Source organism: Myotis daubentonii, chromosome 7 (assembly GCF_963259705.1).
Source record: "Myotis daubentonii chromosome 7, mMyoDau2.1, whole genome shotgun sequence".
Classification (NCBI taxonomy): domain Eukaryota; kingdom Metazoa; phylum Chordata; class Mammalia; order Chiroptera; family Vespertilionidae; genus Myotis; species Myotis daubentonii.
The window spans coordinates 25,518,184-25,662,362 of NC_081846.1; the positions used below are offsets into that span (position 1 = coordinate 25,518,184).

Here is a 144,179-nt window from a genome sequence, read left to right on the forward strand (position 1 = left end):
TCTATGCCCCTGATTCTATTATATTTACCAGTTTATTCTGTTCATCAGATTTTTTATTCACTTGATTTTTAGATTCACTTGTTGATAGATATGTATTTGTTGTCACTTTCTTGTTCATAATTTTTATCTTTACCTTTTCTACTTCTTCTTCCTCTTCTTAAAGAATACCCTTCAGCATTTCATATAATACTGGTTTGGTGGTGATGAACTCCTTGATAGAGTGGCTTTCTGTGCTAGGTGTCCTATAAGGCCCAGTGGCTCAGCCTCCCCAATCACCCGAGGTGGACACTCTTGGTGCACCCCTTTGTGGGCTGTGTGCACAGTCTTGCTGTAGTTAAGCCTTGATTGCTGTTGGTATCACTGGAAGGAATTGACCTCCAGGCCAATTGGCTGTGAGGACCAGTTGTGTCTACAATGGGAGAACTGCTGTGCTGGAAACACCCTTATGGGGCAAGACTTGCTTCAGTGGGGCTTTGGTGCTCACTGAGTCTGCCCCTTGAATGTGTCTCTTATGGATGTGAAGAGCTGTAATCTGGTATGGTCTCACACTGACCACTGGGTACACTGGCTCTTGGATCTCCAAGGAGGTGCAAAGTCAGCCACTGCCTGTTGCCACCTAGCAGAAACTATAGAGAGATCTGCAGATTCCTCTTCTTTGTTTGGGGTTTGGAAGTGTCCAGATAAGGCCCAGCTGTGAAGCAAGGAAGGCTGCTGTTGCCAGGCCTTGGGCCTTCTTTTGGAAGTTTTGGAGCTCTCTGACCCAGCTGCAGTTTGTTAGGTTTTAGGCTGCAAAAGGACTGGCCATTCATATGCAAAAGCTGCTGCACACAGCGTGGGTGGGGTTATAAATTGGGTGGGGCTGGGTCTCAGGGAATCACCAGGGTGGAGCAAACAGCAGTGGCTGCCAGTCAGCCCTGCACAGGAGAGGTCCCTGGGTCTCTGTGTCCTGCAGCCCTGTGCAAGAACAATGATCCCTGCGAGCACCTCTGAGAGAAAGCCGCCCTCGAGTTCCGGCCCGATACCAGACAGTCCAGTTTCTTCCCGTATGATTCTGGGTCCCCAGAGTCTCATCTGGAACTGGAGTTCAGAGCAAGCGGGGGCTTGTATCTCCCTCCTGATTGAAAAAACAATAGTGCACTCAGTTGCCAGCCCATTTCACGCTCCTCTGTACCTCTGCACCTCTGCACCTCCTACCAGTCTCAATGCACTTTTTTCTTTCCTTCTCATTATAGAACTTCCACTCAGCCAGCTCTCCCGTGGTTCTGGATGATATTTGTTTTGTCTTTTAGTTGTAGTTTTGATGTGGTTGTAAAAGGCGGCAAGTAGAGGTGTTTTCCTATGATGCTATCTTGGTGTCCCAGTTTCAAGTGTTTTTAATGTGTCAAAGGTCTTGGCTTTTCCTGGTTGGGGAAAATTTTTTTTTAATTTATCTTCATTGTTGACAATATTACAGATGTCCCCTTTCTCCCCCCCTCCCTCCCCATTGACTCCCTCCACCCTGCTCCTGCCCTCTCCCCCCTCCCCTCTTGTCAGGCCTTGTCAGCACTATTGTGTGTGTGGCTGGGAAATTTTTGACAAAAATTTAAAACAGGCACCCGTCAAACAGTTCCTATACCTATTTGCTAAGGAAAGACAGCCTGGAGTGTGTGCTTCTGAGAGCAGTTTTTGAAAGGTTTAAACTCATTAGGATAGATTCTGTGACTGCTGCCAGGTCTCAGAACCCTGAGCAAGTAAATGTGGATGACATGTGCTCAAGTTCAAGCTACCTCAAATAAGTGTAAAAGGGTCACTGTCTTTCCCCCAAATAATCTTTCCTGCAGCTTATCTTCCTTGGCTCCGAGAAATAAAGGCTCCAATTCAAATCTTTCTTCCTTTTGAGCTTCGTGTCCTCTGCCTTCTGTAAAGAATTGTCCTAGTATTGCTTTTGAAAGGAATTATTTGAAAGTTCTAAAAGCCGGAATCTCTTGTCCTTGTTTTTTTAAAAAAATACAAACTCTATTCATTCAGTAACCAATTCTCTGCCTATTTATCACTACCATTTATTTACTTTAAAATAATTATAATTCCTCACGACAAGAAGACTCAGGGGATGATTAATGAGTTAATCAAACTCCGGTGACTAAAACACAGTAAACTTCCAGTTTCTGAGTGGTGCTTAGAAAAGTAACTCCTCTTCCTTTTTATTATTCCAATTTTCTATATGATCTTCAAAGAATGGTATGGGCTGATATTCTGGGTCCCCTCAAAATCCCAGCCTCTGTATTGCCCTGAAAATGCCTTTTATTGACGTACTGAAACATGACTCAATGTGTTGACAGGGGACTCCGTATTCCATCCGCCTCTGCTTGTACCTACTGGGTCACGGGTTGCTCTGGAATCCACATGTACCTCTGGGGTGGAGATGTGGCCCGGGTGTAGCTCATTGGACCAAGGTCCCTTTAATCTGACAGGTTTGTTCCTGTCAGAAGTGAACTACCACTTGCAAGATTGGAGACCACTTCGGCTGGAGGCACTCAGCTCCATAGTAGGGATCTCTCAGCGCTGCACAGTTATGTCCAGCCCAAACCCAATCCCAGGAGCCTTGGGTGTTAGGATGGTGAGGCAGGGGGTCCCGCGGGGGTGAGGCCGACAGAGTCCTAACGAAGCATGCCCGACTCCAGAGATCAGGTTCAAGACGCAGATCTGAGTTTTATTGTTTAAGTGCAGCGACATATATAACATTCCAGACCAATCAGAAGTTTACACCATCCTTAGGGCAACCAATGGTAGGAAAGATAGGGTACTATGTAGGGGCTCTAGGGGGCTTACTCAGGCGGGCGCTGCCACTTCCTGGTGTGCCAAGGAAGCTTGTATAGGCGGAGTGTGCTCACGCCATTGCATCTGCCACTGCACTGAGATAAATCTCCTGAGCTCTTCCAACAGGATGGCCCATGCCAGCACTCATCCTCAGTTCAAAGGCTTACAAAAGCATTTCACATTCAGTTGTAGCAAGCACTGCAAGTTCTGGAAATGAAAGCTATGCACATTGCTAGTACATCTTTGAGTAGTTCCCTCTTGATGTGAATTGCTAGCCATAGAAAAATTATTTTCTGCCATCCTATAAAGGGTTTCCCATTTCTAAAGTCAGTTAATCATATGGCTATACCTTAAAATGATGCAAGGATTAATTTATTAAAACCTTACTTCATTGTATTGCTTAACATTATGAATATAATTTTGGAAATCATTTTCCTATATCAAATGACTGTGTTCTTAAAAGGGAAGACATTTCTTATAGGTCTTATAGGTTACAACTACATGCAATTTTGTGATAACTTCCTAGAAAGTTTTTATCCCATTGAGAGAAATGAGCTATTTTCATCACTCACGGAAAGGTTAAGAAGTTTATTTAAAAAGAAATAAATATTTTTTAAATGTTATATCTTTAAGAGTACAATAAGCTGGCTATAAAGGATCTAATCTGGTGATGTTTTTGGTCCTGGTGAGAGTTGTGGGTGGTAGTGGGGGCAAGGGGATTAGAGAGGAGGAGAGAGAAGGTCAAGTATAATTCAATGCACAGGCAGTTAAATCTAATAGGACTGAAATATAAGTCTGTTTAGACTGAGCTGCATGACCCTGCCCCTTAACTCACACAGTTGGCTGATCAGGCTGGGCATGTGGCTTTTATCTTCCTGAAAAAAGGCAAATCATGCAAACAAACACTCATTGTACCCTTGCTAGTGAAAAGCATGTACTAAGTAAGCTCCTTAGGGGAATACAAATAAAAGGCACAGTCTTTGCCTTCTTTAAAGCCTTTGATTTAGCAAGAGTGAAGTTAAACACCATTAAAGACAGTGCTGAAGATGACACTGGTAGCAGTTACGGGGTGGGCAGTGGGGTTGTTACCTGTCCCCTCCCAAACTCCTCATTGAGCTTTGCACATGCGCTCAAATGAATGGGAATAAAGTAGCTAGTCAGTCCCAGCATACAAAGGGCCCTTTCTCTCCAGGGCAGAGCTTCTCCCATGAGCAATGCTTGGGCTTCAGAACCCCAAGTGGGAATTCCCCTACCTGGCCTCCTAGCCTCAATTGGAAGACTGGACACATGGGACCAACACCAGGTCCATGTCCCAGCCAGTTACAACAGAGATGGACTGGAGAGTCTGTGGATGGCCTACACAGACTACAGTGCAAGAATTTTGTTCACCACCCTATCCCCAGGGCCAAGCACAGAGTGGGCATTCAACAGATGCTGCTCGAATGAATGGTCACAGGAACTGACACATTCTTATCGTATGCCAAGGAAAAACATGGCATTGTTCAAATGTTAATTAGATGTATCTTCTGGTGCAGTTATGTCACAGCCATTCCAAAATTAATTTTCATTTTTTTAATTTTTTTGTTTTTAATCCTCACCCGAGGATATTTTTCCATTGATTTTTAGAGAGAGTGGAAGACAGAGAGAAATATCGATGTGAGAAAAACACATCGATTGGTTGCTTCCTGCATGAGCCCTGACTAGGGCTGGGGCTGGGGCTGGAGAGGAGCCTGCAAACAGGATAGAACCCGGGACCCTTCAGTCCGCAGGCTGATGTTCTATCCACTGGGCCAAACCAGGTAGGGCAATTTTAATTTTTTGTAAACGTTTTTTTTCATTAAACCATCAGAAAAAAAGTAATCTATTTTTTTTATAATCCTAGGAGGTTAATGTAGAATAAGTACCTTAACCAAGGAGAAAAAAATGGGGTTACTGATATTTTAAAAATTTATCTCTGGCCCTAACCGGTTTGGCTCAATGGATAGAGCGTCAGCCTGCGGACTCAAGTGTCCCAGGTTCAATTCCAGTCAAGGGTATGTACCTTGGTTGCGGGCACATACCCAGTAGGGAGTGTGCAGGAGGCAGCTGATCAATGTTTCTAACTCTCCATCCCTCTCCCTTCCTCTTTGTAAAAAATCAATAAAATATATTTTTAAAAAAATTATCTCTGTATAAACTCTATTTTCTTTCACCTAAAAAAAAACATTAGGTATTTCTAATGGAATGTTGATCGTCTGGAATATGGAGTACTAAGGTTTCACTATGCAATTAAAAAATTTAAAACACAAGAAACTTTTGTTGCAAATGTGAAGAAAATAAATCTTGACAAAAACTCTCAGATATTTTTAATTGATTACTTTTACTTTAAGAATTGCCCCACTGTCAGTTATCTTAGCTGTATATCAGAATGTAAGTAAATTGATTTATTAAAACCATTTCTTCAGAAATAATGGCAAAAAGTCAGTCATCAGTGTGCATGTCTGGCTGTTTAATTTATTCTCTGCATGTCTACCCTCAGGAAAGGAGAGAAACAGAAAGATAAATTCAGTTCTGTATTAAGACCATTTGTGTTAGAGACCATGAGTTCTTTCCAAGTCTGTCTTATGGCTGTCTACATCTATCTGCCCACTTTTATTTTGTTTTGTTTTTGAGGTTTTTTAGCCATTTTCTAAGACAGAATACCTTTTTTGTTTTTTTAGAACTATGAAAACTATAAGTGGCCCTGTCCAGTGTAGTTCACTTGGTTGAGCGTTGTCCCATGAACTGAGAGGTCCCCATTCAATTCCTGGTCAAGGCACATGCCTGGGTTGCAGGCTCGATCCCCAGTAGGGAAAGTGAAGGAGGCAGCTGATTGGTGTTTCTCACATGAATGTTTCTCTTTCTCCCTCTCCTTTCCTTTCTCTCTCTAAAGATCAATAAAAACATATTTAAAAATAAATGCAGATAAGTAAAATAAAAAGTTAAAGTATCTTTACTCCCCAAAGGTAATCATCTGTGGAACATATTATAGATATTGCATTTCTGGAGCAGATGGTAAATGCAATTGTGATTTTGTTTGATATTGTCAACTTACTCTATTGCACACCCACCAGCACCGTATGAGAAGGCTGATTCCTCATAGCCTTCTCAGCAGAGCATGTTGTCAAAACTCTTGAATTTTCGCCAGTCTGGTGGTTTCCATTTGTATATTTCATTAAAAATTTTAAATTGACTTTAGAGGGAGAGAGGAAGGGAGAGAAAGAAACATCAACTTGTTAAAAAACAAAAAAAAGAAAGAAACATCAACTTGTTGTTCCACTTATTTATGCATTCATTGGTGGATTCTTGATGCCCCTGACTAGGGATCAAACCAGCAACGTGGCATATTGGACAATGCTCTAACCCAGTGGTTCTCAACCTTCCTAATGCCGCGACCCTTTAATACAGTTCTTCATGTTGTGGTGACCCCCAACCATAAAGTTATTTTCATTGCTACTTCATAACTGTAATTTTGCTACTGTTATGAATCGTAATATACATTTCTGATATGCAGGATGTATTTTCATTGTTACAAATTGAACATAATTAAAGCATAGTGATTAATCACAAAAACAATATGTAATTATATATGTGTTTTCCAATGGTCTTAGGAGACCCCTGTGAAAGGGTCATTCGACCCCCAAAGGGGTCATGACCCACAGGTTGAGAACCGCTGCTCTAACCAATTGAGCTACCTGCCAGGCTCTATATTTCTTTATATATATATATATATATATATATATATATAGTTTATTGATTTTTTACAGAGAGGAAGGGAGAGGGAAAGAGAGTTAGAAATATCGATGAGGGAGAAGCATCGATCAGCTGCCTCCTGCACACCCCCAACCAGGGATGTGCCTGCAACCAAGGTACATGTCCTTGACTGGAATCAAACCCGGGACCCTTCAGTCCGAAGGCTGACACTCTATCCACTGAGCCAAACCAGCCAGGGCAAGGCCCTATATTTCTTAATATGATTGAGACTGATATTCATTGACAACTCTTATGATTTCCTGTTTGGACTACATTTCCTTGGCTTCATCAGAGTGTATCTACTATGATGACTTGTTCTCCTTGATTTTCACATATTTTGCAACAAGTATCTGGTCCTTTAGTGCTGATGGTAATAATAAAGGATCATATAGCCGAAACCAGTTTGGCTTAGTGGATAGAGCGTCGGCCTGCAGACTGAAAGGTCCCAGGTTCGAGTTCGGTCAAGGGTATGTACCTGGGTTGCGGGCACATCCCCAGTAGGAGATGTGCAGGAGGCGGCTGATCGATGTTTCTCTCTCATCGATGTTTCTAACTCTCTATCTCTCTCCCTTCCTCTCTGTAAAAAATCAATAAAATATATTAAAAAATGAAAAAAATAAAGGATCATATAATGAATCATAAAAATGATTTTTATAACATACACATCAAAAGAACTACAATTTGTTTATTTCCAAAGTAGTTTGCTCTTGGTTTTTAGGTTAATTGAAGAAGAAATTATCTTTCACTAGCGGTGCTTATTTTGGTTAGCAACATGACTGTCCTTATGAAACTGCCATTCACATGAAATAAAACATCTACTTATAACCAATTGAATTACTTCATTATATGTCAGGTGCCTGTCACCAGTCCCACTTGGAATTTCTCAGTAAAAAGAAGCCCTAATATTTCCTAAAAAAAAAAAAAGAGAGAGAGAGAGAAGCTGTTTTTCTGAATATTTTCCCTCTTTCATTAGACATTTTATCAAGTGAGGTTTTTCATTTAAAACTAAGGTTTCTTTAGAGAATAAGCAAATTCATGTACGTTCTGATTTATTTACACTTACTATATTGAGTTTTGGAGATTTCTGCATAAGTTACATATGTAATCTTTTTCTTTAACATGTCATTTGTTTCTCAAAGAACTTGGTAGACATTGATTGGGCATATCTGCTTAAGGTGTCCAAGTAGGACAGCAGAAATTCTTGAGTGGGTAACCAGATCTCCCGAAAGGAGAAATGATGAAAGCAGGATCGATGGCCAGGCCCTCCGGGCCTTGATTTTAACAATCAAAGCAAAACCAGAAGCAAGCCTGCCCTGACTTGTAAATGGGCTGCCCTGGTGCTCTCTGGGCATGAGAGCTCCAGTAACAGGTGTCAGGGTCTGAAACAGCCAGTAACCACTAGCAGGGGCCAGAAGTGCTCTTGAGAGTGCTGAGGGTGCTATGGTGGCTGTCTAGCATCCACAGCAGGAAAGACATATAAATTAAAGGTCAGAGCCTCTTAGATAAGCCTAAAAATTAAGCCAAAATGCTCCAAGAAGCCACACTAGTTGTTATTAGGCAGCAACAACAACAGCTGCCACAAAAATAATTGTCCATTTACTTATTTGTGGTAGTTGGTACAAACACTGAAATTAGCAAATATTCCAAAGTTGCCGCAAACACTGAATTAGTGAATACTGAACCCATGCTTCTAGGAGTAATACACATTAGGTTTCTATAAGCCTCGGGTCACAGTGGTTTTGTTAACTAACTAACGCATAACCTTGTTTTATGAGTGCTCTCACCAATAGCACTGTAACTCAGGCCTGAATGAAGGATTCCAAGATGTATCTCCTCTGAAACGCACACCATACCCTTCTGTACTTAGGAACACTAGATAGCACTCCTGCACTGGGCTCGGGGGCTATTTTAAACAGGAAAATCACCAACAAACACAAACAAATGCCAAAGATATGGCACTCAACAGACCATTAAACAGACACTTGTTTCCAGCTGAGAGGAAAACAAGAAGGTGGTGCCACCTTGTTTGACCTCAGCTGGGAATGTGTGCTGGGGAGACTCAAAGACTTGCCTGCTTGCGCACGCCGATGAGTAGCGACAGTGCATGGAGTGTTGATTTGGGGGTTACAATAAATGTTAGTGAGTAGGCAGATTTGCAAGTAGGGAATCTGAGGATAATGAGGGGTGACTGTGCTTATAATCGTTGAGAAAGAAACTCCCCCTACCTGTGAGAAGCATGGCACCAGTGGCCGAAGCAATGGAGCAGTTAAGCTGACCTCCAAACAAGAGCAGCGAAGGGCCCTTGGGTGGCCATGGTGGACCCATCTTGGGGTCTGAGCTAGTTTTCTGTGGACCTCTGGACAGGTCATGGAATTTCCTTGTACCTCAGTTTCCTCATCAGCAAAGCTGGCATAATTTCTGACGTACTTACTTCAAAGGGATGTTTTGAAGCTAAAATGGAGGAAACCTGAGAGACTAAATAAATTAGAATGAATTAGAAAAAAAATCATTTTTATTTTCTACTGTGTATATCTCTAACTTATTTCACAATGAACATTGTTTAGTAGGGATTCTATTTATAATGCCCAAAAAAATCTTTACAAGGAAAAAGCACCCATGAGAAAACATAAATTCATATGAAACTGCTTTGAAAAAAAAGTAGACCCCTCAAGATGAGGTGGAGTCATTTTCCATGAAATAAATCAATGTTAACAATGTGTTAGTAAATGGGAGTGAAATTCCAACCTGCTGTTATGCACAGGAAAAACAAGTCCCACCTGGTTTATGTGGTTAATCTTGTCGTCAGGGCCGTTTGATTCAGGCCTGCCGTCATCCCCTCAGGGAAGCTCCTGCGCTGTGAAGACAGACCCCTGGGCCGCCTGCCTCCTGGGGCTGCCAGAACCTCCCTGGATGTCATTTGTAGGAAAGAAAGGAAAAGGGGAGGAGGCCTGAGGGATTTCCCCCTCCTAACAGCAACATGGCCTGTAAACTGGGGAGGGAAGGGCTCAAGGACAGTGTATGGAGACATCTGCACTATGATTCACCTTGATTTATTAATGCAATTTAAGAAATGTAACCCTAGCATCTCCTTTGGTGCCAGAAACTACCTCGACCCATTGTTTTAGAAGCACACGTTGGACTTGGCCTTTGGAACAAAGAACAGGTTTGTTTGATTCAAAAGTACACTCACTGCCTTCCACAAACAGTCATTTCCCAGCCTTTGGATTTCTCCCTGTCTTTTCAAAGGGACACGCTTTTTCGTTTCCTAATCTAAACTGTCCTGTGGTGTGGCTGAGGGCATTTCGACAGCTGTGATGCTTGCTGATGGTTGGTTGGCTCTCCGTGCTAGGTAATGTGACCCTAAAATAGATTAAAGAATGAAGGCTAAGCCCTTCGGCTCTGGCCTCCGGCTTACATAAAACACACACCTGGTTAATAAACTTTTATCATTCCTAAACAATCCCTTGCAAAATTCAGCAAAAGCATCTCTGTTGAAAGAATGAGAAAACAACTTTGCAGAAATAATAAAAAATTATCACAGGCTTATTACTATTTAAGAAGAAGAAATATGAAGTAGTGTTTACTGAAGTCAATACTGTTTTAACATTAATTCTGTTTACACAAGAGATGTGTTGTGTTGGGAGGATTTAGAACATTTACTGCGTTCCATGACGATTTTCACATAAAAGTTGGAAGCTTCCCAATAATCCTTCAAAAAATCACTTGAAAGTGTTAACATAAAAAAAAAAAAAACACATTGAAACCTGTAAAGAATTTTTGTGAGTTTATTTGAGCCAAACTGTCGACATATGCTGGAAAGCAGAACCTCAAAGAAATTGAGATAATGCTCCAGAGAAGGGCGGGGTTACATTCGTATTTATACATTGCAATCAAAGGAGGAACATAGGTGGGTTACATGAAATTCATTGGTGACAGATTAAGGAGGAGGGATAAAGCAAAGCAGGGAAACCCCTGGGATTGGATAAAAAGTAAAATGATGGACACCTACTCAGGTGGGTGCAGGAACAATTAACATGATAATGAAGGAATTTGTGGTATCTGTCCTGGCGCCCAGCACATTTGGTTGTGCCCCAGGGGCTCCAAAAAAAGGGAAGTTACAAGTTACCCAGACATTTCAAGGGTATGTTATCATAGATGCAAAAAGACAGATAGGCTCAGTTAAGGTAAAGGTTGACCTTGTCAGTGAAGATACTGGCCTAGGATGTAACTGCCCACCATAACTGCTTTTAGTTAAAGTTTAATTTCAGATCATCCTTTGTGGTTACTTTAGGTCTCTGAGTTTACAAGACTGCCATGCAGGCCTCCCCTGAGCTTGTCAGGTCAGCATGTGGCCCCTTTCATTCACAAAAGGAATCCAGAAATGCTAGCTCACATGGTGAGGGAGCAGAGAACAAACAGTAGGAGTTTTGGGAAACTTACAGCCTAGTGGGACATTTCTGTAGCTCAAACATATTATTTAGATCAATATTGACAAGATCTGCTCCTAGAACTATTCAAATGCATGAGATTTTGGTGAGCCATGCACAATTTTGTATCGTGGGTGAATGATGAGAATGTTGCTTTCTATAATTCTCTTTTTTGGGGAAAATCTATTATCTTAGTACTATTAGAGAATCACTAAAAAGGGTTACATGTGGGAGGCTGTTAATTCCGATCTAAAAGAAAGAAATTTAATGGTGACATTTGTAGGAACACTCTTAGAGGGAAACTGGGTCTGGAACATGACAAAATTGATGACAATAACCCTGGAGAAACCTGTCTATTCTGCCCTTTCTAATATTTCTTATAGAAAGCCCTATTTGAAAATATTTGGTATAATTGAGGTACAATTTCAGCATCTGAGAAGAGTCTTGAGACTATTGGACTCTCAAACAATTGGAATTTCATGAGCGAGCAGAAAAGAGAGAGAGAGAGAGAGAGAGAGAGAGAGAGAAGTAAATCGTAGGCCATCAGACCAAGATTTGGTTTCTTGGAACATTCAAATAAATATACAGGCAAAGTATCTTTGCTGACATGTATAACATATACATTTGTTTTAAAGCATGGTGTCAAGAAGAGATCAAAGGAGGTAGCATGCTGGGCTGCTAAAACTTGGAGGAACCCCTGACATCATCTCACCAGTCTTGTCATCTTACAGTTGGAGTCACTGAAGCCCCCAGTCTTAAGTGACTTGTCCAGCTGAGGATCTTTCCTCCATGTTTCACTTCTCTTGAAAAAAAAAAACACCCTGAAGATGTCAGCCGTACACAGAATCCCTCTGTGATGAGAAGGAGGAAGAGAAGGATGGGAAAAAGGGAAAGGAGGAAATTATTGTTCTTGTGGCCCAGCCCAAAGCTCCTTCCACAAATTTTTCTTAAACTTCAGTTTGCCTCTTCATCTCCCCTCTTACTCTTATTTATCTATGTAATACTATTAGTTACTGAGTTTCCATGCCCAACTAAAAATGAAATGAACTTGAGAACAGAACATAAGGAAGTGTTAAAAACACCATATACTGTGTCCATATTAAAGAAGAATAAATCAGCCCTGACCGGTTCAGCTCAGTGGATAGAGTGTTGAACTGTGGACTGAAAGGTCCCAGGTTCGATTCCAGGCAAGGGCATATACCTTGGTTGCAGGTGCATCCCCAGTAGGGGGTGTGCAGGAGGCAGCTGATGGATGTTTCTCTCTCATTGATGTTTCTAACTTTCTATCCCTCTCCCTTCCTCTCTGTAAAAAATCAATAAAATATATTTTTTAAAAAAAGAAGAAGAAATCAGCTGTTTACATTTTAATCCTAATAGACCAAAAAATATGTTGGTTAGCATTTATATACCTAAATATGTTTCATGGCCTGAATGTCCCTAATATTCATTAGCAGGAAGATGGGTGGCTGCAAGCGTAAAAGAATGATTTAGAAATCTTCAATTTTGTCTCTAATTTGTTGTGTGACCTTGGGCATGTCACTATATTTTTGTTGCAGCTTCTTAGGCTTTAAGAAGAATAATAGCCCTAACCGGTTTGGCTCAGTGGATAGAGCATCGGCCTGCACACTGAAGGGTCCCAGGTTGATTCTAGTCAAGGGCATGTACCTTGGTTGCAGGCACATCCCCAGTAGGGGGTGGGCAGGAGGCAGCTGATCGATGTTTCTCTCTCATCAAGGTTTCTAACTCTCTATCCCTCTCCCATCCTTTCTAAAAAATCAATAAAATATATTTTTCTTTAACAAGGATAATAAAATTACTCCCTGATGTAACCTCAAAGAAGTGTTCTGATGATTAATGAGCTGACGATGGCTGACACACCTTAGATGAAAGGCAGGCTGTAAAAGTGTAATGTTGTTGTGGTACTTACTGTTATTGCTCATACAAGGAGCAACTGTGGGAGCTGGTAGTATGTCAGTCACAGCTAAAGACAACTGCCCAAGGTAAAGAATGAGCACATTTATGAGTTTTGGCTTCATTTGCAACTTATTTTCAAAGTTAATTATTTTAGTGAGATATACAACTTAGCTTGGGTTATTGGTGCAATGAAACATTTTTAGAACCTGGCATTGTTGTAATGTACCCCGCGAATCACAGAAGGACGCCTCAAGAAGTCGAATTAAAGAGTAACATTTATTGCAATCCAGGACTATGAGGGGGCATTTCGGCTCTCCCAAATCTCATAGTGATAAGATGGCCCAAACACCAGATTTATATAGGCAAAGATCACAAAGGTGTTGATTACATCCCAGGGTTTGGAATGAGGAACCTGGTTCGCAAAAAAGCAGTTTATAAAAGCAGAAGCAGCATGTTATCTAAATTATAGTTTTGGGTCTCCGGATCACTGAATTGACAGAAACACATTATCTAGAGTCCTCGGGTCTGGAATGAGGAACCTGCTCAGACTTAAGCATGTTATCTAAATTACAGTTTTTGGGTCTCCGGAACACTGAGTCAACAGGGGACATGTTAACTGGAGCCCTCTGACCTTGGGATAATTGTGCTGTCCTTCCCAGGTAAAGGAAAATGTGCATTTAAAAAATATATATATATATTTTATTGATTTTTTACGGAGAGGAAGGGAGAGGGACAGAGAGTCAGAAACATTGATCAGCTGCCTCCTGCGAACCCCTTACCTGGGATGTGCCCACAACCATGGTACATGCCCTTGACCAGAATCGAACCTGGGACCTTTCAGTCTGCAGGCCGATGCTTTAACCACTGAGCCAAACTAGTTAGGGCAGAAAATGTGCTTTTCAAGACCAGTATTGAAAGGGCGAGGACTACGCCCTCCACCTTGCCCCAGGGTCAGGGCTATGCCCTCCATCTTACCTTGGCCATGTGCTCAGCAAGCTTCTTCCCGGAAGATAGTCAAGGGAAGTGCACGCCATCACTATGACCACATCCTGTGTAATGAGACACCGACTCGCGCCTGGCCAATCGGCAGGGCCCACAGTCCTTTCTCCTCCCCTTACCCCAAACCCCTATAAAACCTCTCTCTACACAGAGTTTTCTCTCTCTCGGCCACTGGAGCTTACCGTTGCATCAGTGAGTGTGGCAGGGGAGCCAAACCTAGGTTTGAAAAGAATGACTCTTTGCTTTTGCATCAGACTGACGGGTTCCCTGGGGGTCCTGGGAACCTTGAAATCTGGGCACAACAGTATGACCACAACCAATAGGATATTCACATTACAATCAATCAATAGGGTATTTAATCAAATGGGGTGATTTATATAATTCAGAAAATTAAAATAACTTTTCTATTACTAAACAAAGCAAATAAGTACAGAAGCCAAACAGCAAGGTTAAAGTTAAACTATAGTTTCTACCTGAGATGATTGCTACCATACTTCAGCGTCCCAGAGGAAGATGTGGAGTATGCGGATGTCCCAGCGGCCAGCACCATGACCTTCATAGCAGCCACTGGATCTCAGTATCATGTCTGTAAAATCCAGTCGCAGGTCTAGATTATCTCTGAGTTTCCTACTTGCTCTGAGAGTGTACAGTCCAACCACTCCAGAAACCCCCAAGGTCAATTTTGCAGCTGATGAAAAAATAGAAGCCCAAAGGCAGCCGCCATTGCCCATTGGGGAAGGTTGGTTACAAAACTGAGCAGTATACTGAAGAGGTTTCAGGCAGGGTGTCTCCAGTCAGAGAGTTAGCTCGTGGGCAGGTCTCTTTTCTGCAGGGATGGGGAACGTCTGGCCAGCAAAATCACTTGGTCTGGTCCTGCCAAGGCATTAGGGGTGAGTTAATTAAATGTTCGAACAAATATAGCAGGCTAATTTTTAAGTTGATAATTTTGTGTGGCCCTTGAACGATGTTATAAATATCCAAATGGCCCCTTGCAGAAAAACAGTTTCCCCACCTGCAGTGGTTCTCAACCTTCCTAATGCCATGACCCTTTAATACAGTTCCTCATGTTCCCCAACCATAAAATTATTTTGTTGCTACTTCATAACTGTAATTTTGCTACTGTTATGAATCATAATGTAAATATCTGATATGCTATATGTGTTTTCCAATGGTTGCGACCCACAGGTTGAGAACCGCTGCCTTAGAGGGTCATTGGGAAGACTAAACGAAAGAATTAGAATATTCAGTCCATGTCAGGTATTGTTACTAAGTTCCAGGAAGTACACAGCACTGACATCACTGGATCAGGCACTCATTTAACAACCTAAGCACCCACTGTGCTCCTAGCATAGTACCTACCACCAGTAGATGCTCGAGCACAAGAAATGTGTTTTTGTTTTTCAGGAAAAGTTTGAGTTGCTTTATTAATCCATAGCATTTCTCTAGGTGTTAGAAACTGTAGTGAACCCAAATATGAAGAAAGCACGTTTCCTGTTCAGAGCTGGGACTGCTACAGATGCAGTAAAGATTGAACACACTGGGGAGCATCGGTTGGAGGAGAGTCTAGGGGGCAGGGAGGTGGGTATTTGCCCATTATGGAGAATTTTTTGTTGTATTTTATCTTGGCAGAAGCAGTGCCCCATCTTCCTAAACATTCAGCTCCTCTCTCCCCTGCCTGCTCACAGTCACTGCTCAATGACAAGAGCTGTTGGGGTCCAGCCCCAGCAGGTCCAGGGGTTCCCAAAGGTGTGGACAGAGTCGGCGTTCAGTTCATCAGCATAGCCAGCTTCTTCTTCTATTGTCCTGTTACATCTGTATACCATTTGATCCTATAAGCATGCCTCTATAATCACATCATGGTATGTTTTGGGTAACCTTCTACAGTTCCTGTTTCATTTCATAGTTTCTTATCTGACCTTTGCCAAAAATCCTGTCTCTATCTAGTTCTGTTGATTTTAATCTTGTCTAGGTTAATCTCTGTGTTCCATTATAAGGGCTATTCCAAGGTCACTATTCTACTGCTCTACTGATAAGCTACAAGGAAGTGACTGAAGGTGATTATCCTAAGTAAAGATTATGTAGTTTAAGCGTGATTGTTTGTAGTAGTTAAGGTGATTAACTACCCGCCTGGCACTTAGTTAAGGGGTTTTACTGATTTATTCCCTTCCTTAGTCTTGTTAATCCCTAACTCCAGGGAAAAATCCCCACCTGGGGAAACCTTTCTCAGGGAGGTGGCCCTCATAGCACTAAGAAGGGGAGCAACATATTAAGAACAGTATGCCAGGTCCCTTGAAACATATGCTGTGCAGATGTTTCTTCCTTGCAGCGACTGTGTCAAGCAACAAGGATGGACCAGCCTCCGGCAAAGAGCCACAAGTGACTGCTTCCATCAGGGGCTTTGAATGTCAGGTAATAAGGCAAAGAGGAGCTGGCCGACTTCATTAGCAGTTATGGGGGGTGAGCAGCAGCCCTTTGCTTTCCAGGTAGTTTCTGCTGAAAGAGCATTGTTGTGTGTCCTGTTTCATAGCTCTCTGGAGCTGCCCCAGTCTCTGGATTTTTCCAAGTCTGACCCGCTCCCCTCCCATCAATGATGTAGGCTTCCTTCGAGTGAATATCCTATTAGTATTAAAAAAGAAGGAGAAAAATAAAAGACTGCTGAGCTTCCTGCTGGCCTATTAGTGGTTCCTTATGCCTACCACCATTACCATCTCTAATGAAAGTATGTCAACACCAACAGGGGACATTTGATTGACTATGGGTTAGAATAGTAGGTGTTTTGTGGTACTAATTTTCCTAGGTTTTTAATGGTTTTGTGATAATGTAGGAGAATATGTTTATTCTAATGAGAGGCATACTGAAGTATTCATGGTGTCATGATACCTGAAATTAAGTTTCAAATGGTTTAATTTAAAAACACCCACTATCTATCATATCTATCTATCTATCTATCTATCTATCTATCTATCTATCTATCTATCTAAATAGAGGGCAAATTTGAAATGTCTTAACATTGAATGAGGATATGTGGGTATTTATTGTACTCTTCTTTCACTATTTCTGTCGATTTGGAAATGTTGAAAATAAAACGTTGGGGGGGGGGGGAATAAAATCTATCCTATTATGAATTAAAAGTGTTTCTAGGGTAAGTCCCTAGGTAACCCAGGCTTCCCCAGATCTCAGCAGCTAGTGGATATAGCATATTAATTGCAGTAACCCACAGTCCCCAGCATGTCATCGATATCAAGTGAATGAATGAGTGAGGGGACATTTCAATGGCTCTTTGGACCATTTGTTCCTTTCACATATACAGGATAGCTTTCACACATGCCCACAGCCCTGGCTGCTTCTCAGACTTTTCATCCAGACATTAGTTTATTCACCTTGGCACTCATTTATTTATCATTCTAACAAGTACTTCCCGAGCCCTTGGGACACTGCATTCATGACTAAATGCCAAGATACAGTTTTGAATAAGACAACCTCCTTAGGGACCTTATATTCTGATGACATCTAAACTGCTTCTTCTGTCTCCTCCTCACATGAACCCTCTTTGCTGGTCTCCTGTCCCAGCCAGGGACCTCTGAGATGACAAAGCTCCCACACCAGTATTCATCTGGAGAGCGGAGAAGGTGTGCTCTTCCTCTCTGCGTTGGCACTGGCTTGTGTCTGTGACAATGTGTACAATTCTTAATCATGACAGACACCATCTACTGAATGGTTTCCTTGCCAGGCACTATGCCACATGCTTGTTCATTATCTCATTTAATCCTACCCAGCAAGGCAGGTAGCCCTTTTTGGCAGGCGAGGAAACTGCCATGGGGAGTTTAAAGTCAGTTGTTATAAAGGGTAAGAGATTCTGCTTTTTTACAGCTTTGAGACAGCATGGAGGGACTTGGAGAGTATTGTGCTAGTGAAATAAGCCAGTCAGAGAAAGATAAGTATCACATGATCTCACTCATGTGACTCTAACAAAGAAAATAAACTGATGAACAAAATAGATTCAGAGACATGGAAGTGTGGAACAGACTGAGGAATCTCTGAGGGAAGGCGGGGGTGGGCAGAGAGAGATTAACCGGGGAATTTACTAGTATATGCATATATGCCTAGCCCATGAACACAGACAATAGTGTGGTGAAGGCCTGGGAGAGGTGGGGTGGAGGAGGTCAATGGGGGGAAGTGGGAGGGAGGGGACATCTGTAATATTTTCAATAATAAAGATAAATTTTTAAAAATAAAAAAATAAAGTCAGTTGTTATAGGATCAATAGGTGATTGATTTAACTGGTATTTTGGGGTTCCAAACCAGAATTGCTTGGCCTTGTGTAGCCTCTTGTCCCATGGAGGCTTTAGTAAAATGGTTATTTGGCCTCTCTCTGCTCACCCCGTCCTCCTTGTCCTCTGAGAGTGAGGGTCTCTATGGAGAGTGTGCCAGACTCAGACATGAATGAGAGACTTGGTGCTATTCTGGGGAGCACTCCTCTCTCTCTCCAGGGTCAAAGCCTTTGCTCCTGGGTCAAGCCTCTTGGGCATGGCTCCCTCTTCCCTTGTACTAGTAAGAGGTTCTTTCCCAGGAAGCTCCCAGCCCTTCATGCAAATGAGCCTCTTGCAGGCAACTGCTGTCCTGCACATCATTGCCTTGCCCTGAAGAATTAGGCTACACATAGAAGTTTGAGTGGTCTAGGTTTTCACTAATTCTTAGCTGGCTGGTGTGGCCCAGTGGTTGAGCATCAACCTATGAACCAGGAGGTCAAGGTTGGATTCCTGGTCAGGGCACATGCCCGGGTTGCGGGTTTGATCCCCACTAGGGGCATGCAGGAGGCAGCCAAGCAGTGATTTTCTCTCATCATTGATGTTTCTCTCTCCCTCTCCCTTCCTTTCTGAAACAATAAAAAATATGTTTTTAAAAATTAATTTCTCTTTCAAATCTAGATGTCTCTAGATTTCAATGCAGTAAAAAAGACCATGAAAAATCATGTGTGGTTCTGAATACTTTAAATACTGTGTCTAGTGATTTGTTCAGCAATATTTATTAAGTAATAAACCAGTCAAACTTGACATTTTTTCTTAGTGTTGTGGCAAATGACCCAAGAGAATGACAGCGGGCACCCAGAGGAATCAGGAAAGGTCCTTTTATTACATGGCGCTGCTAGGTCAGGGGACGTTGATCCAAAGCCTGAACTGACAATGTGGGGAGGTTTTGATGTATATACATCTTCTTGTGGCGGCCCCTCGCGGTGGGCTTTGCAGTTCTGCCCAAGCCAGTTAGAATGGGGAAGTAAGATTACTATTTAACTAGATACTGATCTAGGCTGTAAGCCCCCAAAATTGCCGCCTTATTTTCTTTCTCATTCAGACTTGACAGAAAACCACACAGAGTAGAAACTCTGCCACTGATAAACTAGGTTGATCCTGACCAAGGTCTTCGGAAATGTTTTAGAAGCTAATTTTCAAGGTCAGGGCCCCATGTATATGGTACTCTCAGACACTGACTTCAGTTGGACTCCATGTCAGAGTCAGCACATTAGCAACACTCTCTCTGTCATGGAAGAAAGCATTAATTAGGGCTTTGCAAGTGACAGAAAAACTAATTTAGATGATGAAGGGGATTTATTGGCTCATGAAGTCCCAAGGTAGATATGCTTCAGACAAGGTTTGAACTCACAATTCAATGTCACCAAGAAGGAAGCATCTTCTGCTTCTTTAGGGCGCCTCACCCTCCTCCACTCTGACCCTGGAGCTCCAGGTGGCAAGATGGTGGCAGCATTCTAAGACCTCCCATCTCCACATCATACCTTCCAGGGTAGCTGCCTCCTTCACAAGCCTTGGGATTCACCATTTCTGACCCAAACTGAGCAACTTGCCCATCCCTGAGTCCATTTTTGTGGCAACAAGATGGGAAGCATCCATAATATTAATCAGCCACCCTGACCTCTTCCCGGAGATGAGGCTGATCCCTTGGGCAGGGGTGAAATTCCTGCTGTGTCCCGATGGCAGGAGATGGGTGATGGATGTAGAAGAGGCAACCTTCAGATACTCAGGACACCCTGCCTCTCCACGCTCTTTTCATTCCCATTGCCTTTTAGTAGGAGATGGATGAATGTAGTAATCAGCTACCCAAGTGTCGGCACTCTATTTGACAGCTTTCAGATGGCTGTTCTCCAGTGTAGCCTGTGGTCTCTGGCCGTTTCCACAGGGCAAAAGAATAATTGCACTCCTTCTTGTGGAAGGAATTCATTCGAATAGTCATCGTTCATTACCCTGCTCACTTATGTGCTCATGCAGTGTCCATTTATGTGCCAATCTTGTGCTTTTCTTCCCATGTCTCCTTTTAGGACTGAGTGCAGGTGCTGGGCCCAGTTGGAGGAGCTGAATACAGGTAAAGCCAGTGTGCTTGGAGGGGATGAGCGTAGAGGGGACCATGTTTGAGTAATTTTCCTTGCTGATATTCAGGACTGCCAAAAGCTTTTCATTATGGGCTTATAACTCCAGATCTACTCTCACCTAGAAATGCCTGGAGATTTCCAAGGTCATTAATTAGCTATTCAAAGATAATCCTTGGAAAGCTCTTATTTTTTAAAAAAATATATATTTTATTGATTTTTTACAGACAGGAAGGGAGAGGGATAGAGAGTTAGAAATAACGATGAGAGAGAAACATCGATCAGCTGCTTTCTGCACACTCCCTACTGGGGATGTGCCCGCAACCAAGGTAGATGCCCTTGACTGGAATAGAACCTGGGACCTTTGAGTCCGCAGGCCAACACTCTATCCACTGAGCCAAAACGGTCAGGGCTAAAGCTCCTATTTTTAAACCAAGTATCTTTTCATGGTATTTTAAAATTCTCTCCTTAGGCAACAAAGGCAATCACTGCCATTTATTGAATGCCTACTCGGCAATACTTATTCATTTTACTTACATTCTTTTATTAAACCTTGACAATAAACCTCCAAGGTAGGAACTATTATGTTACCCACGACAAAGTGGAGGCATGGAGAGGCCTAGTAAATTTCTCAAGTTAGAAAGTGATGGAACCAGGATGTAAACCCAGATCTGCTCAAGGCCAAAGCCAGTAATTATTCCATGGGTTTCTCTTTCCCACAGGTATACTACATCCTGTTAAGTAAATACATTATTTTCATTATGCATTAGGTTACACTTAATCCCATTTATCATATCAGTGTTTATTTAATTTAGAAACTGATATCTGGACCTGGAATGGATATACAAGGCCGTGTGATGGAATTGCATTTTACTGGGGCCTAGGAATACAGCTTCGGTTTCCTGATTCCTAAGCCAGGGTTTTCTTCTGGATTCCACAGAAGAAAATGGGATACAGACCTTTCCTGAGCTTTCACTGTAGTTAGGAAACAAGTCTTAACAGAAGACAATGCTATGCTTGGTTGTCAAAGCAAATTGTACAAATCCAGGTGCATATCAAATGAAATGCTATCAATAGTCAGAGCTATAGGATGGATTTGGTGTGTGCGCTGCTTCTCTGATTTACTGTTTACAGTTGGGAGAAATCTTCCTTTGCTTTGACTCATTGTTCCATCTGGAGGAATTCCCACTGGCATAACAGGCCTGCATTAGAAGTGAGTTATTTGCCCAGTCCGAGTGGTTCAGTTGGTTGAGCAATGTCCTGGGTACGGAAAGGTTTCCAGCTCAATTCCTGGTCAGGGCACACCTGGGTTATATGATTGGCAGGTGGCAATGGTGCACATCCCTGGATGGGGTAAAATTAATTTGTTTAAAATTGGCAAGTCTACAGTCTTTGGAGATTCACTCTCTTCTTTCTCTGGTGGACCATGCAAGGAAGTGATCTCAGTGCTTGTCACATAGTTCAGACGGTGAGGGCCCAGAACATTAGCCAGTTTGGCCCTTTGGGCTGTAAGTATAAACCCATGTTCTCCAATCAGCTGCCACTGTCATCTCCACCTGTTAGTATTCTGTGTCTCATTTCTCAGTTGCTTTAGAACTCCAGGGAATGAAGGGTTATTATTTATTGATTTCTTAAAACTCTCCAAATAGAAAGCAGCCACTTCTTTATTTAAAACCCAGCAACCCTCATGGCTTATTACTGAGTTAAAAAACAACAACAAAAACTTCTTTATTAATATTTTAATTGCATTATAAATGCTCAACAAGAGTTTTCTGAGATCCACCTTGGTGGAACATGTGACTGCTTTTCCTGGGTCTCTGGCCTCCTTTTCTGCCTCTGCTCTCTTCTGTTTTCAGAGATCACCTCTCAATTAAACTACCTGCACTTAAACCCTGCCTCAGCCTTTGGGGAGACCCAAACTAAGGCAATGACTAAAGAGGTCATAATCCATTCAGCAGGAGCAGACTTCCTCCTCCCATCCCAACCTATCCCAACACACAAGACACATACCATCCCCTTACACTCACACACAGAGACGCACACACACAGGGAGACAGACACACATGGACACACACATACACGCAGACACCAACACATATACACACAAATACATACACAGTACAGTCTTCAGGTCACTGTCTCCTATCAGGTTTTGCTTCCATCATCTAAGGTTATAAAGAAACACCATCTCATCCAGCCAGTGTTGCTCAGTGGTTGAGTGTTGACCTATAAGCCAGAGTGTTGACCTATGAACCACAGTTTGATTCTGGGGCAGGGCATAAGCCGGGGTTGTGGGCTTGATCCCCAGTAGGGGGCATGCTGGAGGCAGCCAATTGATAATTCTCTTTCATCATTGATGTTTCTCTCTCCCTCTCCCTTCCTCTCTGAAATCAATAAAAACATATTTTAAAAACTATTAAAAAGAAACGCCATCTCTCCATCAACACCATGTCCCTGAATGCTGGCCTTTTCTCACAGCCTGGGCTTATCCAGCTATAACATTCTGGACTTGTCCTCTTCACTACAATCAAGCAATTGGTTCAAGTGCAAGACAACATCTTATAACAATGGGAGAAAACGTCAAGGTCTTAGTTGAGCCAAAATACAAATACGGTTTCAAGTTCCTCTGCTGGCTTGTCTTAGCTTTGAACCACGAAAAGACACCTCCTGACACTCACTGCTATCCTTTCCTCATTTTAGCCTTTTCGTTTAGATCCTGACACGTGTTTTTTCTAGATCACCTTCCTCCCATTCTTTTGGGTTATTGTTACTGAGTTCCCCTTGGGGTGTTTGGAGGAATAGGATTTTTTGCCCCTTTAGGTCCCAGGGCTATTCCTTGAGATGCTGGATGAAACATTTACTTTGGAAGCGGCTTCCCACACAATCTTTCCTTTCTCACTGCAGCCACAGCCTAGAATCTCGCTCCACGTTTACCCCCATTGTTGACTGTTTCTCTTGGAGTCTCCGTATTTGGGGTCAAGTTGCAGGTTGGGTTCCCCAGAAGCACACACCAGGATTGTCATATAACAAGCTTTTTGGGAATGTCCTCGAGATCAACAACTAGGTGGGGCGAGGGAATGTCAGCAGAATTAGTCAGAGGGGGATGGGCTGCAGCAGACACACAAGGCTTCATCCCAGGGTGACTTTGGAAGCTGGGAAAGTTCTTCAGAGTCATCCGGAGGTGGTCAAAAAGCAGGCTTTGGGTACCTCTACCGACCAGTCATTGCATGCAGGTTGCTCTGGGAGGAGACTGTGACCTTGGGTGTGGTGAGTTGGCCCAGTCCAGGCCATTCTTAAAGAGGGCTGACAGCTGAGAGCTGTCAGCTGCCAACATTCCTGGCAGCTGAGGACATGAATCTTTCAGCCCTGAAGGAGTGGGGGTGGAGTCCGTGTAGCTCAGAGCCTGGTCACATCCTTCAGCCCTTCCACTCCTTAGTCTTCCAGGAGGCAGTCATTCCCCGCCTTCTCACCCTGAGCTCTGTCCAGAGATCTTCAGGGGAAAAGGCAAAGACCTAGCAATATCTTCAAAAACAAACAGCAGAACCTATACACATTGGGGTGCAAGGAGGCCCATATTCTCACGAATTAAAATCGAACTGTAAAATCTTTTTTATTTTTTATTTTTGTAAGTGAAGATCCATGTTCCAGAATATATTTCTGAATTCTTTTCCAGATGCATTGGACTTGGTGAACTCAGTAGGAAATGGAAACTTTATTTCAAAAATAAACCTTGAAGCAATTTGAAAATAAAGAGGACCTTCCTTTAGAACTGACAATAAAAGTGAAGCAGGCCCACGAGCACGGTGAACTAAACTTCTTAAGAGTTCAAAATTTGAAAAGATTGCAATAGCAGGCGTCCCAGAGTATGTGGCAGAATTTTAAAGTAGCTTAGGGAATACAAAGAGGGTCCCAGTTAGAAATTTGTACTTTTTGTTTTCTGAAGTAAAATACATTCGAAGGTCCTTTAGACATTATGAATCAAGCCCATTTGGAGGTACAGACAACTTAATAGTAAGTTGCTATTATGGGTTGAGTTGTGTGCCAGCCCTCCCCTTCCCTCCCCTCCCCCCCCCCCCTCCCATCACCACCAAATAAGATATGTTGAAGCCACAGTTACTCAGAATGTGACTTTATTTGGAGGAAGGATTTTTCCAGGGGTAATCAGATTAAAATGAAGTCATTATGGTGGGCCCTCATCCAATAGGATTGGTGTCCTCGTAAAAAGGGGATTTGGGGACATAGAGAAAGGTACACATAGAGGGAAGACAATACGGCATAGGGAGAATGCCACCTATAGGCCTAGGACTGTCCGAGGCTCTCAGGACTAGGATAGAGGACACAGTACTGATTCCCCGTCCCAGCCCTCAGAGGGAACCAGTGCTGCTCAGTTTTGGACTTCTAGACCCCAGAGCTGTGGCACAATATCCTTTTTGCTGTTTAAGCCACATGGTTGGTAGTACTTTGGCGCTGCAGCCCCAGGAAACCAATATAGCTACTCTGACAGCAACTTCTCCATTCAGCTCAGATTGTCATCTTCCAGGGAGGCAGCTCAGAAGTCAGATGAAGTTGAACTTAGTTCCATCATTTGGGCAAGTTATTTAATTTCTCCAAGACTGTTTCCTCATATGTAAAATAGGAACATTAATAATACCAATTATAGGGTTCTGTTGAAAATCGAGCGAGCTAAAATAAGTAAGGTTGTTCCTTTCTAGGTTCTTATAAATTCAAGAGTGTAGCATATGGCCAATTGACAACCTTCTCTAACACAAATACTGATAAATCCAATGGTGGGTAGTCTGATCCTTATAATTCTTATGCCTCTTAAAGAATCAAGTTCAGTATCCCTTCCTCTGTCCTTTAGTACCCATTACAATATCATTTCTTTTTTTTTTTTTAATGTTACTTCTTATCAACTTGCAACGATCAAAACCATTAAGTTTCCTGAGACAAAATAGTGAATTATCTTTATGTATAGAGGAAATCGTAAACCAGAATGACAACCCAACCTTAAACAAGCACCTGCCTTTGGTAGCATGCCACCATGAACCGGCCTGGGGACACTGTAGATTAATTAGCCAAACAGTTACAGTCAAGGAGTCACCCAGTCAGGGACCAGCATCCAGTCTATTTTGAGGCAGATATGTAGTAGGAGATTTATTTTTTAAATGTCTTTTTTTTTTTAAACCAGATAATCACCCTTGGTTTGTGTGGCACAGACTCTTTTAAGTAATATCCAAATATTATAAAACTTTATATAGATAATCTTTGAACTTTTGGTTAGATTTGATTATCTGGACTGTTTTCTTTCATTGACAGAGATAATTAATTAAACATGGGTTAAGCCACAGTGATAAACCACTTCACACATACAAGGATGGCTACAATAATAATAGACAAAAATAGGAAGTGTTGGTGAGAATATGGAGAAATTGGAACCCGTGTACATTGCTGGTGGAATGTACAGTGTGGGGAGCCGATATAGGGTTAAGCCTCGGACTGACCTGTTGGCAAAGTCACAAACAGGTCTTCCGAGTCTTAAACAACCCAATCTGAGAGGTGGCCGCTGATTTACACAGGCTATCATTTAAAAAATGAAAAAGGGGGAATTTTCCAGAAGCCGGTCCATCCTTGCTGCTTGACACAGTCGCTGCAGGGAAGAAACATCTGGGGTATATGGCATACTGTTCTTAATATGTTTGCTCTCCTTTTTAGCGATATGTGTTTTAACCAAGGTCACCTCTCCGGGAAAAGTTGTTTCCCCAGGTGGGGAATTTTCCCTGGAGTTAGGGACTAACAGGATTAAGGCAGGGAATCAGTAAAACCCCTTAACTAAGTGCCAGGCGGGTAGTTAATCGCTTTAATTACGAACAATCACGCTTAAACTACATAATCTCTACTTAGGATAATCTCCTTCAGTTACTTCTTTGTAGCTTAACAGAACAATAGAGTAGTGACCTTGGACTGGAGATAACAAACGCCCTAACCTTTGGAATAGAATGGATAGGATTAAAATCAAATGGTATAACTACAGATGTAACAGGAGAATAAAGAGAGAACCTGGCTATGTTGATCAACTGAGTGCTGTCTCCGTGTCATTCCTTCTTCGCCCACTCTGTCCATACCTTTGGGAACCCCTGGACCTGTTGGGGCTGGACCCCAACAGTACAGGTGCATTTGCATGAAAAACAGTTTGGTGGTTCCTCAAAAAAGTTTAACATAGAATTCCTGTGTGACCCAGAAATTTCACTTCTAAGTATATACCCCAAGTACTGAAAACAAGGACTTAAACAGAACATTGTGCGTCAACGTTCACTGCGGCATCATTCACAGTAGCCAAATGGTGGCAAAACAAACAAACAAACAAACCCAAAACTGTCTATCAACAGGTGAATGAATAAATAAAGGGCTGTATACACACAATAGAATATTATTCAGCCATAAAAAAGGAGTGAAGTTCTGATACATATTACAACATGGATAAACCGTGAAAACATTAAGTGAAACATGCTATACCAAAAAGGACAAATATGGGTGATTCCACTTATATGAAATATCTAGAATAGGCAAATGCATTGCCTCAAAGAGTGGATTAGAGGTTACCAGAGGCTGGAGGTAGGGTAGAGTGGGCATTAATTGTGGTGATGGCAGCACACCATCATGCACGTGATTAGTGCAGCTGAATTGTATACTTAAAATGGCAAGTCTTATGTGTATTTTTTACTACAAAAAAGTAAACAAGAAAGAAAAGCAATTACATAATCATTCTATACTTTTCATGTGAAACCAGGGGGTCTACACACATTGATGATCTCATATCACCTTCACAGTGTTATAAGGTAAGGATCATTGTTTCAATTTGACAACTAAGAAAATTAGAGGCTTAGAGAGGGGCTCATGGCCAAAGAGCTACTAAGACTGAACTGGGATTGGAGTCACATCTTAGTCCTTCCTCAGCATGAACTAGAAATAACGTAAATTTTTCTGTCTATCTACAATCTACTAAGATGGTTCCAACATAAATATTCATTTCTTATTTACAGTAGCAGATGCAGGCTAGTAGTGAAGAAGACCCCCGTGGGTCCCCTAGAGAGGATTTCCTGATTCTGCTTTCTCAAGTCTAGTTGATTATTTGTAAAAATAACGTTTGCCTTGAAAGTGCCCCTGGAATGTGCCATGTATTTGGGTATTTGGGACCTCCATTGTCTAGAAGACATCCAAGGAGCCAGAAATGAGCAAAGATCACCTGCTCAAGTACCAGAGCTGGCTATGGTGTGAAGGCTGCAGCTTTTTTGCATATTTTTGAAAAACCTTTTCTTATCCCCACTCCCAATCTGCAGCTTTAGGAGGGTGGGGTTAGACGATGGAGGGGAATAAGAGCATTTTTCCAAGACTATTGAAAATGACTATGAAGCCCTAGCCAGTTTTGCTCTGTGGTTAGAACATCAGCCAGAGGACTGAAGGGTCATGGGTTTGATTACAGTAAAGGGCACATACCTTGGTTGCAGGCTCCATCCCCTGCCCAGATTGGGGAGTGTACAAGAGGCAATGAATAGCTGTGTCTCTCTTACATCAATGTTTCTCTCTGTCTCTCCCCTTCCCTTGCACTCTCTCTAAAAATCAATGGGAAAAAATAGCCTTGGGTGAGGATTAACAAAAAAAAAAAGGAGAAGAAGAAGAAGAAGAAGAAGAAGAAGAAGAAGAAGAAGAAGAAGAAGAAGAAGAAGAAGAAGAAGGAAAGAAGAAGACAATGAAGAAGAAAATCTACCCATCCTGCTGGTGGGGCAGCCATCTTTATTCACCCTCCCATGTCTGGTCCTTTCATTTTTGTCACTTTCTTGACTCCTCTTTATCTGTTGGACTTTTAAATGTTGGTGATACCCAGGGTTCTGTCCTTCTCACTTCTCTTTTCATATTATACTCTCCCCTTGACCTACTCATCCACAAACATGGTTTCACCTACCCTGGTCCCTGAGGACATCTACATTTCTAGCCCTGATGAGTCTCCTGAACTGGGGACCATTGTATCCATTACATATCTCCAACTGGATATCCTCCACCATATTCATCATCTTCTTCTGAAACCCTAGCTTCTGTTGGAATGACAGCATCAACCAACCAGTTACCCAAACCAGAAACCTGGGAACCCTCTTAGACTCCTCTCTCTTCTTTTCCTTCACTCTCCTTAGTTTTTCAGTCCTGCCAGTTCTATCTCCTATAAGTCGCTAATCCATTCCTTCTCCATTCCATCCCCATTGTGTTTTGTTCAATTTCTTCTTAACATAACCTACCAAACCACTGAAGTAGACTACATTGAAGTAGATTACCTACCTCCAGCCATATTCCTCTGCAACCTGTTCTCCAGGAAGTCATTAGACAAACAAACAAAACCACATTTAGTCATACTTTTCTTCCACCTAAAAGCTTTCAAGATAAATTTCAAACAACCAGGCTCAACATGGCTGACAAGTTCATTCATGTTCTTTACAACCTTATCTCAGGTCACTTTTCTACACACACCCTGAGCTGTAGTTACCCTGGCCTACTTAATTACAAAAATGGGCCATGGCCCATCTTGCCTTTGTGCTTTGGAACATTTTGTTTTCTCCACCTGGAATGTCTATCCACCCCCTCATCCTCCACCTCTCTGCCTAACCCTTACACATCCTTAGGGACATGCTCCTATAGAAGTGTTTTCTGACTGTCCTGAGCTGATTTGGAGCCTTCTCCTCCATAGTTTTTCCTTATCAGAATGTGCAGAACTCTATTCTACTCCTTATTACGTTGTCTTAATATTGACTGTGTTTTGCAGTATCCTTACTAGGCTAATTATTGTAGGCAGGCACTGGATCACACACATGTTTGATACATAGAAGAGACGAAATATATGTTGAATGAATGCTCTCTACCTGGAAAACTATTCCTTCTCAGACCAAAACAGGTGGTTCATAGACAACCTCTCCCAGCATTGATAGTAATCTCCTGAGGGCTCCTTGAGACTCGAGATTGGGAAAGAAAAGACATGTTGGTTGAGACATGAAATTCAGAGCATGTTACATAGACATTAGAGATATAAAAAGGGTGGTAATGATAATGAAGCTGGATTATTCAGTGTGGCTGCCTATCAGGGAAAGACGTGGACATCCCTTGGATTTTCCCTTTCTTTTAATAATAGCACTTTGGGATTCCAACACTACGGCCGGCACCCACCCAATCCTGTGGTTCCAATGGGGTTGATCCCCAGCTCCCATCCCATTTGCACATGACTTCCGTCTGTCCAATCAAAACATTCCATTTCCTTTCCCTCAGCGATGGGTTCAGAGATAGGCACATGACCCAAGCCAGACCAATGGGCACTGTACAATAGGAATTCCTCTGGAGCTAGAGATTTTCTGTTTTTACTGGGGTTGCTTGGTGGAAATATAAGGTAGAATTAAAAACCTGCTGTGACTGGTTGCCAGTTTGGGCTCCTTCTAGGAAAAGACTTGGGAAAGAAGCCCATGCACAAGGCAGGAAGTGCTGAGAGGCAGAGAAACAAATTGCTGAGGATAACGTTCAAGTGCCAAATGCAAGTTTACATGAAGCCAGCCTGTTTTGTTTTTTGTTCTAGTCACATGGTAAAGGAAATCTCCTTTTTGAATAAGGTAATTGAATTTGGGTCTCTGTCACTTGCAACCAAAAGAGGCTTTATTGCCCTAGCTGGTTTGGCTCAGTGGATAGAGTGTCAGCCTGTGGACTGAAGGGCCTTGGGTTCGATTCCTGTCAAGGGCACATGCCCAGTTGTGGCCTTGATCTCCAGTGAAGGGCATGCAGAAGGCAGCTGATCAATGATTCTCTCTCACTATCGATGTTTCTATCTCTCTCTCCCTCTCCCTTCCTCTCTGAAATAAAAAAAAAAAAATTTTTAAAAAAACACACAAAAAACAAAAGAGGCTTTATTAATACTGAAATCAGCAAATCTAGAAAGTGCGAATAACAGAGGACCTTGGTTCTGTGGTCATGTGATAAGCCTGTGTTTCTTTTTTTAAAATGTATTTTATTGATTTTTTACAGAGAAGAAGGGAGAGGGATAGAGAGTTAGAAACATCGATCAGCTGCCTCCAGCACACCTCCCACTGGGGATGTGCCTGCAACCAAGGTACATGCCCTTGACTGGAATCGAACCTGGGCCCATGCTCTATCACCTGAGCCAAACCAGTTAGGGCTAGCCTGTGTTTCTTTTCATCCAGGTCATTTCACCCAGTAACCTTCTAGGCCAGTGGTTCTCAACCTTCCTAATGCTGCGACCCTTTAATACAGTTTCTCATGTTGTGGTGACCCCCAACCATAAAATTATTTTCATTGCTACTGCATAACTGTAATTTTGCTACTGTTATGAATCGTAATGTAAATATCTGATATGCAGGATGTATTTTCATTGTTACAAATTGAACATAATTAAAGCATAGTTACTAATCACAAAAACAATATGTAATTATATATGTGTTTTCCGATGGTCTTAGGCGACCCCTATGAAAGGGTCGTTCAGACCCCCAAAGGGGTTGTGACCCACAGGTTGAGAACCGCTGTTCTAGGTTTAGGGTTGTTGATCCTCTGGGCAAGTAGCAGAGGAAAGAGGGCCCTAGAAGGGGCTATGGTTCTCAAACTGCTTTAACTATGGTCCACTTAGATGGGCCACACCTATTCCCCACCCCATTTGCACTTGCCAAAAGAGGCTTTCAAAGTTATTTTGTTGTATATTTATTTTTTAATCACAAAACAAACATGAATACATCTTTTTGTAAAAATGGAACTATTATAGAACATTCAGAAAGTCTCAACTTTTACTTGATCATTCTCTCAGAGAATATTCAGCTTGAATTTTTTAAACCCTATGATTCAGTATAAACACACATAGAAACAGTTGTTTGTTTTACATGGTGACTATGTAGGGGATGCTGACTGTGATTATGTAGGTTCTGCCTACATGTGTAGTAAGAATACAATTCTGTGGTAGGCAGTTAGATAGACATTAACAGAGGAAGGATGGAAGGCCAAATACAGAAGGTCACCAGAGTGGAAAGCCCTAGGAGCTCAGCAAAGGGCAAAACTGGGAAATCAAGGACCTCGTCCCCAGGGTAAACTTTCTCCAGTTTTTAATCTCTTACCTCTCCTATCTAGAAATAACATCTAGGCCTCAGTTGTATTTCAGCTTCTGGCTCAGAAAAGCAGCAAAACCACACAAGCGACACCATGGCTAACCTCAGGACCAGCTGCATTGATTAGTGACCCCTTGCCCTGGCATCTACCAATCAGTGGAGACCACAGCTCTGGAAGAACACACCTAGAAAGCTGCTGAATATTCTACTGAGATTTTCCTCTGGGACCTCCCATAAAATCTCCACCCTTAAAAGCCCTTAGGATGGAGGACTCAGTGAGCTCTCCCTCCATAGCACCTTCCCCCTCCCTTCTCTCTTTTCTCCCTCCCCACCCCACCCCCGCCCCACCCCGTAACTTGTTTCCTGAGGCCATTTCTTTTACAGCTCACTTCTTGTATCTCTGTGACTTTCTAAATAAACCTTCTCTTGTAGTTTGAGTCTTGCTTCTGAATTCTTTCCTATATAGAACTCAAGTACCAAGGTTGCTGAACCAAGGTCCTGTCTAACCTCACTGGTCTAACACCTGGTACCATTCTCCCCACGGCAAATGTCCCTTTTCACCCTGTCATCCAAACTCAGGGATATCAGGAACTGCCCCTTCCTTTAAATTCTTCTTATGTATTTAGAAACCTCTAAAAGTTTGCTGTTTAAAAGTGTCCTGGGATGAGTTAAAGTATATTAGTAATTTTTCTCATTTTTTTTCTTTACTCATTAAAATATATATATATAAGTAATATATGAACAGGTACTTACTATAAAATATTAAAAAAAACACAAAACAAAACAGAACTATATAAGACAAAAGGTGAAAATTGACCTTATCTTATAATCTCACTTGCCATTACCCCCTCATATTGTATACTTTACAGTCCTTTGCTCTGCATTTTCTTTACATACACATATGTAAAGCAGCAATATATTTTATTTTATTAATGCATTTTAAAAATATATTTTTATTCATTTCATACAGGAAGGGATAGGAAGAGAGAGATAGAAACATCAATGATGAGAGAGAATCATCCATTGGCTGCCTCTTTCCCACCCCTCAATGGGGATGGAGCCTGCAACCTGGGCTTGTGCCCTGACCAGGGAATTGAATTATGACCTCCTGGTTCATAGGTTGACACTCAGCTACTGAGCCAAACCTGTCAGGCAACAATATATTTTAGAAGATTTTCCATGTTAGTGTCATAAGACTAAACAATTATGTTGTAAAAACAAACAAACAAACAAACAGAGACTATACCTTTAGGTCATGAGATAAGGATCAGCAAGTTTTTGAAGGGCTGGGAGGAGCAGGGCATCTTTGTACACAAGACTGAATAGGGATGGTTGGGCCCCAGATAATGAGAGTTTGTACAGGGCAAAGCACTCAGTGGGGCCATGTCAAAAGCAAACCTTAGTGACTTCCCAACTTGTCCATCCCTGCTTCTCAAATCCTGAGACTAGAAAGAAGGTGTGTTAGTGCAGAATCGTTACTTAAAGCTCAGTACTTTTTTTAAAAAAACAATACTATGTTTATTCTTTCCTTTTCCAGATAATCAAGCTAGATATCTTTTCCCCCCTTATGTACCAGTTTCATAATGTGAGATGGATGATCTTTGATGAATGATTCTTGTTTCGAGGTCTCTTTTTAACTGGCAGAAATACCCTTGTCCTCTTTCCCCTTCTCTCTCTCCTCCTCTTTATTCATTACTTTTTATTCTTTTCCAGTATTCTACATTTTTTGGGGGAGGGGGAAGGCCTCATCTTTTTATTTTGGACTTTCATTCAACTTAGGCTCAATATTATGATTACTTACGTAACATGTTAACTATTTTACACTGAGGCTTAGAGAATGCCAATTATGCTTCCAAAATATTTGTGCACATGGACACTTGGTGTGATACAACCATACCACCAGGATGACAGACACCGTTTGCCTGGGGAGCAATGTGGTGCCTCAGAGAAATTCATGACCTGGGAGTCAGAGCGGTGTGTGGGTCCAGGTTCTACCACTCACTAGTTTTAAGGAGGATTTCAAGGAGGTTCCTAATAAAGTCTCATTCTTTTCTTCACTAAACAGGAAAATGCTTTATTTGGGTATTTATCAGGTTAAATAAAATAAAATACATGTAAACACTGGTTCAGTACATGAGCATTCTTTTTCCAACCTAACATTTTGATTTAGAGAATCTTCTATGAAAATTCACACCATCCATCCAGTCAACCAAATAGAGGAGAAGAGAGTGACTCAGGCAAACGTGTCCAAAAGGAAACACTGCTTTATGCTTCTCTTTGGCTGTATTTACTCAGAAACCTGAGCTTGCCTGACCTAGTGCAGGAAGAAAAGGAAGCCCTGGAAATATGATTCCTGCTTAACAGAGACGGGATGATGGAATATAAGCAGACACCCAGGGAGGTGTAAATGACTTTGTTTTCTAAAGACATAACTGCAATTTCGTAATAGTAACAAGCTAACTTCCTAAGTTTCAATAAATTTTATTTTGAAGCCCTCCTTTCATTTTCCTATTTACATATCAGGAAGTTTGAGTTATGAACAATCCCAAACTAGCTTAAACAAACACACATGATCTGACTCATTTTACTGGTCAAAATAGAGATGCTTCCTGACCTCAAACATCACTAGATTTGGGGTTTCTTGCCCCCCTCTCTTTCCTGGCCTCCCTTAGGGATTCATCCTGTGTTGGCCTGATGGCTTCTGAGAGAGAGTTGACCTGTACTCAGGAAACTTTAGGTTTAGAGGATCCCAACTCAGCCTCTTTCTCAGGATAAAAAGGTAAAATATCTAGGATGGACCCTAATTGGTCCTCTGTGAATCTTGTGACTGTCCTGAACCAACACCTGTGGCTAAGGGAATAGGATGTTCTGATTGGTAGGTTGGGTCCTATACTCACTTCTGTGGCTAATGTGGACGTGGTTTGGTGACCAGCAGTTATGCCAGAAACACACAGAATGAGGAAGGATCCTTTCCCAAAGGAAATGGGTGGCTTTTAATAGAAGAAGTAGAGGGAAGGTTGCTGGGAAGACAATCCAACAGGTGTTCATGCTAGAGATAATCTTTTACAAATAAACTTCTAGCTAGAATTTTACTGTGATTGTGTAGATTAATATAGAGCTTTAAAATTTTACATATCACATTCTTCATCCCCTTCAGAGTTTGTTTGTCCCATCATTACTTCTGGTAAACATATCTTAAAGTATTAAGCTCTAATCATGGTAATAAGAAGAACTATATTGGAGTATCTCACCAAAATTAACAAATTCTCACTTGTTGGCCATTTGGTGGTTTACTTCTTTCTGCCTTTGCTAAAAGTGCCTGATTGAAAAGTAGGTAAATGCCGGAAGCCGGTCCATCCTTGCTGCTCGACACAGTCGCTGCAGGGAAGAAACATCTGCACAGCATATGTTTCAAGGGACCTGGCATATATGGCATACTGTTCTTAATATGTTTGCTCACCTTCTTGGCGCTATGTATTTTAACCAAGGTCACCTCTCCGAGAAAGGTTGTTTCCCCAGGTAGGGATTTTTCCTTGAAGTTAGGGAGGGAATAAAACCCCCTAACTAAATGCCAGGCGGGTAGTTAATCACTTTAACTACCAACAATCACCCTTAAGCTACATAATCTTTACTCCCTGGAATGGAGATAAGAAACGCCCTAACCTTTGGAATAGAAATTGATAGGATTAAAATCAACTGGTATAAATACAGATGTAACAAGACAATAAAACACAGAACCTGGATGGCGATCCTGGCTGCAACCTGGCTAGAGAACTTGGCTAGGCTCTTGATCAACTGAACGCTGTCTCCCTGTCATTCCTTCTTCGCTGACGCTGTCCACACCTTTGGGAACCCCTGGACCTTCCAGGGGTGGACCCCAACAGGTAAATGAGAATTTGTAATTTTATAGTTAAAACCAATGTGTGCTTGGTCTACTTTGGTTTTCTTGAATTACCACCACTGGTATAAAATGGGTTTGGGAAGCATGTTCTGACATTGTAGGTACTCTCTGGCATCACTCAGGTTGCTGAGGGGTGGGAGTGGGGAAGGTTTTCCTTAGGAAGACGAGGAGCCATTATTGGAGAAATTTGGTTCTCTCCCTCCATCCCTCCGTCCCTCCGTCCCTCCATCCCTCCATCCCTCCATCCCTCCATCCCTCATCTTTCCTTCCTTCCTTCCTTCCATCCTTCCTTTCTTTCTTTCCTTAGCACAGCTCAGGGGTGGCAGGAGCTTCTGCCTTTTGGATGAGTAACAAACAACTACAGTAAACTTCAGGTCTGTCCTTCCTTTGCCTTCACCCATCTATGGGAAGCTCCATTATGTCCCTGTTCAGTGTGGCAGGGCACTAGAAATCAGAGATGCTCGGTCTGTTCTCTGGGCCAGCTGTTTCCTTTCATGCCTGGCGCCCATCTCTGTGGCAAGTAAATACATCTGTTGGTAGACTTATTGACAATAATGTTGAATCAGGGCTTCTCAAACATTAGGGTGCACAGGACTCACATTTTGATAAATGTGGATCCTTATTCAGTATATCTAGGAGGGGTGTGAGTCCGCATTTCTAACAAACTCCCAGGTAAAACGACTGCTGCTGATCCATGAAAACACATTTTAAGTAACAAGGTACTAAAGTCAAAGGTAGTTGTTCCCCAGTCCTAATGAAAGCTGTTTTGTACCCAGGTGAGATAAAATAAGAAGTAAGGACTCTCCCAGCGGTTCTCAACCTGTGGGTCACGACCCCTTTGGGGTTGAACGACCCTTTCACAGGGGTCGCCTAAGACCATTGGAAAACACATATATAATTACATATTGTTTTTGTGATTAATCACTATGCTTTAATTATGTTCAATTTGTAACAATGAAAATGCAGCCTGCATATCAGATATTTACATGACGATTCATAACAGTAGCAAAATTACAGTTATGAAGTAGCAACAAAAATCATTTTATGGTTGGGGGTCACCACAACATGAGGAACTGTATTAAGGGGTCGCGGCATTAGGAAGGTTGAGAACCACTGCCCTAGGCTTTTAGTTACTACTTTGATACTGCCACATTTTATACTAGCTTGACAAATATGCTCTGAGCAAGATGTGATGATATAATGAATACTAGAGTATCATGATTTAGAAATTACATGGAAAGTATATGAAGCAGCTTACATATAAAACATATAAAATACTTTTTATCTGTATGATAGAAATGCTTATATGATCATTAGAGAATTGGTATAAATAGGAATAAATTGGCAAGATGAAAATAAATAATTTTCACCTGTATTTTATTTTTTTTAATTGGACATCATGACATGGTCTTACTTATTAAAATTTCTAGACTAAAAACTGTCTTTATCTAGTAAGAAAAACACACATACGAGGTAATAAAGGTTTTCAATAGTCAAGATTTGAAGTAGCAAAAGAAAAAAAACTAAAATAACTATTTTGCTTTAAAATGGACCATAATTCTCAATTCTGTTCACCTTGTGGTTTTATCTTTAAGGGGATGGAAGGAGAAGAAGAAATGGGGGAGGAGGAGAGAAGGGGAAAGGAAAAAAAAAGAGTGAAGAGGAGGGATATTTCAGATTGATTTGTACCTTCTCAACAGTGTAATAGCAAATTTAAAAAACATAGGTCCTGAATTGTGTTTTACACACCAGCACTCTTTCCCCTCAAAGTTCTTCCTCCTCACTTAATGCTGCCTACCATTGTTGACCCTACTCTGGGCTCTGGGGATGGGCCCTGGTTAACTTTAACTGGTATGTTTTATCTCCTTGCAGACCAGAGCTGTTGAGGTAATGATAGCAGATTAATCCTTTTGTGGCTAACACAATGCAAGGTGATGTTCCCCAGAAAATCTGGAAAAGATAGCCATTCTTTCTTGGGCTTGATTTGGTGATTTGAGGAAAGGGGTCTTAGAGCTGGAGTAGTCCAGGATGATGAAGTCATCCCATGAAGGAAGATAGCCCCAGAGAGGTAGAAAAACTGCTGACAGGTATCTGGATGAAGCTGCCCCAGAAGCAAAGGCTACCTCTACCTTTTCATTTACACAACTGAATATGCCTTTGTGTATTTAAATCAGCTTGAGTTGGAGTTTCTGTTCCAGTGATAATGAAAATAATCATAATTGACTGGGGTATTCTTGGAAGTGCATGAATATCATTATTTGTGTCTCTATTTATTGGGCCCAGCATGATGCTTGTGCACACAGTGAGTATGCACAGATCCTTATTTGTTAAAATCCCATGTTCTCATCTGAGATATGAAGGGATTGGATGAGTTTGCCATTTCTGGGCAGATATTATGCCAGTTCTCACCAATGTGGCAGTACTGGTTATTTATATCATGTATCAATTTCAACAAGGATCTTTCTGTTTGTGCTTCTGCTGTGCTGGTTAAATATTTTAAATATCCTTCCTCTCAAGTCTATTAATTCAACAAATATTTATTGAGTACCTGCTATGTATCCGGATAAGTGGGGGAGGGAGGCAGACATGTTCTGCTGGTTTCATGCATCTTACAGTTTAGAGCTGTGCTGATCAACACAGTAGCCACCAGCCATGTGTGGCTGTGGAGCACCTGAAAGGTGACTGGTCCAAACTGAGATGCTCTTAGTATAAAATAAACACCGTGCTTCAAAGAGTACCCCACAAAAGTATATCATAATAATTTTTATATTGTTTACAAGTTGAAATGATAATATTTGGGATATATTGAGTTTACATAGACTATTATTTTTTTTAATTAAATCTTTATTGTTCAGATTATTACATTTGTTCCTCTTTTTCCCCCCCATAACTCCCCTCCTCCCAGTTCCCGCCCCACCCTCCGCCCTCACTCCCCACCCACTGTCCTCATCCATAGGTGCACGATTTTTGTCCAGTCTCTTCCCCGCATCTCCCACACCCCTTCCCCAAGAATAGTCAGTCCATTCCCTTTCTATGTCCCTGATTCTATTATGATCACCAGATTACTTATTCACTTGATTCTTAGATTCACTTGTTGATAGATGCATGTTTGTTGTTCATAATTTGTATCTTTACCTTTTTCTTCTTCTTCCTCTTCTTAAAGGATACCTTTCAGCATTTCATATAATACTGGTTTGGTGGTGATGAACTCCTTTAGCTTTTCCTTATCTGTGAAGCTCTTTATCTGACCTTCAGTTCTGAATGATAGCTTTGCTGGATAAAGTAATCTTGGTTATAGGTTCTTGGTATTCATCACTTTGAATATTTCTTGCCATTCCCTTCTGGCCTGCATGGTTTCTGTTGAGAAATCAGCTGACAGTCGTATGGGTATTCCCTTGTAGGTAACTGAGTTTCTTTCTCTTGCTGCTTTTAAGATTCTCTCTTTGTCTTTTGCTCTTGGCATTTTAATTATGATGTGTCTTGGTGTGGTCCTGTCGAGTAAGACTCCCTCCACTTTCTGTGTGGAGTAGGGTTCGGTATCTGAAAGAGGAGCCGCACAACAAATGAGAGAAAAAGACACGAGATAATTTTGCAATATTGGGGGACCAGGCGGGCAAGTCCGAAGGACTTCCACTGATGCTCAGGCCACTCCAACCTTTTATTTGGTCTAGGGTAGCCCTAGGGTAAGGAGGTTTGTTTAGGGTAGCCCTAGGGTAAGGAGGTTTCAATGACACATAGATTAGGTCATAACATCACCCTTAGGCAATTTACATGATTAAAGGTAGGGAGGTTGCTTCAGCTATCATTATCTAGATTAACTGGGTAGTACCTAGATTAACTGGGTGGTACACAGCCCTGACCTTTGCTAGGGCTTTCAAATGTTACTAGCTTTTGGGGGTCTCTGTCTCTACTCAGCTAGTGAAGACAGTAAATGGTTTCCGGCAGGTCCTCTTTGGATTCCTTTTGTTTGGGGTTCTCTGTGCTTCCTGGACCTGTAAGTCTATTTCTTTCACCAGGTGGGGGAAGTTTTCTGTCATTATTTCTTCAAATAGGTTTTCAATATATTGCTCTCTCTCATCTTCTGGCACCCCTATAATTCGGATGTTGGTACGCTTGAAGCTGTCTCAGAGGCTCCTTACACTATCTTCGTATTTTCGGATTCTTTTTTCATTTTGCTTTTCTGGTTGGGTGTTTTTTGCTTCTTCGCATTTCAAATCTTTGCCTTGATTCTTGTGCTCCTCTGGTCTGCTGTTGGGAGTCTGTATAGTATTCGTTATTTCAGTCTGTGTATGCTTAATTTCTAGTTGGTTCTTTATCATAACATCGAGGGTCTCATTAGTTTCCTTGAGGATCTCACTACATTTATCGGCGGCTTCTAGACAGTTCTTGAGACCTTAAAAGTGTGGTTCTGAACTCAATATCCTCCATTGACAGTTTTGTCATGTTTCTTTGTCTCCGCATTTTTTATGCTTTCTTGGTACACCCCCTAGTGGTCTTTGTGCACAGTCTTGTTGTAGTTAAGCCTTGATTGTTGTTGGCAATACTGGGGGTGATTTGACCTCCATGCTAACTGGCTATGAGAGTCAGCTGTGTCTGCAGTGGGAGAGCTTCTGTGCTGGATCTCTAGGGCAGTGCTAATCTAGCATTTGCCTGAGGCTATCCGGCAAATGGCTCTGTGCAGGGCTTGGGCAGGGTGGGTCCCCGGGGATCTACATGGCGGGCTGGAGCGAACAGTTATGGCTGCTCTCAGTTCTGTCCCTAGGGGCTCTGTCTCACAGAGTCCCAGCAACCGCTGCAAACCTCGGAGAGAAAGCTGCACTCACTCTGACCGAAGCCAGACAGTCCCGCTTCTCCCGTTTGAGTCTGGGTCCCTAGAGACTCGCCTGGATCTGGAGCTCAGAGTCTGAAACTCCCTCCTGATTGAAAACAACAACCGCACCCTCAGCCGCCAGCCCACTCGTGCGCACTCCGCACCTGAGTATTTTACTTCAGCACTGCGCCTCCTCTGAGTCTGGGTATGATATTCTCTTTCCTCCTAGTTGTAGAATTTCCACTCAGCCAGCCTTCCTGTGGTTCTGGATGATGTCCGTTCCGTCTTTAGTTGTTTTTCTGAAGTGGTTGTTCGAGGCAGCAATCTCCGGCGTTAACCTATGCCGCCATCTTGGTTTCTCCCTCACATAGACTATTATTAACTTTAATTTGGCTTGCTTTCTTTGGACTTTTTTTTCTGAAGGCAATGAAACGCTTTATTTTTATTTTTTGGTTTGACCTCTTTTTTTTTCAATCTTTAATTTTGTTATTGATTCAGGTATTACATACTTTTTAAATGTGGCTAACAGAAAATTTTAAAAAATACATAGGTGGCTCCTGTTATGTTTTCAATAGATGGTGCTTGTCTAGAGCAAGGTACCAGCAATTCTCACACTTTTTTTTAATATATATTTTATTGATTTTTTTACAGAGAGGAAGGGAGAAGGATAGAGAGTTAGAAACATCGATGAGAGAGAAACATCGATCAGCTGCCTCCTGCACACCCCCTATTGGGGATGCACCCGCAACCAAGGTACATGCCCTTGACCGGAATCGAACCTGGGACCCTTCAGTCCGCAGGCCAACACTCTATCCACTGAGCCAAACTGGCTAGGGCAATTCTCACACTTCTAATGTGTCCATGAATCACCTGCAAAATCGTGTTAATATGCAGATCTGTTTCAAGTAATTCTGGGTGAGACTTGAGATTCTGCATTTCTTATAAGCTCGCTCGCAGGTGGTGTTGCTGTTCCAAGGAGCACACATGGAATAAACTAAAAGAGACTAGAAGATGTAGGAAATGGTAAATTAAGTACAGATTGAAATATATAGAAAAAATATAGGGATATATTCATTGTATAAAGAATGAATATTAAGATAAAATAAAGATACCACAGAAGATATAACTGAAGTAAATGTAGGGTGAGGACAGTCTTTCTGTCAAACTTAAGAAATGCTTTGATTTCTTGGGAGAGATTAAGTGTACTGTAAGTACCAACATTGGCATGTGTACCTCTATGCATGCATGAACAGTATTCAGTAGGTGAATTCCTCAAAGGTTTCTTGAGTTGACTTGGTGCAGGCATTGTACCTTCCAGCACATTGGGTAGATCCAACCAAAAATAAGATGAAGGACACATGCTGTTGCTTCTCAGACAGCTCATCATGGAGTTAGAGAAAGAGATAAACACAACTGACTTGATAAAGTACAAGAAGTACTAAGTTCAAGTGATGCCAGCCTTTCTGTTGCCTCTCTATGCAAAACTGCACTCTGATTTCCCTGTGGGAAATCTACACCTGCCTCCCAACACATTTCCTTAGTACTTTTGGGATGTAGACTGCTGAACTCCAACCTAGAGTCCCAGGGAGGAGTCAGTGGGTCAGCTGGGATAGATAGAATATATGTAATGTTTTAAATGCACAGATTGGGCAAGGAAGGAACGAGGTTTCTGGGAAGAGAATCTGAGTTTCCAGTGGGATAGGAGTCTGCAGGTCCCCTGGCTGTCTTGCTGACAAGGGGGATGGGATGGAAGTGCTCAGTGAAGCAAACACTGATACTAAGAAAGCTAACTGGTGCAGTGGAGAGTCAAACAGCTCTTTTGGATCTAATGCACAAACTCCCTTTAATTCTCTAAGTCAATAATTCCATTTGCTCAAGCAAGTATCATTTGCATTTTCTATTCTTTGTAACCTAAAGAGGCCAAACCAGTAAACCAATAGCATGAACAGACAGAGAATGGGACTAGTGATTTTTCATGGGAGCATCTCAGAGCACTTGACATTTGAGTGAAATGCCTTAAATGACAAAGCGAGATCTAATGGACCTTTAGATAGTAGGGCTGTGTTCCTTGTTATATTTATGGATTCTGGAAATTGGGCAGGATTACTAAAGATGTCAGGTCAAGGCCGGGTAATAGAAGAATATGTTCCTAGTCTCTGGGAGAGGATCTCCCTGCAAAACAACAACAAAAACAAACAAACTAGCCTGTTGCTCATTAGGAGTTAGACATCACCTTTCAGAGTCATCTTTTCTGACCTTCCTAATCCACCAGAAATTAAAGAACAAAGAGTTTCTGTTAAACTTACAAACATGAGGTTCTCCTGGTTTTACATTGCAATGATTCTGGGAAATGCTAGTAGTTTGCTATATAGTCACAGACTGTTTCTTAGACTCTTAATGAAACAGTTCATTAGGTATTCATGAGAATTACAAAATCATTTCCTCCTCAGTGCTTCTATAATTTGGAGAAATAACCAAATGGTAAAAGGAATCTGCTGGATGTTTTCATTCAGTTGCCATTATAGTTTTTGAATTGAACTTTTTCTAAATAGAAGGAAAATGCAGCCAAATTCCATAACCCTCAAAGGCTCTAAATAAAAATATACTGAAACCTTACTAAAAGAAAAGCAACTGCTCATAATATTTTATTTAAAAAAACAAAACCTCTAAAGGTTACAAATACTGCATTTCTGTTTAGCCTAAGCAAACAAGGTGAGAGTTTATAATTTTAATTTCAAGGAATATTTTCTTTTAAAAATATGTCACATATATGTACATACACAGCATGTATATATAATACATAGGTGTATGTGATACAAAAATACATACACACATTTAAATATTTATTTTGTAATAGTTATAGAAAAAACAAAGAAAGATAATGAAGATGCTAAGATGTTGCTGGAATTTGACTAGTCTGCTTTACATTTACTGATGGAAAATTAAGGTTCAATATTATTTTTCCTCCCTTGGAAATCATTTTTCTTTCTTTTTTTAAAAAAATATATTTTATTGATTTTTTTTTTTTTTACAGAGAGGAAGGGAGAGGGATAGAGAGTTAGAAACATCGATGAGAGAAACATTGATCAGCTGCCTCCTGCACACCCCCTACTGGGGATGCACCCGCAACCAAGGTACATGCCCTTGACCGGAATCGAACCTGGGATCTTTCAGTCCACAGTTCAACACTCTATCCACTGAGCCAAACCAGTTAGGGCGGAAATCATTTTTCTAGAGGCTTTTCCTGGTCTTGGAGCTACTACTTCTAAAATATACTTTCCTCTGCATGCAGAATGGTGGTAGTCTTTTCAGGTAAGAAATTCGCTATTCCATTTATGTCCGGGTCTATCCTTTGATAGCGTTTCCACAGAATGCAACATACAGTATTTCCTAGTGGAAGAACAGGTTGCCTGAATCAGGTATCCATTGTTGTCTGTAGCTAAATTGGCGGGGGCCCAAGGTAAGTGAGCTTGCATTGCTCTGTGAATCATCACTCCACCTAGTTCAAGTTCAGGCGGCTTCCCAGATTTTGAGAGTTTCCTGGGAATTGAGCCGTTGCTTTAGCCTGAGGCTGGCTCAGGAAGGCCACCTTTCACCTATTTAAGGAAATGTTTTGCATTGGAGCAGTGAGATATACTATTCAAATGGCTATATCTAGTCCCATCACTACTTAAAAAAAATCAAAACTCTTCAAGTCAGTTTTATTTCTTGTGTTATCAAATCGAATTTAATGTTACAACTTTGTTCACAGACTAAATAATATGTTGGATTAACCACACACACATACACAAAAAGCACGTGGGTGGGTGTGAAGAGATCAACCAAAGAACTTGTATGCATATATGCCTAACCCTTGGACACAGACAATAGGGTGGTGAAGGTCTGGGGCGGAGGGTGGGCTAGAAGAAGTCAATGGGGGGAAAAAAGGGGGCATCTGCAATACTTTCTACAATAAAGATAATAATAAAAGCCCAAACGACTACTACTAGGATAATAAAGGTCTTTCTGTATTTGTCGTTTGCCATAGGTGGGTTTTTTGTTTGCTTGTGGGGAAGCAGTCTACCTGCCCTCAATGTCATTTTTCCTATCCAAAGTGTCTAAAATGAGATGTAATGGCAAACTCCATACAGAAACACTTTTAGATTAATAAGAATGTCCAAAAACAATAATCTGGAGTAAACTTTATCCTTTGAAAACAAGTGCCAATCTTGCATAAATAGCGAGTGCATTTAGGGGAGATGGGCTATTTCTGGGTTAGGTGAAGCCAAGACAAAAGAAATAAAGTAACATGCCTTGAATTTCTGAGCCCCCCTCGCTGCTGGCGTTTCCAAAAATCATTTTGACAAAAATGGCAGAAATTTATGCAAGTACAGGATAACGAATCCAGTTAAGAATGGAAATAATATGCATAGTATGTCAGGATCTAGATGCAGACTTTACAGCAATAACTGCGTTTTCCGTTCTCTTTTGGGGGTGGCCTTTTCCCCGCAGGAGGGACCCACCTCCTCGGCTCTAGTCGCGGCCGCAGAACCTGGCGCCCCTCCTCCCGCCGCCGCGGCCCCTTCCTTCTCCGTCGACCCCGTTCCCGCCCGGCGGCGGCGGCGGCGGCGGCGGCGGCGGCTGCGGCTGGGTCCCGTCCGCCACGGCTCCGCCGACTGACCCGTAGTAACCCCGCTCCGCCCGGGCCGCCCGCCTCGCGCTCCCCGCCGGAATTCTATAGGCCCAGCCCCGCACGCGCCACCGCCCGCGGGCCAATGGGCGGCGGCCTTTCTGCATATGCAACGAGCGCCGGCCTGGGAGCGCGTCCCGGGCGGTTCGGCTCAACAGACGCTGGTGTGCCGGCGCCGGGAGCGGCGCTGCAGTGGTCGCCGCGGCCGGGCCGGGACGAGGCGGCGACGGCGGACGGGGCAGCGGACGGTCGCCCCCTCGCAGTGCGGCCGCGGCGGCTGCGCCGGGGTCTCCAGGAGGCGGCGCGGGACGTGACCGCTCTGGGGCGCAGCCAGGCCTGCGCGGGCCCGAGGCCGCAGGGACCGGAGCCCGGCATCGCGGTGAGTGCGGCGCCCGTTGTGGGAGCGGCGGGGCCGGTGGCGGTGCGGCCTCGGCGTGCGGTCGGGCTGCGCCCGAGGGCGGCCCCCGCGCGGAGGAGGAGCGCGGCTGGTCTGGGGTCCCCGGGGCCCCGACGTGGCCGCCGAGCACGGCTCCGGGGGGTCCCGAGCCGGCCCGCGGCGTGGGGACCAGCTGCGTGGGGACCAGCTGCGTGGGGACCAGTTGCGGGGCAGAGTGGGAGGCACCTCGGTGGGGTCCGGGCAGCGAGTGACGTGGGGCCTCGGCCAAAGCGCCCACGTGAGCGGGGTGGGGGGGCGGGGACCGCGGCCGGAGACGCGGCGCTGTCCGGTGCAGGAAGGATGCACGGGGTCTCCCGGCGCTGTGGGGGCGGGGTGGGGGCTGATAACTGGGATAGGTGGGCTCTGGCGCGGTCCCTGGGAGGAAACTGAGTCCGCGATTTCGGAAAGCCTGGCTGGAGGGGTGGGTGGGGGTGCCTTGCTGCGGGTGTGAGAAGAAATTGGGTGTGTGAGGTGGATCGACCTTAGTATTTGTTCTGGCCACGATCTGCGGTGATGGGACTGGCATGAAGACGGATCGGTGTTTTGGGGTCGAGAGAGAGAGAGAGAGAGAGAGAGAGAGAGAGAGAGAGAGAGAGAGAGAGAGAGGAAGAGGAAGAGGAGAGGGAGAGATGGTTTTCTTTTCCCTGAGTGCGTTTAAATTACATACCAGCAATAGGATGGGTAGCACCGAGGGCGTGCTCGCTGCCAGAAATTCTGGGGGTTAGGTGCTATCATCAGGCCCGTTTCATAGATGAGGAACCCCAGGCAGTGAGTCATTGAACTGGTTTGCCCAGTTTGGTTTTAAAAAAAAAGTGCTCTGCTTGTATATACGACCCCTCAAAAACAGCCTGGTCGGAACAACGTCTTTAAAATTATATGGAAGCTAGAGAGGGAATAGGCTTTGTGAAAGTGATTGCAGCTGAACAAAATGTCAAGCGGCTGACATTTATTGAGCCTTTATAATATTCCAGGCACTGTACTAAGAGCTTTATGCATGGTGTCTTTATATCGTTAACAATCCTCTTGGTGGTTATTCCCATTTTACAGCTGGAGAAAACTGCAATCTGGGCAGGTTAATTTGCCCCAGATCACAGCAAGTGAGAAAAGAAGCCGGGATTCAGAGTATCCTGTCTAAACATCCAGAGCTCTCACCTCTTACCACTGTACTAGAGGCTTGGTGCATGAGATTCGTGCACTGGGGGTGGGGGGGGGGGTGGGGTAAGGGGGGTCCCTCAGCTGTGCAGTCTGGAACCCCTTGCTCCCTGGCTCCTTACTGCCACCTCTGCTGCAGGCGGGACAGGCTCCTGCCACTGCCACTGCCACTGCAGCTGTGCTTGCCAGCCCTGAGCCCAGCTTCTGGCCCAGCTGTGCTCCTCCCTGTGGGAGCCACTGACCACCAGGGGGCAGCTCCTGCATTGAGCATCTGCCCCCTGGTGGTCAGTGCCTGACATAGCAACCAGTCATTCTGCCGTTTGGTTGATTTGCATATTAGGGTTTTATTATATAGGGTTTATTATACAGGATAGGCTATAGGATAGAATAGGATAGGCTAGGGTAGGATTCGGCTGCCTCTTCCTTGGGGCTGGCTGAATAGTTGCCACAGCAGGAATTTTGTTTGGGTGGTCAGGAGAACTAGGTTTCATGGTCATGACAACCTTTTTGTCTCCCCAGATTGGTGCCCAGAGTTGAAGGGTGCTGCTGAGTGTTTCAGAAGGTTATTACTAGGAAGAGGTGTTGTGACATGGGAGTCTGTTTCACAGACTTGATTCTTTTGTTTTCTGGCATCTTCCTGTGCAGTTCTGACCCTGTGGATTAGTAAAGCTTCTCTGGCTTTAGTAGTCACTCTGGCATTTTCTGTCAGGCTTTTCCTGGTTTCTCTCTTCTTCTACAAAAAGAATTAATTCTGTGGGATGGCAGTGTTGTTGGCATAGAGGTCCATTGTATGTAAGGGTTGATGTGACAAGTCACCTAGTGTCTTTGGGTCTCAGGTACTGGATTGGTAAGACATTTGGACTGGATAATTTAAAGCTGAGCTATTCTGTGAGTGAAATGTCCTTGAAGGAAAGAAAGATGTAAGAAATGAAAGATGGACAAATTATGGGGAAAATCATGCCATGTCTGGTTTTGGGGAGTCAGATCTCAAAGCCTCAAGTTCTTATTGTTTATGTGCTTCCCTGCTGCTTAAATAATTAGTTCATTCCTCATTCGATTAATCAGCTAGAGCCTTTTGACTCCTGTTGTGTGTCAGGCCCCATGTAAGGTGCTGGGGTACATGGGGATTGGTGTGATCCTTGACGTCACCGGGGAAACCAGGAAAACGACATGAAACAAATCGTATGAATAAATATACAAGTACAAGTTAGGATGTGCAGTGAAGGAAAAATAGTGTGTGAATGAAGATTACAATGAGGATTGCGAGTTAGACGGAAATCTAGGCAGTTATTTGAACTGATGTGGTGAAGATTTTACTGGAATGACAATCTTGCATTCTGAGGCTATAATTAAAGGTACCTAATGAGTTTGAGAACCTTTGAGCAGTATTTGTTCCTAATCAGAATGCCACTCACATTGAAAGATATGAAAATCAGATAGGGAACTTTTTCAATTAGTCATTCTGCCTACCTTCAGGGTGCTTAAAGCTTAAATATTTCTGTAATGCTTAAGTTTTCCCCTCTCAAAGTGAACTGTTGGGAAGCAAGAGTCTTTATGTGAGATTTGGACTTGAGGATGGGATTTGGATGTTTTCAGGGAAGCTGGGTCCAAAAAGGTGACAGGATTTTCTTACTTTAGATAAGCTACATCATTATCAAAAGTATCCAGTATAGTTTATACTTTACAAAGTGATTCTTACCTCTTAGGAGATAAAAATGATGACATGATTTGGGAAATGTAAGCTCTTTAATATGTGAATATTTCAATTGAACATGTATTAAGCCAATACAAATAATTTATTGCAATACATTTACTAAAGGCCATCTGCATGCAAAGCAGTGTGCTAGGTGTGCCATGGGGAATAAATAAAAAGATGAATTTGAGAAAGTCCTTGCTTTCAAGGTTTCAATTTAATGAATACTAATACTCAGATTTAAGTGTTGTTTTTCTCACCTATTTCCAAGTACTATCATGTTAGCCCATTTGATTCTCAATAGCCTTATATCATGAGCACAAATATTGAGAAAGTGGAGATGTAGAGGTAAAGTCTCAGACATGGGGATTAATGATAATAGGGGAGGGAGAAGGAGATGAATGAGATTTTGGGTGATCACTAGTTTACCATTTTGGAGCCATCAGTGTAGAGGTGATGGCTGAAACCTGGCATGAGTAAGATTGCCTTTGCAGAGACTAGACTAATCACAGGAGGAGGCCTGGGATGGAGCTGGGGAGAGGAGGCTGCCTTTGCAAAGATACCTGAGGAGTGGCCAGGGAAGTGAGGACAGTCAGAAGCAGGTGTCCCTGCAGCCACGGGGAGGAAGCGGTTAATACTGTGGAGTGTGCCTGTGAGGAAAATTAAGTACCATCATTGGATTTAGTAACTGGGAAAGTGGGAGCTGAGAGGGAGAGGTTGAATACAGTTGAGGAAAGTGTTGTTACTTGTTAGTACAAAGTTCCGCAGGCTAGGACAGTGGTTCTCAACCTTCCTAATGCCGCGACCCTTTAATACAGTTCCTCATATGGTTGGGGGTCACCACAACATAATTATTTTCATTGCTACTTCATAACTGTAATTTTGCTACTGTTATGAATTGTAATGTAAATATCTGATATGCAGGATGTATTTTCATTGTTACAAATAGAACATAATTAAAGCATAGTGATTAATCACAAAAACAATATGTAATTATATATGTGTTTTCCGATGGTCTTAGGTGACCCCTGTGAAAGGGTCGTTCAATCCCCAAAGGGGTCGCGACCCACGGATTGAGAACCGCTGGGCTAGGAGGAGGGCCACCTCTTCTCTAGTAATAGAGGAGACAGGTCTGTGACTGACCTGATACAAATCAGTACCTTATCTTGGAGCCCTGAGCAATTTCCAAAAAATTGCCAAGAACTGTTCAATTCCTATAAAAATCAGCCCAGTTTTAGTTCACTCATAATAGTCTTTTTAGAACACCATACTACCAAAGCATTTCTTCTCTCTTTTTCTTCCTCCTCTCTCTATCCTTTAATTGATATAATAAAATCTGCACTTATGTAATTTGAATTTGGACATGCCTACATCTGTGCATCAATTACCACTTCTAAGTTTCCCTGTGCCTCTGGTTTTGTTTTTCTGGTATTTTGAATCTGGTGAGTGAGCAAAGCCATTATATAAATAAAAGCATACATCATTTAGAGGGGACTGGGAAACATTAATCACCTAAGGACAGGAGTATTTAAGCTCTATGAAGATGGATACAGCATGTGGTTAATGTTGAGTGAGCAATACAGAGGGCAGAATAGCCAGAGAAAGGTCAGCTGAGCAAAAAGGAGAAATAGGCTGGATTTGAAGGAAGAATTGAGTCTGAGGAAGGTACTCAAATGGATAGGTCCAAGAGCAGGATTGAGGCATCAACTGTTTTGAGGGACCAGGGAAGCCGTGAGGATAAATCATCCCAGGAGAGAAGCAAACACAGTTAAGTCCTGGCATAAACTCATTTATTTAGTGCTTCCTTCAACTCAGAAAGTAACTACTGAAAGGATTGAAGATCCTAGGAACGGAAGGCCCTAGACAGCGGTTCTCAACCTGTGGGTCGCGTCCCCTTTGGGGGTCGAACGACTCTTTCACAGGGTTGGCCTAAGACCATCTGGAAACACATATATAATTACATATTGTTTTTGTGATTAATCCCTATGCTTTAATTATGTTCAATTTGTAACAATGAAATTGGGGGTCGCCACAACATGAGAAACTATTAAAGGGTCTCGCCATTAGGAAGGCTGAGAACCACTGCCCTAGACTGAGCAGCCAGCAGGTGAAGAGAGCCATGTGGGCTCTGAGTTGATACAGGAAGGGCATTTGGGTTCTGGCCCAGGTTGTTTCTAACCCTGCTGCTGTGGCTGTGGTGGGCACTGCCATGTGGCACTGTGCACAGCAGGCCTGGCAGTGTGGCATTGCCCCTGCCCGTTAGCCTGTTGGTGCTGTTTCCTTGTCTGTAATACTTTCTTGCTCACCAGAGTTATGATCTGCTTCTCCTACTTCAACCACAGAAGTTTCTTATTTGTACTTTACTTTTATTGGCACTGCAGTGATCTTCATTCTCGACCTTGACTTTGGCTTTTATTTTTTACTGTAAGACTAAAACAGCCAGAAACCTTCTCTTCCCCTTGGAGACTGACTTGATCTCTGGACTTGTACCTCCTGTTTTGGGGAAGGGTGAGGTGAGGAATTTATTTTAGTTCCAAAGAAAACTAGAATAAATTAATTTGAGCACTTTACTTGACATAATTTTAATGTAAACAGAATTAACAGTAATTGAAACTATATCACATGGATCATAATCACGGAATCATTTTTTACATATTCACAATTAGTATTTCCCTAAGTCATTTTCCATTTGCATTATGTAACTTTCCGTATTGCTCATGTGTTAGAATCTAAGAATTTGTATTCATCGTTTATTCTGGAACTCGGTCTGACTTATAGGCTGATGCCTGTTTAGACAACATAGTGCCTTCCTTAGAAATTCAAAATATTTAGTCTGTATATCACTTTCTGAGGCATAAAAAGAATATCTGTTCTCTCTAATAGCATTTTGAGGGAGGTGGGGAGTTGTGGGAAGCAGTAGCTGGCTGGGAGTGAGGTCAGGGAAGGCAGTATAAGGAGAGGTTGGTGTGGTCCAGAGGAGTGACAGTGGGCTTGAGCTTGGTGCAGCACTATTGCTTGAATTCCCAAATCTCGTTCTCTCATTCTAGTTTGTGACCATGGCAAATTAACCTCTGAGTTTCAATTTCTTTGGATAAGGATGATGTCTGTCTTATAGGGTACATGTGCTCTTGGGTGTGCATGCAACCCATCTCTGGGTGCTGGGAGAAAATGTTAGAAGTTTTATTTCTTGTTTTAAAAAATCTCTATTTTATGCATGCGGTGTGGTATTTACAAAATGCTAGAACAATAGTATATATACACAGTATTTAAGGAGCACATGTTTGGAATGCCAATAGTTTTTACCAAAGTTTCTTGTGATCCATAGAATTTTGAGAAGGTAAGCTAGTAGATAAAAGCTAGGCTCATGCTTGGAGGCAGCTTTAGAGATGAATTAAATTTGGAACGGGGTTGAAGAGCTTTTGGTGACTTGGCTCTGGGAAATGAATTGAAATGTATTGGATTTAGGGATGTGTCTCTGGGAGTTCATTTGAAAAATGGTGGACATAGTAAAACTGGCATATGTAATATTTGAATTACTTTGTGAAAGTCTTAAACTGTATGTTCTTACACTATATCATGTGTTACAAGATTACATGGTAGAAGTTTGCAAGGGATAAAACCCAGAAACATGAGTCAGTGTTAGAGAATTGCTGTTGGTGCCTGGATAGTTTACCCACAGATAACTGAGAGCTGACTGTATGCATGTTTAAGTTAATATTTATTTGTATTGTATGAAGCCAGAGGACAGGCATGTTAACTATAGGTAATTAATTAGTTTTGTGTTTCTTGTTAATTTGAAATTGCTTGATAAAATGACAATTGTATTTGCTGTCTTTTTAGATAAGTCTCTAAAACATAATGTGTTCCTTTTGGGCTTTTTTTGGGGGGGGGGGGCAGAGTAGCTGTGTGCAATGCATCCCTCCAATGAAAAGACAGCTCTATGAGGACAGGGATATTAGTGCTTTAGTCACCCAGTGCCCAGCATATAGAACAGTGGTTCTCAACCTGTGGGTCGCGACCCCTTTGGTGGTTGAACGACCCTTTCACAGGGGTTGCCTAAGACCATCCTGCATATCAGATATTTACATTACGATTCATAACAGTAGCAACATTACAGTTGTTATGAAGTAGCAACGAAAATAATTTTATGGTTGGGTAACAACATGAGGAACTGTATTTAAAGGGCCAGACGGTTGAGAACCACTGATAATAGAAGATACTTATGTTTGCTGAATGACTCAGTCTTTGCATCTCTGTCACCTAGCACAAAAATAGATGTGAGATACTCAGTAAATGTTTGTTAAATTGAGTTGAAAGATGTGAGCACAAGACAGAAAAGTTTGGAAGGCCAACAACGTGACATCAAATGACCAGTATGCACTTATTAGTGGGAGCACAGGAATTCTCTCTAAGAGCAGACTCACTGTTGATAAAGTATGTGTTTGAATAGCTAGCAGGTTGAGCAATATGTACAGATATAATTAAAAAATTATGTGATCAAGAAGGCAAGAAAATATGATGGGATTGTTTCAGTACAATTGCTTGTTGTACTTTAATATCACCACTTGTCCCTTTCTCTGTAGCCTCTGACAATGTCCTCATGTCTTATAGGACACTTCTTTTGGCTTTTACCTTTCTCAGCTGGCTTTCATAGCCTGTCCTTAATCCTTCTCTCTCTCTCTATATATATATATAAAAGCCTAATATGCTAAATGTCTGACCATTTGTTCAACCAGCTGCTATGATGCACACTGATCACCAGGGGGCAGACATTCCCACTGGTGGGTTAGCTTGCTGCTGGGGTCTGGTGGATTGGGACTGGGTGAGACAGGCCGGACATGCCCTGAAGCCCTCCCGGAGCCCCTCCCTGGCTGGGTAATCTCCCTCTGTTCCTCCCCGCCTCTAAAATATTTCTTCTAATTAATTTCCTTTCAATGTGCAAGAATCCGTGCACTGGGCCTCTAGTATTTTATAAGTGAACTAGAGCCTGGTACACGAAATTCATGCACTCAAGCGGGGCGGGGGTGGGGTGGGGTCCCTCAGCCTGGCCTGCGCCCTCTCACAGTCCGGGAGCCCTCGGGGGGATGTCCTACTGATGAATGGGCCTAAGCCCTCAGGTCGGATATCCTTAGCGCTGCCATGGAGGTGGGAGAGGCTCCCGCTTCACTCCAGCTGTGAGTCCGGCTTCTGGCTGAGCAGCACTCCCCCTGTGGGAGCACGCTGGCCACCAGGGGGCAGCTCCTGTGTTGAGCATCTGCTCCCTGGTGGTCAGTGTATGTCATAGTGACTGGTTGTCCCGCCCTCAGGCCGCAACCGGCTCTCTGACATCCCCCGAGGGGTCCCAGATTGCAAGAGGGCACAGGCCAGGTCGAGGGACCCCACCAGTGCACATTTGGGGCCTGAGAGGGATGTGGGAGGTTGGCCAGCCCGGGAGGTACCGCAGGAGGGCTCCAGGGTGTGTCTGGCCTGTCTTGCTCAGTCCTGATCTGTCGGATCCCAGCAGCAAGCTAATCTACTGGTTGGAGCGTCTGCCTCCTGGTGGTCAGTGCATGTCATAGCAACTGGTCAACCAGTTGACTGTCTGCCCCCTGGTGATCAGTGCATGTCATAGTGAGCAGTTGAGCAGCCATAGCATATCATTAGCATATTATGCTTTGATTGGTTGAATGGCCAACTGAATGACCAGACATTTAGCATATTAGGCTTTTATTATATAGGATATGCAGTTGACTCTTGAACAACTTGACAGGGGATTGTTAGGGTATAGTTGAACATCCTCAGAAAACTTTTTTTTTTTTTTCTCAGAAAACTTTTGACTCCCCCAAAATTTAACTACCAGTAGCCTACCATTAACCAGAAGTCTTACCAGTAACATAAACAGTTGATTAACACATGTTTTGTATGTTATATGTATTACATAATGTATTCTTACAAAAAGGGAGCTGGAGAAAAGAAAATGCTATTAAGAAAATCATGGGAAGAGAAAATAAATTTACAATACTGTATCTTTGAAAAACCCATGTATTGAAAAATCCATGTGTAAATGGACCCACACAGTTTATACTGTTATTATTTTTGTATCATTTTCTGGTTTTGACTCTTATGAATAGATCAGTGATGACTCTAAAATCTACATCTTTAGCTTTGTCTACATCTTTAGTCCTGTATTTCTGACAGTATCCTAACTCTATTCTTGTCAGTGCTATACACAGTAGCCAACCCTCTACACATGCGCTCTCAGAGGTTTCTGTTCTTTCTCCTATATTCCTCATATCTCTTGTCAGAAATGTTGACATTAATCTTCAAAGATTAATATTCACACATCCTATATCCTATTGTCTTAACTCAGAAAAGTCTCTACAGTTGGTCCTGCTGCTTCTGTAACTACTGTCATAAACTCTGGACCTTTTCATTCTTCTCTTGGGTTCTTGTAATAACTACATACCTGGATTCCTTTCTAGTTTCTTTTCTGTGGTAACCCAAGTAATCATTCTGAAAAAATAAATTTGGTCAAATGCCTTGCTTAAAATTAAAAACCTGTCTCATTGTATCTACAACATGCTTCTATATTCCATTTGCATTTCTAAATCCCCCCATATTTCCTGTCTTTCAACTATGTCAAGGTACATGTGATTTCTCCTTCTGTGCTCTTTCATGGCTCTCTGTGTGAGGCAGGAGTGGAGGGAGGAATTGGAGCACACAGGGATCCATTTGGCTCTGTCTGTGGGACCAAGGAGTACTTCACTTAGAGGCTGCAGCTGAGTCTTGAAGTTCAAGGTTACTTTGACAATCGGTGTAGCTCCTGGGCAAGTATGCGCTAATTCTTGTTCCACGTTTTATTAGCTAGTCTTAAAGATGTTTTCTTCTAGATAGACTTTGGGATTCATGTATCAAGTACTCATACAAAACAAACAAGTAACCAAGTCCTAGTAAGATTTTGTGATTGGGATTGTATTTGGTTTAGAGGTTAATTTTGGTGAGTTATAGTTATCCTTTCTACCCAGGAACTAGTCTGTCTTTCCATATTTGAAGGTCTTTTAGTTTTTTTTCTGTAGCTATGTATATATGTATGCATGTATGAGTATATATATGTGTGTGTATATATAATACACATAATGTTTAAGATGTGTATATTAAATGTTTAAAGTTCCTTTTATTGTGACTACGAAATTTTTCCTTTTCGTTTTCCAATTACAAATTTTTATCATGTACTTAATATCAAGATATCTTAGTGAATTCTCCCTCTAGTTGGATAGTTTTCAGATGGTTCTTTTGAGTTTTTCTTTTCTTTTCAGCCAATTAATCTGTAAACAACGATGATTTTGTGTCCTTTTTTCCAATATTCATACCCCTCATATTTTTTCTCATCATTGCATTGGCTTCCGTGACTGCTGCATCGGAGGTACACTGTAGCCTTCCAGGCCGGCATCTTCAAGTCCCTCTGCTGGATCTTCACATCGCCTCCTCTGTGTGTCAAATCTCCCTTTACCTCCATCTTGTAAGGACACTTGTGATGACATTTAGGGCCCACCAGATATCCAAAATTGCTTCCTCATATTCACACCTGCAAAGATACTTTTCCCAAAAAAGGCAACATTTCTAGGTTCTAAGGATTGGGGTCCTGATACCTTTGGGGTCATTTATCAACCTACTATAGTACTTAGTGTTGTCTTGAATTGCCCTGTTCTTGAATATCTCTGTATTCTTATAGATACTGTTATTACTGCATATAGTACCCTCTCCTTGATTCCTTGTCCAGAAATATATGGATCCAGTCAACTCATCATGGTCAAGCTTTTGTGACTTTCTCCCCCGCCTCCTAGGCAAAGGACTGCATTTGCCTGTCTGTTTTCTTAATATAGTCTATACTTCTCCAGTAGCTTTTGACATGGGAATAAGGTGTTATGGCAAAGTGACACAGATAACTTTCTCATACTTTCCCTTGATTTGAGCAGATACCCAGTCTGTTTGTCTCTAGAATCTGACCTTTCAGTAAGCGTACACATTTGAATTGACTTTGGTATTTATCAGTCGGGTGTAAGAAATAAGATAAAGAAAAATAATAGTATACATAATTTTGTATGAACAACAAAATTTTAAGTACTATTAAAACATACATTGTATATTATAGTTTATGTAGAGTGCTTTCACCTGCTTTCCTTGTTTGCTCCTAAAGGGAGTTTTATTTGGTATTTATTATCACCCCAGTTTTACAGTGAACCTGAAGCTGGGGTGTTTAGGGACTTGTCCTATATTACATGATGAGTAAGTGGAGGTGGGGCTGCATCAGACCCAGAACTTATTGGCAGGGTTCTAAAAGGAGCAAGTTTATTGAACATTTTTTATATGCAGTTAAACCAGTGTTGCAACAAATAGTACCTTCAGTAGGACCATATAAAGCACTTTGAAACAGCATGAAACAGAACTTTGTACCCATCCAGCTATACTGATAACTAGCATTCACAGTGCCTTTGTGTTTTCCCAAAGTCCTTTATATCTACTGCATTTCATTTTTATCCTCACTATAAATTTTGTGTATTAGATCAATGGTGACATATGTGGAAATAAAGTACAGGAATGCTATTTCAAAGACAAAGATCAAACTTTTACTAGTGGTGGGACTCAGGCTACAATTTGTTGGCTTACTCCATGAGATTATTGATTGTAGGGTGACCAGCTCATCCCCGTTTGCCTGGGACTTTCCTGGTTTTAATGCTGAAAATTCTGTGTCCTAGGAAAACTCCTCAGTCCCAGGCAAATTGGAATGGTTGGTCATCGTAATTACATCTCACATGTGCTGGTGGACTGGATATGGGAATAGGTTTACCATATATAAAATACAAGGCACTCATTTAAATCTGAATTCCAGTGAACATCAAGTAATTTTTCAGTATATGAGTAAATGTCAAATACTGCATGGGATACATATACTTTAACGTTTGTTCATTGTTTATCTGAAATTCAAATTTAACTAGGCATCTTGTAGTTTTATTTGTTAAGTCTGGTAGTCCTAAGAACGAAGGGAAATTTTTGTGTGTAAAAGTGGACCTAGATGCTTTTTAATGGACGACCTTAGTCTTCACACATTTGTCTACTTGAGGAAGCACCATCTGGCAGTTTCTTTTTCTGGGGTACGGCTCTTGTCCTTTCAGTTGTGTGGGCAGGATAGATCCAGAGGTCAGGATGAAGATAAGAAACTAGATTTGCCTACTGCATTAAAACGTGTGTGTGCGCGCTTCTGTTTGAAGCAGTTAGTTTTTTATTTGTTGGGAAACCCAACCCAGATCTGAACCCATTTCATCTTTGTTGGATAAGTCTGTGAAAGATCACCCATAGTGTTTTTAGACTGTATGTTAAAAAGTATGTTTGTTGTTGTTAAGATAGTACATGGACAATGATTCAAAATGGAAAGGAAGTCAAGGCTTCACCCAGCCTTTTGCACCCATCGTTCATTCACCCTCTATGGTGACCATCTGGTCAGCTGGAAAATGAACTTTTGAAATGGACCTTAGAAATCTCATAGAGTGGTTTTTGCTTTTTTTTTTTTTTTTTTTTAAAGCGGGGGAACTTTTCCTCCCTCCCTCCCTCAAAATTTGTGTGTGTGGAAAAAAGTACCTTCTATTGAAGAAAGAAATGGGTTCTTAGGGTTATTTAAATCTTCATTGTAGATGATTGTCACTACTACAAATTAATTTGGGAGTCCTAGGCATCAGTAGAATATAGTCTTAAAAAGAGATTTAGCTGAATTCCATCAACATTAATGGGGAGCAAATTAAGATTTAGTTACTTGTATTAGGTCTCACAGTAATTAGTAGCAGAGACTAGTGTCTGTGTATGCATCAGCATGTGTGTGTTATAATTCCTATTCTGTGTCAACCTGAAAGTGTATAAGTTTTCTTGACCCATTTTCTGTTTCCTATTTCATTTTGTGCCAAGACCTAGAGTTTTTGTTTTGTTTTAAGAACATCTGGCTTAGACTTTATCTGGAAAGGGAAGATGGAATAAATGTAGATTAAAAAAAAAAAGTGTCTGCTCCTGGCCGGGTGGCTCAGTTGATTGGAGTGTCATCGCATGCACCGAAAGATTGCAGGTTCAATTCCCAGTCAGGGCACATACCTAGGATTTGGGTTCCATTTGGATAGGGTGTTCATAGGAGGTGGCCTATTGGTGTTGCTCTCTCACATCAATGTTTGTTTCTCTCTCTGTTTCTCTTGTCTCCCCACCCCCTCCCCCCTTCCTCTCTCTCTCAAAATCAATGGACATATATTCGGGTGAGGTTTAAAAAAAAATGGATCAGGGTTATGGAAGTCCTGGGGATTGTATTTGTGGTTCAAGAAAACTTTTCAAGAGTCCTATTGTTATTTTAATAAAAGGATTAAAAAAGCTTACAGTAGATAACTGAAGATTATGGAAAGACTAGGGGCCCGGTGCACGAAATTCGTGCACTGGGTGTGTGTGTGGGGGGGGCGGGGGGGAGGGTCCCTCAGCCCCGCCTCCCCCCTCTCACATACTGGGAAGCCCTCAGGCGTTGACTCCCATCACCCTCCAATCGCAGGATCGGCCCCTTGCCCAGGCCGGACGCCTCTGGCCTAGGCGTCCGGCCTGGGCAGCGGGGACCCACAGCTGCAGCGGCCCCGCGATCATGGGCTTCGCTTTAGGCCCAGGCAAGGGACCCCTAGCTCCTGGGACTGCCAGCTTTGACCGTGCCCAGCTCCCATCGCTAGCTCCACCCCTACTTCCTGCTATCACTGGCCAGGGCGGAAAAGGCACCTGATTCTCCGATCATGGCTGGGGGGCAGGGCAAAGGCGGCCCCAGAGCCGCCTTTGCCCTGCCCCCCAGCTCTTAGCTCCCCCCCTGGGTTTCCGATCACTGTCAGTGGCAGGGGGCTTCTTCCTGCTTTCCCTTTCGCCTCCCTGCATTGTGCTACCTATGCAAATTAACCGCCATCTTGTTGGCAGTTAACTGCCAATCTTAGTTGGCAGTTAATTTGCATATAGCCCTGATTAGCCAATGAAAAGGGTATCGTCGTACGCCAATTACCATTTTTCTCTTTTATTAGTATAGATAGTTGGTTCTATTCATCTGCTTTTCAATTCTTTTTAAAAAAATAATATATATTTTATTGATTTTTTTTTTTAAATAGAGAGAGAGAGGGATAGAGAGTCAGAAAATCGATGAGAGAGAAACATTGATCATCTGCCTCCTGCACACTCCCTACTGGGTATATGCCAGCAACCGAGGTACATGCCCTTCAGTTCACAGGCCGGCACTCTATCCACTGAGCCAAACTGGTTAGGGCTGCTTTTCAATTCTTAATCTAAATATATCCATGGCAAAGACTTTCTGGTTTTCCTTTTCTTCCCTTTCTCCCTCCCAATATATGTCCTTAGGGCCAAAATTTTATTTTCTGAAATTAGAATAAATACAAGTTTAACAGCTTTCTTAAAAAGAAAAAGACCAAACTATTATTTTTTCATCAAATTTTCTAGTTGTGAACTGAAAATTTATCTAATCCAGATGGTGCTATGACTCAGTTCTCTAATATTGTCTTTAACTGATGTTCTGGTCCAGAATTTTTTGACCTTGTTATTTGTTGTGTAGAGAAAGTACTTACATGCATTAATGATCTTGATTTTCAGCTGTACAGTCTAATTTCATTCATAGAGAAGTGGTCAGTGTTGAGTGGTCAGTGTTGAAATCTTCAAGGTTGTTAAAGATTTGTTAATAGGGTTTTAGAAAGGAAAATAAATCCTTTGTTTTTCCTTTAGTATAAGGGAGAGTGAGATCCACTGTATTATGTTGAACTTAGGCAAATAACTATTGCAATGAAAATAATACTGAGTTTCCAGATTCTGGTGGGATCAAGTGGGGAGAAAAAGATAAATGTTTCAATTCTACTTACAAAGATATAATTTACCAGGTTGCTCTAAGTCATAGGTAGCTTAAGAGAAAAGGTTTCCTTATATCTGGAATATGAAAGATTAAAGAACCAGTACTATTTCAAGTAAAAACTCATAAAATTATAATCCTCAGAGATTCATTGTCTTGTTATTAAGCTTTATTGGTCTTAATCTTACTTTTAGAAGTTTTATGAATCCAGTTTTTCATAGAGTTCTGTAAATTTTCACCCAGTTCAAAGGTATGATCTTAAAACTTATCAGAAACCTGTATTTTGGAGTATCAGAGTCCTCTTCATGAATCTCTGCAAAAAAGTATGAGTAATATGTCGACTCTGTAAATGACAGGCTTAAGATGACATGGTTAAAGATCTCTGATTACATTGCACTTGGCAAAGAAATGTGCTTTTTTTTCTACAATATAGTATTTTCAGATAACTAGAATTACAAGTGAAAACATCAGGACATTGTAGATTCTTTAGAATTTTATATAATTTCTGGAAAATTCATTTTAACAATATGTGCATATAAATACAACATAATTATTTCTTATTAGACAAAAGTTTTTGTGTAATTTAGCATATCAAATAGATCTAATTTTATTTCCTCCTTTTATAAAGAGAGAGATGTCCTTTGAAATTTCTCAGGGATCTTTCTGAAAAAAATTTCAAGTTATTTTCAGCTTAAGAAAAAGTTCAGTGCGGGAAGGCGGGTGGGGGGGAGTGTTGGTGAGGAGGTAAAAGATCAACCAAAGGACTTGTATGCTTGCATATGAGCATAACTAGTGGACACGGGGTGGGGTGGGGGGAGTTGAGGGCTTGTGCTGGGGGTTGGGGATGGCCGGGGAGAGATCAATGGGGCGGGGGGGGGGGGGGGAAGGAGACTTATGTAATACATTAAACAATAAAAAACTTAAAATAAAAAAGTCATTTTAGCCTTATCTGGTTGCTCAGTGATTAGAGCATTGTCCTACAGACTGAAGTGTCACTGATTCAATTCTAGTGGTTGCTGCCTTGTTCAGGGTGCATGTGGGAGACAACCAAGGGATGTGTGTCTCACACTGATGTTTCTCTCTGTCTCTCCTCCTCCCTTCCACTCTCTAAAAATCAATGGAAAAAAGATATCTTCGAGTTATGATTAACAAAAAGAAAAAGACAGTTTAATTTTGTATGTATAGGAAGTTTACCAAAAACACCAGGAGTTTTAAAACTAAAACAATATTTAGTTATCTACTCAATCATGGTGACAAGGACTTCACAGGCAAATACAGAAAGTTAAATAGTTGTAAGTAAAATTTAGATCCTTTAATATTAAGACTTGGTTTACATAAACAATAAAAAACCTGATGATAATAGAGCACAGGAAATGATTTTAATAAAACAAAACCTTTGCTTTTTCTTTATGAATTCTTATTAAAAAGCATACAGGGAAACTTTGTCCTTTTAACAGAGAAAGAACTAAACTCCAATTATGTATCAGCTATTTTTGATATTTAAATTCACTTATTTAAATTTATTTAAATCTTACTGACCACCCATAAAATTTTTTCCCAAGATTTCGTTTCCACAAACCTTCTACAACTTGTCCCTTTTAGTTTGTTTCATCTTATTCAGAAGAACTTTTTTTTCTTTTTAGGGCAAACCATTTTAATTTTCTTAAAAATGCATTTGCTTGTATTAAAACTTTCACTGAAAACACATTCTATATTTATTAGAATTCTTTACCCTTAGAAACTTTAATTTCTAATGACAACTAAAAAGTAAGCAATAGCATTCTTTGTATTGTTAAGTTTATGAATACACTTAAAATGTTTTTATTGTTTTTTTTGTGTGTTTTTTTTTTTTTAGAAAGAGAGGAAGGGAGAGGGTCAGAGAGAGAGAGAAAAATATAAATGTGAGAGAGAAACATCAATCAGCTGCCTCCTGCACCCCCCCTACCAAGAATCTAGCATGCAAACTGGGCACGTGCCCTGACCAGAATAGAACTGGTGACCTTGTGGTGCATGGCTTGATGTTCAACCAACTGAACCACACTTGCCAAGGCTGCGTGTGTTTTAAATAATGCTAGGTTTTTTCAGTGGACTATGGATATTGCAGTCTTTTGCATACTTGTGAAACTGTTGGATGAAAATTGGTATGGCTTCATTTTAATCTCAGTTGCAAGTTAAGGAGAACATATTGTCTATATGTATTAGCCATCTGCATTTCTTCTTTTTGGCCTCTCTGTACATAATTCTTTGCCCAGTCTTCCTTTCTGTTTGTTGCCTGGTTTGTTTAATTTTTAGGAGCTCCACATATTTTATCATGTGTTATTTTTTTTCTGAGTCTTGTTTTCCTTGGATTTTTCAAATGGTTTCATTGCAGAAATGTTAACTTTAAAATTTATGTGGAAGAATAAGCCTGTAAGAATTAATAGGAACATTTTGAAGAATAATGATAATGAGGGTCTTACCAGATATTTAAAGCAGTAAGTTCTCAAGCATTAGTGTACATAAAAATTACATTCATGCCATTTAAAAACATGCTACCACTAGAGTTTTGTGAGGTGAGGAAGGAGCGAGACATATCTGAGGAATCATCATTTTAAAGATTCTCTAATGTAATTCTGATACAATTGGTTGACACACCGCTGCAAATGTACTACATTTGGAATAGTATGGTGTTAGCAAAGCAGTTGACAGATCCAAGAAATGGAATAGTGTCCAGAAACAGATCCAAGTGTAAGTGGGAATTTACTGAAGGTGACATTTTGGCTAACTGAGAAAAGGGTGGCTTATTGAATAAATGGCTTCAGGCAGTTCATCTGAAAGAAAAGGTTAGCTTTTACCCTTACACAGTATAGATAAGTAAACTCTATATTGACTGAAGATCTAAATGTAAAAATTATGCAAATACTATGAAAAATATAGGTGACCATATGTGGCGAGCCGGCACGGCCATGGCATACTCAGCTCCCGGGTGCCTTATGTGCCATGCCATCTCAGCCTGGCTCAGTGACCCTGAGAGTGGGCAGTGAAGGATGGAGAAAAGACAGACAAGAGAATGAGCTGTGCCTGGGTGGGATGCTGCTCCCGGATGGAGAGACAGCGCCATGGACTACAAGCCGTGTCTTTATTTTATAGCCAGATTCCACGAGACAAAGTAAGGGCATGGTCAAGATGTGGGTTTCGATCCTACTAAATTACATGCATCTGAACTCTATCAAGCCCATATTACTCGGGCACGTGGGGCCATGTGTTCCGACAATAGGTTCAAGCTCAAAACACAGCTGTTGGCTATAATTGTGCTGGGAGGGCCCTGCCCTCCAAGCTGGGACTTGCACGTGGCAATGAGAGGACTGTGCCCTCTCATCAGTCCAAGACTTGAACCTGTCCAAAACACTGTAGTGGCTCCCCACAACCATACGTTCAGCCTGGGATGGAGGAGGCCTTCTTAACTAGATTGGGAACATGAAGGAAAAGATGAACAGATTTTCCAGTCTTTCACTGCTGCTGTGCTAATTCATGACTATTTCCTTCAGAACAGAAGATCTTCACTATATTAAGCAGAAAGATTTCAGTTGTTGGGAAGGGCTGGAGGAACAGCTGCCACCATTGCCATCTTCTGGGCCATCAGGCAGTGGGCATTGATCGCAGCTGCTGGCTTCATGTCACACCACCCTGGCCTCCTGATTTAGGAGGAAAGGATTATCTCAGCTATTTTTAAATCTAATTTCCTTGCCTCCAGTTTCCGCTACCTTCAGGTTAGCTATCCTCTGTATATACTTACTTTCTAAAACTATGCATTTGTGTACACTGGAATACAAACTAAGTTCCTTCCCCAGCCTCAGAGGCCATAACAATTTGACCTTTACAATTTGGGGCCTCACACACCTGCTCTCATTTCCTCCTCATCCCCACCCTGTTCTACTGGGGTGGCTGATTGTTTCTTGAGCACCTCCTGCTTTTGGTGCTCTTTCAAATTTTGTAGTGTGGCACATCCCCAGTGGGAGATGTGCAGGAGGCATCTGATCGATGTTTCTCTCTCATCAATGTTTCTAACTCTCTATCTCTCTCCCTTTCTCTCTGTAAAAAATCAATAAAATATATTTAAAAAAAATTTTTTTTATAGTTTTATCTCTTCAAAATCTCCATTTTCTCTCCTCTTTCCCCTCAGCCTTTAAGATCATAAGTTGCTATTTGGTTTAAGAAGACTCAGAAAATTCCAGAACTAGCTTCTACCTTTCACTGTACTCTTCCCGAGGTGTTTACACTTAATAGTGATCAGTACTTAGTTTTATAGTTTTAGGTCTTATATGATCTATTTTGAGTTAATTTTCTGTAGGTATAATATAGGGGTCTGTCTTTGTTGTTTTACATCTAGCTATCCAGTTGTTTCAGCACCGTCTGTTGAAAAGACTGTTCTTTCACTATTTATCTTGTCATGTTGTAGCAACTCGATTGTTCATGATTTAAGGGTTTATTTTGGACCCTCAGTTCTAATCCATTGACCTATATTGTCTGTTCTTTTGCTAGTGCCAGACTGTCTTGATTATTACTGCTTTATAGTAAGTTTTGAATTCAGCTTTGTCCTTTTTCAAGATTAAATTTTGACTGTTCAGGCTATTTTGAATTTCCATGTGAATTCAGGATTAGTTTACAGATTTCTGTATAAAGGCTAGCGAAGATTTTGATAAGGGTTGTGTTGAATCTACAACAATTTGAGGAATGTAGCCATTTTAACAATATAGTCTTATGATCCTTAAACAGGATGTTTTTCTATTTATTTACATCTTTAGTATCTTTAAACAAATTTTGTGCTTTTTGTTATATCTAATCCTAAGGATCATAAATGTAATTCTTTTCTTAACTTATTCTGAATGTTCATTGCTAGTGCACAGAAATACAATTAATTTCTGTATACTCATCTTACATCCTGCAACCTTTGCTGAACTCTTTGTTGTATTAGTTTTTTAGTGGTTACTTAGGATTTTCTTTTTATTTGGGGGAGCATTTTAAAACCTTTTTCATTATAAAGACAACCATACAGAAAAGCAGAGAGTAGTATATTGAGTCTCCATATACTCACCATTTAAGTTAAATAAGCATTAATATTTTGCCATATTTGATTTACATTCTTTAACTGAAATGTTGTGATATAAAATTACAGACATGAGGTTTTTACCCTGAAGTAGTTCATTATGCATCTCTACTTTGCCATCTTTACCAGAAGTCCCCTAGAATTTTCTATACGTTACAATCATGTCATCTGTAGATAAAGATGTTTTTTTTTTTTTATCACAAGATTATTTTATAATTCAAAATGCAAACATACAAAATGTAAATTTCATGAGATAACATCATTCTCCTGGATGCCTAAGGTGCATCTGTTCTTTGCAGCTCTGATGCCTGGAAGTGGCAGGACCTTTGTTTTGTTTTTTGTTTTTTTTACAGAGAGGAAGGGAGAGGGGTAGAGTGTTAGAAACATCGATCAGCTGCCTCCTGCACACCCCCTACTGGGGATGTGCCCGCAACCAAAGTACATGCCCTTGATCAGAATCGAAACTGGGACCTTTCAGTCCGCAGGCCAACGCTCTATCCACTAAGCCAAACTGGTCAGGGAGGACCTTTGTTTTCATTGTGCCATTTCCTTTACAGAAACCTTCAGTGGTTCCTCATGCCCTTTATGGCAAAACCCCAGGTTCTCTGGACTCATTCTCCAAAGTACTACTCAATACATTGTCAGGAAACAGCGCCGCATGGTGAGCAGAGCTTTGGTCAGTAGGGAGTCTTGGCTTCTCACCAGCTGTGCGTGGGCAGATTTGGAGGTGTCCTTGTCTTGTAAAACTGCAGAGTTAGACTTTTAATTTTTTAAGCACCATGTCCTTTCGTTCTTTGAACATATTTATTATAATAGCTGTTCTGATGTTTTTTTCTGCAAAAATCAAACATTTGGCCCCTCTGAAGGACGATTTGTTGACTGCTTTCCCCATATGTGTATATGGATCATACTTGTCTGTTTATTTGCATGTCGTGTAACTTTGACTTAAACTGGCTATTTTACATGCTTTATAGCAATTTTGAATGCTGATTCTGAATTCTTATTCCCTCCTCCCCTTTTCTGCAGCTTCTTGTGGTGGTGGTGTTTGCTTGTTTATTTGTTTAATAACTTGGCAGGCCTATTTCAGAGAAGTTGATCTTTTCTATAGTATGCATCCTGTTGCTCCGCAGAAGGCACAGCCGATCCTGGATGCAACAGTGTATCGATCTACCTCTCCTAATGACTGTGTAGGATTCATGAGGAAAGGGACCAAGACTTCTGTTCACTGTTGCATTCCTTGTACTTAGAGTAGCATCTCAGTAAATCTGATGAATGCAATGCAGTTTACTGCCTTCTTGCTTCACAGCTTAACCTGTCTAAATTGAAAAGTATCTAGAACCAACCACTATGGAAAGTGAATTTCATGTTTGCTAACTCCAGTTGCTTTTTGCTGCCTAGAGTGAGAGAGTGGGAGCTCCTTGGGAAAGAATGCAGAGACTAACAGGAGTTCCTCTGGGCCAGGAGAGGAGGCTATGGTGAATATGCAAAGTGCTGCCATCCTAATGTAAGGAGGCTGAAGAACAGGAAATGGGTACAATTTTGGTCTCCAGTTCATTTGTAGGTCTTCTGGCTTGCTTCCTCCTGGCCACTGGGAAATGTTTGTGGATACTGGGGGTTAGTTTGGAAAAGCTGCATTTTTACAGAATGGTGTGAAAACTTTTCTGTGGCAACTCCATTGTTAGTAGATACAGCACAGATGAGTCTCACAGATATCAAGCATGGGTAGGACTTGTCTGCTGCCAGTGCACTAGCTGCTGCTTTATGGGGGGGGGGGGGGGGAATAATTTGCCTATTAATATGAAGAATTTTTCTTTAAAGTTATTTAACATGAATTTGAACTAATTTCTTTCTCTTCCTTCTAGATTCTTACGGAAATCTGTTACTTCTACATTTTGAGTACTTATGAATAACCACGTATCTTCAAAATCATCAACCATGAAGCTTAAACAGACTATCCACCCCATTCTTTTATATTTAATACATTTTATCATATCACTTTATACTATTTTAACATACATTCCATATTATTTTTTGTCTGAGTCAAGACAAGAAAAATCAAACCAAATTAAAGCAAAGCCTGTAAATTCAAAACCTGAGTCTGCATACAGATCTGTTAACAGTGTGGATGGCTTGGCCTCAGTATTATACCCTGGCTGTGATACACTAGATAAAGTTTTTATGTATGCAAAAAACAAATTTAAGGACAAAAGACTCTTGGGAACACGTGAAGTTTTAAATGAGGAAGATGAAATACAACCAAATGGAAAAATTTTTAAAAAGGTAAGGTGATCTTTCGTTGCCTTTGAATTTTCTCTGCATAAGATGAACTTTTAGAAGTGGTGGCAAGGGACAAGGCTGGCCTACTTCTATCGGATTTGCTGACATGGCAGGAGAAACAGGGTAGGAAGGGGGCTAGCCTGTGTTCTAACCTCTTTGTAGTCGCCAGCACCGATTTGTCTTGAATTTTCACTAAGACATTAAGAACTCTTGCTGGTGTGGGGCACTTATGCACCTGCATGTCCACCAAGGTTTGGGATAGAATGTCTAGGGCAGTTTTGAGTATGAAACCCAAATCCTGGCAGTTCCAGAAGCACCTGTGTGTGCTTGAGATTGCTCTAGGTTTTAGGGTGGTACCTGCTGTCTGTGGCACCTGATTTGAACGCAGCTTCCATTGGACACTTAACATGTCTTGTCCTTGGGTTGTGGCAGTTGCATGGATTTTAAGAATTTCTTTCCACAAATAGAGAAGAACCTGCTATTGATTTGAAGCAGGGGATACGACATCCTTGAGGCAGTATAACATAGTGGTTAAGAATCTGGATTCTAGATACAGAGTACAGGTTTAAATCTCAGCTTTTTCACTTACTAGCTGTATGACTTTGGAAAACTCATTTAGCAAATTTGCCTCAGTTTCTTTATTTGCAATATGGAGATAATGATCATGGCTGGTATTTATCAGCATTTCTTTGAGCAAGGCTGTTGTAAGAACTTTACATATATCAACCTAGGTAAAACTTATAATAGCTCTATGAGTTAGTGTTATCAGACTTTAGATGACAACAGGGAGGCACAGATAGGTTGAGTAACCTAGCAAGGGGTGAAGCCAGAACTGGAACCCAGGCTGTCTTGCTTTATTTGCGATTTATCAAACTTTTCCAGATGTCTTTAAATAAACTCTGGTACAGAAATCCTATTATATTTCCTTGTTTGAAATTAGGCTCATTAGAAAGTGAATTAATTTTAGGTTTTGTAGATAATAGATGAGGCAGATATTTTCTGTTAGCCTTCCTCAATGGGAAAGGGTGCTATCCTAAGGCTGCTTTCTGTTGGTCTGAGTGGCAGCTGTGGGCAGGTCTGCAGACTGGACAGTGGGTGTTTCCACTGCACATTAAACAAGCTAGGCTTTTCTCTCCCTCTTCGTCTCCTACATGCACCCATTGTATTGCAGCAGGAACAGTGAAAAGGGGACGACCATTTACAGCTGATGTAAGAGTGGAGTTGTGTAGGCCATGTGGCTTCTACTCAGAGTACTTGCCAGCAGGGAGTGCAGACGTATTTTTTGATGAAGTGTGCCTTCATTTCATAGTTTCCATATTTGAAGACAATCTTTAATTAGGAGAAGAGAGCTAATGAGGTAGCAATGTCTAAATGTTTCCTCTCCGTTTTGAGGGGCTGAGCTTTGGGAATTAGCCCTAGAGTGTTTGAATTAATCTGATGTGTTTGAAGCAAAGATATTCCACCTTTATTGCCAACCAATGATCTGAAGCTTTGTTTCCATCTTATCCTAAAAGTATTTGAGCTACAAGGAGGGAGGTAAGTGGAAGAAAGCAGGCAGTGTGATGATTCTGCTCTAACTATGCCCACAATAAGGTGGGCATCAGTGTCAACAAGACAGGCCTTTTTCTAGGGGGCACAAGTAGAAAGACAGAAGCAAAGAAGCAGAGGCTTGGCAAGCTCTTTCAGGTCTTACATTTTAAATGTCATATGGTTTTATGAGGCTGTCACAGAGCTAAGCACCTGGAATGTGTCAGCATCTCCTGATTGCAGCCTCCCCAGCACCAAGTGCATTGTTTCAGCATATTTTGAAATGAAGAACTGTGAAACTGTTGGTCTGTAGAGCATCTCTAAAGTACATGTACCTGAAATAGAACAAAGTTGCAAATAACAGAAAAGAGCACAAGGCTGTTCAGACATGGTGATCTAACCACCAACAACACTACATTTTTTTCTTATATTTTATACACATTAGAGAGAAGAAAACAAGGAATTATATAATTAGAGTGCTTACAGAGAGATTTCACTATGACATTCCCTCTAAATTATCCAAAAAGATAACAGAAGTCCTTATTTTTGTTCTTGGGGTTGACTTTGCTTTCTCTTCCTCGTCCTCAATGCCTACTTCTGTCTCATTTCTTGCTGCAGTCGCATTTTTTACCCTGTTTACATATTGCATGATACTCATTTTCTGAGTTATAGGACATTAACATTGTAATTAATCTATGCAGTGGTTCATCTCTTGGTCAGGGTTTGTGGTTTGGTTATTACTTTACTCTCCCCGACCAGAACTCTTGGTTCATCTTTCCATACTTGTTCCCCTCTGTCAGCCCCTTTGTTGAAGGTACTATCTGGACCAAATGGCTCAAGGGAAGAAAAGCAGGAGTCTGGTTTTCCCCCTGCTCACAGCCCTCCCCCCTCTTTAAAACTGGCCTTGTGTTTTGTTCAGGAACATATGAGATTAGATATTTGATAATGCTAATAATGAGGCTCTGTTATCTCAAAAGAAAACAAAAATAAATTATTCTAATCCCTATACTAATCCACTCACACAGCAGCTGAGGCAGTCTTTTATGAGCAGCTCACCTTCCCTCTACCCCGTCATATCCCAGTTCCCTTCTCTAGTGCAGGCAAAACAGTGTGATTTAGGACTTGGGTCCTCGGATGAGGTTACCTGGGTCAGATTCTCATCCTGTTACTGATAGCTGTGTGATTTTGACAAGTTAATAGTGCCTCAGTCCTCTCATATGTAAAATAGCGATAATAGTAGTAGCTATGTCTAGAGTTAGTGTAAGAGTTGAGTAAGCTAATTCTTGCAGTACACTTAGCACCTAGCAAACATTAGTAAAAATTGGCTGCCTTCCTCATTATCATCACCATGATGATTACCAACCATCCAGATTGTTTGAATATTTGTACTTTCTCTGCCTGCCTCCCCATAATCTCTCTATATAAAAGGCTAATATGCTAAGTGTCCCTCTGACTGCCCAACCGGTTGCTATGGCACACACTGACCACCAGGGGGCAGATGCTCAATGCAGGAGCTGCTGTGACGCACACTGGCCATTTGCAAAGAAATGGCACCGCGGACCTGGTGCCAACAAAGCAACACTCGGCTTCCCCCAAGTGGGACACAGGCCCTGCCACCAACCCAGAGCGACAGCCTACCAAATCACAGCCAACGTTGCCGAGACCCCATGGTGCAAAATGCAACCCACAGCCCAGCCTGGCCCAGAAACGGTGGCTGTGGGTGCCAGGTAATGTCATCACGTAGCAACGCCTGGCTTCCTGTCCCTACCGACTAGCCCCCTTGCAATTTCTTCAGCCCAGGAACACGACTTGCTTTATAGCCAGGTACGAACATTTTACACTTTAACCAAATGTCGGTGAAGCATTTTCCTGTGCCTCATCCCATTTGTCCTCACAGAAGCCCTGGAGTAGGTAGACAGGAGACTCGGTAGAATCCTATTTTTATTAGCTGGAAAACGGAGATTTAGAAAGTTTAGAAACTGGACCCGACTGAAAAGAAGTAAGAAATGGTGGACCTTGAAAATGATTTCAGGTTTTGTCACTGCGCAGAATATAATCAAACACTGCTGCAGTTAAATATTTTACCCTTTGTTCTCCTTGCATGATCTACAATAATAATCTGCTTCGTGTTATTTACTGCTGTGTTGCTAACAATTACCTGAAAGAGAAGTTGGGGTGCTTCATTGGGCTGGAAAAGGTTTAGCTAAATCAGAAAGCAGGTCTAATTACGCAAGTTTATTCTATATCTATAAAAGGCTAAGTTGACTCGCACATGTGCGATACATATAAAGCTCTCGCTGGCGCCAATCGCACGCATGTTTTGATCTGTCATTGTTGATCGTGAATTTGGTTGACACTTCTATTATAGAGAAAGGGCGAATAGTGACATTAAAATATTTCTTCTAATTTTCTTTTATTTTTATTTATTTAAATATATTTTATTGATTTTTTACAGAGAGGAAGGGAGAGGGTTAGAGAGTTAGAAGCATCAATGAGAGAGAAACATTGATTCAGCTGCCTCCTGCACACTCCCTACTGGGGATGTGCCCGCAACCAAGGTACATGCCCTTGACCGGAATTGAACCCGGGACCCTTCAGTCCGCAGGCTGATGCTCTATCCACTGAGCCAAACCGGTTAGGGCTAATTAATTTCCTTTTAATGTGCACAAGTTTGTGCACCAGGCCTCTAGTTTGTTTATAACATCTTTGCTTGCAGAGAGAAAGGTTAAATGAAGCCAGCTGTACTTTGCTAAGGAGGCAGGAAAGTACATAATTTTGAGATATTTCTTTTCTAAATGGTTATAGTAAAAAAAAGTCCTCGTGCCTATAGGGGTTAGGCTCTCAGTGACTGGGAATTTGATCTTAATAGACTGTCTCATTCTTCAGGTTCCTGAATGGTTATTTATGTGCTTTTATAGAATGTTCTATATGTTATCTTTATTTATTTTTATTGTTTTCTTTGAGATAAGGGAGCCTCATTATTAGCATTATCAAACATCTAATCTCATATGTTCCTGAACAAAGTAAATTAAGTTCTTGTGTTCCAGGCAGTGCTAGTGTGAATGATAACATTGATATTTACACGTGTGTATCATACCTTTCATGGAATAAAAATCCAGCCAATTAAATGTGAGGGAGGAAAGTTACTATAAGGATAATCTTAATCCTCCCCTTAAGTTTACTGAGATGAGGGACAGACCCAGGGAGTGCATGCTCCTTGAATTCTGTGCCCCAGGCGCCTTGCCTTATCCTAGTTCCTGCCCTGGCCCATCCAGTTTGAAGAACAGAAAGAACAAAGTTGTATTTACAGGAAGGGAGTCAGGTAGGAGGGCTGGAAATGAGCACAGGGAAACCTGCACTGCTAGGTCCCTTAGGGCCTTTAGGCCAGGTAAGACTTTTGGACTACATTCCGACCAGACAGGGAAAACACTGTGGAGTATTAAACAGAGCAGTAAGCTAGTTTATATAGTAAAAAACAACAACACTCGTTACTGTAGTGAGAATGGGTTGTAGAGGAATAAGAATGGAAGCGGGTTGCCTAGTTGGCATTCATTAGTTCAGGGGGAGAGATGGACTAGGGGTGATCAGGAAGGACATAGAAATTTGGGAAGCTCTTCGAAGCACAGTCCTTGTTAGTTTGGCTTTTGTCAGGGGCATTTCAGCCACTGTAACACCTGAGGGACTGCTGCGAAGAGTATGGGTACAGATGGGTGAAGGTTATTGAACTTGGTGGTAGGTAGTTAAGGGAGTTTCTGTTTAATTTCTAATTTCTCGGTGAAGTATCATCACCTGGAAGTGAAGAAGGGTGGCAGAGGGTGAGAAAATGAAGATGCTAGGGAAGTGGGATTGGATTTCTAGGTGGTGAGATCTATGATTCTGGATTAGCAGTTGTCAGAAGGGTAGGCAGGGAATACATAAATGTAATCTCAGGCTGGGCTCACCATAGGGACAAAATTAGGGTTAGAAATTTCCAGCACAAGTCAGATAAAATTATGGGGTCCTCTAAATGTAACATTTATGGGAAAGATGACTACTAGAAGATTCAGTGTTTTAAAGAATTTAATGAAAGTCAGATTTTGATTATGCTTGCGTTAAACTCATGATTTGATTTCTGTGTCACAAAGTGGCACCATCATATGGTTTTACACATTTGGACTATATATATGACTAGAGGCCTGGTGTATGAATTTGTGCACCAGTGGGGTCCCTCAGCCTGGCCTGCGGGGTCGGGCCAAAACCGGCTCTCTGACATCCCTTGAGGTGTCCTGGATTGCAAGAGGGCGCAGTCCAGGCCAAGGGACCCCACCGGTACATGATCGGGGCTAGGGAGGGACATGGGAGGTTGGTCAGCTGGGGAGGGACAGTGGGAAGGCTCCAGGACATGTCCGACCCATCCCAATCAGCTGGACCCTAGCAGCAAGCTAACCTATCATAGTGTCGGCTCCCTGGTGATCATAGCAACTGGTCTGCCTGTCGACTGTTTGCCCCCTGGTGGTCAGTGCATGTCATAGCGAGCAGTTGAGCGGCCTTAGCATATCATTAGCATATTACACTTTGATTGGTTGAATGGAAGACTGATGACCGGACACTTAGCATATTAGGCTTTTATCCTATAGGATGCCTTTTCGGAATGCATATATTCTCTGACACTTAAAAGCTAGACATTTAGATTCTTGAATCTAGGAAGTAGCTAGGAGGTAGCTCATGCTTATCTTTAGAGTGTAAAATTCTTAATTGCAATCCAGTTCCCGCATGTTTTGGCCCAATTCTCATCTGTCTTCTCACCCCCACAGAGCTCCTTTTGAAGTTTTGGAGCTCCCCATGCTGAACATTTTGTGGGGGTGAACTGCAAGGTGAGAGTTTGGGACCACTAATGTTAAATAAATATTTTAAATACAGTCATGTTATCCATCAAAATAAGTATTTCTTAAGTTCATTATGGAATAGGACACTAGAGGGCAGCATTTATCCTTTTTCAATTTTTATCTTCATCTTATTTCTGAAAATCTCATTTTTGAAAATGAATATGGTTTGATGGTTTTAAGGTGTGTGACATATATTGATGACAAAGCCATATTTGGGAACTATATATTTTTGCAATGAAAGGAGCTTTTACATCAGTTTGTATGTAGTTGGGGATTTATAGTCTGATCTAACTTAAAGATAAAAATATGTTAACCAGCTTTAAAAGGAGATTGTTACTAATGTAGACTCAAATCTGAACTTCTGGAAAGCACAGATGAAATATTGAATGGCGGTGCCAGTGAGTATTCTGGTCCCTACCTGGTCATGGAAAGAGAGACTTGTTCACCTCGCTTATCCACTGTCAGATACAGCCATTCAAATTGAACCGTCACAAACATTTTCTTAGCCTGGGTCTGGCCAGTTTTCTTTTTGTGTATTGTATTTTATCATCTGATAGCGAATACAAGAATTCATAACTAAAGAAAAAATAAAATTTTGGTGTCAGTAGTACTTGATACTAGGCTAAATTTTCAATTATTAGCCAAATCCTTTAAGTAAATGAAATCTATAAGTGAATTATTAGTATATGACCCCCGAGCCAGAAACATGACCTTTAAGATCCTGTCAAACCCTGAATATTTTTGAAAACAAAAAACACCTCCCCCCCCACAAATACAGTTAAAAATTTAGCATAAAATTTGAATTGTCATAGAAGATATCACAAAATAGCTAGTTTTTAAAACAGATTTTTCACTTGAAATCCATTTTCTTTTTGTTAAAAAATAGCTTAATTACATGCAAACATAACTTTCAGTCAAAATTTGGAACACATCCTGGCTTTCTAGAAATTAATATTTTGGTTATATTGAAAGCTATTTGTATGTTTTTCGTTTGTTCTACCAGGTTATTCTTGGACACTATAATTGGCTCTCCTATGAAGATGTCTACGTTAGAGCTTTGAATTTTGGAAATGGCTTACAGGTGTTGGGTCAGAAACCAAAGACCAACATTGCTATCTTCTGTGAAACCAGGGCTGAATGGATGATTGCTGCACAGGCGTGCTTTATGTATAACTTTCAGCGTACGTGGGTTTTCTTTTTCTTGTCTTTTGGAAGAGTGGCCCTACATTATTGTGGGAGAGATGATACTGACTTTTATTATAAATATCTCTTACGAGCAAAATTCTGATGTTATTTTTCACTTTGCATTCAGTCAGTGGAGAACTTGTTATTAAAATTACTGATCTGATTTTGGAAAAGGAGCTAGTTGTGGAACAATTGGTGCAGTCACTATAGTAAGGGGACTTGAATCTACTGATAGGGAACTATCTGGGTGTAAGGAGCCATGCCTATACACTGCTATAACCTCTCAGGATTTTACCTCTGAAGGGGGCATCATTTTGTTAGGCCACCTCTATCAGAGGTAGCAGTTGCCCTTTAAAACACTGCCAATACTCAAATCCAGGTGCTAGCAGCTAGACTAAATGATAGAGAATTTTTATATTGTATCTATTTGAGTGGTATTCATGATGCCTCAGTCTGTGAGGTAGTCCTGGAAGCTTAGTTGAAAGTTATTGGTGCCAAAATGTGATGTTAAGTATGGACATTGTCTTATCCTGTAGATCAGGATTGGGGAGTGTCTGGTCCTGCCAAGGTATTAGGGGTAGTTAATTAAATGTTTGACCAAATATAGCAGACTAATTTTTAACTTGATAATTTTGTATGGCCCTGAGAATGATGTTAAAACTATCTAAATGGCCCTTGGCAGGAAAAAGGTTCCCCACCCCTGTTCTAGATGAAACAGAAAAGGTACTTTTACCAGATTTCTTGCTGTAAATGATGCCTTCACTGTTTTTTTTTTTCCCTTTTAAATTGTTACACTTTTTTATTTCCACAGGTTTAGGTTTATAAAGTGTTTCTTTTGAGAAGCTTTAACCATTTCTTAAAGTTACTTTAAGTCTATTGAATTAAACAGAAAGCAAATAAAAATCTACCATATTATTTAATTTCAGCATTTTTAAGAATGTTTTTCTTTAGATTTTTCTGGGATAAGCAGTACTGACACTTGTTCATGCTGTTACTGTAACATGTAATACCTTAAATCTGACAATGTGTTATCTTAATTGGTATATGTTTTTTTTCCATATTTTGGTATCAAGTAGTTAACAACTGAGATTTGACATTTTAGAAGTCAGATATGATTACTTCTAATATGACAGTCCCATAGTAACATCTGTAGGTGAAACAAAATAAAAGTAAATATTTTTAAATTTTAAAATATTGGAAACCTTGGGGGAAGTTAGGATAGAGTGAGTAGGCATAATGTTAATTAGCGTATTAAAAAATTTAGGAAAACAGTACATTTAGATCATAAACTATGGATCTAATGATGGAGGGTTCAGTATGCTCCCTTCTGATTCATGTCCACTTTTCAAAGGCTTTACCTACATTTAGTATACCCTTGAAATGTTCAAGTATTGACTTGCCCTTATTTTCCCTATAGTTGTTACGTTGTATGCGACGCTAGGAGGTCCAGCAATTGTTCATGGACTAAATGAAACAGAGGTGACCAACATCATTACTAGTAAAGAACTCTTGCAAACAAAGTTGAAGGTGAGGACTGGAGTTGTTTTAATAACTGTCCGATACTTTTGAATTTTCAGTGTCATGAGCTCTGTTGTTGATGCTTAGTTATTCTATGATCTTTAAAATCCTTATTACCTTTATAAACTTATAGGAATATCATTTTATTCTTTTAGTAAAGAAAAAGTGGATTTCACATATACATATAACTAGTGCAAGAGAGTTAAAAAATTATTAATATTCCCATATCTAAGGTGGAGTTTATAAACCTTTTCTTTATTGTACTCAATCTATTTTCTAGTCTATTTTAAATTACATTTTAGTTTTGAAGAGTTATTTTTAAACTAATAATTTTATTTCTGAAGCATTGATTCATTATGAGTTTTGAGAATTTTTTTAAAGGGGAAAGAGACTTTATGAAACTACAGGAAAAATTTGCTTCATTAATTTGCCATTCCTCCCCCTTCCTCTGCATCTATTAGCCTCTTATTACATACTAGGGGCCCGGTGCACGAAATTCGTGCACTGGGTGTGTGTGTGGAGGGGGGAGTGTCCCTCAGCCCAGCCTGCCCCCTCTCACATACTGGGAGCCCTCAGGCGTTGACCCCCATCACCTTCCAATCGCAGGATCAGCCCCTTGCCCAGCCTGACGCCTGGGCCAGAGGCGTCAGGCCTGGGCAGGGGACCCTCATTTCCCCCCATCACTGGTTCTGCCCCCAGCCCAGGCCTGATGCCTCTGGCCCAGGCGTCAGGCCTGGGCAGGGGACCCCCAGACCCCTCCGATTGCTGGCTCTGCCCCTTGCCCAGGCCTGACGCCTCCACCAGAGGTGTCAGGCTTGGACAGGGGACCCCCATCTCCCCCCGATCACTGTCTCTGGCCCCCGCCAAGGCCTGATGCCTCGGCCAGAGGAGTTGACCCTCATCACCCTCCGATCACCAATCACCGGATCGGCCCCTTGACCAGGCCTGAGGCCTCCGGCAGAGGTGTCAGGCCTGGGCAGGGGACCCCCAGCTCCCCGTGGTTGCAGGCTCCACCCCTGCCCAGGCCTAACGCCTCTGGCCTAGGCGTCCAGCCCGGGCAGCGGGGACCCGCAGCTGCAGCGGCCCCGCGATCGTGGGCTTCGCTTTAGGCCCAGGAAAGGGACCCCTAGCTCCTGGGACTGCCAGCTTCGTCCGTGCCCAGCTCCCATCGTTGGCTCCACCCCTACTTCCTGCTATCACTGGCCAGGGCGGAAAAGGCACCTGATTCTCCGATCATGGCTGGGGGGCAGGGCAAAGGCGGCCCCAGGGCCGCCTTTGCCCTGCCCCCCAGCTCTTAGCTCCCCCCTGGGTTTCCGATCACTGTCAGTGGCAGGGGGCTTCTTCCTGCTTTCCCTTTCGCCTCCCTGCATTGTGCCTGCATATGCAAATTAGCTGCCATCTTGTTGGCAGTTAACTGCCAATCTTAGTTGGCAGTTAACTGCCAATCTTAGTTGGCAGTTAACTGCCAATCTTAGTTGGCAGTTAATTTGCATATAGCCCTGATTAGCCAATGAAAAGGGTATCGTCGTACGCCAATTACCATTTTTCTCTTTTATTAGTGTAGATTGGCTCCCTGCAGTTTAGACAGCCTATGTTTACCAGTACATGCCCGTTTTGTGAGGAAGTAACTTTGTTGATCAGGGTTTTACCAAAGAGCAGAGATACCAGTAAATGTGGCGCTAAAAAATAGTAATTTAAATTTCAGACCAATATTTCTTCATCTGAAAAAGGGGCATTCATACCACCTCCCTTTATTTTGAGGCAAGAAGGTAATAATTCATTGAATATGGTAAACTGCTTTTCTTATGACCTGGACCATTTGCTAAGCTATTTCAATGAAGAATAATGAACATGGTGAATGCTTGTGTGTTTCCAGGATATAGTTTCTTTTACCCCACGCTTGCGGCACATCATCACTGTCGATGGTAAGCCGCCTACCTGGTCCGAGTTCCCCAAGGGCGTCATCGTGCACACCATGGCCGCAGTGCAGGCTCTGGGAGCCAAGGCGAGCACGGGTATGTTGCAGCTCCCTTCCCCTTTTGTGCACTCTGCAGGGACCATGCTTTCCAGAATAATTTCTAGACCATCTCTCTCGGAGTAAGATCACTCTGGGTATACTTTCATCTACCCTTTCAAGAAAGGTAAAAGGAAAAATACAAGCAGTAATCTACAAACGTTCTAAAAATAGTATTTATTTGAATTTAGTTTTAAACATGTTTTACTTTATATAGTTTTTCCATTTCCTTTTTCTGGTAATTTTAGATGGTTTAAATAATGGCATTAAATTTGTCCTCTGTGGAATAATTATTTGTGAGTATTAGAAGATAGCTAAACCCAGATCCCTCCGTTTACTCTCTATTCTAACGGTACCTCTTCCAGAGGGGGCATCTTTTTAACCTAGCACACCTAGGCACGGTGACTCCGGGATTTCCTTCTCTCAATGTCAGCAAGCATATTGGTGTTTAAGGATATCATAGAAAGCTGCTTAGATGGATGTATTTCCTTTCTAGTTGGACACTTAGTGACTAATTCAGTGTAAGCATTGACTGAACTCTGGAATGGGGTTATGCTGACATTAATTTTGGGCAGATTGAATTTTAGGTGCTGGTGGGGCATTCAGATGGCACTGTCTAGTGAGTAGTGTCTGTACAAGTCTCATACTCTGCAGTGAAGTTTGGAGTTAGGAGATTTAGAAGCCAGAAGTAGTGTGTTTCTTTGTTTTCTTTTTCTACCAGGGGTAGAGAGCCTTCCAATTCACTTCGAGGGGCACAGCTCTAGCCCCCAAAGGGGATGACATTGCTTGCTGCCAGCACCTCCTGTTTAAACTGCCGCTACGACAGACAGCTTTGGTGCCTGGCAGTTAGGTTTTAATTAGCTGTGGAGTAGGTGAGGTCACCCATGGAGAGTGGTGCATTCAGATGCCACCCAGGATTGGTCAGAGAGGAAGGGAGAAATCGTGTCTCAGTGAGGCAGGAGTCAGCAGGACAAGGTGCACAGGACTAGCCAGATGACACAGGGAGGGCAAGGGGACCATTGACTTAGCAGATGTCACCTCAGAGATCAAGTTCCAAGAAGTGGGATGAAGGCGTGGGTGTAGATTAGGGAGTGAGGACTTGAATGAGAACAATTGTCGAAAAATGTCTGCAGGCCGGAGAGGAAGGGTTCACTTGAGAACGTGTTAGGAAGTCCACATTTAGGGTAGTTCCTGGATTAATTCAGGCAGATCATCAGTGCCACCCATGGCCCACCGACTCCTCTGTAGGATGTTGGCTGCTGTCCTTAGGCTTGTCAAATGGAGGGCGTTGTCCTTAATCCAGGATTCCCAGTGTAGCCAAGTTAACTTACCACTGCGAAGCAGAGAATGTTTTTAGCAAATGTCTAGGTACCCTTGTCCATCACCCCAATTTTTAGTTGCATATCTGGACTAGCCTTTTATCTTCCTGCCTCCTTCCTTGCCTTTAAGTTAGGTAGCCACACAGCAGCCAAAGTGATCCTTGTCCAGGATGATGGACATTGTTTTCTCCCGGAGTGAAATCCAAAATCCTAGCATAGCCTCGAAGGCTCTACATGATGTGGGCCGGACTGCTGCTTCCTCTTCCATCCTGCCTCTTTTCTCTTGCTCGCACCTCCCCACCAAACTTCCTACTGCTCTGTACTCATGCCAAGCACATTCGTACCTTAGGGCCTTTGTACTTGCTTATTTTCTCCTTAAAAAAAAAAAAAAAATCTCTCAGTCTCAGGAATTTCTTGTCTCTTTCTCACTTTCTTCAGGTCTTTACTAGAATATCAATTCCAGAAAGGCCTCTCCTGACTTTTTCGTCTAAATGTGATAGATTTATATGTTAGTCTATCCCAACAGACTATATGCTCCTTATGTGCTGGGACTTGATCTATTTTCTTGACGACCTGTGTGATTACAATGAATAATTGTTGAATTGAGTTAATAAACACATTATTATGAAAAAATCGGGGCTTTGGCTAGATTTCTTAGAAGTGTATTGTGTATGTGTTTTTCTCCAATACAGAAAGCAAACCTCAGAGCACACCGGCACCCTCAGATATTGCAGTAATCATGTACACAAGCGGGTCCACAGGACTTCCCAAGGGAGTCATGATCTCCCATAGCAACATTATTGCTGGCATCACGGGGATGGCGGAAAGGATTCCACGCCTGGGGTATGTCTTAGCGAGTAAATGTGGGGGAGGCCAGTGTTTAGGTCTGTTATAGTACGCCTCCCTGGCTCTCCTCTCACACAACACCACACATGGAGTCAAACTGATGCTCTGAGGGCCTTCCCATGTGCCTTCTCAAGCTTGCTCCTACTGGAGTCACTTTCGGAGAGAGTGCACCTGACCATTTCTTCTCACATCTCCCTTTTCTTTCAGAGAGGAAGATGTTTACATTGGCTATTTGCCTCTGGCCCACGTGTTGGAATTGAGTGCTGAGCTTGTGTGTCTTTCTCACGGATGCCGCATTGGTTACTCTTCACCACAGACGTTAGCAGATCAGGTAAATTAAGTGTCTATGACTTGAGATACAAACAAATCATAGTCATTTTTAACGCATTTTCCCTGACAGTTTGACATTATACTGTGAAGATGACAGTTCCTTTTAAAATAAGCACTTGCTTTTTAGATTATAAGTAAGTTAAAATGATGAATTTAGAATATATTTTTTAATCTAAGAATCTCATTGAATTTTAAAATAAGAATCTCTACATATAGATCACTTTTTCTCTCTATAGTCTTCAAAAATAAAAAAAGGAAGCAAAGGGGATACGTCCATGTTGAAGCCAACACTGATGGCAGCTGTTCCGGTAAGAACTGACCACTAATTAGTATTGAATTCTCAAGAAGAGTCACCTGCTACAGACATACATGCTAGAGGGAAAGATACTGTGGTTGAGGTGGTCATGTAGGGTTTATCCTCATTGATTTTCTGTATTACTTTGAATCTCTATAGATTTAGTCCATCTTATTATATCATCAGTGCCTTTCTCTAAATAGTTTCTTATTCAAATTCTTTTCATGAGGTTTGTTTGCTATTAGTAGGAACTTGAAGTTCAGCAGGAGATAGGAGAGAAGGGTTAAGATTACCTCCTTCTAAGCAAGTAGTGTAATTACCTCCTGAGTCCTCAGGAAAGTCTGGCCAAGACACCAAAAAAAGTGACTGAGAAGTTGGTGCCACTTTGAATGGGAGGGGCCTGAGAGTAAGGTTAATGGAACTGAGACACAATGATTTCTCTCCTTACGTAAGTCTTATGTGGCTTTCTGATTTTGTTTGAAAGTGTTGGAAATTATGGTCAGATATCTGAGCGCTCATGTCTAAGTACAATTACATAGTTATTCCAAAATCAAACAGAAATGACTGGCAATTTTGGAATTTCTATAGGTATATCATTTTCTTAGTACTGTCTTGCTTTAAATTTTCAGTTCATGTAAAAATTCAATATAATTTGATATTGTAGAGGAAACTCTATGTGAAGTCATTAAAGTATATTTCATAGTAGTAATAGACCTAGCAAGCAAAATATAGTGCAGATAAGGAAAAATTCCTGGGTGCAGCATTGAAAGACAAAACCAACCAAAATAACCCAAGGTCCTCTTTAGAGCAAAGAATGTGCTACTTTATAACTAAAACCATTTCATATAGTTGTTTATTTACTTAAAGAGTTCAGTTTTTAATTCAAAATAAATAAGATGAAAAAAAGCAATATAAAAAATCAATAATGATTTATTACTGCCCAAATGCTTTTCTCTCTTTTTTTACTACTAATTAATGAACATTTACTTATATGTTTGCTATTAAAAATTATTTTCACAGAAACCTCATTTTAAAACTAATTTTGGCTGTATCTTAAAAATGTATTCCTGATGAGATATATCTTTTAAAATGTCTCAATATTGATAGAACTATTAATTTGATGTGAAGATTTTAATATGTGTAAGGCAGCTGATAACATCATTAACTGTATTAACTAATTTTTACATGTCTAGGAAATCATGGATCGAATCTACAAAAATGTCATGAATAAAGTAAATGAAATGAGTAGTTTTCAACGTAATCTGTTTATTCTGGCCTATAATTATAAAATGGAACAGATTTCCAAAGGGCGAAGTACTCCCCTGTGTGACAGGTAAGGAAAGGTTCTCTCTCTGGATAATTGAGTTGCTTTGTTCAGATCAATAGCCCTGTTAATTGAGGTAGTGGTAAGAAATAATTTTTATTTATTTATTTATTTATTTATTTAATAAAATTATTGCAATGTTTTTATAAACCAATGTTTTTTAAAATATATTTTATTGATCTTTTACAGAGAGGAAGGGAGAGAGATAGAGAGTTAGAAACATCGATGCGAGAGAAACATTGATCAGCTGCCTCCTGCACATCCCCTACTGGGGATGTGCCTGCAACCAAGTTACATGTCTCTGACCAAAATCGAACCTGGGACCCTTTAGTCCACAGGCTGGTACTCTATCCACTGAGCCAAACCAGTTAGGGCAAAATAAATTTGTTTTAAAAAGTAAAAGGATACCCGGTTGGTGTGGCTCAGTGGTTGCGCGTTGACCTATGAACTAGGAGGGTGACGGTTCGATTCCTGGTCTGGGCACATGCCTGGGTTGCGGGCTCAGTCCCAAGCGTGAAACATGCAGGAGGCAGCCATTCAGTGATACTCTCTCTCATCATTGATATTTCTTCTCTCTTTCTCCCTTTCCCTTCCTCTCCTAAATCAATAAAAACATATTTAAAAAAATAAGAGGGACTCTTTAAAAGTTTCATCTTGCATACAAATATGAGCAATTAAAAGATTGCCATTTTATTTGATAAAAATTTCCATTTACTCGGTTTAATAATGTGCTTATATTATATGGACACTTGTGTGATTTGAATTATTTTAATTATTTCTCTTTGCTTTTATTTTAATATGAATATAAAATGGCAATAAAATGTGATTAAATTTTTGTGCTTAAAGTGTTAAATGACGACCAGTTTTACCACAGGTCTATTAATTTTTTGTTTTTGTAGTGCTAATAGAGTAAGATTTAATTATACAATATTGTAGAATTTAGAAATGAAAGTATTATTTTCTAAATTATTCAGGTTATTTTTTATGGGAATACTAGAGGCCTGGTGCACGAAATTTGTACACAGGTAGGGTCCCTAGGTCTGGCCAGCAATTAGGACCTCCCTTCCCTGTCTGCTGGCTGTCAGCCAGGGCCTCCCTTTGTTCCACCCCGCCCCCTTGTGGTCAGCGCATTGCCGGGAGCCGGTCCATCCTTGCTGTTTCAAGGGACCTGGCATATATGGCATACGGTTCTTAATATGTTTGCTCACCTTCTTGGCACTGTGTTTTAACCAAAGTCACCTCTCCGAGAAAGGTTGAATCCCCAGGTAGGGATTTTCCCCTGAAGTTAGGGAGGGAATAAAACCCCTCAACTAAGTGCCAGGTGGGTAATTAATCCCTTTAACTACGAACAATCATGCTTAAACTACATAATCTTTTCTCCCTGGAATGGAGATAAGAAACGCCCTAACCTTTGTAATAGAGATTGATAGGATTGAATCAACTGGTATAAATACAGTTGTAACAAGACAGAAACACTCAGAACTTAGAACAGAATCAAGAAGACAGAACCTACACGGAGCCTAGAGACAGAAGAACTTCGCTGGAGAGAGCATGCCGGAGGATCCTGGACAGGGACTGGCCTTGGAGCCTGGAGGCGGAGCCTGGCGAGAAAGCATGGCAGGGATCCTGGACTGAACCTGACTGCGGAGATTGGCAAGAGAACCTGACCAGGACCTGGCCACAGAACCTGGCTGGAGATCCGAAGCAGAACCTCTCTGGAGATCGAGACCATTCCTTCTTCACCGACTCCGTCTACGCCTTTGGGAACCCCTGGACCCGCTGGGGCTGGACCCCAGCAGCGCATGTCATAGAGATCAAACTCTCCGTCTCCTGGTCAAATGCCCAAGGGGACACTTTGCATATTAGCCTTTTATATCTCTTTCATCTATCTATTTATCTATCTATCTATAGGTATAAGATAGATAGATATAGGTCAATATGTTTTTCAAATGTTTTACTTTATTTTTCATGTCTTACTTTTAGTTATCTCTTTAGTGAGATATATAACCTACTTTGTAAAGCCTGTTAATATTATTAAATGATTGCCACTTGGTCTTTGCCTTTTTCAAAGTTACTTAAAAAAACAAACCCTTCTTTTGATCAAAGTTGCAAGTAATCTTTTATTAGTGTATTTTTCAGAAATGTTTCAATTAAATATTTGGATTATTTTCTTTTTTTAATTTACCAGATATTTTTAAACAATAAACTTATTGGAACTTGAATTAGTGAAATGTTTTTTAAAGTTAGATTGTTATATATAAATATGTAGACATCTCTAATGAAGTAAGCTAAAGCAAAAAAATAATTTGCTTTTAATACTAAATTTTAAAAATACAATAGGATTATTCAGTATTAATATAATGTGTAGTCTAGAATAATATAAAACAAATTGCTCTGTCCATTAGCAAGGGTTTTCCATTATATAAAATTAAACGACAGTTTCGAATTCAAATATTACTTGAAAAAATTTTAAGAAAAGATCATATCTTCTTTATGTAGTTGAACTTTTAAAAATTAAGATTTAAGTAGTGGATTAAGAGAATCTCTTGAATTGGGTGTGTGGCCGTGGATGATAAGGCACTTACTATCAAAATTGGGAGATAAGTCTAAAGATTTGGGACATTCCATTCAGCTTTAAAATTCTGTGATTTCTCTGATAGGTTTATTTTCCAGAAAGTTCGGAGCTTGCTAGGTGGAAATACTCGGCTTTTGTTGTGTGGAGGTGCTCCACTTTCTGCAACCACGCAGCGATTCATGAATATCTGCTTTTGCTGTTCTGTTGGCCAGGGCTATGGACTCACTGAGTCTGCCGGGGCTGGAACAATTACAGAAGGTTAGTGCTACCGCAGAGTGGAGTTTCCAGCAGAGGCTGGGTGTTCCGACTCTCATTTTTGGATATGGGTTGTTTTCTACAAATATGTTGAAGAGGGTTTACAGTATCTTTCTGGCACAGTAGTGGTAAATTCCATGTTCTGTGATTATTTACATAAGGGTTTAGAATGTATTAGGTATATCTAATAGCAATTCAGCTAGAGGAGTTTCTCATGCTAAATTATAAACTAGGGAATATTATAAACTAATTAGCATTCTAGAAAAGAAGTTTTAATAAAAAGCATTGGCTGTATTCTATACACTTATTATGTCAGTTCTTAAGTTTCGTTTATGTAGAAAATAATTGTGTTTTGTCTCGTTGTTTAGGTATGTGTATTAAGGCTCAAATTCGGAAATGTTTCAGGTCTAGAGAATATAGCTTTCATCCTCCCCATGGTGACGTGGTTGAGGAGGAGATCCTCCTGTTCCCTAGGTGGTTCCCAGGTGAACCCCATAGGGCCTCATGTGTCCCTTGTGCGGGAGGAAGTTACTTTGCTTCCAATATTAGATGTGTTTCTATTTTGTATTTTTTGGATACTGATAGATAATTGAACCTCCTCACTGCTGATTGTTGAGTACTTCTTTGTACTCTTCATGTGCCAGGTTTATCTTGCATTACTCCTGTATTTTCCTGTTTTCAATTATATTCTCTGTATTTTATATATTTTTGTTTTGTGGGAAATAAACAAGCATTCTTAAGTACCTGCATATATGGTTTCTTTTCTTGAGGATCTTAATTTCTTTTTTTAAGATTCACATTGAATGTATGTTTAATCAGTTACAGTTTGTTGTAAATAAAACTCTGTAAAGTATTAAATATTGGCATTTTATTTCTGATAAATGGTAGGTTCTTTTCCCAAATTCTTGAAAATTAGCCATCTTAATCTCCAGCCTGGTCTTTGAACTCTCACTGCGTGGCATAACTGATATGTGAGGGAGACTTCTGAGGTTGTCATTTCTGAAGACGGGGTGCTATAAAATCATGAACCAGGCGGCTTCTTAAATGAGAGAAACAGACTCTGATATAAAAAAATGTGGTAGGTGAGGAATCTGGGGACCTGGAGCAGGCTATGTGCCCTCTAGTAGGGACTACAATTACTGATGTGCTGGGAAGGTGGGCCCATTGTTCCTGAAGATTGCACCTTTACATGTAAAATGTCTTGATTTTTTAAGTGTCAATAATCAATTTAGATTAAAAACAATGCAAAACAAAAGGAAAACTCGATGTGGGCCACCCAGCCTGTGGTTCACAAGTTTGTGACCTGCTTTTAAGGATTCTTAGATTCTTAAGGGATATCTAAGCTTTGGGATAAATCATTGTTTTTGGTAATTTAAAAAAAAATGAAGCCATTTATTAACTACTTTAACCAAAGACTTTTTTTCATTTGCCTTTTAGTGTGGGACTACAATACTGGCAGAGTGGGAGCACCTTTAGTTTGCTGTGAAATCAAATTAAAGAACTGGGAGGAAGGTAATAACATATTTTAACCACAAAACATTAATGTGTATAGTATTAAACTTTAAAATTAGTATTGTGCTGCCTGGCAGCCAGTGTAGGTCAGTGTTTGAATGTCGACCTATGAGCCAGGAGGTCATGATTCAATTCTTGGTCAGGACACATGTCTGGGTTGTGGGCTCAGTTCTCAGTGTGGGGCATGCAGGAAGCAGCCAGTCAGTGATTTTTCATCATTGATGTTTCTATCTCTCCCTCCCCCATCCTCTCTGAAATCAATGAAAATGTATTTTAAATAATTAGTATTGTGCTTCATTTTCTTCATCATTTAGAATATAAAAGTACTCATTTTTGTCCCTTATTAATAGATATATTTTATCTAAGCTATATGGATGCATTTACTTTGCTTGATTCAAAGATGATTCTGAAGAATTGTAATTTTTTATTTTGCTTATTTTAGTAAATAAATACAAGTAACAATTATGGCAAAAAACAAATGTGCTGCCGAAACCGGTTTGACTCAGTGGATAGAGCGTCGGCCTGCGGACTGAAGGGTCCCGGGTTCGATTCTGGTCAGGGGCGTGTGCCTGGGTTGTGGGCACATCCCCAGTGGGAGATGTGCAGGAGGCAGCTGATCGATGTTTCTCTCTCATTGATGTTTCTAACTCTATATCTCCCTCCCTTGCTCTCTGTAAAAAATCAATAAAATATATTTTTTTAAAATGTGCTAAATAAATGTCAGTTAATTAGGCATAATCATAACTTTTATTTTGTAGAAGCAAATTAATAAAATCTATTAAGAAAATTTTACTTATTTTTTCTTTTATCTTTTCCATGAGGTCTTCAACCCAGAATTATCAGAAGGAAATTTTTACTATAATTTCATAAAAATCTGTTGTTATATGCACTTAAATATTAATTACTTTTAAAAAAAATCCTCACCTGAGGTTGTTTCTTAATTGATTTTTGAGAGAGAGGGTGGAGGAGAGAGAGAAACATTGATTAGTTGCACCACAACCAGGGATTGAACCCACATAATTACTTTTTTATTTGATTTTGTTAATATGTAAATATTTATGATTTGTTTGAATGCTTTTTTTCTTTTATACAAAGTAAAGATAAAGATTCTAAGGCTGAGATATTAATTTTTTAGTGAATATGTTTAATAAATTTAAACTTGGAGTATTCTGAAATTATCTGTAAGAAAAAGTCTATATAGGAATTTGATTTGATATAGAAATTTATTATTCTCTTATTAAATGCATGATTTAATACTTTTATTAGTATATTAGTATGATATTTAAGAATATTTACCGAATTTTTAAAGTTTACCTGTGTAGTATATGTAATTTTATACAATAGATGTTAGATTTTTGAATAATTTTCTCCTCAGAATAGTAGTTTAAAAAAGCATAAGTGCTTATGTTTAAGCACCTGAAGTTTTGTGCCTAAAACTTCAGTTTTACATTGATGTAATTTGTTAATTCATAGTATGTGCCTTATTTCCTTTGGGAAATTCTAATTGGATTGAAATCAGATGTCCCTGTTTAGAAACTAACAGTTTCAAATTTTCACATGATGCATATAGGGGTAAAAATACCGAATTAACTGTAAATTATTCTGCTTCTTAGGTGGATACTTCAATACCGATAAACCACATCCCAGGGGTGAAATTCTTATTGGTGGCCAGAATGTGACAATGGGATACTACAAAAATGAAGCAAAAACAAAGGCTGATTTCTTTGAAGATGAAAACGGGCAGAGGTGGCTCTGTACTGGAGACATTGGGGAGTTCGATCCTGATGGTTGTTTAAAGATTATTGGTGAGTGTCTCATACTTTTTTGTGAATTTGGGTGTTTCTGAAATAGTTAACAAAAGAGATGCTGCGTATTTTAGAGAAGCTGCTTAATAATGTAAGAATGTATCTTTATGAAATGTTGGTATGGCCTGTTGCATCATCCATGGAATATAAAAGTTTACAGTTAGGGGTCTGTGGAATTATAAGGTGAGACTCATCCCTGAGGTTCTCTTCCTCAGTGGCATTTCTCGCCTGGGAGAAGATGCTTAGTCAGCTCCCCATATCTAACCCACAGCCCATTGATTGACCTTATGACATAGGCCTCAAGATCATTATATCTCTCTGTCCCTGTTATCCTGGTAGTATGTTAGGCTGCCCCTTCTGTGACCATATAAATGCTGACCCCCGTGGGCCACTTCCTGCTGAAACCTATTAGTGGCTCCTAGAGGCTCAGTTCAAGGTTCCCCTGTTGTGTGGCCTGGTTCACATCTCCACTTCCAGTGGTTTCTTCCTTCTCTACTGTGGTAATTTGAGCTGGCACATCTCTTTTCTCTGCCAGCACTGGTCCACTTGACTATTGCTCATTCTTCCCACAAGACTCAGTTAAATTTTTTCCAAAGCAGCAGGTTGGAGAGTCTTAACACTTAGCACTACCATAGCGCATTGGAAAGATATGTTTTTGCAACATGTATCTCTCCAGGTAGAGTAATTGTTCAGGTGGCACTGAGTATATTCTTTACCTCCCTGGCATTAATGTGTACCAGGAACATACCTGTTTAGCGGAATATGACCAAAGCCCTGATGAGGGGAGGCCCTTATTTAGAAGCTAATTAAAAAAAAAAGTATTTAATAATGTCAAAATTAGGACTTAGTTTTATTACATATTTGTAATTTTAGCATAAGTATTATTAATGAACTTAATTGATAGCAAATTGCTTAGAGAATGGCTAGTATTTATGTGTCTTAAAGGTGTTATTAATGTTATCCTGCCATGTATCCCCCTCCTGGCCTTTATCTTGCACAGATCGTAAAAAGGACCTTGTAAAACTCCAGGCAGGAGAATATGTTTCTCTTGGAAAAGTAGAGGCAGCTTTGAAGAATCTTCCACTAATAGATAACATTTGTGCATATGCAAACAGGTAAGAAAGTAGAATTCATGCAAATTTTACTTAGAACATTTGGTGTGCTGTTGGCATTTCCTTCCTATGTGGGTCTTCTTTGTAAACTTGTACCAAGAACTCTTCCTTCTGATCTGTTGTCTCTGGGAACAGCCTCTTCTCATTCTCATTACAGCCATTCACCCACCAATTCTTCCCTTTTCATGCTTCCCTCCTCATCTCCCTCTGTGTCTGTTTTCTGCTTTACATCTTACTGCAGTGTCTTCTGTGGTAGGGAGGTGAAGAAGAGAAAGTCCTCCTTCCTGCCGCCTTGGGACCCCTAGCTACCTGTCCCTCTGCACAGGGAGGCTTCCCAGAGCCAGTCCAGAGGAAAGGGAGTAAAGAAAGGAATTGTGTGTTGTGAGCCTGCTTGGGATCCTGATCAGGGCTGAGAGCTTCTTCCTTAAGCTGTGTTAAAGCTCATGATGACTTAAAGGCAGCTGGGAAGGGGAGTTTAAAGTTAAAATCCTAGAAGCACATTAAAATCCTAGAAGCACATTCTCGGAAAATGTGTTGGATTTTATTTACTTCCTTATTTATTTAATCCTGACCCGAGGATATTTTTTCCATTGATTTTTAGGAAGCATGGAATAGAGAGGGAAAGAGAGAGAAACATTGATGTGAAAGAAACACATTGATTGGTTGCCTCCTGCATGAGCCTGACCAGGGCCCAGGTCAGGGAGGAGCCTGCAACCAAGGTGAAAATGTGTTGGATTTTAGATTGGTGTTCTGATTACACTTTCCCTGGCAGTAGCATGTGATGTAATTATTCTCCAATGTAATGACCCAAGTATTGTGTGGCCAGCCTAGGAACCTGACTATAGCAGTTTACATAATAACTAGAGGCCTGGTGCACGAGATTCATGCACTGAGGGACTGGGAGGGGTGGGGGTGGGGGTAGGGGTGGTGGTGTCCCTCAGCCCAGCCTGCGCCCTCTTATAGTATTCGTGCACTGGGGGTGGGAGGGGTTGGTGCGGGGGTCTTATAGTATTCGTATTCATGCACTGGGTGGGGGGGAGGCGCGCGGGGGGGCGGGGGGAGGGGGTGTCCCTCAGCCCAGCCTGTGCCTCTTACAGTCCAGAACTCCTTGGGGGATGTCCGCCTGCAGTGGAGGCAGGAGAGGCTCCGGCCACTGCTGGTGCTCTTGTCAGCTGTGAGCCCATCTTCTGGCTGAGCAGCACTCCCCCTGTGGGAGCATACTGACTGCTAGGTGGCAGCTCCTGCGTTGAGTGTCTGCCTCCTGGTGGTCAGTGCGTGTCATACGACGGGTTGTTCTGCCATTTGGTCAATTTGCATATTATGCTTTTATATAGGACTAGAGGCCCGGTGCACAAAAATTTGTGCACTCGGGGGGGGGAAGGGGGGGTCCCTCAGCCTGGCCTGTGCCCTCTAGCAGTCTGGGACCCCTCGGGAGATAATGACCTGCTGGCTTAGGCCTGCTCCCAGGTGGCAGAGGGCAGGCCCAATCCCTAGGTGCAGCCCCTGGTCGGGCTCAGAGCAGGGCCAATTGGGGGGTTGGGGCACCACCCCCTGTCACACTCAACGCAGGGTCGATGGGGAGGTTGCGGCGCGACCCCCTGTCACGCACAGAGCAGGGCCAATCCGGGGGTTGGGGCACTGCCCTCTGTCACACACGGAGCAGGGCCCATCAAGGGGTTGAGGAGCTCCTGCCTGTCACTCACAGAGTAGGTCCGATAGGGGAGTTGGGGCACCGTCTCCTGTCACACACAGAGCAGGGCGGATCAGTGGGTTGGGGCGCCGCCCTCTGTCACCCACAGAGCAGGGCCAATCGGGATTGGGGCGCCGCCACTGTCACACTCAGGGCAGGGCTGATGGGGAGGTTATGGCTCTACCCTGTCACACACACAGCAGGGCCCGGGGGGGTGGGGGTGGGGTTGGGGTGCTGCACACTGTCACACAAGAGCAGGGCCGATCAGGGGGTTTGGGCGCTGCCCCCTGTCATGCTGATCCCAGTGCCGGGAGGCCTCACGGCTCCGCTGATCCCGGTGCTGGGAGGCATATCACCCTTTTACTATATAGGGTAGAGGCCTGGTGCATGGGTGGGTGCCAACTCGTTTGCCCTGAAGGGTGTCCTGGATCAGGGTGGGGGTCCCCACTGGGGTGCCTGGCCAGCCTGGGTGAGGGGATGATGGCTGTTTGCAGCTGGTCACACACCCTTCAGGGTGGGGGTCCTCACTGGGGTGCCTGGCCAGCCTGGGTGAGGGGATAATGGCTGTTTGCAGCTGGTCACACACCCTTCAGGGTGGGGGTCCTCACTGGGGTGCCTGGCCAGCCTGGGTGAGGGGATAATGGCTGTTTGCAGCTGGTAACACACCCTTCAGGGTGGGGGTCCTCACTGGGGTGCCTGGCCAGTCTGGGTGAGGGGCTGAGGGCTATTTTCAGGCTGGGACTGATGTTCCCAACTGCTCCTTTTCTTCTTTTTTTTATTTTTTATTCTGGGCCAGCTTTAGCTTGAGGCTTGGCTCCAGCTCTTAGGCCTCTGCTCCTGAAAGTAGGTTTCTGGCCTTTGCATACAATGTTGCGAATCTGCTGGCTGAAGTCGGGAGGTATTTGTTACAATGTTTGAAACTGCAGGCTCAGAGGCCTGCAGCCGCAGGCGGGGAACGTTGGTTTCCTCCATCACTGAAGCAAGCAAGCCTCATGTTAGTTTCAAGCTGCCTGGCTGCCTGCCGCCATCTTGCCTGACAGTTAATTTGCATATCTCGCTGATTAGCCAATGAAAAGGGTAGCGGTCGTACGCCAATTACCGTGTTCCTCTTTTATTAGTGTAGATTATGAAAAAATCAGCTCTGCTATCAGAAAAACCAATTTTGAAACAGACTTTGAGGCACAGCCCCAGGTAGATTTATTAAATTTATATATAAATGATTTGGCCCTTTAGTAAAGTATTTTTGTTAATGCCACGGTTCTGGGTTCTACTTGTATGTTATTAACCAGAATTGCCCTTCTCTTCCTGCTGTTGCTGCTACGTTATGACGTTCCTGCCTTTAGCAGGCAACTTGGCTCCTCTTTCTTTTCTTTTTTTAATATATTTTTATTGATTTCAGAGAGGAAGGGAGAGGGAGAAAGAGATAGAAACATCAATGATGAGAGACAATCATTGATCAGCTGCCTTCTGCACGCCCCCACTGGGGACAGAGCCGGCAACCTGTGCATGTGCCCTGACCAGGAATTGCACCATGACCTCCTGGGTCATAGGTTGACACTTAACCACTGAGCCACACCAGCTGGGCTTAGTTCCTCTTTCAACACAAATTCTCATGATATTAAATGAAAGTCAGTATAATCACATTACTTTGATTTATTGCCAACTTTCTTTAGATACAGTTTCTTATTTACATTAGCTTTTATTTTTGTTTAACAAACTGTTGTGAATTATTGATTTTTTTTAAAGATGAATTTTCTAATATTTGTTATTTTCTTTTTAAAATGTATACATGGCACTATTCCTGTGCATATTTGAAAATGATTATGAAATGTTAATAATAAGGTTTATTTAGCAATGAACTCTGCCAGAGCATTGGAACGTGCTGTGAGTCAGACAGAAAAGGAGGCTGTTGCGTTAACTCAGTATGCCAGTGCCCGGTATGCCTCATGCATTTTCTGTAAAGCAGTAAAGGATTGGCTACTAAAATGTCAGCGTAATCATAACCAGCTAAATGGTGTGCCATTCAATGACCTTGCTAAGTTATCCTTTGTCTATTTCAGTTACCATTCTTACGTCATTGGATTTGTTGTGCCAAATCAAAAGGAACTAACAGAACTTGCTCGAAAGAAAGGACTTAAAGGGACGTGGGAGGAGCTGTGCAACAGCTGTGAGATGGAAAATGAGGTACTCAGAGTGCTATCTGAAGCTGCTATTTCAGGTGAGTGCTTCTTACAGTGATTCTGTGAACTGCGGTGGGGTGAGAGCACTTAAATTATTTATCCTATTATATTACAAGGCCTAGGAAACCAATCATATTTTCCTACCATTAGTCCCCTTTTCAGGCCCTGCAACACACAAGGTCATCCACTCCCATGATGCACATGCCTCAATGTTCTCATCGCTGCAGCTTCATTTTCTCTGTTTTTCCGTACTGTTTTCAATGCCCTCCTCAGTGTCCTGACCGCCATAGCCCCCAGGGAATTGTCAGATTCTTCTCTACACTTTCTGTACTGGGAGTTGGTGTTTCCACTTTTGTCTGTTCTGAATAATGCAGCTATGAACATTTGTATACAGGTTTTGGTGTAGATGCATTTATTTCTCTTGGGTAAATACCTAGGAGTGGTATTGCTGAGCCCGTGTTAACTTTGTTGGACCTTTTGAGGATTTACCAGATTATTTTATAGAATATTTTTTCCAATTATTTTTTAAAATGGTAGCACCGTTTTACATTCCCACTAATGTTGTATGAGGCTTCCAGTTTCCTTGCATCCTTGCCAACACTTGGTATTGTCCATCCTTTTGATAGCCCTTCTAGGGGTATGTAGTGGTACTTCATTGTGGTTTCGATTTATGGCTCATGATATGGAGCATCTTTTCATGTACTTGTTGGGCATGTGTCCTGACTGGGATTCAAACTGTGATCTGGTTCCTAGGTCAACAGCCACTTAGCCATGCTGGCTGGGGCTCTAACCAAACCACAGTTAGGGGAAATGTCTATTCAGGTGCTTGGCCCATTTTTTAATGATGTTATTTGTCTTTTTATTATTGAGTCCATTATCAGATATGTGATCTGTAAATATTTTCTCCTATTCTATTGATTTTACTTTCTTGGGATCGGGCCTAAATCGGCAGTCGGACATGCCCCGAGGGGTCCCAGATTGGAGAGGGTGCAGGCTGGGCTGAGGGACACTCCCCGCCCCCTCCCCCACACGAATTTTGTGCACCGGGGCACTAGTGTAAAATAAAACGATTATAGACTTAATCACACCCACAAAATACCTTCCAGAGCAGCACGTAGGTTAGTGTTTAATTTAGTAACTGGGAACTCTAGCCTAGCCCAGGTGACACATAAAACTGACCATCACAGTCCATCCCTCGTCACCTTGGCACTCTTGTACAAATTCCTTAAACCACAGTTAATTTCCAAGTAAAGACAATAATCGAGTCAGACTTCCACCGAACATGATACAGCTGTCCTGCCTACAACTGAAAATACCTTTCCCCAGAGAGGATGCAAACCCCTGAGTGATATTTATTCTTCTCCTTTGCTATCCTATGTTAAATGCTGTGATAAAATCAACTTATTAATACATATTATGGTCAGAGAAAAGGGGGAAGGAAAAAAATATTTGCTTAACATATATATTCACAACAAAGTAAAGAAAAAATACTCAGTTATTTGAGCCCCCATTTCTGTGTTTATTTTTCTGAAACACTGGTTTAAATCACGTCACGAGTAAGGCCATAGTGGGCGGTGCTGAGCAGTCTCCCAGCGCTGGCTTTTCATCCGCCCCCACGTCTCCGAGGTGTCAGACTCCCGGTCCTTAAGTCCGATGGTCCCCGCCTTACTGGTTTCTGTGCTCATGGAGGGTTTCCTCTTGACACCATTCCTGAATCATTTTAATCATTGAAGAATAAGACCTGTTGGTTATCTATAAGTTAAAATTAACATATCTCTTGTTTCCAAGACACTTGTACCTTCCATTTAGTACTTTATCTATATGTAAATTATTATGGCTAGGTATTTACCCTTATTAGATTATATACCACTTGAGGGTAGAAATCTTAGGTTTGTATTTTTTAGAGAGGGTTTAGTGAAGTACTTACACAATATTTTTCAGTAAATATTTGTTGAATGAATGCTAGAAAAATAAGTCATTCTTACTAAGAAAGTGCATTTCTTCGAAACTACATCTCCCCTCTCCTTTTCTCGCTCCACTATTGAGAATCTACTGGGTATCAGTGTGTTAGGAACACCATAGTGAGCAAACATTCTGCCTTTTATAGCTTATCAGAGAATATCCTGGTTCAGTGACAGGAGTCTTTTTTAACTTTATTACATTTTTGTTTTTGACGTGATTATGCTCTTTATAATTTAGAGAAAATGAATAGGTGTAAAGTAAAAAGGGACATTTCTTTATTCTTAATTTTGAATCCATCCCCTAGAGGTGTATACAGTTTATAGTTTACTATGTATCCTTTTGTCCTAGCATCTAGATGCATCTAAGTTTATCTAATATTTTAAAAAAACAAACCTTGCCTTCTTTTTAAACCTAGAATATGTTGCAAAACTTTATACACCCATACCATATAGTTCTCATTTTTGATGACTGGAATTGCATTAATTTTTATGCCTAAATCATAAATTTATCTCATTATATTGATGGGTATGTATTTAATTTCTTTTCGCTATTCTAATTCTTATACATACCTTTTTTTTTTTTAACTTATACTAGCATTTCTGAGGGATAACTTGCTTGGAAGAGAGATTTGTGGGCGGTTGCTTGTGCATTTTGGTGGGTACTCTGACTCTTTGCTAAGAATTTCAGTGGTACATTTTTCATGACTTTTTCATTTTCCCCACACCATCTCAGCAAGTCTGGAAAAGTTTGAAATTCCAGTGAAAATTCGTTTGAGCCCTGAACCGTGGACCCCAGAAACTGGTCTGGTGACAGATGCCTTCAAGCTGAAACGCAAAGAGCTTAAAACACATTACCAGGCGGACATTGAGCGAATGTATGGAAGGAAATAATTCTTCTCTTGGGCATCAGGTTGCTGCAGGGAGCTCAGATCAAATAGGAAAATACTTGAAATGCACGTCTCAAACTGTGAGGCAAACTCCATTCCTCATACTAAACCTAAACTGTTACTTCTCATGACATCACCATTTTTAACTGACAGGACGAGTAAAATGTTAAGACAGCAAACCTGTGTCTGTCTCTTCTTTCTTCCCCTCCTGCAGTTTCCTTTACCCCCCGGACTGCACTTGTCAGCATGAGGAGTCTCCTGAATCATATGGGGAACAGTGATTTTAAAACCTCAAGTTTTTAAACATGATTTATATGTTCTGTATAATGTTCAGTTTGTAACTTTTTAAAGTTTGGATGTATAGAGGGATAAATAGGAAATATAAGAATTGGTTATTTTGGGGGACTTTTTTACTTACATTATTTAAAAAATGTAAGGTTATGGATGTGAAATTATGTAAATTTCAAATGCTTATGAATCAAATCATTGTTGAACAAAGGCTTTGTTGCTATGTAATTATTGTCTTGTATGCATTTGAGAGAAATAAATACACGCATACTTATGTTTAAGAAATTAAGACTTTGTGAATATATGCCTGACAGTGTCTTCTTTAATACATTTATTTTCTTTAATATATATATATATATATATATTGATTTCAGAGAGAGGAAGGGAGAGGGAGAGAAAGAAAGGTCAACGATGGAGAGAATCATTGACCAGCTGCCTCCTGCACTCCCCCTACTGGGGATTGAGCCTGCAACCCAGGTATGTGCCCTGACCCGGAATCCAACCCTTATCTCCTGGTTCATGGGTTGACGCTCAACCGCTGAGCCACACGGGCTGGGCTATTCATTTATTTTTTATTAGATAAAAATGAAGTTTGGTTGGTGCTGCATGGAACAAAGTAGCAGTAGAGGGTTGTGATTTAATAGTAAAGAAGAAAACACAGCAAGTGCAGCACCAGTGGGTAACTCGTCTCGGGTAGCTTGCCCTCAAAATATTTGATCTTCTAGTTAGCTGTTGAAATGAGGAAGCAATTATAAAAGTTAGATGGTAGAACTTAAAAAAACAAAGGATAGAAAGTTACTTTATTTCATCGATCGTATGTACATATGACACATTAATAATGGAAATGTACTGTGTCCCCCTCCCCTAGTTTTTATCTACATGTTTAATCTATTTCAGTTCCAGATTAGGATTCTTTGTTTTGATGGCTTGCACTGGTGTGTGTGTGTGTGTGTGTGTGTGTGTGTGTGTGTGTGGCAGGGGGCGGGGTAGCTTATTGAAAAAGCACTAACACTTTCTGTCATAAGGTGTCTGTCTGTATTAGAAAATGAAAAAAAACTTAGAATGCATAATAGTATTCTCAACAATTTACACAAGAACTTAATATAATGAGGTTAAGATTTGTAGGTTTTTATGTTTGTGTGCAACTTATTTGTGATTCTAAAAACAATGCTTGTGTAATAGTCTTTTCATATGTATTGCTTGTCTATTGTTATGTGAGCATTATTAAAAGTAATATTGCACCAATTAAGATGTGTTTAACTCAAGACTAAGAAAACATAGGTACCACGTTTTTTATATGTCACATTAGTTATTTTCTTGATTTCTCACTGTAGGTATCAAAAGACAAACAAAACAAAACATGAACAGGGGTCTGTGCAGGGCAGTGGGCGAGTTGAGGATGGGCTCGCAGTTTTTGGTTATATCACAAACATTACATTTGAAGACATTGCAATATGGTATTTTTGGTTTTGAACTTTTACTAGTATTCTTCTATATTTATATTGTGTTTTGAATACTTTTCTCTTCATTATAGTGTATCATAATTTGGAAAAGCTGCCAAGAAATAAAACTATGAAAGACAATAGAACCTCTCTATCGGATGTTGTGATGCAAAAATTAAATCAGTGGGTGGAATTTGTTTCTGATGCTTTAGCTTCAGAATAATTGTTTGCTTTCCAGTGGTTTTAAAACGTTGTACTTAGAAAAAGAAGGTTCAGTTCTTCAAAGGATAGATGTTGATAATTGTGACTTGAAATAGTGTCAGATGATTATGTAGCTTATCACTGATTTGGAATAAACATTTCAGAGCAATCTAATAAGGCTGGTTCCATTTTAATAAATTTTAAATAATTCCTTTCAGTCCTAAAATGTCAGATGTCACAGCAGAATATGAAATTAAGTATGTACAATCTCTTTTCAGACAAATTACTCTCTAACCCAAACTATCTTTTTTAAAAAATTTGTTTTTAACTACATTTTTGTTGATTTTAGAGAGGAAGGGAGAGAGAGAGAGAAACATTGATTGGCAGCCTCCTGCACGCCCCACACTGGGGATCAAGCCCACAAGGTGGGCATGTGTCCTGACTGGGATTCAAACTGTGATCTGGTTCCTAGGTCAACAGCCACTTAGCCATGCTGGCTGGGGCTCTAACCAAACCATCTTAAGTGACTTGTAAAACGGTATCTTTTAATACTACCCTTTCAAAAAGAAAAAAGTTGGTTTGCTAAAAAAAAAAAAACACACCCCGAACCCTAACTACTATAATTCTATTATAAGAAATACTGCTTTAACCACAAGGTACTTGAAGAGGAAAACTTGAAATTTCAAAGTCAATTGCTAAATCTAATACACATCTGAATATAAACTAGATCCTAAAAGAACGGTTCCCTAAGAACTCCTGTTTTCTGTACTTCAGGAGATGACCATTGCTGTCACAGTAAGTAGCAGTTTATAGCAATAGATTGTTGGCTACCTCTTTTTTCCTACAGCTCCACTCCCCCACTGGAATTTTTAGCTTAAACTTCATTAAAAGGTTTTTACCAATCAACAGAACAAAACAAAGTGGGATCTACTTTCTAAGTACTTTGTTTTTAAGTAATGGATTTGCTATCTGTGATGTTCTCTAAAGTTTGCACTATTTGCAGCAATGTTTAAAAATAGATGAACTTGGCATAACCTTGCCGCTAAAATTCACAAGATTTTATAGTTTTAAGCAATTAGTCCCTGTGATACAGTGTAAAATTTAAACCAAAAACTGATGTGTGGGCTCGTTTGTAAGAAAGTTATGTACATCTGTAATGTTTTAAAGGGGTCGCCATTTTAAACTGTCACGTGGGACCACACTGAAATGTAACACTTTCTCTGTACTTACCAGTGGTGACCTATGAGTTCATTTTCAGTGTTTTCTTGGTGATTGCGGTTTTCTCCATGAAGAAGTGTACATGATGAAGAAGCTATATCATGTAGACTATTTATTTGTAATTTGACATGAATTTTGAAGGATAAAGATGTGTAAAAACATTTCTAATATTAAAACTCAGTATTTGGTCCTAAAAAAGGAAAAGCTCCCTCCATTCTTGAAATCCTTATTGAAGAGGGAGTTTGGGGGTAATTTTCGTTGTTGGCCTAGCAATCCATTTCAAGGGAAATTTTTATTCTAGACATTCTGTTCTTAATAACTTCTCAGCAGTCTTTCATTCTCACGTTGCCCCAGCCCGGTCTGAGTTCCTTCTGGTTCTGACTGCACAGAAGCTCCGCATTCAAAGTCAGCGCTGATAACGTGTTTCCTACCAACTCCCACAGCATAAAGCCCTTAATACAGATAATAGGAAAGTTAAAATTTGGCACTAAAATGTTTGTGGGGTTAGAGGCAAATGTTGCATATTGTGTGCCGAACTTTAACCCTTTAATTGTGGGAGAAAGTTCGATGTGATATCTCAGAAACGAATCTCTCCTTGCCTTCAACTGCCATTTAATGTTTGTTTCTAACAAAATTGAGCATATGTCCCTGTATACTAACACTTTCATAAAAGTAGGTCTTTGTAATCCTGTAACTTACAAAACTAAGCATCTAGCAGCTTTGATGTGTTTTTGCCTCCTTTCTCTAACTTTTCTAGGGTTATTCTTTTAAACATTAATAGCTTAATATTTCAACAGCCAAACACATATATAATTTTAGGATGCAGGCCTGTATTGTTGTGGACTTCCAAACTCCCATTGAGAAAAAAAATGTAGCTGTTAGAAGGACGGCTGTGAAAGATATGTCCTGTGATACTGCAAGTTCCATATTCATCAAAATAGTGAAAACCCTATTGTTATGTTGCCCAAATATGTTGTTGCCCAGCTTTCCAAATTTTATTCATAAACACCTGTGGTGCCAAAGCCCTTCCTTGCAACCCTCATGGCTGTATTCTGGACCTTGTCATCCCACAGAAATACTGTGCCCACAATCTGTCAGCAAGAGGATGTTGACTATTAAAGGCCTGGATGAGATTAGAGAATGGCTTTAACCCGAGTCCTGTCCGGGGGCTCAGGCTGGCTTGGAAAGGAGGGGTGGGGTGGGAAGGTGCTCATGTGTAAAATACCCAATTCTAACACCCAGCAATGTGCTGTCTGGTGTTGAGAGGTGGGCCTCGTGATCCCTCAGCTGCCCACCCTTGCTGTGGCTTTCCCTACAGTGATGCACCTAAAAAAGAAAAAAACCTTATTTGAAAGTATTTTTTGACAAAAGGATAGTTTATGAATTGCTAATTTAATGTAATATATGAATTTATTTTAATTTTTTTTTAGCAATTCAGAAATATAAACTAAAAATGAAAATCATAGAATATTTAGAGAGCATATTATGGGCTGGATTATATATACCCAAATTCATATATTGAAGTCCTAACCTCAGAACAAGACTGCATTTGGAGATAGGACCTTTAAGGAGGTATTAAAGTGAGGTCATTAGAGTACAATATGACTGGAGTCCTGATAGGAAGAGGAGAGTAGGACAGCCACACACACAGGTATGACAATGAGAAGACAAGCCAAGGAGAGAGACCTTCTGACACCTCGATCTCAGACTTCCAGCCTCCAGAACTGTGAGAAAATAGACTTGTCTAAGCCTTCCAGTCTGTGGTATTTGTATAGTGGCCCCAGTAAACGAGTGCAGAACATATTGGGTTATGGCTATTGTTCTGTGACTTGCCTCCTTCATGAAGAGTGTACATTGGGCATTTCCTGTGTCAGCATGCATAAGCTGATCTGATTAAGCAATAAAGTGATCTTTTTAATGATTATATACTATTCCATAGCATGGATTTATTAGAATGTATATAATCATTCTTTTGTTGGTGGGTATTTAGGTTATTCCAATTTTTACTACTAGAATCTAGGTGACAATCAACAGCCCTTGGTAACATTATTGTACATATGTGGAAACTCAAGCATCTATGGAATATTTCCCTAATAGTGGCCTGGCTAGATCACACCTTAAATAATTGTCAAGCTAGCCAATTGGTATTTTGTTTTAAATGCATATAACTTGACTCCTCAGTAAATTTAAATTCCTGAGGATGTGGATGCTTTTGTGATTTTTGGTATCCCCCAAATCCTATATAATAAAAGGGTAATGTGCAAATAGACTGTACAGCAGAACAACCGAACAACCAATCAAAGTGCAATATGCTAATGATATACTAAGGCTGCTCAACTGCTCGCTATGACCTGCATTGACCACCAGGGGGCAGTCAACTGGTCGACCAGTTGCTATGACGTGTACTGGCCACCAGGGGGCAGATGCTCTGACCAGTAGGTTTGCTGCTGGGGTCTGGCCAATTGGGACTGAGATGGGCTGGGCATGCCCTGGAGCCTTCCGTGGTCCTTCCCCAGCCTGATCGTGCACCAGTGGGGTCCCTCAGCCTGGCCTGTGCCCTTGCAATCTGGGACCCCTTGGGAGATGGAGAGCAGGTTTCAGCCGGATCCCACAGGCCACTCCCTTTGGGAGGATGCCAGACGCAGGGCTCTTGGCTGGCAAGCACTGCTGCGGCAGTTCGAGCCTCTCCCGATTGGGACTGGTTGGGCGTGAGCCAGTGGCAGGCAGAGTGGGGTTGTGATGAGTGGGAGCAGCAGTTAGGAACTGTAGGCAGCGTTGGATTGTGGGTTTCGGCCTAATCCCTGCAGGCCACCCAGAGGGACCCCACCCATGTATGAATTCATGCACTGGGTTTCTAGTCTCTCTCTCTCTCTCTCTCTCTCTCTCTCTCTCTCTCTCTCTCTCCCATATATATATATGACCCTAATATGCAAATAGACTGAATGGCGGAACAACTGAGCAACTGGTTGCTATGACGTGCACTGACCACCATGGGGTGCAGTGGGATGGTGGAGCAGTTGAGCGGGGGTGCCAGACCAAGGTGGGGTGCTGGTCGCTGTCATCAGGGCAAGCCACTGTTGGTTACTGAAAATTCTTTGCTCCTGTGCGCTGTGGTCCCACCAGGTGCTTGCACCCACTGCCAGTGCTGGAGCTGCCTCACACCTGCTGCCAGCGCCTGGCACTGGCCCTGATTGCTTGGCACTGTCAGTGGGTGCTAGCAGTGGCTTCAGGCCCTGATCACCCCTCAGGGCTTTTCCACCTCCCCCTGCTCCTGAGGGGCGATCAGGGCCAACAGCCACCGCCCACACCCACTGCCAGAGCCTGGCACTGGTCCCGAATGCTCGGTGCTGTCAGTGGGTGCAAGCGGTGGCTGTTGGTCACGATCGCCCCTGAGGGCTTCTCCACCTTCTCCTGCTCCTGAGGGGCGATCGGGGCAGCCGCTGCTGCTTGCACCCACTGATGGCGCCAACCCCAATTGCTTTGCATCATCAGTGGGTGCGAGCGGGGCTGGCGCTGTCAGTGTGTGGGGGCAGTGGGAGCGGGGCTGCTGGCAGATGGGATTGGGGGCCGCGGCGGGAGGGGTTGGGTGGGGGCATGGAGGATGGGCTGAGACCCGTCCCTCTGCTCACCAAAGCCTCACAGCCCACAGTTCCTTTCAAGGTGAAAAAATTTGTGCACTGGGCTCTTAGTTTAGTATAATATGTCTTTTAAGATCCAGAGTGTTTGCTATAGTATCATTTTCATTAATCATTTCTTATCAATCATTTCAGCCTTTGACCCAAGCTAAAATACAGGGAATGAGGGAAGGATGGTGTGCCATGTGACCTCGACAGACCCGTCCTGGGAGCTCCGTGGATCCTGTGTCAGGTTAGGTTGTTTCCCCTGTATTCCCCCACTTCCTCCTTTTCTCTCTGATTCTAAATAACAATGCCATGTGCCTTTAAGTCATTTGTGGAATTGTTTTGTTCTACCCTTTGTCAGGAATATACAGATATGAGTAAAATAAAAAGGAATACAATGCCATTAATCACACAGGGGCCTTTGCAAGCATTTGACGTAGAACTGGAGACAGCTGGCCTTTGTGTGTCTCTGTGTGTATGTATGCCCTCCTCCACAGCGCTTACAGGAAGCAGTGGGGATAATGGATGTTGTCTGCCACCCATTCCCGTGTGACTCACCAGCCCCGTGCTGCTGCCTCACCAGCAACGTCTTCCTGGAGTGGCACAATCTCTCCTACAGGATCAGGACAGTCTGGGAGCAGGCAGAGAGGATGACGAACACAGACTCGCTGTAGCAGGACACCATGATCACCGTCACCTGCATGCCCTTGATGTCGAAACTGATTTTGGATCATGCAAAAAAGGACAGTTTTGCCTTGGAGTATTGGTAACAAGAACTGCTTTTTGAATTTTATGATTGGTTTCTCCCCCTTTTTCTCCAAGACCTTCCTGCTTTTTCTTTTGCTTCAGTTTGATTGAAAAAACCCCCAAAAACCCTTGTGAGCAGCCATGCTCTCTAAGACACACTTCTCAAGCTTGTGAGTTATGGAATAATCATAACTGTAATTGTTAACACTGAGAATTTTCCAAGTATTTGATGGGTGTTACCTCCATTAATCCCCGTGTCAGTGCCATGAAAATGGCACTGCTCTACAGACAAGGAAACTGAGGCATGCGGAGGTTATATGACCATGTGGCTAGGCTGGGGAGGAGCCCAGGCAATTGAAGTGTGTTGCAGAATGATTTGGTGGACTAGGATCTCAGACTCCAGACTCTTGTGGTCAATGCTGCCAGGCCCTGCAGAGCCATCCTCTGGTCCTGATTTGTTGACTGGCTGTCAGATCTCTAAACCTCTCCTCTCTGCTGCTCAGCCTGGCTGACCCACAGTTCTCACCGCATTCCTGCTTCTCGGGCCCTGTCCGGTGTCCAAGCCTGGCACCGACCATCTGCCCTGAGCAGTCAGTGAAACACCACTCAGCTGATGGCTTATGTGTGCCCAGCACTGTGCCAGGTGCCTTAAATATGAGTAGGGATAAATGAACGCATCGGCTATATACGGGCAGGAGGGTTGCTATATTCTTAGAACAGAGTTTGGTTAACCTTGGCTTAGGGTAGGCAACCTAGCAGTCTGGCTCCTGACACATCAGGCATCCTGGCGATTTCTATTTTGGTTTGCATATGACAGTGATGCCACATTTTCCATTTGAATTTTACACCCACTGGGTTCCTTTTTTTAATTAACAGCATTATTGAGGTATAATTTATATACCATAAAATTCACCCCTGTCAAGTGTACAATGAGATTTAATAAACTTATAGAGTTGGACAACAATCACCACAATCCAGTTTTAGAACATTTTCCTGGTCTCAAAAAGTTGCCTCAAGCTCATTCACAGTCACTCTGGGGGCTACTTGTGCTCCCTCTGGCCCCTGCCGTGGGCTGTTTGATACTTTCTCAGGGATGGGGGTGGTGTGGCATTTTCATGGTGGATTCTTTGGGCCTCCCTTCCTTCTCTTTTCTTCTAGCTGTGGTGTCCAGCACCAGTGCCAGATTCTGTACATCTGGGTGGCTTTTAAAAAAATCAATTACATAATTTATTGATTTTAGAGAGAGAGGAAGAGAGAGACATCGATTCATTGTTCCACTTATTTAGGCATTCATTGGTTGATTCCTATATGTGCCCTCACTGGGGATTGAGCCTGCAACCTTGGTGTATTGAGAAGACACTCTAACCAACTGAGCCACCCGGTCAGGGCCAATGCTGGCTCCTTCAGGGGAACCTCAGACACTTAGAGTCTCTCTCTTGGCAATGTCACCCAGAGCCTATTTGGGACTTCTATGGGGACATGGACACCTTTTGTAGCCCCATCAGGATTCCCCTCACCTTTCTATGAGGCCTTTTCACCTTGATGGGGAGGTTGTGGGGAGTAACAGAGAGCTGGCATGTCCTTAGTTACCACTGGCAGCGCCTCGGGGCCCATGGTTATCCGAGGTCTCCCCAGCATGCCCCCTCTGCTTGGGGAGACAGTGGGGGTGGGTGGGACTGCTTCATGGCTTCTGACTCACAGGTGCACCGTTATCTTCCCAAGTCCTTCTTCAGGTGACGCTGGAGTGGCTTGCCAGTCCCATTTTTTTTTAATTAAATCTTTATTGTTCATATTATTACATTTGTTCCTCTTTTTTCTGCCCATAACTCCCCTCCTCCCAGTTCCCGCCCCACCCTCTGCCCTCACTGCTCACCCACTGTCCTCATCCATAGGTGCACGATTTTTGTCCAGTCTCTTCCCGCATCTCCCACACCCCTTTCCCCCCCAAGAATAGTCAGTCCATTCCCTTTCTATGTCCCTGATTCCATTATGATCACCAGATTACTTATTCACTTGATTCTTAGATTCACTTGTTGATAGATGCATGTTTGTTGTTCATAATTTGTATCTTTACCTTTTTCTTCTTCTTCCTCTTGAAGCTCTTTATCTGACCTTCAATTCTGAATGATAGCTTTGCTGGATAAAGTAATCTTGGTTATAGGTTCTTGGTATTCATCACTTTGAATATTTCTTGCCACTCCCTTCTGGCCTGCAAAGTTTCTGTTGAGAAATCAGCTGACAGTCGTATGGGTATTCCCTTGTAGGTAACTGAGTTTCTTTCTCTTGCTGCTTTTAAGATTCTCTCTTTGTCTTTTGCTCTTGGCATTTTAATTATGATGTGTCTTGGTGTGGTCCTCTTTGGGTTCCTTTTGTTTGGGGTTCTCTGTGCTTCCTGGACCTGTAAGTCTATTTCTTTCAGCAGGTAGGGGAAGTTTTCTGTCATTATTTCTTCAAATAGGTTTTCAATATCTTGCTCTCTCTCATCTTCTGGCATCCCTATAATTCTGATGTTGGTACGCTTGAAGCTGTCCCAGAGGCTCCTTAAACTATCTTCGTATTTTCAGATTCTTTTTTCATTTTGCTTTTCCAGTTGGGTGTTTTTTGCTTCTTCGCGTTTCGAATCTTTGACTTGATTCTTGCGCATTACAGCCCCTATGAGACTATGCTGCTAACCCCAATGCACACAGACTGGCTCTCACCTTTGTTGACTTCACAGCATCACCTGATGTCACGGACTCATCTTGAAGCACTACTCCTCTCTGCCACCACTCCCCTGCCTTTCCCCTTATGTTTCTAGACTTTTCTTTGGCTTCCCTTGTGTGGGTGTATCCTCCTCTAGGCAAGCCATTAAAACAGAGTTCTCTTCTCTCCCAGGTGACCTCACTCAAGCCCAGCTTCATTGCCACAACATGCTGGTAACCCACACATCACTGTCCTCAGCTGTCTTCTCTGAGTACTATTCCAGTGTCTCTTTGCTGAACATCTTTACTGGAATGTCTCAAAAGCCCCTCTAAACTAAGTCCACCGATAACCCTGTCCATAAAGCAAGCTCGGGCCCCCTTCAGCATGCCCTATCTTAGTGAATGCAATCACTTAGCCAACTGGCCAGGACCTGGGTGCCATCCTGGACTCCTCCCTCACCCTATTCCCGGTAGCCAACCAGGTACCAACCCCTGTGTATCATGCTTCCTAAATCCCTCTTATGTGGTCCACTTTTCTCTGTCTCCCCATGACCACTGTAGTCTACTCTGTCATCAGCACCCTCCTGGATTGTGAAAGTAGCCCCCTCACTGTGTTGATTTTGTACACTCCTTTAATTTTTCCCACACTGCTACCAGGCTGATTTTCCCAAAACAGAAATCTAATCATACATTAAAAGTATTATTGACATATAATTCACATACCATACAATTTACCCATTTAAAGTATAAAATTCATGATTTTAAATATATTTACAGAGTTGTACAAACATCATCACAATCTAATTTGAAGAATATTTCCATCGTTCCCCCAAAGAAATCCCATTCTCATTAGCAGTCACCTCTCATTAACCCATTTTCCTAGCCCTAGGCAGTCACTAATCTCCTTTTTGACTATGTATTTGCTTATTCTGGACATTTTCTATAAGTATAAATATACAGGATGTGGGCTTTTGGGGCAAGCTTCTTTTAGTTAGCATAATGTTTTCAAGAGTCTTCCATTTTGTAGCTTATAGCAGTACTTCATTTCTTTTTTGGGGGTGGGGGTGCTGAGTAATAGTCCATTGTATGGATATGCCATTTTGTTAATCCCTTCATCAGTGGATGAACCTCTGGGCTGTTTCCACATTTTGGCTACAGTGAATGATGCTGGTATGGCCATCTGTGCTTATATGTTTTCAGTTCTCTTGGATATATACCCAGCAATGACACTGGATCATACAACCAATCATACATCTTTTACAAACTTTTCAGTGACATTCCATGGCCCTTAGGTGAATGTAGCCCCTCTTTTTCCGATGCCCCAGTGCTCACCTGCCTTGCCAGCCTCTCTCTGCTCCAGGACTTGGCCACAGTGGGCTGTACTTTGGTCCCTGGTCCTCACTCAGCGGTAGGTCTGGAAACCTCACTGGACGTCCATTTATTCCTCCTCCACTGAGTCCCCTTTACTTCAAATCCTAGTTCAATAGGCATTTCCTCAAGGGAAGCCTTTTCTGAGCTCCCTGATGAGGTCAGGCTCCCCTTCCCACACTGTAATTGCACCGCATGTATATTCCTCCTTCATAGCACTTGTCACAATTTTACATTTCGTTTAGGGTTCTTAACCTAATGTCCTTCTCTCCTAATGGTTCCATAATCTAGGCCACGTAAATTTTCTGTCCCATCTCTATACCTCCAGCATCCACACAGCACCTGGCTTTATTTGTCCAGTGAATTGTTAGATGACTGGAAATGCCATCACCCACCAACTTCATGATGGCATTATCTAGTTCAGCGATTTTCAACTTGTGTGCCACAGGAATTTTTAATACATGCAATACCTGACCATTTAGTCAGGTGCATAGACTTCTTTTCCATTAGATTGTCAAATAAAAAAATGACAGCCAACACAACAATAGCCATCTGGTGTGAATGACTCAAGATTATACTTTTCTTTTTGTCTGATTGGCAAAAAATATATATTTTTTGGTGTGCTGCAGAATTTTAGTAATTAGTTTATGTGTGCCACGAGATGAAAAGGTTGAAAATCACTAATCTGGTTGACTAAGGATTTTCTGATCTTTATGTCATAAGAATAGTATGAATCAGTCCAATGATTGTTAGCACTGTTCCAGCTAAACAAACATGAGATGAATATCAACAGCGAAATGGCAGTCTTCCCAAAGACCACACCAGGAGCCAAATGGAATTTCACTGGTGGGAGGTGACTTCTCAACAGAGATAAACGCAGGAGGCTGATTGGAAATTGAACTCACCAGGGATGAGAATATTATTTCCCATGGAGCAAGAAACCCTAAAACTACCACTCAACTAACTTTCTCCAGGGTAAAAGATGTGTATTTCTCAGGGTCAGAGTACCTAGTATGTTTCTGTTTCACTCACACCTTCGCTGACTTTGTCCAATAATCTAACTGCACTAGATCAGAATCTAAGCCTCCCCGCCCCTCCCCTCCCCGCTCTCTCCCCTCCCCTCCCCTTTTCTCCCCTCCCCTCCCCTTCTTTCCCCTCCCCTATGTGTCATTTGATTTGTTTTCTGGAGAGCTCTCTAAGGATTAGGCTGGGCCAGGGGTGGGTGGGGATGATGTCTGGCTTCTAGGTGATTTGGGTGAGGGAGTGGGGTAGAGCCTTCTCATATGCACCTTCATCTCGCTGCCTCCATCATTCCTGCTGGGCCTGAGTTCCAGGCCTCACCAGCAGCACAGGAGCTTTTTACTGGAACTGCCGGGGTCCAACCCCAGCGGGTCCAGGGGTCCCCAAAAGCGTGGACGGAGTCGGCGAAGAAGGAAGGACATGGAGACAGCATTCAGTTGATCAGCAGCCTAGCCAGGATCTCCAGCCAAGTTCTGGTCTGGATCTCCAGAGAGGTTCTGCTCAGGTTCTCCAGTCAGGTTCAGTCACCAGGTTCTAGTCAGGCTCTCCTGCCAATCTCCGCAGTCAGGTTCAGTCCAGGATCCCCTGCCATGCTCTCTCGCCAGGCTCCGCCTCCAGGCTCCGAGGCCAGTCCCTGTCCAGGATCCTCTGGCATGCTCTCGCCAGCGAAGTTCTTCTGTCCCTAGAGAACGTTCTGTGTAGGTTCTGTGCCTAGGCTCTGTCTCTCTTGGTCCTGTCTTCCAAGCCCTGTGTCTTGCTGTCTTGTTACATCTGTATTTATACCAGTTCATTTTAATCCTGTCAATCTCTATTACAAAGGTTAGGGCGTTTCTTATCTCCATTCCAGGGAGTAAAGATTATGTAGCTTAAGCATAATTGTTCATAGTTAAAGTGATTAATTACCAGCCTGGCACTTAGTTGAGGGGTTTTATTCCCTCCCTAACTTCAGGGGAAAATCCCTACCTGGGGAAACAACCTTTCTCGGAGAGGTGACCTTGGTTAAAACACATCGCCAAGAAGGTGAGCAAACATATTAAGAACAGTATTCCATATATGCCAGGCCCTTGAAACAGCAAGGATGGACCGGCTCCCTGCATGGAACGTATTCCTTTCCATGTAGCCTGCAGGCTGTGATTTCCTCTGGGCTTTAACGTGTCTTCCTCCTCCTCCTTCTTCCAGACATTGGTTGAGTTTTCATCAACAATAGCCCCCTTTTATTTTTTTCCCTGTGTTGGGTTTACTAGTATGTCCTTTAGAACTCAGGACGGGGAGGAGTTAAACACAGATTTCCCCCTTCTATCTAGGATCGGAATTCCCACTCACTATACTACTTATTTCATGAACTATTCAAATTGGGATAGTTTTCTGTTGATGGAACTAGATTTTTAAAAAAAACACACCACCACCCAGCCGGCATGGCTCTGTGGTTGAGCATCGACCTATGAACCTGGAGGTCATGGTTCAATTCCCAGTCAGGGCACATGCCGGGTTGCAGGCTCGATCCCCAGTGTGGGGCATGCAGAAGGCAGCCGATCAATGATTCTCTCTCATCATTGATGTTTCTATCTCTCCCTCTCCCTTCCTCTCTGAACTCAATAAAATTATATTTTAAAAAATGCACAACTAGATTATAATGTAGAATGGGGAAGAGATCATGTTTTATTCTTTATTTCTTGGAGCCTAGTCCAATACCTTTTACGGGGCAGGTGCTCAGTTAATGTCTGTCCACCGAGTTGCTTTAACATTTAAGCTTCACTGCTTTTGTTCCTGTATCACATGTTTACCTGCCTTCACAAGTATGATTTCTCAGCATGACCGCACCCCCTGGAGAGCCATTTAGATCCCCATTTTACGGCCTTTTATGTTTTCAGTTTTGACCATGCACTTCTGCGGGATTTGAAAGAGATAAGAAAATATGGTAAATGCCCTGTGTGGACAGGTTCATACTCTATAACTTGCCTTCAAAGTTATAGTCCTCTTGGCTTTTCTTTTTTTTTTTTTTTAAATATATTTTATTGATTTTTTTACAGAGAGGAAGGGAGAGAGATAGAGAGTTAGAAACATCGATGAGAGAGAAACATTGATCAGCTGCCTCCTGCACATCTCCTACTGGGGATATGCCCGCAACCCAGGTACATGCCCCTGACCGGAATCAAACCTGGGACCTTTCAGTCCGCAGGCCGACGCTCTATCCACTGAGCCAAACCGGTTTCGGCGTCTTGGCTTTTCTTGTAGGTAAAAGCATAACTCAGGTATTTTATTATCCTTTATCCCTTGCTGCTTTTGGTTCACTGGGAAGAGTAGGCTACTTCCTCTTGTAAGGTCCAGAGTTCCCCGAGTTCGAGTTCCTCGAGTTCGAGTTCCTCGAGTTTGAGTTCCCCGAGTTCGGGGCACCTCCCCTCCTCCCTGTGGCCGTGAGCACGTGGACGTGTGCACCTGCCTGTGCAGTCCTCTCTTCCTCCCATATTCTCTGGACATTTTCCCCTCAAAAGAAAACTCAATAAGTGGTTTCATTTCATCCAAATAAAAACCATCAATCAGGGCAGCATGACATGGTCCTTAAATCCCATAGGCCACATTTTTGGCAAATAGCTGTGTCCTGTGACAGTCATTCCCATGATGTCTGGCTTACTCATCATCTGATGCATGACATTTTCCTGGTCTTGGAATGCTCCATCTCAATTAAATTTGGAGGAAAAGTCATTCTTCTGCACTGTAAATGGAAAAAAAGTGCATCGTGGGGCCTTTTCTCATCAAACTATAGAAGATTAGAAACTGCCTGGCCTTCCGGGGTCTCCCTGGGGAGAGAGCTGGTCCAGGAAGGAATCCGCTCAGGGGGAAGCTGGGAGAGCCCTCTCTACTTTGTATTTTGTACTTGGAAAAATTCATTAATGTTTTTCCTTTTTGTGCTTCAGTATCTAAAACTACCCCAATTAACTCACAACATCTATTAATATACTCTTTGCATATAGTAAAATATATCAGTTTTTCTACAATTGTACAATTCAATACATTTGGAATTAGACAATATAGTAGGAGGATTGATTTGGGGACTGAGAAAGACATAACTGAATAATAACTAAGCACTGTTATCTATCTATCTACTTATCTATTATTGCAGTAAAGTATATGTAATATAAAATTTACCATTTTGACCATGTTTAAGTATACAATTCAGTAGGAATAAGCAATTCACAATGTTGTGCTACCATTACCACTATCCACTTAGAAAACGTTTCATCATCCCCAATTGAAAATCTGCTCATTAACACCAACTACTCATTCTTCTCCCCCCAGCACCTAGTAACCTCTATTCTATTTTTTGTCTCTATGAATTAAATTTGCCTATTCTTGGTACCACATATAAGTAGAATTATACAATATTTGTCCTTTTGTGTCAGCCTTATTTCACTCAGCATAATGCTTCCAAGATTCATCCATGTTGTAGCACATGTCAGAATTTCATTTCTTTTCATGGTTTAATCCATTATATGCATGTACTGCATGTTTATTCATTCATCCATTGATGGGTATTTGGGTTGTTTCTACCTTTTGGTTATGATGACTAATGCTGCTTTGAACATTGGTGAACAACTATGTTTGAGTTCCTGTTTTTGCCTCTTTGGGGTCTATCTCCAGAAGTGGAGTTGATGGATCATACGGTAATTCTATGCTTAACTTTTTGAGGAACTGTTTGGTATGATTTCACAGATGAGGAAATCATGAGGCTCAGAGATGTTAAGCTACTAGTTCCAGGTCACATAGCTGGCCTCAAAGAGAGTCATTAAATTTAGATAAACAAGTATGGAATATGCCTACTCAGTACTTTCCATAAATAGGCTCTTAATAAATGTTTCTTTTCTTCCCCTCTGCTTCTGATGAAATTCAGATATACTGGCCTGAAGTTTAAGTTTAGTTAAGGTTACACACTTTCATTTTCTTTACAAATATCACAAAACCAAACAACTCCCCTCGTCTTGACTAACATGATTCAAGAACCTTCTATACCTCAGAAATGCAAGTTCCTTTCATATAATTCATGTGCTGATTACAAATCCTGGGTCAGTGTCTACAATCTTTTCCTAGGCACACTCTGGTGGCTGTAGTTGATATTGCTTGGTGTTCTCGAGAGTCATAGAATTGCTTTATAAGTTATCTGAATGTAGAATCTTCCAGAAGGTTGATCTACCCTTTTCTCTTCCCAATCACCAATACATGGTAGTGATCGCAGCATGACCCTGGTTAGGCAGGCTGAGCAGGAGGGAAGCTGTGAGGTGTGTGAAGTAGAATTTGGAGGCTCCTTTCTTTGTCACAGGCCCTGCCCTTTAGTGTCTACCTTTAGACCCTCCTTCTAAGTGACAAGTCGCCGTTCTCTGCCCTCACTCTTTAACACCTGCCTGTAGGTTGGCTATGGGTCACTTAGGTTGGTAAGATTGGAAATCATGTTGTTACCTCTCCCCGGGGGATTTACATCTAAAACCTACTTCTGATAGTGGAATAAAAGGCACGGTACGAATTCCCACCAGACTGGTGGGTATTAAGTTTTGGGAACTGAGAGTGGGACGGCCTCCCACGATGCACTGAAATGATGTCTCATAGGACAGCCACCCAAAGATTAAAGACTGATGTTCCCCACAGGGTTTCCTGACTTAGGGAGTTGATTGGATGAAGCTGCTAAGTGAGGAATAAGCATGAGAGAAGCCAAAGCCTCAAGCAGCCTCGGTTCTCTCCTTGTAGGGCCAGGAGGGGATTAATTTTTTCCTGAAAAACAGTGAGAGTCACCAACCTAAACCACTCACAGTCACGGAGAGTTTGGAAAGTCAAGGACTGGGGAGGAGAAGAGGAATGGCTTTGCTTCTTGGGTGGGGAGGAGACAAACGTTTCACCTATACCAGGAGACACGCTTTCAGTACGTGTAGTTCCCAGAATGCCCACCAGATGGTGCAAGAACTCCGCCCACGCCTGCCCTTGGAGGCAGACGGCACTAGCTTCTGCCTACTCCTGGTAGAGACAGCGTGATGAATCCTTCACTGTGGCCAGGATACCTTTTGACATCTTAAGCATTCAGATTGAATATTCAATTAAAAAATGGATTGAGCTCCTAATAAATTAAATGAAATTACTTGCTGATGTGTACCAGAGCGCCCTGTACAGTGACTGCCTATACAAGAACGCAGTGTCAGGGAGAGGAAAAATGAGCAGCAATCAAGATGCTGTGTGCGGTGATGAGCAGCAGCTCATGTTCCTGGAGGATCTGAAGTCTCACGGGGGCTGCGTTCATTCATCTCATTGGGCATTTACTGTGGACAGCGCTAGTCTGGGTGCCCGGCAGACAGCAATGGAAACAGGTCCCAGCCTCTGAGAGATGCATCCTATTGAGATGATTAGACAACAAGTGCGATAAGAATGGTGATGTGCACTATGGAAAACAGATTAAAACCGACAAGTGGAGGAGGCGGGCTACACTTTCAAATCGTGTGGCTATGGAAGGCCTCCCTGGAAAGATGAAGCTTCAATAAGGCCTAAGGGACTGATGGGGCAAGCCATGGAGATTTGGGGGAAGATGCGTCTAGAGGCAGAGGGCACAGCAAAGGCACAGGCACTGAGATGGGAATATGTCAGGCAGACTCAGGAGGAGTGAGGAGGCGGGTGTGGATGCAGAGTGAAGGAGGGGAGTGTGGGATAGGAGTCGGTGAGATGCTGTCAGGGTAGACCGAGGGATTTTGAAGCAGATGGTCATATAAAACTCTAAAATACTCTAAGAACTTTGGCTTTTACTTTGGAATGATAGGAGCCATTGAGCATTCTGAATAGAGAAGGGACATGGTCTGACTTACCTACATTTTATTTTATTATTATTTTAAATTAAATTTATTGGGGTAACATTGGTTAATAAGATTATATAGGTTTCAAGTGCACAATTCTATGATACATCATCTGCATATTGCATTGTGTGCCCACCACCCCAAGTCAAATCTTCTTCTTTTAAAAAAATATATTTTATTGACTTTTTACAGAGAGGAAGGGAGAGGGATAGAGAGTTAGAAACATTGATGAGAGAAAAACATCGATCAGCTGCCTCCTGCACACCCCCTACTGGGGATATGCCCACAACCAAGGTACATGCCCTTGACCGGAATTCAACCTGGGACCCTTCAGTATGCAAGCTGACGCTCTATCCACTGAGCCGAACCGGTGAGGGCCAAGTCAAATCTTCTTTCACCGTATATTTGACCCCTTTACCCTTTGCTGCCTCCAGCTCCCTAGCCTCTATGGAAAACAGTATGCAGGCTCCTCAAAAAATTAAGAATAAAGTTATCATATGACCAAGCAAACTGTCTTATGGGTATGTACCCCAAAACTAGAAAACAGTTATTCATATCCCTATGATAGATGCACCCCTATGCTCATTGTAGCATTATTCATGGTGACCAAGACATGGAAACAGCCAAAACGTCCTTTGATAAATGATTGGATGAAGATGTGGTACATATATACAATAGAATACTCCTCAGCCATAAGAAAAGATGAAATACTGCCATTTGCGACAGTATGGATGGATCTTGAGAATATCATGCTAAGCAAAATAAGTCAGAAATAAGAATAATATGATTTTACTCGTGTGTGGGATATAAAACTGAAAGCCACAAATGAACAAACAGAAAAACAAACAAAAACTCGTAGATCCAGACAATAGTATGGTGACTTACAGTTTAAAAGGATCACTCTGGCTCCTGTATTGTGAAGGGGAGAGAGGTAAAGCAGGGAGACCAGTCAGGGACGATTGCAATGTTCAAGGTGAAGAGATGGTGGTGGCTTGGCCAAGGAGGCCATAGTGGAAGTGGAGAGAAGTGGTCAGATTTTGGATACGTTTTGAGTCAATAGGACTTGATGGTGGATTGAATGAGTGCTAGAGAGAAAGAAAGGTCTCAAGGATGCCTGCAAAGTTATGTCCATGCACAACTGGGCAGGTGGAATTGCCATTCACTGAGATGACTTGAAGGAACATGTTTTTGGGGAAAGACCAGGAGCTCAGTTTAGGATATGCTGAGTTTGAGAAGCCCTGGAGACGTCCAAGGGAGAGATGTTTAACATCTATGAACCTGGAATTTAGGGGAAGGGTCTGGGCTGAGATCTAGATTCAGGGAGGGGGTCCAGTGGGTCTATAGATATTTAAAGTGATAGACTGGCGTGAGAATGGGCAGAGGAATGAAGTCCAAGGATTGAACTCAGGCACACTCAATGTTTAGAAGTTGGAAACTGAGGGTGGTGGTGGTTTAGCAGAGGCGACAAGAGGTTGGACCAGTGAGGTCGGAGGAAGCTCAATGAGTGTGGTGTCCTGGGAGCCAAGGAGGGAAAAGGCCAAGGAGGAGGAAGAGCTCAGCTGTGTCACTGGCTGCCTCAGAGCCAGCACACAAATCACTCTCAAGTAAGATTTCTCAATCTTAGCACTGCAGATGTTTGGGGCTGATAATTCCTTGCTGTGGGGAATGTCCTGTGCACTGTAGCATGCTTCCCAGCACCCCTGGCCTCCACCCACTAGATGCCAGCAGCGCCCTCCCAGTGCAAACAATCCACAACGTCTTCTCCAGAAATGGCCACAAGTCCCCTGATGGACAAAATCATCCCGATTGAGAGCTACAGCTCTAATGCAAGGTCTGGGGAGCTAACTTTCAGGGGTAGGAAATCTCTTCTAACTGAGGGGAGAGGAAGCTTCTGGAGAAGCTGTCAGATTTGAACTTGGCTTTACAAAGTCAAGTCAAACTGGAAGGAGAATGTGAGAGGATAGACTATTGACGGAGAGTAACTGGGGCAGAGTGAACAAAGGCATCTAAGCCAGGGGAGAATTCCTGATGCTCAACACTTGTCTCTGTGGAGAGGCTGACATCCACTTGTGGAGTCATGGAAACAGTTGTTTTCATTGTCACTCGCTTTAGGCACAGACATGGTTTCCATGACATCTTTCTTCCCCACAAAGGAAGATGGAAGGTTAAAGGATTTTTTCTCTGAAATATGATTTATGGTGGATTAGGCATGTTATACATGTTATACCATTTAAAAACTATTATTAGTAAAAAAAACCCACAACACTAATCTCTCACCCTGATAACCTTTCCTGCCTCCTCACTCCTGGCATTTTCCCCCCAAATGATAAAGGAGAAACTTGTCTTCCAGTTTCTAGATACAAGGTCAGGTTGTTTACCTCCCATTGGAATACAAGATTAATTCCTCCCCTGCAAAACACACACACACGCTTGAAATGTAATGCCTTTTTTTTTTTTTTTTTTTTTAAAAGCAGATACTCACTTCATGGACTCATTAAGAATTTTACCAAGTCCCTATTGGAGTAATTATTATTTTGGACATTTAGCCAATATGTTCAGAAGGCAAACTGATGTGGCATTTATAAGACTCAACTGAAAACATCTTCAGGGTGTGAAGAGGTAATTGGATTCCACTTTGAGACAGGGGAAGTTCAGACATGGCTCAAGGAAAAGGCTAATTTAAGTGGAAAGTGTTAGGACTTTGGAGGGAGAAAAGAAAACTCCTGGATAAGTAGACTTATCCAGTAGACTGGATATTGGCATCATGTTATCTTTTCGGAACTTACTGGGTAAGCTTTCCAATGGGTAGTTTAAGGTGGGTCATTAATGACATTCAAGTGCAGACTTTATAAAGCTGAGCATGGATATGGCCTATTTCAGGGATTCCCAAAGTTGGTCACTATCACAAGTCATCAGGGGTGCTTAACTAATGGGGCCCACCCCTGGAGAGTCTAGGTCAGTCCCTGTGTCATATGTAAACATGCCCCAGATGATTCTGACCAGTCCTGGACATCACACTGGCATTTGGGGTATTATTTACTCACTTTTAATAGAAATTAAGGAGTTGTAGGTCTAGACAGGAAGAAGTTCTGTAAATTAGTGAAGCTGACTTCCCCATTTCAAAAATGTTAACAACTTGGTATTTTTTTTTTTTTTAAATATATTTTATTGATTTTTCACAGAGAGGAAGGGAGAGAGATAGAGAGAGTTAGAAACATCGATGAGAGAGAAACATCGATCAGCTGCCTCCTGCACATCCCCCACCGGGAATGTGCCCGCAACCCAGGTACATGCCCTTGACCGGAATCGAACCCGGGACCTCTCAGTCCGCAGGCTGACGCTCTATCCACTGAGCCAAACCGGTTTCGGCACAACTTGGTATTTAAATAGAGAGAGGATAAGAGCAGACATAGAGTTGAGAAAAATAACTTTTTGATTTTTATTTTAAGAAGACTTCTGTTGAGCACATTGCAAACTGTTTCCATCCTCTTTTTAATTCTTCCACTTCATCTTGGCCATAAACACTACCCTCTGTTTGCACTTTGGTCCAATGACCCTGGTGCCCAGGTCAGACCTGTCACCGAGACTTGCTAGCCAAAGGTATCTATATGTATAAAAGCCTAAGCGACCATTACAATGGAATGACCAGAACGACCAGTCACTATGATGCACACTGACCACCAGGGGGAAGACACTCAATGCAGGAGCTGCCCCCAGCCTGCAGGCCAACCTTCCAGTTCCTCCCCCCCACCAGCAGGCCCCAATCAGGGCCGGGCTCCTAGGCTGGGATGGGGAACCAAAGGTGGGTGGCATTGGATGCAGCCCCTTTTCCGGGGGGGCGGGTGGGGGGGCTGAGGGCCAGCTCCCTCCTTGGGGCTGGTAGCCAACTTCCTGGGTCCCTCCTCCTATCTCTCCCCCCAGCTAACAGGCCCTGATCACCCAATTGAGGCCTGCTGGACAACCTCCTGGTCCCTCCCCCGAGACAGCAGGTCCTGATTACCCAATTGGCCAGTCCCCAGGCTGGGATGGGGAGCCAGGAGTGGGTGGCAGCTGATGGGGGCAGCAAGAGAAGGAGCGGGGTGGGGGGGGGGTGGGGAGGTGGAGAACCACATAGTGGTGGCGTGTGGGCAGCGAGGGAAGGAGGAGGTGGGGAGGCAGAGAACCGTGAGGTGGCAGTGTGTGGGCAGTGAGGGAAGGAGGGAAGTGGGGAGGCGGGGGGGGGGGGGAACTGTGTGGTGGTGGCATGCAAGTGGTGAGGGAAGGAGGAGGCACAGAGGTGGGGAACCTGATTGGCCCTGATCGCTGGCTGGCCAGGCCTAGGGAACCCACCTGTGCACGAATTTCATGCACCAGGCCTCTGGTTTATATATATTGATGTGTATTTGTCATCTACCTGAAGTGAAGTGACTTCATGCCTTCTCTCTTTTGAGGTCAATCAGCCTCAAAGAAATGCCCATCTCTCATAGTGTCCTCTTCAGAGTGTCCTTGGTAAACAAGGTTGAAAATCTCCATTTATCAGCCATGGGAAAAGCCAAGAGTTTCCCAATGAATGGCCACTGTCCAACCATCTCCCTTTTATGAACAATAATGCAAACTCTGTAAGTTCCACTCAGCTTGCAGGGTATTCCTTGACTAGCTTGTTCTTGCCATCTATATTTTTATGGCAACATCTCGGCCAAGATATCCTTCTCCACCGGCAGTAGAAAGAACAAGACTGATAGAGGACCACTCTTCAAAGATCTTAGTTTATTTGGAACCATAAACATACAACAATGTGCAATATTTTAGCAGTGTCACCTCTGTAGAATCCTAAAGGCTCCCTGTGAGGTCCTAACTAACCTTGATCAAAGAGTTGTCTTCTAAGCATGAAGGTAGAATTCTGTACATATGACTACCTTGCTTGTGATTTTCCTCCACCAGCAGGGATCTCTTCTTCTCTACCTGGATGGAGTAATGATTGCAAAGTGGATCAGATCCTGTAAAGAATGATTAAGTTATAAGACATTCAGAGATTAATAAAATAATGATAATAGTTCTGTAAGCATTTATCAGGAATTAAGCACTCCACTAAGTTTTTTACATGTCTTATTTCATTTAATTCTGAAAACAATCACAGGGTGGGTACCGTCATTATTGCCATTCTACTTATGAGTAAAACTGAGGCTCAGAGGGGTTAAGAAGCTCTCTTGAGGCTGATGAGGGACAGAGCTAGGAGCAAACCAGGTCTACTTGACTTGATTCTGGGTTCATGTTTTTAAAACATCTTTGATACACTACTCTTTTTTAAAAAGATTATATATATATATATATTATTTTTTTTATTGATTAAGTTATTACATATGTGTCCTTATCCCCACATTACACCCCGACCCCCCAAAATATATATTTTTATTGATTTCGAAGAGGAAGGGAAAGGGAGAAAGATAGAAACATCAATGATGAGAGAGAATCATTGATTACACTGGGGATTGAGCCTGCAACTCCAGGGATGTGCCCTGATCGGGAATCAAACCCTTACCACCTGGTTCTTAGGTCAATGCTCAATCACTGAGCCATGCTGGTTGGGCTACACTCCTCTTTATGAGCTTTTGACATGAACTCTGTACAGGAAAGGCATTAGGTCCACAGGCAAACTGGCCAATGTGGACTCCTGCACATCCTCCTGGGAACACCCATTTGTGTGTGAAGACTGCTGACCTCAACAGGCCTGCTGACGGACGTGGGGGGCAGGGAGAATGCATGAGGGTAAAATTATTTATTCCTCTTGCTTTACTGCATTTACCATATACCATGTAAAGAATCTATCAAAGAATAACATGACCAGTCTCTCTGAGCATCATCTAATCACCCTAGGAAATCAAGTTAAAGATTAAATTCAAATACACCAATATTATTAGTCACCACCATCAAGAGTTTTAGCCCATTAGGTAACATAAAAACCCCCAATAAGTCACGGATCTCCTAATTAGCAGCCAAAGAAGGGAAGAAAAGCTCCATGACCCTGTTTTGTCCTAATTGCCAGTTGAGTTGATCTCAGAGGGCATGCTCTGTGCATTTTGAAAAACTCATAGTGCCACCAGCTATTTCATGATCACCTAGGAAACTTCCAAGCATCTTTAAAAACATGTTACTTTCCTGTAAGTGTTATTTCCACTAATGAGACTGGAGGGCAAGGTGACCTTGTCTTTTTCCTTCAGAACGCAGTCTCCATTCTCCTGCCTGCTATTTATGTTGCCACAAGGCCATCTGTGTTTCTCTGAAATGCCATCTTGAATTTTAAACAATGTATTTTTACTTCTTTCAGAGAAACAGCAATGACTCAGGCTCAAGGTGGTGCAATTCAGTATAGCTGGATGGCTGCAAGGCGGACTCACCCTCCAGGGTCCGTCTTCACATTGGAAGTGCTCATGTGTCCCACATCTGCTGCATCCAAGGCCAGTGAGGCCCAGGGTGCAGTCCTGGGGGAACGGGAAGATACAAGGTGAAAAGACTCAGTTTCTGTCTTCAGGGAATTAACAGTCTAATATGAAGAGGAAAAAGTATATATAAGTAAACACAATACAGGAAAGCATATGAACGATGTCTTCAGAAAGCTTTTCACCAAAGTGCTTTAGAAATCAAGAGAAGGAAATGGTATTTGCATCCAAGGCGTGTCCTTTAGGTGCATCGCAGAAATCCTTCATTTTGCAAAGTCGTCTGCAGTATATGTTGATACACTATGACCCTAAACCCAACCTGATTCTAATGCTTTCCTGTGAGTGACTTTGAGTTGAAAAACTGAAGTCGTTTATCAGTATAGCTTATTCTTCATCCAGGTCCCTTCTTCCCTGCATTTGGCTGGGTGTCCCTGAAGGTCACTTGGATGTCTGGGCCAGCGTGGCAGCATGCCTTCTCCTGGGGAACCAGGCCATCTTGTGGGCATTTCTGTAGGGCCTGGATCCTGACAATGGCACCTGGATGTGACTCCCACTTACCTTGAATGGAGACAGGCTTCTCCAGTAAGTTTTTATTTTTTAAATTAAATCTTTATTGTTCAGATTATTACATTTGTTCCTCTTTTTCCCCCCGATAACTCCCCTCCTCCCAGTTCCCGCCCCACCCTCCGCCCTCACTCCCCACCCATTGTCCTCATCCATAGGTGCACGATTTTTGTCCAATCTCTTCCCGCATCCCCCACACCCCTTTACCCCTCAAGAATAGTCAGTCCATTCCCTTTCTATGTCCTATATTCTATTATAGTCACCAGTTCATTCTGTTCATCAGATTATTTATTCACTTGATTCTTAATTCACTTGTTGATAGATGCGTATTTGGTGTTCATAATTTGTATCTTTACGGGAGAACCAAGATGGCGGCATAGGTTAACGCCGGAGTTTGCTGCTTTGAACAACTACTTCAAAAGTGAAACTAGAACACGGAACGGACATCACCCAGAACCACAGGAACGCTGGCTGAGTGGAAGTCCTACAACTAGGAGGAAAGAGAAACGCATACGGACACTCAGAGGAGGCACAGTGCTGAAGTCAAATTCTGAGGTGCGGAGTGCGCGGAGCGGGCTGGCGGCGGAGGGCGCGGTTGGCGTTTTCAGTCGGGAGGGAGTCGCAGACTCTGAGCTCCAGATCTGGGCGAGTCTTTAGGGACCCAGACTCAAAGGGAGAAGCGGGACTGTCTGGCTTCGGTCAGAGCGAGTGCAGCTTTCTCTCCGAGCTTTGCAGCGGGTGCTGGGACTCAGAGAGGCAGAGCCCCTGGGGACAGGACTGAGAGCCGCCATAACTGCTCTCTCCGGCCCACCCTATTGATCCTGTGCGACCCGCCCCGCCCAAGCCCTGCACAGAGGCATTTGCCGGATAGCCTCAGGCAAAGGCTAGATTAGCACCTCCCTAGGGGACAGAAGTTCTCCTCACTGCTGACACGGCTGATTCTCATAGCCACTTGGCCTGGAGGTCAACCCCTCCCTGGGATTAGCTACAACAATCAAGATTTATCTATAAGACTGCGAACAAAGACCACTAGGGGTGCACCAAGGAAGCATAACAAAATGCGGAGACAAAGAAACAGGACAAAATTGTCAATGGAAGAAATAGAGTTCAGAACCACACTTTTAAGGTCTCTCAAGAACTGTTTAGAAGCTGCCGATAAACTTAATGAGATCTACACGAAAACTAATAAGACCCTCGATCTTATATTGGGGAACCAACTAGAAATTAAGCACACACGGACTGAAATAACGAATATTGTACAGACGCCCGACAGCAGACCAGAGGAGCGCAAGAATCAAGTCAATGATTTGAAATGCGAGGAAGCAAAAAACATCCAACTGGAAAAGCAAAATGAAAAAAGAATCCAAAAATGCGAGGATAGTGTAAGGAGCCTCTGGGACAGCCTCAAGCGTACCAACATCAGAATTATAGGGGTGCCAGAAGATGAGAGAGAGCAAGATATTGAAAATCTATTTGAAGAAATAATGACAGAAAACTTCCCCCACCTGGTGAAAGAAATGGACTTACAGGTCCAAGAAGCGCGGAGAACCCCAAAAAAAAGGAATCCAAAGAGGACCACACCAAGACACATCATAATTAAAATGCCAAGAGCAAAAGATAAAGAGAGAATCTTAAAAACAGCAAGAGAAAGAAACTCAGTTACCTACAAGGGAATACCCATACGACTGTCAGCTGATTTCTCAACAGAAACTTTGCAGGCCAGAAGGGAGTGGCAAGAAATATTCAAAGTGATGAATACCAAGAACCTACAACCAAGATTACTTTACCCAGCAAAGCTATCATTCAGAATTGAAGGTCAGATAAAGAGCTTCACAGATAAGGAAAAGCTAAAGGAGTTCATCACCACCAAACCAGGATTATATGAAATGCTGAAAGGTATCCTTTAAGAAGAGGAAGAGGAAGAAAAAGGTAAAGATACAAATTATGAACAACAAATATGCATCTATGAACAAGTGAATCTAAGAATCAAGTGAATAAATAATCTGATGAACAGAATGAACTGTTGATTATAATAGAATCAGGGACATAGAAAGGGAATGGACTGACTATCCTTGGGGGGGAAAGGGGTGTGGGAGATGTGGGAAGAGACTGGACAAAAATCGTGCACCTATGGATGAGGACAGTGGGTGGGGAGTGAGGGCGGAGGGTGGGGCGGGAACTGGGAGGAGGGGAGTTATGGGGGGGAAAAAAAGGAACAAATGTAATAATCTGAACAATAATGATTTAATTAAAAAAATAAAAAAAAAATAATTTGTATCTTTACCTTTTTCTTCTTCTTCCTCTCCTTAAAGGATACCTTTCAGCATTTCATATAATCCTGGTTTGGTGGTGATGAACTCCTTGAGCTTTTCCTTATCTGTGAAGCTCTTTATCTGACCTTCAATTCTGAACGATAGCTTTGCTGGATAAAGTAATCTTGGTTATAGGTTCTTGGTATTCATCACTTTGAATATTTCTTTTTTTTTTTTTCAGACTTTTTTTTTTTTTTATTGCTTAAAGTATTACAAAGGGTATTACATATGTATCCATTTTATCCCCCCGCCCTAGACAGTCCCCTAGCCTCCCCTATCACCCAGTGTCTTATGTCCATTGGTTATGCTTATATGCATGCATACAAGTCCTTTAGTTGATCTCTTACCCCCCTACCTCCTGCCCCCCAACCCTCCCCGGCCTTCCCGCTGCAGCTCGACAATCTGTTTGAGGCAGCTCTGCCTCTGTATCTATTATTGTTCAAAAGTTTATAATGGTCTCTATTGTCCACGAATGAGTGAGATCATGTGGTATTTTTCCTTTATTGACTGGCTTATTTCACTTAGCATAATGCTCTCCAGTTCCATCCATGACGTTGCAAATGGTAAGAGTTCCTTCCTTTTTACAGCAGCATAGTATTCCATCGTGTAGATGTACCACAGTTTTCTAATCCATTCATCTACTGATGGGCACTTAGGCTGTTTCCAGATCTTAGCTATGGTGAATTGTGCTGCTATGAACATAGGGGTGCATATATCCTTTCTGATTGGTGTTTCTGGTTTCTTGGGATATATTCCTAGAAGTGGGATCACAGGGTCAAATGGGAGTTCCATTTTCAGTTTTTTAAGGAAACTCCATACTGTCTTCCATAGTGGCTGCACCAGTCTGCATTCCCACCAGCAGTGCACAAGTGTTCCTTTTTCTCCACATCCTCTCCAGCACTTGTCGTTTGTTGATTTGTTGATGATAGCCAGTCTGACAGGTGTGAGATGGTACCTCATTGCTGTTTTGATTTGCATCTCTCGGATGATTAGTGACTTTGAGCATGTTTTCATATGTCTCTTGGCTTTCTGGATGTCCTCTTTTGAAAGGTGTCTATTTAGGTCCTTTGCCCATTTTTTGATTGGATTGTTTATCTTTCTTTTGTTAAGTTGTATGAGTTCCCTATAAATTTTGGAGATTAGGCCCTTATCAGATATGTCATTGGCAAATATGTTTTCCCACACAGTGGGTTTTCTCGTTGTTTTGTTGATGGTTTCTTTTGCTGTGCAGAAGCTTTTTATTTTGATGTAGTCCCATTTGTTCATTTTTTCTTTAGTTTCAAGTGCCCTAGGAGCTGTATCAGTGAAGAAATTGCTTCGGCATATGTCTGAGATTTTCTTGCCTTTGGATTCTTCTAGAATTTTTATGGTTTCCTGTCGTACATTTAAGTCCTTTATCCATTTTGAGTTTATTTTTGTGTATGGTGTAAGTTGGTGGTCTAGTTTCATTTTCTTGCATATATCTGTCCAATTTTCCCAACACCATTTATTGAAGAGACTATCTTGGCTCCATTGTATGTTCTTGCCTCCTTTGTCAAATATTAATTGAGCATATTGGTTCGGGCCGATTTCTGGGCTCTCTATTCTATTCCATTGATCTATATGCCTATTCTTGTGCCAGTACCAGGCAGTTTTGAGAACAGTGGCTTTGTAATACAACTTGATATCTGATATTGAGATCCCACCTACTTTGTTCTTTTTCAGGATTGCTGCAGCTATTCGGGGTCTTTTTTTATTCCAGATGAATTTTTGGAAAGTTCGTTCTAGATCTCTGAAGTATGCTGTTGGTACTTTAACGGGAAGTGCGTTGAATTTATAGATTGTTTTGGGTAGTATGGACATTTTGATGATGTTGATTCTACCAATCCATGAACACGGTATGTTCTTCCATCTGTTTATGTCTTCCTCTATGTCTTTTTTCAACGTCCTGTAGTTTTCTGAGTAGAGGTCTTTTACCTCTTTAGTTAAGTTTATTCCTAGGTAGCTTAGTTTTTTCGGTGCAATGGTAAACGGGATTGTTTTTATAATCTCTCTTTCTGAAAGTTCACTATTGGTGTATAGAAATGCCTCAGATTTCTTGGGGTTAATTTTGTATCCTGCTACATTACCAAATTCATGTATTAAGTCTAGTAGCTTTTTGATGGAATCTCTAGGGTTTTGTATGTATAATATCATGTCGTCTGCAAATAAGGACAGTTTTACTTCCTCTTTTCCAATTTGGATGCCTTTTATTTCTTCTTCTTGCCGAATTGCAATGGCTAACACTTCCAGTACTATGTTGAACAGGAGTGGTGAGAGGGGGCATCCCTGTCTTGTTCCTGTTCTTAGGGGAAATGGTGTTAGTTTTTGTCCGTTGAGTATGATGTTGGCTGTGGGCCTGTCATATATGGCTTTTATTATGTTGAGGTATGATCCTTCTACTCCCACCTTGCTGAGAGTTTTTATCAAAAATGGGTGTTGAATTTTGTCAAATGCTTTTTCTGCATCAATTGATATGACCATGTGGTTTTTTTCTTTCAATTTGTTTATGTGATGTATCACGTTTATTGATTTGCGGATATTGTACCATCCTTGCATCCCTGGGATAAATCCTACTTGGTCATGGTGTATGATCTTTCTGATGTACTGCTGGATCCGATTTGCTAAGATTTTGTTGAGGATTTTGGCATCTATGTTCATGAGGGATATTGGCCTGTAATTCTCTTTCATTGTGTTGTCTTTACCTGGTTTTGGTATTAGGGTGATGCTGGCTTCATAGAATGAGCTTGGAAGTGTTCCTTCCTCTTGAATTTTTTGTAGTAGTCTGAGGAGGATAGGTTTTAGTTCTTCCTTGAATGTTTGGTAAAACTCCCCTGTGAAGCCATCTGGTCCTGGGCTTTTGTTTGATGGAAGCTTTTTGATGACTGCTTCAATTTCTTCCATAGTTATTGGCCTGTTGAGATTTTTAGATTCTTCCTGATTGAGTTTTGGAATGCTGTATTTTTCTAGGAATTTGTCCATTTCCTCCAGGTTGTCTAGTTTGTTGGAGTAAAGCTGTCCATAGTATTTTTTAACAATCATTTGTATTTCTGTGGGGTCTGTTGTTATTTCGCCTCTATCGTTTCTGATTTTATTTATTTGGGTCCTCTCTCTCTGCTTCTTGGTGAGTCTGGCTAGAGGTTTATCAATCTTGTTTATCCTTTCAAAGAACCAGCTCTTGGTTTCATTGATTTTCTGTATTGTTTTTTTGGTCTCTATGTCATTTATTTCTGCTCTAATCTTTATTATCTCCTTCCTTTTGCTCACTCTGGGGTTTTCTTGTTGCTCTCTTTCTAATTCTTTGAGTTGTAGAGTTAGATGATTTACTACCATTATTTCTTGTTTTTTGAGATAGGCCTGTAGAGCTATAAACTTCCCTCTCAGGACTGCTTTCAATGTGTCCCATAGGTTTTGGATTGTTGTGTTTTCATTGTCATTAGTTTCCAGGATGTTTTTAATTTCTTCTTTGATCTCATTGGTAACCCAATCAATATTTAATAGCATGCTATTCAGCTTCCAGGTGTTTGAGTATTTTGGGTTGTTTTTATTGTAGTTTATTTCTAATATTATGCCATCGTGGTCTGCGAAGACGCTTTTTATGATTTCAATCTTCTTGAATTTGGGGATACTTTGCTTGTGACCCAATATGTGGTCTATTTTTGAATATGTCCCATGAGCACCTGAGAAGAACGTATATTCTCTGGCTTTGGGGTGAAGTGTTCTGAAGATGTCTATTAAGTCCATCTGATCTAGTGAGTCATTTAGGATTGCTGTATCTTTGCTGATTGTTTGTCTATAGGACTTATACAGTGCTGTCAATGGTGTATTAAAGTCCCCGACTATGATTGTATTGTTGTCGATCTCTCCTTTGATATTTTCCAGGAGTTTTTTTATGAATTTGGGTGCTCCTACATTGGGTGCATATATGTTTACCAGGGTTATATCTTCTTGTTGTATTGATCCCTTTAGTACTATGAAATGGCCTTCCTTATCTCTTGTTAAGGCCTTCACTTTGAGGTCTATTTTGTCCGATATAAGTATTGCTACCCCAGCTTTCTTTTCCTTTCCATTTGCCTGAAAGATATTTTTCCATCCTTTCACTTTCAGTCTGTGTGAGTCCCTTCTAATGAGGTGGGTTTCTTGTAGACAGCAGATGTATGGGTCATGTTTTTTTATCCATTCAGCCACTCGATGTCTTTTGGTTGGAGCATTTAGTCCGTTTACGTTTAAAGTTATTATTGAAAGGTACTTGTTTGTAGCCATTTCTTTTTGTGTGTGTGTGTGGCTGTTTTCTTTCTGAGCTTTTTATTTCTTCTTTTTATACCAGTCCCTTTAGCATTCCTTGCATTGCTGGCTTGGTGGTGACAAACTCCCTTAGTCTTTTTTTGTCTGTGAAGCTTCTTATTTCCCCTTCAAGTTTGAATGATAGCCTTGCTGGATAGAGTATTCTTGGATTCAGTCCTTTGCTTTGCATCACTTTGTAAATTTCAGTCCATTCTTTTCTGGCCTGATGTGTTTCTGTTGAGAAGTCATTTGACAATCTAATGGGAGATCCCTTGTATGTAACTTTCCGTCTCTCTCTTGCAGCCTGTAAGATTCTCTCTTTGTCCTGAACATTTGCCATGGTGATTATGATGTGTCTTGGTGTGGGTCTTTTCGGGTTCACCTTGTTTGGGACTCTCTGGGCTTGTGTGACTTTTTTCTTCCCCACCTCAGGAAAGTTTTCTGATATTATTTCTTTGAGTAGGTTTTCTAATCCTTGTTCATCTTTCTGTTGTTCTGGTACTCCTATTATTCGTATGTTGTTTCGTTTCATGTTGTCCCAAAGCTCCCTTAGGCTCTCCTCCTGTCTTTTAATTTTTTTCTCCAATTGCAGTACATTTTGGGTGTGTTTTGCTTCCTTGTCTTCTAATTCACTTATTCGGTCCTCCGCTTCTCCTAGTCTACTGTTGATACTTTCAATGGAGTTTTTCATTGCAGCTATATCACTCTTCATTTCTTCTTGGGTCTTACTTAGGTTGTTGATTTTTTCATCTGTTTCTTCTAGCTTCTTCCATATGTTATCGATTTTTTCATCTGTTTCTTCTAGCTTCTTCCATATGTTATCGATTTTTTCATCTGTTTCTTCTTGCTTCTTGCAGAGGTTGTCGATTTTTTCCTCCATCCGGTTTATGCACTCTAGGATCCTTATTCTGAATTCTTTATCTGTCATGTTGCATGCCTCTGTATTACTTAGCTGCTTTTCTGGAGAGTCCTCCTTCTCTTTCCTTTGGGGGTTTCTTTGTCTACCCATGTTTGATCTCACTGACATATCTAGACGTTGAGTTGTTCAGTGGTTGCTCCCTTGGTGGCAGTGACTCCTTGGTCTGTGGTTGCTCTTCGGGCGGTTGCGGTAGCAGCTGCTCTTCAGTTGGCAGCAGCTCCTCTGGTGGGTGCTGTTCACAGCTGTGGTGGCTCTTCCGGCTGGTGGGGCGAGGTTTCACGTACAGCTGCTGTTCCTCAGCAGAGGATGAGGTGCTCAGGAGGTTGCTGTTGCTTGGATCTGCAGGGGAGTTCTGCTCTTCCCGGCTGTAAACCCTCTCACCAGCTGAGCAATTTCGCCAATTCGGTGTGAGTGTTACTAGCTTCAGCTGCTCGTTCCATTTGCTCCGGGACACGACCTGGGACACGTCTGCCTATATCGCCGCCATCTTGGTCCCGCTTTGAATATTTCTTGCCACTCCCTTCTGGCCTGCAAAGTTTCTGTTGAGAAATCAGCTGACAGTCGTATGGGTATTCCCTTGTAGGTAACTGAGTTTCTTTCTCTTGCTGTTTTTAAGATTCTCTCTTTGTCTTTTGCTCTTGGCATTTTAATTATGATGTATCTTGGTGTGGTCCTCTTTGGGTTCCTTTTGTTTGGGGTTCTCTGCGCTTCCTGGACCTGTAAGTCTATTTCTTTCAGCAGGTAGGGGAAGTTTTCTGTCATTATTTCTTCAAAAAGGTTTTCAGTATCTTGCTCTCTCTCATCTTCTGGCACCCCTATAATTCTGATGTTGGTACGCTTGAAGCTGCCCCAGAGGCTCCTTACACTATCTTCGTATTTTCAGATTCTTTTTTCATTTTGCTTTTCCAGTTGGGTGTTTTTTGCTTCTTCCCATTTCATATCTTTGACTTGATTCTTGCGCTCCTCTGGTCTGCTGTTGGGAGTCTGTATAATATTCTTTATTTCAGTCAGTATATGCTTAATTTCTAGTTGGTCCTTTATCACAACATCGAGGGTCTCACTAGATTTCTTGAGGATCTCACTACATTTATTGGCGGTTTCTAGAAAGTTCTTGAAAAACCTTAAAAGTGTGGTTTTGAATTCTATATCCTGTAGTTTGCTTTCCTCCATTTCTGTCATTTGTGTCCTGTTTCTTTGTCTTGGCATTTTTTATGCTTCACTGTGTCGATAGAGTGGCTTTCTGTGCTAAGTGTCCGATAGGGCCCGGTGGCTCAGCCTCCCCAATTACCTGAGGTAGACACTCTTGGTGCACCCCCTTGTGGGCTTTGTGCACAGTCTTTTTGTAGCTAAGCCTTGATTGTTGTAGGTAACACTGGGGGGATTTGACCTCAGGCCAATTGGGTGTGAGAATCAGCTGTGCCTACGGTGGGAGAACTTCTGTGCTGAAGACACCCTTATGGGGCAAGACTTGCTTCAGTAGGGCTTTGGTGCTCACTGAGTCTGTCCCCTGAGTGTGTTCCTTATGGATCTGCAGAGTTATAATTGGATGGTCCCACTCTGACCACTGGGTACACTGGCTCTTGGATCTAAGGAGGTGCTAATCTAGCCTCTGCCTGAGGCTACCCTGCAGAAGCCAGCTGTAAAGCAATGCAAGTTGCCCTGGGGCCTTGGGCAGCTGCAGTTTGTTAAGTAATTTTCAGATTACAAAGGGCCGGGCCTTTCATATGCAAAAGCCTCCGTGCAAGGCTTGGGTGGGGCGGAGCCCCAGGGGATTAACTGGGCAGGCAGAGCGAACAGTATGGCTGCTCTCAGTCCTGTCCTCAGAGGCCCCGGCAATCGCTGCGTGTGCCTCCGAGAGAAAGCTGCCCTTGAGTTCCAACCGATGCCAGACAGTCCCGTTTCTCCCATATGAGTCCGGGTCCCCAGAGGCTCGCCTGGAACTGGAGCTCAGAGCCTGAGACTCCCTCCTGATTGAAAAAGACAATCGTGATCTCAGCCGCCAGCCCTCTCCGCATGCACCTCCACACCTTTGTATTTTACTTCCATACCGCACCTCCTCTGAGTCTCAGTATGCTTTTCTCTTTCCTTCTAGTTGTAGAATTTCCACTCAGCCAGCCTTCCTGTGGTTCTGGATGATGTCCTTTCCATCTTTTAGTTGTATTTTTTTTTTAATTAAATCTTTATTGTTCAGATTATTACATTTGTTCCTCTTTTTCCCCCCCCCCATAACTCCCCTCCTCCCAGTTCCCGCCCCACCCTCCGCCCTCACTCCCCACCCACTGTCCTCATCCATAGGTGCACGATTTTTGTCCAGTCTCTTCCCGAATCTCCCACACCCCTTTCCCCCCCAAGAATAGTCAGTCCATTCCCTTTCTATGTCCCTGATTCTATTATAATCACCAGTTCATTCTGTTCATCAGATTATTTATTCACTTGATTCTTAGATTCACTTGTTCATAGATGCATATTTGTTGTTCATAATTTGTATCTTTACCTTTTTCTTCCTCTTCCTCTTCTTAAAGGATACCTTTCAGCATTTCATATAATCCTGGTTTGGTGGTGATGAACTCCTTTAGCTTTTCCTTATCTGTGAAGCTCTTTATCTGACCTTCAATTCTGAATGATAGCTTTGCTGGATAAAGTAATCTTGGTTGTAGGTTCTTGGTATTCATCACTTTGAATATTTCTTGCCACTCCCTTCTGGCCTGCAAAGTTTCTGTTGAGAAATCAGCTGACAGTCGTATGGGTATTCCCTTGTAGGTAACTGAGTTTCTTTCTCTTGCTGTTTTTAAGATTCTCTCTTTATCTTTTGCTCTTGGCATTTTAATTATGATGTGTCTTGGTGTGGTCCTCTTTGGATTCCTTTTGTTTGGGGTTCTCCGCGCTTCTTGGACCTGTAAGTCCATTTCTTTCACCAGGTGGGGGAAGTTTTCTGTCATTATTTCTTCAAATAGGTTTTCAATATCTTGCTCTCTCTCATCTTCTGGCACCCCTATAATTCTGATGTTGGTACGCTTGAGGCTGTCCCAGAGGCTCCTTACACTATCCTCGAATTTTTGGATTCTTTTTTCATTTTGCTTTTCCGGTTGGGTGTTTTTTGCTTCCTTGCATTTCAAATCATTGACTTGATTCTTGCGATCCTCTGGTCTGCTGTTGGGAGTCTGTATAATATTCGTTATTTCAGTCCGTGTATGCTTAATTTCTCGTTGGTTCCCCAATATAAGATCGAGGGTCTTATTAGTTTTCTTGTAGATCTCATTAAGTTTATCGGCGGCTTCTAAACAGTTCTTGAGAGACCTTAAAAGTGTGGTTCTGAACTCTATATCTTCCATTGACAATTTTGTCCTGTTTCTTTGTCTCCGCATTTTGTTATGCTTCCTTGGTGCACCCCCTAGTGGTCTTTGTTCGCAGTCTTATAGATAAATCTTGATTGTTGTAGCTAATCCCAGGGAGGGGTTGACCTCCAGGCCAAGTGGCTATGAGAATCAGCCGTGTCAGCAGTGAGGAGAACTTCTGTTCCCTAGGGAGGTGCTAATCTAGCCTTTGCCTGAGGCTATCCGGCAAATGCCTCTGTGCAGGGCTTGGGCGGGGCGGGTCGCACAGGATCAATAGGGTGGGCCGGAGAGAGCAGTTATGGCGGCTCTCAGTCCTGTCCCCAGGGGCTCTGCCTCTCTGAGTCCCAGCACCCGCTGCAAAGCTCGGAGAGAAAGCTGCACTCGCTCTGACCGAAGCCAGACAGTCCCGCTTCTCCCTTTGAGTCTGGGTCCCTAAAGACTCGCCCAGATCTGGAGCTCAGAGTCTGCGACTCCCTCCCGACTGAAAACGCCAACCGCGCCCTCCGCCGCCAGCCCGCTCCGTGATTGAAAACGCCAACCGCGCCCTCCGCTGCCAGCCCGCTCCGTGCACTCCGCACCTCAGAATTTGACTTCAGCACTGCGCCTCCTCTGAGTGTCCGTATGGGTTTCTCTTTCCTCCTAGTTGTAGGACTTCCACTCAGCCAGCGTTCCTGTGGTTCTGGGTGATGTCCCTTCCGTTTTTTGGTTTCACTTTTGAAGTAGTTGTTCAAAGCAGCAAACTCCGGCGTTAACCTATGCCGCCATCTTGGTTCTCAGAATGTGGTAACTGTCTAGTTATATTTTTGAAGTGGTTGTGCGAGGCAGCAATCTCCGGTGTTTACCTATGCCACCATCTTGGTTTCTCTCTCCAATAAGTTTTTAAATCATCCAGGTAACTTATTTTTTTTTTTTTAAAAATGTATTAAAATTTTTTTCAATTACAGTTTATATTCAATATTATTCTGATTAGTTTCAGGTGTACAGCAAAGTGGTTAGGAAATCATGTAGTGGGGCCTTGACTTACGAGTTTAATTCATTCCGTGACGGAGCTCATAACTCAAATTACTCATATGTCAAATCAAAAAGTGAACGAGTGAGACACGTGATGCTGGGCTAATGTTGTGGCGTTCACTGTGACATTCGCTGTGCCAACTAGCGGTGGGGTATCTGAAGCTGGCTCGTAACCCGAATTTTAGCTCGCAACTCAAAGCAAAAAAATCGGCTGAGAGATGGCTCATATCTCAAAAAACTCATTAGTCGGGACACTCGTAAGTCAAGGCCCCACTGTACTTTACAAAGTGGTCCCAATGCTTCAAGCACTCTCCTGGCCCCATACATAACTATCACGATATTATTGACTATATTCCCTATGCTGTAATCTACATCTCCATGACCTTTAGGTAACTACCAATTTGTGCTGCTTAATACATTTACCTTTTTTGCCCTGCCCCCAATCCCCACCCTCTGACAACTGTCACTCTGTTCTCTGTATCTATGCGTCACCCAAATAACTTCTAAACCTCATAACAAGTTATGACTTTTCTGTGTATGTTATGTCTACAAATGAGGCCGGAGGGTCTTTCTCCCTCCATCACCCCATTTCTATCCTTCTTTAGCTCATCAGTAAGAACTACTCTCAGCCGCATCCTGCTCCTCCCCTTGCTGCTTTCCTCCGATTTCTTGGCATTCTTTACTGGTTGCCTCACCCCTCCCACCCAACCTTCAGTGCTGGGTCCTCAGGACTTGCTCCTAGACTCTCTGCCTCTGTCCCTGAACCCACCCATCTCTTCCAGCAATTTCCCTGGATTCATCCTCCATTGCTCACCCCCTCATTTGTAGAAACTAAGGCATAACTTACTTGCATTAAAGTGCACACCTCTTAGCATGCAGTCTGATGGATTTTACTTATGTGTGTGTACACCCATGTAACTGCCACTTAGACCAATGGAAGAACTTTCCACCCATCAGGAAAGCTTCTGCATGACCCTCTCATCCAAACTGCTTACCTCTATCACCATAGATTACCTTTGTCTAGTTTTTTTTTTTTTTAAATATATTTTATTGAGTTTTTACAGAGAGGAAAGGAGAGAGATAGAGAGTCAGAAACATCGATGAGAGAGAAACATCGATCAGCTGCCTCCTGCACACTCCCCACTGGGGTTGTGCCCGCAACCAAGGTACATGCCCTTGACCGGAATCGAACCTGGGACCTTTCAGTCCGCAGGCCGACGCTCCATCCACTGAGCCAAACCGGTTTCGGCTACCTTTGTCTAGTTTTAAACTTCATGTGAGTGGAATCATACAGTGTATACTCTTTTTTTATGTTTAATTTCTTTCACTCAACATTATGTCTGTGAGATTTATTCATGTGGTCTGCATGAGTAGCTTGTTCTTTTTCATTGAAGTGTAGAATTCTGTTATGATGTTTCAAAATGCATTTAGTGATTCTACTGTTGATGGACACTTAGGCTTGTCTCCGTTTGGGCCTGTTCCAAATGGAGCTGCCATGAACATTCTTCCGGTGGACATAAGAATCCTTGGGCATGTGCCAGGGGTGGGTCATGGATGACACATATGTTTAGCTTTTGTAGGTATCACCACACATTTCCACAAAGTGATTGTACAAATATTTAACACTCTCCAGGAGTGTAAGAATATTCCAGGTACCTCTTATTCTAGCCAACACTAAGTACTGTCACATTTTAATTTTAGCCATTCTGGTGGCTATGTAGTGATGTTTCATTTGCTTTACCCTGCATCTCTCAGATGACTAATGGTATGGAACACTCATAATATATGTTGGCCATTTTGATCTCCTTTGTGGCATGCCTGTTCACACCTTTTACCTGCTTTTTAATTGAGTTGTTTATTTCTATTTGAATTGTAGGAATTTTTCTTTAATACATATTTTGGATATGAGGGTCCTATTGCTTTGTAAATAAAATCCAGAATCACCAAAATGCTCTTCAAGTATTGCCTATGACTTCAGCCAGGTCTTGCACCATTTTCTCTCCCTCTTGAATCCCTATCCTCTCTGACCTTTTCTACAGCCCTTCCTGCCTCAGGATGTTTGCATTTGTTGTTCTCTCTGGTCCATTGTACTATTAATAAACATTTAGGTACTTTTCCTAAATAACCAGTCTGTCCTCTTATTGTCCAGCCAAGCTATAGTTGTAGCTATAATAAAAAATCCCAGAAGCCACTTCGGCTATCCTCCATTGATGGCAGAGCATGAGGTCTGCAGTAGAGGGCATGAGGGGAATTCCAGAATATGCAGTTGCACTGAAATAAAAATATAAATAACACCAAATTTGCTGACTATAATGGCTTGGGAATTCAAAGATATTTTGAGAATTTTAAGATGATCTCAGGCAATGATGGACCATTGGGGGTTAAAATACAGCCAGGATTATTTCCAGACACGGCTCTTTTGAGTCCAATGGTACTTTAAGTTGGGGGAGGTGGTATCCCTGGAGGGGGACCGTGTCCACAGCACCGTTTCCAGAGCCCCAGTATTTGGTGTAATGTGGTTTAACCTTTGGGCACCTAGACTGACAAGGCACATTTTGAGCAGAGAGGGGTCCTTGGGTCCTGGGAAATATAAATTCCTGTGAGGAACAAATGATCAGTTTGTGCACTGAGCATTAGACTTGTGAATATTGCATCTTGCAAATGTATTTACCGCTACTTTTCTGATGGGCATCAATGCTCTTCTAACCAGTAAATAGATATGTATTAAGAGTATCACTGAATCCATTGCTTTCTACCATTGAGATAGTTTTTAGAATGAAGCAATAGGAAATGCACAACCACGTTCTTGTGGAAGGGTTTTGGAAATTTTCTGGTGCTAAGGTAGGTTCTTTATAACAACCATTTCAGTTTGATGAACATGGAGAATGTTTAGGGCTCAAGATGTGCTTGTGGGATGTTTAACAGATGAGTCGCTGGTACTCCTGGGAGAGTTTGTGACTAGGGGAAGGTCTCATTTCAATGAGTGAGAAAACCATGGTGGACACCCATCTCATGACCCCAGGAAGATCTTAGTTTTACCCCTAAGGTTCTTCCTTGGTAGTGGTTCCTGGTGAACAAACCTCACCCCATTATATGTCTAAGTCTCTGTAGTTAGGGTCTCTCCCTTGGATTCCACTGAATTCTCCAAAAACACCACCTAGGATTTCAGGCCTAAAATGGAAAACAATACAGGATTTTGTGATCGTGCAGAAGGAAGAATTTAGGAGCAAATGCTATGTTTAAGTAGAATAGCATGATTGCTTTTAATGACTTGATTTGAGATGGTTGGAAGGTTATTTGTTTCACAAGCAGCTTAATTTGTAGCTCCTAGCAGCCTTGTCTCCATCTCAGTCATGCTGTGAAGGCTCTGTAGGCAGCCTGACCCAACTGACCTGCTCTCCAGCCACTGCAATGCTTGTATCCTGCTGGAGGCTGCTCCTCCCCATCTGTGAAGCTAGTCCCAGGAGATGTTGTTCTCACTAGGGAGGCTCTGTTTCAGCTTCTACTATGCTCAAAGGCTTCTGGGACAAACCCCAACCCAGGTCTAGCCCCTTTCTCAAATTCAGTCTGAAGAGCATTCCGGATTCCACCTGAAGTAGTGAGGAAGATGTCCCCTGTCTCTCCTGCACTAAGACTCTCCCCACCTTCCTCTTTTTGTGATGAAGTAGCCTGAGACCCCGCTACCCCTCTTAAAAAATACTAGCTATTTTTTTTAATATATTTTATTGATTTTTCACAGAGAGGAAGGGAGAGAGATAGAGAGTTAGAAACATCGATGAGAGAGAAACATCAATCAGCTGCCTCCTGCACATCTCCCACCGGGGATGTGCCCGCAACCCAGGTACATGCCCTTGACTGGAATCGAACCTGGGACCCCTCAGTCTGCAGGCCGACGCTCTATCCACTGAGCCAAACCGGTTTTGGCAATACTAGCTATTTTTAACAGCTTTATTGACATACAAAGATTGCACATATTTAATGTGTGCAACTTGATGAGTTTGGACACATGCATACAAAAGTCTAAAACTCATTTTATAAAGGTGAATACAAAGACAGAGAATACTGTACTGTATAGTGTAAAGGTTGCATGTTAATCACTCTTAATGTAATGTAAAAATTAAAAGACAAATGAATTAAGAACACCTATAACTTCAAAAATCAGCTAGTGGATAGACATTATAAAAAGCTGCAAATTTTGGCATCAATTACCCTCTCCTTTGTCACTCAGGTCTGCTAAGCCATTGTTCACAGAGTAAGCATTGTTCACTCCCTGCAGGAAAAGAACCTTGTCTCAGCTTCATCTGCAGCACTGGGCTGCCTTCACCTTTTCCTAAGCAGATTACAAATACAAGATGCCTGACAAAAAGATTCAGAAATGGGGACCACAAAAAACAAAATAAACAACAGAAAACAAGCAAGACAATACAAGACAAATATGTGGTTGTTTCTTGAATGAAGCATGTTTTTATTTCTGGTCTATGGCTCAATCTCTTAATTTAAGAGATTTTAAAAAAAAGGAATCTCTTTGTTGTAAGGGTAAAGAGAATTTCCCATATAAAATAAAACGAAAGGCTCAGATTAAAGAAAGCAACGTTACCAGCTTGCTTTCTCCCATTGGCCACACCACCGACATCTCTGTGCCTCGGGATCTCAGACGGAACTTCTGAAAACTCATCTTCTCAAGTCCTGCTTCTGCAGTGAGGGCACGTCAGCCTCCTGCCCTGGGTATAATCACTTTGATTTTCGCACAAGATCCGGCAGAACTGACGTGGCCCCAGTGCCTTCCACAAACAACTCCCTTTACAACAGACCAGCTGTGCCTTTCATTTCGTCCCGCTCTTGCATTTCCCTCTGATCCTTGAACGTAGACTGGCCTGTTTGGAAACCTGGCATCTGTACTTTGAAATCCAGGAGAGCAAAGGAGCCTTGAGAGCGTGACCAGGTGGTCTTCAAAGGAATCAGGCTGAATTTTGACTAACAGGAAGATTTTTAAGACTTTGAAGCCTTGTGTATCTACTGGGACTCGGATTTTAAAATGCCACAGTCAGTAGACATCTTCTGATCTCCAGAAGCACATATTGTAAGTTCTGGGTCACTCACCTTCCCACGGCGTCCTGAGTTTTCCCAGAACCTTTGTTGCTCTTAGCAAGCCTTAATGAAAACCACTTCCTCTGGACGTCTGCCCCTGTCTCCTGCTAGTTGCCGTCTTCCCAGCCATCCTTGTACAGTGCTCCCGCCAGCCGCCACTGTCCCCACTGCTTCCTCTCTCTCCACCTGCTCTCTTTATAACTTGACCTTCCTAATCTCCTCTTCAGGGAGAAGAGCAGAGGTGGAGAAACACTCATCTCAGTCATGCATCTTGGGGGGACTCCCAGTAGCTCTGAGTGCTTCATTCAAGGAGGGCATCAGTTTTGATTTTCCCTCTTTCAGCAAAATGCTTTACCCAGCAGCCTTTGCACAGGGCTCTGGCCACCATGTATCGCAGCTTGGGAGCTCTTTCTGAGTGGCCAGAGGAAGGCCCCTCCCCATGGAGTGATGACCTCTTTTGAAGCAAATATGTGCCTCTGACTCTCTGCAACCTTGAACTTTCCTTGTTGCCTTCTTTGGCCAGCCTGCAGCTCGAGCATCTGAATATGGATGTGTATACAGGTTCTGCTCATTGCCCTGCAGCCCACCTTTACCCCAGGTAGGAGCAGTGATAATGGTGTTGAGAGAAAGAGTGAGAGCTCTGGGGTGACTGCCTGAGGGAACCGTGGATTACTAGCTGTGTGACTTGGAGCACGTTAATTACTGGCTCTGAGCCTCACCTTCCTCCTCTGCAAAATGGGAGTAACAGTAGAAGCTACTCGCAGATCATTGAGAGGGTTATTCGGGATAGTACACATGAAGAGCTTAAAACAGTCCATGGCATACAGTAAGTGGTCAAAAAATGTTAGCTGGTAGTCAAAATAAAAGTAGAGGGAGACTTAACTACATTAAAAAAACCACTCAAGTTTGCTAACTCCCAGTCCATCTTAGAGAGGCATGCTGTCATCATCGTCCAAATCTCATTCTTGCCCCACCAGGTAAGAACCCAGAGCTCTGTCCTGCCTTCCTCTATCTGTGAAGTAGACATGTGAGTGCCTTCCCCTTCTCCTTTCCTCCAGGTGTCCATGGCAGGATAGGCAGTATATGCAACACCAGGATCCCGTAAACCTTCACATGCACAGGATTCTCCTGCAAGTCTTAGGAAAATACAGATTATGACCATGTAGGTCTCAGGTGGGACCTGAGGCTCTGAATTTCTCTCACAAGTAGGTGCTGCTGCTGCTTCTGGTCTGGGGACCACATTTTGAATAGCAAGAACCTATACGATGACCTGACAGGGAGGAGGGAACCCATCCAGAATATTGGGCGGAAAGGAAGGCCAGGGGTTCAGCTGTTCTGGTTTGGTGTGGTGTTTCAGGCTCCCACACTTTCTTCTCCAGAAATACAGAGATTGACTCTCGCTGGGAGGTCCTGAAATGGCTGTTACATACTTCCTGTGGCCAAGATCATCGTATTTTGCCTCAGTCTTTTTATTTAATTTTAAAGATTCATATGTATATATGTGGGAGTTACAGAAAATATCTAAAAAAGGACTCAAATATGCATTTTGAAAGCAAAGGCAGTCCCAGTAAGAAGTGCAAGTAAAATATATTTCTGAAAAATGATTCTGATATGCATTTTTTTTTTAAAAGTCAGTTTCCCCTGCCCCCATTTGTAAGTTTTAGGAATACATGATAAAAAGTTCTTTTGACTCTGGATGAACCCTCAGTCCCTGACCCTGCAGACCATGTGAGGACAAGTGGAGAGACCTTGGCATGTGAAGCTTTATTGCAATTTGTATTATTGCTAGAAGAGCCGTAGGCCAGGAGGGTATCTGGATTCTTGTTTGAGAACTTGAGGGTATGTGCTGACCTTATTTATGTTGTAATGTCAATGATTCCTTGACTTATGAGGGGAACGTTCCCTTAGTCAACTTTCGTGAATGCAAGTTATACATGTTACCTAATTTTTTTGTTTTCTGGGAAAAGCCCATGGCTCCCACTAAGCTGATAAGCTCTTTTGGTATGTACATGAGTTTTCCCTTCTATGTCTAAATCTTTGAATTTGATAGGATCTTAAGAAGTGTAACTTCATACACTTTAAAACCCTTATATCTTTTTATATTCTTAGGACCATATAACACGCATCCTATCTTTAGGTAAAGATACCTAAAGTTATATCCTATTGGATTTTGCATATTTTCTAAGGCTTTGTCTGATTTGAGACCAGAATTCTTTGGATCACTCTATTATTATCCCTCTTTGAGTTAATAACTGCCTTTTAATTGATGTATTTACATTTATAATTTCTGTTCATTGTTGAATCAATTACATAAACATGATTAGGACTCAACAGAAAGACACTGGAGTATTTACTTCTTTCAGAATGTTTTATGTTAATTCTTTTTCACTTTGTGTATAACAAGTATCTTTCTACACACTTTGTTCCTCAGACCTCTTTGAGAATCTGATACACTACTGACCCTCTCTCTAGAAAAATCTACACATACATGCCATTTTGTCCTGGTTCTTAATCATTGGTTATTACTGGATCACATAAAAAAATTATTTTGTTGTTGTTGTTAATCCTCACCCAAGGATATTTTTCCATTGATTTTCAGGAAGAGTGGAAGGGAGAGGGAAAGACAGAGAGAAACATCAATGTGAGAAGAACACATTGAGGGTAGCCTCCTGCACGAGCCCTAACCAGGGCCTGGGCCAGGGAGGAGCCTGCAACCAAGGTAGTGCCCTTGACTGGAATTAAACCTGGGACCCTTTGGTTCATAGGCTGATGCTCTATTCACTGAGCCAAACCATTTAGGGCTGGATCATATTAATTTTTAATCTGTATTTCATTGTTGGTTGTATTGCTATCTTCCAATGATTATAGTTTCTCATTAATTTGTTCATTCTCTCAGCCAGTTTTTTTTTCAATGTGGTATCTAAGGACTATAACAGTTTTGAGCACAGTGTCATGGGCACATGAAGTACTGAACAACCAAGTCCACTGAAGGATAAGAGAAGGTTGAGAAGAGGCAGTGATGACCTTGGAGCTGAAAACTGAGAGAGGAGTTGTTTCCCAGGCAGACTGGGTGGAGGGAAAAGCTCCTAGTTATGTAGAACAGCATGTCCAAAGGCAAGAGATATGGGAAATTTGGTGAAAGTTTGGTGTGAAGGGGCAGGGTAGTAGAAGATTTTGGGGGTGTGGTTAGAGCAGCAAAGGGAAGAGTCAATATCAACAAGAATGCATATAACAAGGCCTCTCATTCTATATTTAAGTTCCAGAATCATTAAATCAGTAGCTATTTTTGTTCTTTGATTCTTCAGTGCCTGGGGGTGTCCTGGTTGAAGGCAACAATGGCCTCAACCAATAATGGTAACTTTCTCTTTGAAGATACAGCCTCAAACCTTTTGTGGAAATCTTAATTCAGGATAGCGTGAAGTTTAATTTCACATTCTACATGGGTTGTCATCATCATCATCATCATCATCAGTGACAATCCACTGCCACCACCAATACTGATTTTGTGTGCAAGAGCTTAGTTTAGGCTCAGGAAGATAATTTTGAATAAAGATAAGCAAAAAACCCCCACACAATTCTTGACTGAGGATGCAGATAGTCTCTGGTCTGATTCCACATTACAATATATGGAAAAAAATGTTGCCTTGAGAACTGAATGACAAGTAACATGAAGCCCTCTTCTCTAAAAGCATGTTACTGCTTTACTCCAGACCCTCATCATCTCTGACTTGAACTTCTCAGTACCTCCTGACTAGCTTTTCTGCCTCTGCTCTAGCCCTGGCTGGGTTGTCCCCAGCACCATATAGCCAGAGAGATCTTTTGAATATGCAAATGTGATCATGATGCTTTGTAGCTTAAAATACTCAAATTTCTCTAATTTCCATGAGACAATGTCCAAACCTCTAACCACAGTGCACAAGCCCCTTCTTGCCCTGGCTCCTACTTACTTGTGGGATTTCATCTCTCATGTTGCTATTGAATATAATCTCCTGAATATGAAAGTTATTTTCATCTTCTCATGTTTTAAGATGATTTTTCTTGATTCTGATAGTTCTTTCTTTCTTTCTTTTTTTTTTTTGACTGCATAGAGAATTAGTATTCATTCCTTAAGAGCCAGCTCAAATATTGCCCCTTCCAAAAAGCTTTCTGCAATATCTCTGGGTACAATTAAAAAGTTTATTTTACTGAATTCCCACAATGCCTTGCTCCTCTCTGTATAAAATCCTTAAGGCACAAACACAAATTATTCTAATACTAAGAGTCCTAGAGTAGCAGGATTTGTATTCTATTCACCTTGATATCTTCCTCACAGAGCTGGGTACAGAGTTGGTGTTTAATAGCTATGCACAGAGTGAAAACACATGTTATTTAAACTCTCTAAGGATAAACACTAAAAGTTTATTTTTGTGATGAGAAAGTTATACTTTTTTCCCCCCTCCTGAGAATTCTTTTCCCATTTACTTTGGTGAGAATGGGATAGAGACTAAGGACAGAGCTATGTAGGACACAGAGAGGGAGGAAATTAGAAGAGATTAACGTGTGGAGAGGGAATTAGAGACAAGAGGGAAGTACAAACAAGGCTGTACCTCTTTATATTAGTGTATCAAGTGCAGGGCCAGAGAGAAAAACCCTCATGGATTTTCAGAAAGTGTGCTGGAGTTCCCAGTCTGAACGTGTGACAGAGCAATGTCCATCTATCCCTGCTTCTGAGAGAAGAGAACATGTGAGGTCTCCCTGGAGAAAGTTCAGAAGCAACTCGAGCTTCCACACTCCAGCTGTCTCTCTGTTCTGTTTGTTTTCCTTTCTATACTCTCTTCCAGCACTTAGAAACCTTCCCTTTCAGCCTATTTAGCTGCAGTTCACTGGAAAACATAACCTTTGCGACCCCAAAGGGCCTATGGGGCCCATTCAGGCTTCCTTTATTTCCAATCCAAGAGCTAGATATTAATTGTCTTCCACTGACGACTCATTTTGCCTAAGAACTCAGTGTTCAATGCCTTGGCTGTGCTCAGTAGCCATATGAAAATATGTTGGCTCCTCTCATGGAATGACTGGGTGCATCCACGTGGGTGGCACTATTGACTGGCCTAAACTGGGGAAGCAGGTTTAGCTGAATAATGTTTAGTGCTGTACCTTTTTTCCCATTATGTGTGAATACAGCCAGGAAAAGGAACTCTAAGAACATTTTTCTAGTTTAAAGAAGAGAAGCCGTGGTAGAGACAAGAGCACCTGGAGCCTGGCTGCCCATATAATTGACAGAGATCTTTCCAGGAAGTTGTGCCACCAT

General features: G+C 42.0%; 1 protein-coding gene and 1 non-coding gene across 7 annotated transcripts; one reads left to right on the forward strand and one right to left on the reverse strand.

The window, feature by feature from the left end:
* Positions 1–44,923: 44,923 nt before the first annotated feature.
* ACSL3 (acyl-CoA synthetase long chain family member 3) lies at positions 44,924–99,845 on the forward strand. Of its 6 annotated transcripts, none has more exons than XR_009453759.1 (16): positions 44,924–45,180; positions 66,921–67,338; positions 74,731–74,908; positions 76,330–76,439; positions 78,307–78,445; positions 80,456–80,606; positions 80,817–80,940; positions 81,176–81,247; positions 82,428–82,567; positions 85,219–85,391; positions 86,826–86,900; positions 88,514–88,705; positions 89,706–89,820; positions 93,568–93,725; positions 94,924–95,106; positions 96,382–96,520. XR_009453759.1 is itself a non-coding variant. In XM_059703316.1 (16 exons), exons 3-16 carry the CDS (start codon positions 66,961–66,963, stop codon positions 96,537–96,539), a joined length of 2,163 nt encoding a protein of 720 aa, XP_059559299.1. In that variant the 5' UTR covers positions 44,925–45,180; positions 65,616–65,719; positions 66,921–66,960; the 3' UTR covers positions 96,540–99,845. The 6 variants fall into 6 exon arrangements, 3 of the variants coding, with proteins under 3 accessions (XP_059559299.1, XP_059559298.1, XP_059559301.1); XM_059703316.1 differs by lacking the exon at positions 94,924–95,106 and adding an exon at positions 65,616–65,719 and having other exon boundaries at positions 44,925–45,180; positions 96,382–99,845; XM_059703315.1 differs by lacking the exon at positions 94,924–95,106 and having other exon boundaries at positions 44,925–45,180; positions 96,382–99,845.
* On the reverse strand, positions 79,166–79,286 carry LOC132238952 (small nucleolar RNA SNORA68). Its single transcript, XR_009453919.1, has one exon. It is a non-coding gene; the product is annotated as a small nucleolar RNA SNORA68 (small nucleolar RNA).
* Positions 99,846–144,179: the final 44,334 nt, after the last annotated feature.

Coding starts and splice junctions, on each gene's coding strand:
- ACSL3 (XM_059703316.1), top strand. CDS start 66,961: ATGAATAACCACGTATCTTCAAAATCATCAACCATGAAGCTTAAACAG. Junction 74,909..76,329: donor CTTTATGTATAACTTTCAGC/GTACGTGGGTTT, acceptor TTTTCCCTATAG/TTGTTACGTTGTATGCGACG. Junction 89,821..93,567: donor ATTTGTGCATATGCAAACAG/GTAAGAAAGTAG, acceptor TGTCTATTTCAG/TTACCATTCTTACGTCATTG.